The sequence below is a fragment of the Anopheles coluzzii genome, chromosome 3 (assembly GCF_943734685.1).
Source record: "Anopheles coluzzii chromosome 3, AcolN3, whole genome shotgun sequence".
In the NCBI taxonomy this organism is placed as follows: domain Eukaryota; kingdom Metazoa; phylum Arthropoda; class Insecta; order Diptera; family Culicidae; genus Anopheles; species Anopheles coluzzii.
The window spans coordinates 18829948-18969582 of NC_064671.1; the positions used below are offsets into that span (position 1 = coordinate 18829948).

General features: G+C 44.6%; 14 protein-coding genes across 21 annotated transcripts in view; 5 read left to right on the forward strand and 9 right to left on the reverse strand.

Moving 5' to 3' along the window:
• The first annotated feature begins 23328 nt into the window (after window positions 1–23328).
• LOC120958088 (hypertrehalosaemic prohormone) lies at window positions 23329–24947 on the forward strand. Its single transcript, XM_040380656.2, has 3 exons — window positions 23329–24187; window positions 24286–24417; window positions 24534–24947. Exons 1-3 carry the CDS (start codon window positions 24119–24121, stop codon window positions 24570–24572), a joined length of 240 nt encoding a protein of 79 aa, XP_040236590.1. The 5' UTR covers window positions 23329–24118; the 3' UTR covers window positions 24573–24947.
• Window positions 24948–25673: 726 nt separating this feature from the next.
• LOC120958086 (crossover junction endonuclease MUS81) lies at window positions 25674–31616 on the reverse strand. The gene is made up of 3 exons (XM_040380653.2): window positions 30500–31616; window positions 30017–30429; window positions 25674–27039 (listed from the first exon to the last, which is right to left on the reverse strand). The coding sequence occupies exons 1-2, from the start codon at window positions 31511–31513 to the stop codon at window positions 30052–30054; spliced, it is 1392 nt and encodes a 463-aa protein (XP_040236587.2). The 5' UTR covers window positions 31514–31616; the 3' UTR covers window positions 25674–27039; window positions 30017–30051.
• On the forward strand, window positions 27730–30018 carry LOC120958087 (venom protease-like). The gene is made up of 4 exons (XM_040380655.2): window positions 27730–27903; window positions 27962–28189; window positions 28280–28547; window positions 29399–30018. Exons 1-4 carry the CDS (start codon window positions 27801–27803, stop codon window positions 29985–29987), a joined length of 1188 nt encoding a protein of 395 aa, XP_040236589.2. The 5' UTR covers window positions 27730–27800; the 3' UTR covers window positions 29988–30018.
• A 1949-nt stretch (window positions 31617–33565) lies between the features above and the next one.
• Window positions 33566–34516, forward strand: LOC120955448 (proteasome subunit beta type-2). Its single transcript, XM_040376329.2, has 2 exons — window positions 33566–33766; window positions 33891–34516. Exons 1-2 carry the CDS (start codon window positions 33676–33678, stop codon window positions 34415–34417), a joined length of 618 nt encoding a protein of 205 aa, XP_040232263.2. The 5' UTR covers window positions 33566–33675; the 3' UTR covers window positions 34418–34516.
• Window positions 34517–34697: 181 nt separating this feature from the next.
• LOC120955447 (minor histocompatibility antigen H13) lies at window positions 34698–37443 on the reverse strand. The gene is made up of 2 exons (XM_040376328.2): window positions 35926–37443; window positions 34698–35854 (listed from the first exon to the last, which is right to left on the reverse strand). Exons 1-2 carry the CDS (start codon window positions 37023–37025, stop codon window positions 35701–35703), a joined length of 1254 nt encoding a protein of 417 aa, XP_040232262.2. The 5' UTR covers window positions 37026–37443; the 3' UTR covers window positions 34698–35700.
• Window positions 37444–37829: 386 nt separating this feature from the next.
• Window positions 37830–41316, reverse strand: LOC120955446 (SET and MYND domain-containing protein 4). Its single transcript, XM_040376326.2, has 4 exons — window positions 40851–41316; window positions 39582–39777; window positions 38933–39514; window positions 37830–38842 (listed from the first exon to the last, which is right to left on the reverse strand). The coding sequence occupies exons 1-4, from the start codon at window positions 41149–41151 to the stop codon at window positions 37969–37971; spliced, it is 1953 nt and encodes a 650-aa protein (XP_040232260.2). The 5' UTR covers window positions 41152–41316; the 3' UTR covers window positions 37830–37968.
• A 401-nt stretch (window positions 41317–41717) lies between these two features.
• Window positions 41718–44322, reverse strand: LOC120955445 (SET and MYND domain-containing protein 4-like). Its single transcript, XM_040376325.2, has 6 exons — window positions 43921–44322; window positions 42878–43640; window positions 42669–42821; window positions 42440–42613; window positions 42015–42354; window positions 41718–41935 (listed from the first exon to the last, which is right to left on the reverse strand). Exons 1-6 carry the CDS (start codon window positions 44228–44230, stop codon window positions 41720–41722), a joined length of 1956 nt encoding a protein of 651 aa, XP_040232259.2. The 5' UTR covers window positions 44231–44322; the 3' UTR covers window positions 41718–41719.
• Window positions 44323–50656: 6334 nt separating this feature from the next.
• On the reverse strand, window positions 50657–91403 carry LOC120954741 (aquaporin AQPAn.G). Of its 6 annotated transcripts, none has more exons than XM_040374915.2 (8): window positions 91169–91403; window positions 88003–88275; window positions 70844–71037; window positions 58083–58226; window positions 53204–53413; window positions 52985–53065; window positions 52804–52869; window positions 50657–52294 (listed from the first exon to the last, which is right to left on the reverse strand). In XM_040374915.2, exons 2-8 carry the CDS (start codon window positions 88016–88018, stop codon window positions 52244–52246), a joined length of 762 nt encoding a protein of 253 aa, XP_040230849.1. In that variant the 5' UTR covers window positions 88019–88275; window positions 91169–91403; the 3' UTR covers window positions 50657–52243. The 6 variants fall into 6 exon arrangements, with proteins under 6 accessions (XP_040230849.1, XP_040230851.1, XP_040230850.1 ...); XM_040374917.2 differs by lacking the exon at window positions 91169–91403 and adding an exon at window positions 90486–90648; XM_040374916.2 differs by lacking the exon at window positions 91169–91403 and adding an exon at window positions 90358–90479.
• Window positions 91404–101406: 10003 nt separating this feature from the next.
• Window positions 101407–118876, forward strand: LOC120955759 (aquaporin FA-CHIP). Of its 3 annotated transcripts, XM_040376888.2 has the most exons (6): window positions 101775–101962; window positions 116575–116673; window positions 116758–116864; window positions 117397–117831; window positions 117922–118044; window positions 118479–118876. In XM_040376888.2, exons 2-6 carry the CDS (start codon window positions 116595–116597, stop codon window positions 118512–118514), a joined length of 780 nt encoding a protein of 259 aa, XP_040232822.1. In that variant the 5' UTR covers window positions 101775–101962; window positions 116575–116594; the 3' UTR covers window positions 118515–118876. The 3 variants fall into 3 exon arrangements, with proteins under 3 accessions (XP_049466449.1, XP_040232817.1, XP_040232822.1); XM_049610492.1 differs by lacking the exons at window positions 101775–101962; window positions 118479–118876 and adding an exon at window positions 101407–101644 and having other exon boundaries at window positions 117922–118308; XM_040376883.2 differs by lacking the exon at window positions 118479–118876 and having other exon boundaries at window positions 101773–101962; window positions 117922–118308.
• Window positions 118877–121714: 2838 nt separating this feature from the next.
• Window positions 121715–123782, reverse strand: LOC120955758 (galectin-6-like). The gene is made up of 2 exons (XM_040376882.2): window positions 123552–123782; window positions 121715–123472 (listed from the first exon to the last, which is right to left on the reverse strand). Exon 2 carries the CDS (start codon window positions 123413–123415, stop codon window positions 122135–122137), a length of 1281 nt encoding a protein of 426 aa, XP_040232816.2. The 5' UTR covers window positions 123416–123472; window positions 123552–123782; the 3' UTR covers window positions 121715–122134.
• A 1295-nt stretch (window positions 123783–125077) lies between these two features.
• LOC120958045 (zinc finger and BTB domain-containing protein 17-like) lies at window positions 125078–129464 on the reverse strand. Its single transcript, XM_040380587.2, has 4 exons — window positions 129151–129464; window positions 128662–128838; window positions 126906–128400; window positions 125078–126842 (listed from the first exon to the last, which is right to left on the reverse strand). The coding sequence occupies exons 1-4, from the start codon at window positions 129313–129315 to the stop codon at window positions 125638–125640; spliced, it is 3042 nt and encodes a 1013-aa protein (XP_040236521.2). The 5' UTR covers window positions 129316–129464; the 3' UTR covers window positions 125078–125637.
• Window positions 129465–131193: 1729 nt separating this feature from the next.
• Window positions 131194–132568, forward strand: LOC120957759 (protein arginine N-methyltransferase 6). The gene is made up of 3 exons (XM_040380111.2): window positions 131194–131377; window positions 131441–132312; window positions 132379–132568. The coding sequence occupies exons 1-3, from the start codon at window positions 131318–131320 to the stop codon at window positions 132509–132511; spliced, it is 1065 nt and encodes a 354-aa protein (XP_040236045.2). The 5' UTR covers window positions 131194–131317; the 3' UTR covers window positions 132512–132568.
• Window positions 132429–134950, reverse strand: LOC120957757 (gamma-tubulin complex component 4 homolog). The gene is made up of 4 exons (XM_040380110.2): window positions 134798–134950; window positions 134263–134714; window positions 132766–134193; window positions 132429–132697 (listed from the first exon to the last, which is right to left on the reverse strand). Exons 1-4 carry the CDS (start codon window positions 134861–134863, stop codon window positions 132559–132561), a joined length of 2085 nt encoding a protein of 694 aa, XP_040236044.2. The 5' UTR covers window positions 134864–134950; the 3' UTR covers window positions 132429–132558.
• A 1075-nt stretch (window positions 134951–136025) lies between these two features.
• Window positions 136026–139635, reverse strand: part of LOC120959163 (guanylate cyclase 32E) — a 7902-nt gene continuing 4292 nt past the window's right edge. Inside the window, exons 10-17 of the mRNA XM_040382352.2 lie at window positions 139474–139588; window positions 138585–138651; window positions 138110–138518; window positions 137874–138043; window positions 137630–137807; window positions 137423–137563; window positions 136706–137358; window positions 136026–136640 (exon numbers count right to left, since the gene is read on the reverse strand). Coding sequence (XP_040238286.2) covers window positions 136243–136640; window positions 136706–137358; window positions 137423–137563; window positions 137630–137807; window positions 137874–138043; window positions 138110–138518; window positions 138585–138651; window positions 139474–139588 — 2131 coding nt within the window. The 3' untranslated portion in view covers window positions 136026–136242. The remainder of the gene's footprint in view (window positions 136641–136705; window positions 137359–137422; window positions 137564–137629; window positions 137808–137873; window positions 138044–138109; window positions 138519–138584; window positions 138652–139473; window positions 139589–139635) is intronic.

Genomic DNA, 139635 nt, shown 5'->3' on the forward strand with positions numbered 1-139635 from the left:
GCTTACTAAACACCTAAATTTTGAGATTTTATTTTAAAAAAATCCACAAAAATTTAAATAGTGATCTTTTCGACAGATAACACAGCAAAACGAGAATTAATGAATAAAAACTAAATATTTTAAAATATTTTTAAAATACTTGCAACCCTCGCAATGTTTGACGGGGAGGAAGAATTTCGAATAAAGTATGGCTAAAATTGCTCGATTGATGTTCGACTGAATTGTACTCTAACGGAAAAAAATAGAATGAGTTTTTTTTTATCTTGTTAAAAAAGTCATTACTCCACATTGCAAAAACCTCACCATAACTTATTTCATCTTCATGTTTAATTTAGGGACCAAAGATATGTCCTCAGTCATGGTGTGTTGGTTTAGTTTAGTAGGTCTGTTATTAGCACGTTTTCCAGTCACAACCCCGTATGACACCAATTTAAATCGTCTCATATGGTATTTCAACACAACACTCAGTGCACTTGCGACAAAGCTCAATCCCGGCATTTCATGTTATCCCTCCTCCTGCTTAGGAGCTCAGAACGAAATGGAAATAAAGAGAGATGCCGAAACAGAAATTGAATTATAGCTACTAGTAGCGGGCAAAAAATTTATTATCTTTAATTGAAACGACACTGGTTGGCAGCCAGTGGCAACGACATTGTTGGTGTGATTTTGAAACCAAATCTTAAAAATAAATCATAAAACGGAAAAAAAACCCGCAAAAACAATGCAATCATTCGCAGAGACTGCTTTGCATGGCGGGGAAAACGTGTATGCGCGACGGAGGTGAATTTGTTTTTCGGAAGGATGCAAAAAATGGTAAAGGTTGCACATTCGCCGGCAGTCGAGCAAATATTCTTCCAAATATTTGTAATACAACGTTGTTCCGGGGTTATGGGGTTTACCTTTGGGTTTGAAGTTTTCTGAAGAATTTCTGAGTCTTCTTGAACAATACTTAAATAATATTTTTCCTAGCTGTGAGTTGTATTTTCTTCCCTTATGATATTCATTGTTATTCAATATTCATGTAGCTTTTATTCATTTAGAACCTTGGGGAAATATGCATATCACAAATAAACCTGTTTTCAAAATAATTTTCCATGTTTTCCTATTCGGAGCATTGTTGAGGCCATGTAGGTATAAAAATTCTTTCTTGCGATTTCGTAAGTGTTTGAAGCCAAAACGGCAGTTGTATGATTGCAGTATTGCAAGAAGAAACCTCTTTTCTTTATAACACTATTTCTGACAAAGCTTCAAAATTAGCAAAATCCTTCAATTTCAAACCAATCTAAATTACACTACTTTTTGATAAATTTATAATTTATATGAGCTGAACAGCTTAAACGATTACTAAATACCACATACTCCACAAGGACAAGGATCCTTGTTGAAAAAAATGTGCACTCGACTCTAAACGATCCAAACGAACCCAATGCACACCAAACGTGAGAATGAATGGAACAGCTCCAGCACACTATTTAACTATATCCCGATGGGATTTAGAAAAAGGGAAAAGCTAAAACAAGCGAGCTAACCCATCCAGTGTAGAGCAATTAATTATTAAAACATTACTGTACAGTCGATCGAAAAGTGTTCGGCATCGTTCACATGCGTGTTTGCTCGTAGAATATGTAACATAAATCTCACCCATTTCGACCAAACACAGCAATTGTACGATGCGCCACGAGGATATTGCACGCGAAACGGCTAGAACCGTCAAGAGAAATCTCCCCCAAACCGTTCACACAAGCGTTGGTACGCTAGCAGCAGAGCAAAGCAAAAAAACAGGGAAGAAATGATTCCATTTCGCACCATTCGTAGCGACACACGCCTTCATATAAACAAACACGCGTAAGGGTAGTTTGCATCAGTTTTTCGGAACACAAAACTACACAATGCCAGCCGCGCGAAATGAAGCGCACTTGATTTGACGTTTTGCGGGGAACAGAACTTTGGCAACATCACTGCGCTAAAACGAGTCGCTGGCCATACTTTGGTACTCGGTACTCAGCAGCGTAACTTTGCACTTTCCTATACATATAGGGTGGTGGTGCGGGGGGCGTGATGTGACGATACAAAGTTACATCGTACGATCGTGGCGCGAAACTGTGCCTCATCCGGCCAAATGCAGTTTGTGTGCATTTTGGCTTTTTTTTGTTGTTGCTCCAAACTCTTGCTTTCCATCCTTGATTGTGTCGTCATCCGTGCATGACGCTAATGGAGACACACGCCTGCCACCGGCAGTCGTCGGTGAAGCGCTTTAATACTGCGGCAAAACGTTCCCCATAAACAAAATCTCCGGAAAGCGCGGTTTTATTGTTGTATTGCTAACAGCGTTTTAGTCTCCTACTTTTTAAAGTCAACATAGCCTAAAATTTTCACTAGTGCACTTATAATTTCTTTTTTTTTTATATTATCTTAGCGTAATTACATATTCGACTTTAATTTGTTTATGTATTTCTCTCATCACGTAATAATAAATCATAAAAAAATCAATTAAGCGCTGGCGCCCTCCTGACCAACTGTCACATGGGGTCGAAGGGTTGACACATTTTCTGATAGTAAACACACACCATGTTTGTATGTTTTAATAGTTTGTTTTTATTTTTGTAGGTACACGAAACCATTAACTGTTCTTTGCAGAGGAAGCAGGAAAACGTATCAAGCGCTAAACGAAAGCGTTCGGGCACGGCGAATAGTTCCGAGGGTTCTTGGGAAAACTCGCTCCGTCGACACCATCATCAATTGAAATTGATCTCAGCTAACACAGCGCTAAGGAATTGAAGTGAGGATATTCAGTAAGTACTTGACAATCATTGTACGTTCGCTATACGCATACGCGTTGCACGGACAACACAATAATAAACACCCCCTTTTGCATTGTCTCTTTTAAGGTCTCTACAGCTTCTATCCGAACACCAAATGGTAGGCGCAATGATACGTATTGTGTTGATCATTTTTCTGATGTACGGTTTCCTTGCGTCATGCTCTAACGCTGAGCTGCTGTTGCTCAATCGATCTGGACCAGTATCCAGTAAAAGCAATGAGCACCAGCAATTTACGGCTTCAAAAGACAGCCACAATGCACCTAAACCACAGCCGGCTGCAAATATGACCAGCAATTTGGATGCATTATTCACAACTGTTATTATCAATCTATCTATCTATCCAATAGGCATTATTATGCTCATTTGTATTGCAGTATTTATCGCATTTCCCGGTCCCGACAAACCTCATTGCACCCTCTACCGTTGCTGGTCTGTGGTGGCAGCGGTGGTTTTTTACATAGTGATCATCGTAGTTATCAAAAAGTTCGCATAAAACAACGCGGACGACGATGCAAAGCTTTTACAGCTCTAGAACTTAGAAAAAAGAAAACAATCAGGGCGACCCAGGGACAGGTAGTTGATAGAAGAACATCGTTTGGAATTATTGATCAAGCGAATAACGATCATTCCTGAGAAGTAATTCCAAGACGCTTTTAGCGTAATGCCATAAAAACGTACAACTGCTGTGTATAACGAAAGCAGAGAGAGCGAGAGAGGGTGAGAGAGAGAATGAGAGAGAGATAGAGAGAGAGAGAGAGGGAGAGAGAGAGAAAGAGAGAGAGAGAGAGAGAGAGAGAGAGAGAGAAAAATAATAATGAGTTAGTGAGGAAAAGAGAATGACAAATATCAAGACATAATTCTAATTCTCAGCAGGGACTAGTAGGATTAATGGAAGGAGAGGTTGTATAAATATAATAGAGGTCATATCATATGATATAATAGAGGACCCGAGATACGCTACAAGATAAAAGACCAATGTCATTAGATAAACTACAGGTGGGCTTATGACTCGAATTTCTAAGGAGGTTGACAGGAAGGGAATAACGGGTACTAAGGACTTGTATGACACCTTGCATTCCTCTGTAAAAGGAAGATCTGAACTGGACAGAACGACATGTTGTAATTTATTGTCTTTAGCCAGTATCAAAAGTAAGAGTTCACTAATGTAATTCCATCAAAAAAATATTGACAATCAAAATGACACCAATATCATACCTTTCTTTACAAAATGTGCTGCCCTGTAAGGGACCCAACCAGGAAGGAGTTCCCTTTTCTTACCATCAGTATGTACTTCTCAATGTTGACTTTTTTTTCTCAGGGTACGATTGAGACGATTTCTAAGTGATTAACAAGCTATAGGTTTTTGGACCGTTACTCCTGAATAAAAAAAAAAAAAAAAACAAGCTATAGGCGAAAATACTGTGCGCTTACCAATTGCTGTTCCTTTCCATCATATTTCAGTAATTCGCAAGACACTAATTTTACACAGTTGTAACACACTCTCAGGGCAGTTTTGAATGAAATAAAGTTACCCCGGATAAGAATCTGTATATCGCTTTTTGGTTACCTTAGCTGCTACTTTTCAGATTGCTGAACTTCTACAAAAGCTACTTGTCGTACTGTGACAACACGGTAAGTTGTAACTTGTATCCGCTTTTCTATTGAATCCGCTATTCTGTTGTATTCTATCTATTGAACAAAAAAAAAGAATAGTTAAACCAATGCGCAATTAACTGTCCGATCATAATTGTTGGATTTTCGGAACATGGAACGATATTTGTTCGTCAAATGCAACTTTACCATAAAAACAGGAAGACAGAGGAATGCTCTACTGAGCTGCTTTGCATGGGCATTGTTACACTCTGTTTACTAAGCTACTCTTAACACGTTAAACCATCTTAAACTTTTCACAATTTAAATCATTCTTATTACTAACCAATGACTGTAATTCGTTCTATTCACTTTCTAGTTCAACCTGCACTTTCTGGCCCAGTCTCCTCACGAGCATATTGTTAAATTTTTTGAAATACTACATTCGAGGATATTTGGCGTAATAAGGGCTTCATTCCATCACGAATTTATTTGTTTACATAATACACAAAACTGTTCGGAGCAGTAAGCGCCCATTTCCAAGCGTACCCACATTATATGCACTGCGGAGAAGGAGGATCTACCTCTACCTGGCCGGTTATGCAAGGGCATTATTTCACTCGGTATGCAACATCGGCTGTCAGCACCGCTATGTTTACACAATTATTAATCTACAAACAATTCAGTGCATGCTGCAGCCGACGACCAAACGCAGTTGGAGTTACCACCGACTGGTCGGGAAAAAGGGGCACACACGGGGTTGACGAAGCGCGGGCAGGATCGAAACTTGTTCAATTAAATTCATTCCGAAATGATATAAATAAATTATTTTCACCCACTCCACTGATCACACATCGATTCTGTCCGTTGCCATGTGGAGAGTGTGGTGCTGTTCGTGCACCTAACACCGGTCTCGTTGGAGGGCTAAAGAGGGCTCGAACTTGAATACGAACACACTCGGGCTGGTAAAGTCGGGCACTCGGGCAAACAAAGTGAACGTTACAACGCTGTGGGTTACAACCAATCAAACGTCGATTGTCGGGAGCGAGCTATTTGCCCATCATTTGGGACTGTTATGCAGCATTGCAGGCAGTGTGGTACAGGGACAAGAGTAAAGGCGCTTGGATTAAATTTGAACGATAAGCGAGTGTCTAACCTACTATTTCCACGCAAGTTGTTGCTTTTACCAACAGAGGTTCAATATTTTTGATCGTTTTTGGTGTAGGTCAATTGAAATGCAACAAGAGCTAGATACATGCGTTATCTCTGTTCACTCGTGTGCACAGCTACAGACGCTTCCTGTCATTATGCACACGCACCGAGCACGCTGTTACCGTCCAGTTCCATTCCATTAAACCGCAGCTCCAATCCTTTTACTTACCTCCACACACAAACACAGACAAATAAGCTTTTCCCACTTCATGCAGCTCGATGATCAGTCCTGTGGCCTTGAACAATGGACCAACCTTTTGGTATACGGAACCCTGCTAGCTGCTGCCGAGGGCCGATTTGGTCAGTACAGTGCGGGGTGTTTCAGTTTCTCGCATCATCACACCACGCGCGGTGCGCAAGGATTTATCTCTATTTGCATCCGGTGGGAGAATGGACCCGCACCACACGAAAGTGGCTAAAGCAAGTCGCGGTAAACGACGCCAACACGAGCAGCAACGAGTTTGTTGTTGCGTTTGTTGCGAACAGTTTTGTAAGCCCCGTTTTCCCCAAAACGCACGGGGACTTAGAGCACTGTCCCGGGTTCCAACTGTTGACGTGTACGGGTGTACGGTAGTGGGGTGAATGTTTGTAGTGAATAAACAGCAAGCACTACAGACATTGCACACACGCGACAGTGTGCGTTAGTGGGGCGAAGCTTGTGCAGTATGCAATAGATGAAAGTACTCGAAGCGATAGAAAACTTACGCAGCTTGGGGGATGCTGTAGCTAATCACAACATCGGTAACTGGTTGTGTAACTGGTTGTGCTGAAAAAGCAATAAAAGCTTGTTATTTAACTTATCTACTATTACATTGCGATCGCTTTTTTTAAAAAGTTTTACACTGATAGCGATAATTTTATTCCAAAATTCCTACAAAAAATGCAATTCAGTGTTCAATGTGTGATAGTTATTTTATTTTGTGCTTCTATCCTGATGTAATACTAATTAAATTAAGCAATAAAAGATCAAAACATGCTTAACTATACAAATAAATGAAAATGAATGTCACAATCAAAGCACAAAAAATAAATTAAACGTTAAATACAACAAGGTAGTGAAAAAATGGTAGTACAAATGAATAATAGTTAATCAATTATTTCGATACTAAATAAAATAAATAAAGAGATAAAAAACTAAACAAGTAAGGTAAAACCAATGAAAAGGAAAGCACATCGCAATTGATAAGTATAATTATGGTACCAGTATGACAGTACAATCAAGTTTCATCAACGTTGATTGAAGCCTTTGCAAATTACTCGAATAATTTAACACAAACACTACCAAAGCCTTGTGCAGTTTATTATAATTTGCAATTCTTTATCATGAAACAAAATTTTACCAAATGTTTTTTTCCAACTACAAAATTTATTTTTAAAGCAAATGATTGATTATAATCAGCAATTAATCTTGGACTGGGTACAAAATTTTAATTTACAGGAACATAATGGAGGCGCCTGGTGTTTTTTGCAAAGTTGCTAGAATCAAGCGAAAATTAATTTAACGCATTAAACCAAGCACAAATAAACAGGCAACCACTTCGGAATTGTAGATTCATTTCTGTCAAAACTATATTTTAGATAATATTAAACATTGTTTCGTTTAAAGTATTATTGTTTACATAACAGTTTCCTCAACTTTAAACAAACGCACAGCGCATTTCACGCTACACCAAACAACAGTTGGCCAAAACTATAAAATAGCCACTAGCCAATGATTTGTGGCCCTGAATTTGATTCCAGCTCAACGAACTGCTAAACGTAAACCGTCCACACTCCGCCCGGTGACTTACTGTGCGGACAGCTTCCGGTTGTCTCAAGGGGGTAGGTAAGGGGGGGTTACATGGGTTACGCTTCCGCTTCCTTGCTGGCTGTTTGTTGTTGAAACACCGATCGCTCTCGGTAACTCGTTGTCCTGGTTCACCGATGCCTTTGTGCTACCCGTTCTACCCGTTTACAGCACACAGCACTGACAGAGCGAGTTCACTGTAAAACAATTCGCCTGTCGGGAGTTTGCATTTGTTTTTTGTTGGTTGTATGTGTGTGTTTTATGCTACAGTGAAGGAACTTTCTCCAGCGTACAGCGAGCATTTTTTATACACCATTAAACCAGTACTCAGCTTACATCGGTGGACACGTGGTGTCATCGTTTGGGTGGTTTATTTATTCCCATTCACTTTTTCACATGAAAACGGTGAGGAAAAACGTAATAGAAAGAGGAACAAAAATCTCACCTTTAGCTACCCGGCACGAGCGGACGTCGATTTATTTATTGTTAAATCCCCGGAATGGACGAAACGAGTGCCAGTGCAGTGTGTCTACCTTTTCTTTTACATTCCCGTTTTGCACGAGGAGGGGAGAGGAAGAGATATGCACCGCGGGATGCACCGCGCAAAGGATGAAAAAGAAATGAGCCAGTACAGCAAAAGGTTCCGTGTTCCATTTCCACACACCATTGTGCAGCACGGAAGAGTGCATCGGGAGTGCTCTTGCCTGCAGCAAGTCGTGCAGCGCCATAGAAAGCAAGATTCATCCCACTCCCAGAGCAAGAGGCGACTGCGACAACGACTTTGCATATCAAAGGGAGGAAAACAACAGAACAGCTGAAAAAGAGAGAGAGAGAGAGAGGGACAGCGAGAAGAAAAAACAGCCACTAAACTGGATAAAAGACAACCGACCGTCACTTCGAAGTTGGTAGCTCATTTCCATTCTTAATGCAACTACTTAGTGGAAAAGTTAGCTGTCCACCACCCCGCCCCATACCGATCTACGCAGCGCATAGAATGACCGAGCGATGGAGAAAATGCGAGAAATGGGTCACCAACCCTGCAAGAAGAAACAAAGTCCCTTTTTTTCTATCTCTTTGTGCGTTTGTTTCCTATCCCATCTCACCCGCCGGCCTTTTCTATTACTGAAGCAAATGTACGATTCCTTTCCCTCCTTTTGTTCGGTACGATTTTATCGGAGTAAGTTAATTTACCTGAACGAAAACAGCAAGCACGAGATGACTCCGGCGAACGGGCAGAGGGTCGTTTGCTTTAGCTCGCAAGATTGTTCAGCGCTTTCCGCGAAGAATAATGTCATCACGGTAGATCTGAATCTCGCGCTCTAGCGTTTGCTTAAATGATTAAAATCCATCAAATCAGATGAAGGGGAAATTTAACTTTGCACTTTGGCCCAGGTAGTGAAGGTGGCCCAGGCATTGCATCAGCTTCATTTCAGGCGGCGTTCAAGCGTCTGTCTTCCAGCTGGTCCAGGTAAAGGTCCTGGTCATGGTAGGGACTGTGGCATGCATTTTTCATGCCGAATTGTGTATAACTGGGGCAGTGGGTGCAGGTGGGTCGTTAGTTTGAAGTGTGCACATGCAATGCAAAAGATCAAAGCACGAGCCCATTGTGGTGCACTATTCGACACTAGGATTTTAATTTAATTCTACGCCATATAAGTTTCTCCGAATTTGGACAAAGCAGAAGCAACAACGGGCCCAGCAGTAATTAACAGCAGCCGATTGCTGTTCAGCAGCTCTTTCGATGCGGCCGAGCTCTTTTGGATGTTGGAGTTAGCATTCTCGGAAGGTTCCCGGGTTCCGTAAACCTGTTGCATCAATACGAAAGCGTGCTTATCATTCACCAGTTCTGAGAAGTTCCTCCCCGTTCACCTTCCCCAAAGGCTCGTCCGGTTGGGTAAGTTGGAGAGATCGGATTTTGTGTAATCTTCACAACAAACCGTTTGATGCAAATCCCAAAACAATGCTTCAAGCCAGTCCGTTTTCGTTCCCCGGTAGGAGCATGGTACACATCTAGACGGGCTTTATTAAAGAGCAGGATCCTTACAAAAGGTTGAGAGGGTTTTTGTGTGCCTGGGTGGACGAAACTAATTGGAAGTAAATAAACGATTCGGAGAATTGTTCGTCCACTAACTGGAATCTCTACACGATTTGCTGAACGGGTAGGGGGCTGTACAGACGGGATATATGTACCATACACACATCGATCATTATAAATGTAAAAAGTATTACTTTTGTTTTAGAAATGTAAAAAATTGTTTAGAAAACAATGAAAAGCGGAATAAAATTACAAGACCGCTCCAGGGATTGTGGCATGTGCAAAGATGATTTTAAAGATGAAAATTTCATTTCATCCTTTCTCGAACAATCACCCAAATTAGACCCAAACTACAAGCGGAAAACGAGACACTTGATATTAAGGATGTTTTGCTAACCCTTTTATGATGGATGGGTGGATGCTTTCCTGGAATCATCGGGAATCAATAAACATCGTGCACACGCGTCGATGGAGGCGCCTTTGTAGTCTGCTCGCTTCCAAGAAACGAAGCTGATATGGTTGTGGTTGTTTGGCAAACTCTTTTGAATCGGGCAATTCGTAGAACCAGGAAATGTGATACAATTTCGGTTGCGTGGCAGCTGTTTTTGCGCTGATTTTATACAGTTGACTTACGCAAGGGTAATAATAAATTATGATTTAATTGAAATTTGGTTATGATTATTTACCAATGGATTATTAGTATTTCAGCTCAATTAACTCATTTGTTTCCGAAGTGGTGTTTAAAGTAAATCCTCAGTAAAGTTCTATAAAAATAGAATGGCTAAGCGAAACGTCGTTTGTTTGAGTGTGCTTCGCAAGTACGTTTTTCTTCCACCGGCCTGCGTCTGTCTCAATCAGATCATTCCATGTGGAACAGATCATCACCACATACGAACTGACCAAATAGTCCCAAAAAACCTTTACAAACGAAATGATTAACTTTATGATGAAATTACTCAACTTGACGGTTAATTAAATTCAAACCACAATTTATTGAAGAGATTTGTCCTTTAAAAGATAGTGCAGCTTGAACTTTCATCTTCAGGTACCACACATTTTCGAGTAGAGTGTAGATGAATTGAATGGAAGGCGTTATTTTCCCTTTTACCTCCACGTTGTGTACAAAAATGCACAAAAACAATCATAGCTGATTAACTTTTGAGCTCGTTGAGGTGTGGAAAAAACCTGAAAATACTCAGCATTCAACTCTATGCACGTAAATTACAAAATAAAAAATAAATAAATAAATAAAAACTTTCAAAAATTCTTCAAGATCGCCTAGTTATTCCTCAAAATCACACAAAAGTGTACAAGTACTTTTAATAATTTTTTGTATTATGTATTATGATCATGCCGATTTATAAAGGTTTCCAAGTCATTTAAAAATACTTCTTATAAGTCAGTAACGTTCTTACGAGCTTGTCAGACACTAGCGTTCAAAAATTATTATTTTTTAGTCGATGTGAATGTGGGCCGGTCTCGTAGTACAGTCGTCAACTCGTACGACTTAACAACATGCCCGTCATGGGTTCGATCCCCAAATAGACCGTGTCGCCATACGTAGGATTGACTATCCTGCTATGGGGGGAAATCAATTAGTCACTGAAAGCCAAAGCTCACTAGTGGTACAGGCAGGCCTTGACCGACAACGGTTGTTGAGCCAAAGAAGAAGAAGAAGAAGAAGTCGATGTGAAATCCGTCAAATCAAATCAAACAGAGTACATGCGTGTTCATACTAGTGATGGGAAAAATGAAGATTTCGTCAGAATCAATTCCGGCTAGCTCCGAAGTTTTCTGGAGTTGATTCCGGATAGTAGGTTCGGAATCAGTTACCGAGATAGATATCGGAATTGGCTCCGGATTCAGCTCCGGAATCGAAATTGGCTCCGGAATCGGAATCGGCACCGAAATCGGAATCGGCTCCGAAATCGGAATCAGCTCCGGAATCGGAATCAGTTTGGCTCCGGAATCAAAATCGGCCCCGACATTGGAATTGACTCCGACTTCAGGATTGGCTTCGAAACGGAGTCGGTTTCGGCATATTCAAAAAACTAGCCGTTTGGGTCCAATGATACTAAATATTGATAGCCACAAAGAATCAATATTTACTTGTAAATGATCTATTCGCAAGGAGGTTCTCGGACTTATTTCACTTCCGACACTGCTTATTTCAATTCAAAAACTAATTCTAATTCCGGAGCTAATTCCATTTCTGGAGTCAATCCTGATTCCGTTACCAGAGCAAATTGTGATTCCTAGGTTGATACCGGAGTCGACTCTGGAATTGGCTCCGAAACCAACTCCAAAATTGGCTCCGGAATCGACTCCGGAAACAATTCTGGAATCAGCTCCGGAATTGGAAAAGATTCCAGCATCGGAATCGACTCTGGAATTGATTCCGAACACGGAATCGGAATCGCGTAGGTCCGATTCCGAGCTCCAACCACTAGTTCATACACAACATATCACATTTAATTCCCTACATTCTACAACCTGAGTTGCCTCTTTGCTCGTGTCTACGTGTAGATTAAACAATCTTATTTACTAAAATAAATTCAACTACTATTCAAATTTCTTAAAATTAGTTAGTCGTTCGTTGCTAGATAAATGCATCTATTCAAATTGCTTCTACCATGTTGTTTGGGAGGAACCATGCAAGGAGAATGTAACTTAATCCTTATCGATTGCGCACCGGTCTCAAAAAGCTCATCCTAAATGCTCGTTTTGATTGCTAGTACAAGTATTTAATTAATTAAGACCCCTAAAAAGGACAACACATTACAAAGCCTTACAAAGACTGCAAATGGTTGTTTGGAAAACCATCAAATCCTCCAACCATGCTCACGTAACAATGCATCATAACACATCCCGTAGCAAGAAGCACTTAAAAACTAAATGAAGTATCCTTTGTTCTACACACTTCACACTTAAACGAACTCAGAAGAGCACAGTTCAGCATGCACACACCTTGCCAAACCACTCGCTGCCATCTAAATGAGGTGGCATTTTTAACACATTTCAATCAGCCTACGTTTGCGAAACGCTTTGTACTAAATTGTTTACGTGTGCTTGTGTATATGTGTGTGTTTGTGTGATTTTCCTCCCACCCCTCCCGACGCTCAGTCATAATCACCAACCTTTCATCACTTTAAAGCAACACGACGGCAGCTGTTGAGGCGAAATGAAAATCAAACAACACGACAGCCCCATTCGGTGCGCAGGAGGCGGGCAAGGTGATTTGTTTCTGTCTCGCTTACTATTGACACAAGAGGGAACACACTCCCACTCAAACACATGGCGCATACAAAACCAGACAGCAGCTCTGGTTCATTTGTTTGTGCCTGGCGTGTTTAGTGTGTGTGATTGCTTTTCTGGCCCCTTTAAGGCAGTAAGCTTTTAAGATGTGTGGCCCCAGCTTCGGGGGCGGCCGCGTCCCAAAACGTCAGCCCAAATTGAATAACAGCAGGGCAGTTAAATTATTTACCCATTCACCCAATGGGGATGAAGGATGGGTGTTGTCAGTATTTTGTCCTTAATTTCATCGCCCACCGGCATCACCTATGGGCGGTGAAGGTGATGCTTGTATTGCTTGGGCCAAAAACCCGATGCCGCTTCCCTTTTAGGGGTTGATTAAAGCTTTAGATGGGTTTGCTGCTCGGTAGCATCCCTTAAGGGCGGAGGTCATCGATTTTATTTCAACCCATCCATCTGCTCCTTTGAAAGTTGAGCACGGGGAGCTGTTTCGGGTCCCTTCTTTCTGGACCGCATTCCCACGACCTTTGCCCAGGTGTTTTCGTGAATTTTCTTAGCCATTTTCCTGCCCCCATGTAAAGCTCAAACTCGCAAAGAAAGCTTGTTAGTGCGGGACAGTGCACTCAGGTAAAGTTTTCGCCATTTTATGCCATAACATTTCGGGTTCGCGGCTTACAGAAGGTCCGACAATGTTCGATGGTAATGCAGCTGATGATGTTAAAGGTACAGAGCGACATTTGCGGTCGTTTATCTTTTAGCACACTGTAAAGGTTGTTGGCGTGCGTCGGTGTGTGGGGTTAGTGAGGTTGAATTTACCAATCAAACTATCAAAGCAATAATGATTCCAGTCCATAACAAAACAGAGAAACAGCTAAAGCAAACTGACCGATTGACTTGCGATTATGTTACAGGCAGCTGTTAAAATACACATTTACACTTCTATTATCTGTTCATTGATGGGCGCGCGCTTATCACGTCCCCATTGGTGCAGTATTGTTGGCCTCAAACCACCCCCATTCTCCCTCCAAACACTGCCATCCCATTTCCGGATGTTAATTTGGCTTTATGAGGTCGTGAACCGGACTGCAACCATCGGGCGAATTAGCACTTAATGATCCGCATTACCGCTAGGCTCCGATTGCTCATTAAATTTCCGTTTCCGTTCACGTTCGCCACACGAACCCACCTCTGGGGCAGGATTTTACAGACCGAAGCGGATTAAAAGCAAGCTGTAGCGTTTGTGCGTGGAAATTAATTATTTCAAACGGCAGTTTAGGTGTTGGTTTGATTCAACAATCATGTTTTGATGGGTTTAGCAGAATAATGGTAATAAACTAGGTAGAAATTATTCTTTGATCAAGGGTAATGACTATTTCAACCGAGTTCTACGAACGATAGAATCATCCTAACGAGTCAAACGCATCCTCCACTGCTGCAGGAAATGCAGTCGTTGTTTGAAATGTGATACACCTTCACCATCCCACCGACGGTATGCTATTCCTCGCATTCTATTAAACCATGTAACCGAGAGCCACTTGCCCTCGTTGGAAGCTGCACTTTGTATTAAGGAGCCAACAGTTTGTCTTGTTCGGATTACCTTTACAGAACCGTCGTCCACCCTTATGCTGCTTCATCGTTTCATCAGTAACAGGTAGCGAGTCGTAGCAAACGGAAACAGAGCACCTCGAGCAGTTTAAAATGATGCTCGTTACTTCTCGGGTCAAAGCGCCCCGGAGGGTGGAAGATAGTTTGTGTACGAAACACAATGGAGAGTTCAATAAATGCAATGTTTTGCAGTCGTACACAGGATGCTTAAAAGGATCATTTTAATCAAGTAACGTCAATTACTAAGAGCAAGAAAAAAATAACGAGCTTAAATATAATCTATTTGTTTCTGCATGATTCTAACAACATGAACAGACATCATTTACTCAATGCTTGAAGATTACCTTATTAATTAAGCTCATAGTAGTGTTACTCCTTTAGTAAAATTTATATATTTCCTAGTCACAATCCAAAGAGCCAGCTCGTACTTTATAGCTGATTTGGGGCTGTTTAACGAAAAATCGTTCCGATGTCGTACTTTGTGGCTGATTAAGAGATAGACGGTACTTTGCGGAACTATGGAGCTTTTTAACAGGCACATGGTACTCTCAGGAACCTTGTAGCTGATTAGCCTGATGTGTATGGTTCACGATGGAACTCGAAGGCTTGTTAAGAAAGCGTACCGAACTTGGTGGATCTTTATAGCTTTTTAATGCATGACATCGGTACGAGGTGGCCCTTGTCAAAGTGTCAAAGACTGGTGCCGTCAATCATCTCGTTGCTGCTGCCCAAGCTAGTTAAGTTAATTGTAGGAGGAATATTGTGTGAAGTGATTGTATAGTAAATTGTGTGACATTTTGTATAATTCATGAATATTAAGGATTTAAACACATGTACACAAACAAAACAAATCCTGTTGTTTATTTCATCGATGACGCTTGCTTGAAAATAAAACACAAGGAAAAATAATCCCCGGTACCCTGGCATAAGGAAGCTGCTTAAGCGCTGTTTGAAAGACCCACCTGGAACTTTGATGCTGTTTATCGACTGCTAAAGGCGAATTCAAGCAGCCATCTTTAGCATGCCAAAATTGACTGCTTAAGCAATTTTGGCTATTTGGGAAGTATCCCCGTCTCGTAGTTTCACGCTCATAGTTTACTTATTAGTTTCGGAGATTATTTTTTAAATTCTTTTTATAACCTACCCTATCATCATTTCAATCTGCTCCATGTCCAGGTGCTTTGTCTTATAATATTTGGGTCTCGAATAGATATCGTTAAGCTTCTTGCAAGTATGCCAACTTCTTCACATAGCCCCAAATCTTGATAGAATTATTGATAGGGGAAGAATATTGGAAGAGTTGAATTTAAATTGTTGTATATTTTATTTCAATTCCTATTACCTCTATTGTTAATCATATTCAATTTTAGAAAGTCTAAAAGGTAAATATCAAATAATGAGTAGAACTCATCTAAAAAACTGTTGTAAACCACACAAAATTTATGAAAAGAAAAGAAAAAAAAACACTCAAAAACGCTTTATGAATCAATTAGAGCCTCGAGAAGCAATTACTTAACCAGCTATTTTATCTGACGTTCATTTCCCTGTTCAGCACACTTTTGCAATCTTTTTTTTTTTTTTTGTTGGGTTAAGTAACCTAACCGCCAACACACAAACGACATAAAAAAGTCGTCCCTTTCCATGGCGGCCGTTTGGTCACATTTCAACCCATCGCAGCGTAACGTGATACAGCTCGCTCTCGCCCGCGCTACATGGGTGTCAATAATGACAGAAAAGCGGGATCATACCACCATCACCATCATCGTCATGCATCGCGTAACATCAAAGGTGATCCGGCCCTTCCACGAGGTCGTCATTCCTCTTTGCCTGGCGCGATTCCAACAAAACCCAAAGCGTTGGGCTAGCTATTTGTTGTGCAAATCGGTCACGGACCCACGCACACGTGGCTAGCTTCGGCAAAACGGCTCGCGGAACGATCGCTAACAAAAACACACCGGCATGAGTGTACCTGTAAAGCGCATCCTGTGCCATTTTCCACCCGGCTCAATCTAAGCACCAACCTAGCCGTAATCGTAAATACTTTGCTTGTCGCGTGCCTCACCCCGATGAAGGCAAATGGTAAAATGAATGTATGCACCATCGATCGATCGATCTTTTTTTGGTTAGAGTTTGTTCGAGAAAATCACAAACACACACATGCACACACACACACACGATAAACTAACAATCAAAGCCGGCTCGAGCAAAACTCCCCCCGGAGTGATGGTGAAAATTTTGCAAATCGAAGCAAAACTCCACATTTCAAACTCCCAAAACGGATTTCCAGTGCTGCAGTTGTGTGGGAGGGCAATACGGTGGAAGGTCTCCGTGTATCGAGAAACATAAATATCAATTTTCTCTTCCCCTACCTCTAGGGACACGTGATGGCAGTGGAGCCCGATGCAGTGCAATTTTCGAAGCGTGTGCCATGCGAGATCGTCATCATCGTCATCCACCTCATCGGCAGCAGGGCCCCATCGGGACGGGCGATGTATTCTGTCCCGACTTTCGCTAGATCCACCGAAATCCATCGTCATGCTCGCTGGAGCACGGCGCTTTGAATTAAATCGATTATTTCAATCATCATCCGGAAACATATCGGCGGCCTTTGGGGAACAAGCCCGCCCGATGATGAAGCGTGGCTCGGTTTCACTGGTTGATGGTTGATGACAATAGAAGAAAAACAAATACATTTTTTGTTTTTTTTCTGTGTGTTTCTTTTTCTTTCTTCTGTCACAGGCACGGGTGTGTTTTACCGGGGCAATAAGTATTGTATGAAAAAGGCTTTACCGGTATGGTTGCGCCAAGCTGAAGCGTTCTCCCTGCTGCAAGGACGAATTCACAAGGCGCGCAGGAAATTTCATTTATTAAGTCATCATTTGATTGAAATTTGTGTTTTTTTTATCTAACCTAAGTATAATGATGTCTTCAATTCATTAATTTTTTATGTTTGATGTTGTTTAAGAGTATTTCTTAAGATTTTTGAATGTTTTAAAATTTGTGTTTAATTCATCCAATATTTAAATATCATCCCTTAAATGTATTTATTTACTTTTTCAGTCGATATTTAAATTAATGAAATTATGATTTGGTTTGAACGTTTTATGTATTTTAATTACTTTTTTTATTGTTTTATTAATATCCTCGTGCTTATCTTATTTTTTGTTTGATTAATGAAATATTTATTGCTCTTTTGTATGTATGTTGTTGTATGTTTATTTCATGTTTCTATTTATTAATATATTTTTTAATTTTATACTTTTTATTTTGTTTGTATAAATAATTTTAAGACAGTAATGAACCCATTATTTTAACGCTGTGTATAATATTTGACAGAGGAAAATCTTAAAATTTCTTATCAATTTAAGTCCTACAGCTTGGTCGTTTTGGTAAAAGAATGAAACAAAACGTATAAGATTGATCGATGTTTCGTTCTGCTGCCGAAACACACCTTTACACTCTTTAAAACATTACCCCATCTGTGGCGCGCCGGATCCTTCCAAGAAGTAGTTCTCTTCCAGACTCCATTATTGATTAGTCGCCAACTGTGACTCCTACAAACATTCCCCAATGTTCGAACCCGGCGTCAAAAGGACAAACAAAAACCACAGACACTAAACTGCATAACAAATAACCGAAAAACATTCACGATCAGTTTTTTTTGTTGCCTTCTTTACTTTCCCTGTATTGTCTTCTACCCCCTTCTGTTTTTTTGGTTTTCCCCTTCCTTCCTTCCTTCCCAAACACCTCCCCATTGAGCTGCAATGAGAGGCAAAGGAAAGGACTCCAGGGGGTTTGCTTTGTTTTCCCTCCCCCTGCAAAAGCGTTCACCATTTGGCCATTCGTGGGACGCCGGCCCCTGAAGCGGGGGTTAATAAAAAGAAAAGATTAAGCTAGAACATCATCCAATTCCGCCGAAGGGCCGCACCGGGATCGAATATTGATTTCCGAACGACGATGCGATCCGTGTACAGCGACTTAGCATTTTATTAATGGGTTTTTATTAGCGTTCTTCGGTTGCGGACGGTTCATGCTCGCTTCGAGGGGCCACCTTTGGGTTCACTGATGCTTGTCCTTCCATATATTTTTTTTTACCACTGCTGCTGTTGTGTATCATATCCCTCCCGATGGTTCGCACTACCCTTCGCCCTTCGATGTAGTAATTTTCCATACAATTTGCTTCAGATTGCACTATATTACTGTCCGGCCGGGCCGCTTCAGGGATATGCTGCGAATGATTTTCACCAGAATGATTTCATATTCAGCGAAGGTTGTGTAAGTCGAGGGTGGCTATCGAAAATGGTTGCACACAAAATGAAAATGATGCCTGATGTTTCGAAAAATATTAACAACCTCCGAAGGGCGAAACGGGAACCCTAAAAAAATCAAAAGCCGGGCCATAATGAAAAGCCCATCAAAAGCAACGATGGAAGAATAGGGAAACTAAATAAAACAAAAAAAAGGAAGATGCCATGCGCTTTAAAATTTCAATGGAAAAACAAGCACTTTGCCACTACCAAGAACCTCTTCAGACGGCGGCTAAAGCTTGCGGTGGCATGGAAATGTTCACCGCAACGTTTTAAGTGGCCGGTTCGGCGCAGCGAGATCCACGAAAATTTCAGCCAAATTTCACCCCTTTCTATCGAGGCGCGACGGTTAATCGAGACAAATTTGTTGTGTGTCGACTGTTAATTGCGCACCAGGCGTCTCCACGAGCCACCAGGCGTCTCCATCGCAAGCGTGGTGCGCTCCCATGCGCTTTCTACGCAAAGAGCAGAACAAACAAAAAAATCCAAGAAACTGCTGAAATGTTGATAAATATTCAATTAGTTCTCAAGTGCTGTCGCTTACCATCGGCCTTCGACCAATCATAATTAAATGTAGCACATTCCATTTGCAGCCCACGCGCTTGGAGCGCATTCCATTCCAGGCATGCGTTTTTCACGCATCATATAGCATTTTCCAGGGTAATAAATTAGCAACGGCACGGGCTGGACGCACTTTTGCCACCGTCTGCCTGTACCTAACTTTGTTACTTATTAGTTTAAACCTCTTGGCGGGGTTTGCAAAACAAGTGGCACGTGATAAATAGGGATAGATGCTGCACACAATGCTGCACGCTCGATTAATTAGCCAGCGCTTGTGTAGGGCCATTGTTAACCCCATTGCTAAGCCATCGATTAACATGCTCCACTCGATAAGTTGTAATACAATTCTCAAGCTTTTCATTAAACTCAGCCTCTGTCTGGTCTGTCGGCATTTTGTCGTATTAATGTGTGTGCTGTGACACTAAAGAGGGACTTGGAAGCGTGTTGATTGGCTAAAATATTAGACAATCAGGCTCCTTCGCCATCCGGTACATTTTCTTCTTGGGCCAAATCATTCCCACCAACGCTGAGGCTGATGAAGTAGCAACAGGGACACCGCGGGAAACGGCCGGACCGCCGAATATTTATGAGGCAATTCCAAGTACATCATCATCCCATTAGCATCAATTTTACGACCGAAAACGATCGGACGCGAATTGACTTAGAAGCCGCACGAGACACGGTGCTGCTGCTAATGTTACTGCTGGCCAGGACAGAACTGTGGAAGATGCTTGCAGCTTCCATTTCCCTTTCCCAATCAAACGCTCCTTACCGTTCTTAAATTGGATGAATTTTAACAGCAGAACGACACATTAAAGAGTCGCTTTAAGACTGCCGGGCCATGTTTTCAACGATTTAAAGCGAGGCAAATTCAGCTGGAATATAGAATCATTGTTAAACACCACACAAAAACCACAAAGCATATGCCTTTTATAATGTGTAATGTGTTCCATCAATTATAGTTTTAATCTCCTTGTAGTTTCAAATCGTAAATTAATCCGTTTCTGCAGAAAAACTGCTCAAACGCTGTTCTAATGATGCAAGGCAAAGAGGAGCTTTGCCATGTTTGTTCATCCTGTGCGTGGGCAGAATTTACTAAAGCAAAAAATACCACCCTTACAATACAATACAATACCCTCCGTCAAACATCGACGCAGCCCCAACGTCGCACCGTAAAGCCGCTTGTTTTTCAAAGAAAAGCGCAAAGCAGATTACCTTTACGCAAGCCTTTGCCCCTTTTGGATTCATAAAAAAAGAGACTTGAAGCCCAACAACACGTCCTGCCGACGTCGTCGCTTCGTTCAGTGCTTCACCACGGCCACGGATGAAGTTTCCTCACGCGCCTGGGAACTTAACCGTGCTGCCGCCGCCTGGCATGACGTTAATATGCGACTTTATAACGAAATCAGACAGCTGCCGATTGGGGATGTTTGGCATGAAAAATTCATAGACCCGAACCAACCATCCAAACCATTGCCGACTCAACAGGCACGCGCTCCCTCCCTCCCTCCCTCGCAACCCCGTTCTAGTTTTTGATGCAGCAAACTGGCAGCACCGGCAGCGCCAGAAGCATAAAGTTTGATTGCAGCATCCCCATCCTCCGCAACTTGTTTGCACACTGTCGGCAGTTTCGAATTGGCACTTTTCCGTACCACATTACCATATACACACACAGCCACACATATGGTGCCGGTAAACTATACACACAAACATCGGGGCCGATATTCGCCAGCATTCTTCTTGAGCGGTCCTTGGGGCGCTTGGGGGGAGGGGCAAAGAGCTATGGGAAGAAACCATGCAAGGCAATTGTTGCTTTTACATACCGATCCACCGGCACAACCACCGCCCGTCGATGGTGGTGCCGGTGGTGGAGGTTTCACTTTTCAACACTAAACGGGCGGTGGTTGGCGAAAACATCGCTTATCCGTTGGCCGGGCAGCTCGTAAGGACAGTCCCAGTGGTGGTGGGTGTGTTGTGGGGTGTTTTCTGTTGTTTTCTAGCCGTTTCACTATCAGCTGACCGGGCTACGGTCACGAATGAACCTGCGGGGGGAGCTGGGGCGGCTGTCCTGAACACACGAACGATGCACGAACGCGTTTGAAGCGGTTCGTCCTTGGCGCGTTGAAGTTCACTCGGTTCGGATGAATTTAGCAGTTGATTGTAGTGGTAGAGGACCGTTCGATGTATTGGTACGTCCCCGCCAGAGTGAACTCACTGTTTGAAGGAGAGTTTCAAACTCCCCTTAACAGTTTCATTGCGCATGTCTTCGGTTCGTGCCAGGATATTTGAAATTCTCATGTTCGAAAATTGTTTTTTTTAATTTAAAAAAACATCGCATAGCAGAATTCCTGTTGCATTTGAAAAATATATGTTGGGTTTTGAAGTAAGTAAAAATTACTGGAAATTATATTGGTTAAATTATAAATATACAACTGAATCTATTGAATTATATCTAACTATTGAGATCAAATTAAAAAAAATAGATAATTAAAACTGTCCCCACAAAACAATAGTAAGAAGAGCAGTTAATATCTCAGGTGCACTATCGCACCCAAAACAAGCAATGAGAAAAAGGGTATTATTTCTACAGCGCCTACCATAACTATATAGACAGTCGTTTTTCGTGATTTGCGGAAAATCCGTAAGAGATAGATAAAAACAGTGAATGCATGAGTTAGGCAGAACAATTCGTACAACTTCGTGTAACAATTTTTAAAAAAGATAAATACACGACTTATTACAAAAAAACAAAATTAGGGTCCATAGCCATAAAGACTCTTTGAAAAGCAGGGTTTTTTTTTGTGATAACTTATGCGTTTACAAAACGTTCAAAAATATAAATAATATATTTTAGAAAGGTATTGCAGAAATACAATTTTGAAAGATTATTAAAAAGTGTTTTCATAGCTTTTTTAAAGGTTTTAAGAAAAGAAGAAAGTTTTATTAGAATAATTATCAAAATATATTGTTTTTAAATGTCAAAAGACTTAAAACAAAAATGATTGTTTTGAAAATACCCATCAAAATAAGTAAAATATTTTTTATATTACCAAAATGGCCATGAGAACCATATCAATTTAGTAAAGATCGGCTCAAAACTGATTCGATCAAACAAAAGCGGCAGAAAAAACTTCAACGACTATTTTTTTCGCAGAATCGAAATATTTGCTGCTGTTATGTACATAGTTAAAGAATGTAATCTTAACTTGATAGTTTTTTCCTTCCACCCCCCTCTTCACCATCGATGTTCTCTTAGACCACTACAAAGGCGCCCGTAGCCTTCTGCTTGTAAAGTTTGGTCGTGTATTCGCAAGGTAGCTCCTGGATGTTATTATGTATTAGTAAAGAATTCATTTTGCCGGCAAATCGTGAAAAACGACTGTCCATATAGTTATGGCAGGCGCTGTATTACAGATATTAAGTACCAACACACGGCATTATTAAACGCCTAAAACTATGCAATGAAAATGATGTAATTTGTATGCTGCATATTTTTGTTGCTATAGCTTTTTGGATTTTTTTACAGATTCACTAAAACTATCATACCGTACTTGCGCAATCACAAATCTCTTTTTAACAAACTTTTTATTTCTAGATAGAAAGAGGGTGATGTATGTCCCATTCGTGTTTTTCGTTTTTGTTTTTTCGTCGGAAATCGGTATCGTTGGACCAAACATTTTAAACGCACTGTTATACCAGCTGTTATACACGAATAGATAAGGTGCTTTCTAATTTAAAAATGCTGTGAGTACACAAATACAGTAACACATAAAAATGCAGTTGAAACACAAAAACGCAACAGAAAGTTGATAAGTAACGGCTATTGTTACAGCTATTATACAGGAAAGAGGAGAATTCATTCTCATTAACTCAACACAGGTTACTCTAAAATAGATTTTAAATCGAATATATTGATCTTACGAATAAGCTATCAATTCAAGTCAGAAATTTCAACAAAATGAGAATAATACTAACACAACGAAACCCAACGAAAAACACTACAACGGTTATACAATCGCAAAGAACTATGGCGGTTGGACATATTTCGAATGTAATGAATAGTAAAATAGAACATTTTCCCATTTTTTTCATTTTCTTTTTATAGTCAAATCACCTAATAACATTTACGTTAAATATGTAGTAAATATATTTTTAAATGAATTATTTTATATCGCATAATACATGCAACATACCAAAATAGCGCATGCGATTGCACACCTTTACCGTTATAACTTCAAAAGATATCACAATATTCCATTTTATTTATTCAGTACAAACAAAACAGCAATCATAACTCCATATGAACATAGCTAACCTATCCATATCGATGTGAATTATGAAAGCATATTCATTAACAAGATGTAGGTATCTGTCGATTGTGTATGTATTTAACTGCATGATTATTGGCGCACATCAGGCAATACGAAACGCCGTGAGCTATAACGAATTTCCTACCCATCTTTACCACTGTTCCCGCTAACGGAGCATAGCACGGTCAGCATCATCGTACGTCATGCCATCCTGCAAGTGCAAACTAAAACGGATCTTTAATTACTTCCGTACAACGTCTGGAAGCATTTTTTCTCTCTCTCTTTAGAATCTTCCCTTTTTGGCTCATTGCCATCATCTCGGACCGTGCAGCGAAGTAGTGCATTGCAGCGGCTTCAAGGAAACCGTACAACCGACCACGCTCACAAAAGGACTCGCCCGCTAGGACGCTAAGACCATGCTGAGGTATAAAAAACCACACACCAGGAGCAGGCAGAATTCAGACACGCTGCACCATTCAATCGGAAACGCTACATCGTCGCGCAGCGCGCCCATTCAACCGCCGACAGCTAGCGCTAACGACCGCCGGAACCAGCGAACGTCCCGGGCAAACATTAAAAAGCAAATAACAAAATTCTAATTAATCTACCGCCGAGATCTTTGCCGGTGCCGCGCCGATATGGATACCGTGAAGCTGTTCACCGTGCTGCTGATTTGTGCCTCTTTGATGTTGATCACCGAAGCTCAGGTAAGCGCAGATGGTTGGTTGATGTTTACCGCGGGCCGGCAGGTTCGCGGGCCCTAGCACCACCCCAGCTGCAGCTACTAATAGAAATGCCGTTTCAGCTGACCTTCACACCGGCCTGGGGCAAGCGGTCGCAAGGTGCGATGGGAATTAATCCGCTCGGCAGTACCTTCGGGCAGGACGCGTGCAAAACACCGGTTGATTCGCTGCTCGTCATCTACCGGATGATTCAGGTAGGGTTGGGGAATGGGTGGGCGAGCCTGGTTAGCGAACCGAAGCGAACGATTGCATGATACAAACCGTGTACAAAATGCATATAACTTTCTCTCTCCCTATTTGGAATGCACAGGCCGAAGCGCAGAAGATTGTTGATTGCAGCCAGAAGTAGACACCAACGCCCACCAGCCCATGGAGTGCAGGCGCAAAGCATCGCGCCCGGGGCCACCGTTTGCCCCGCCGTTTCTTGCCCGATGCCGCGCTCCACGCTCTTCATACAATCGGTTGCTCGATTTTCCCGCAGGCAGGATGTACACAGATTTTCCTCACCGTTTGTTCGTTTCGTTCGGCTCACTGGGCAACAAAGATAGCTCTTGTTCCGAGGACCACTTCACACCCATCATGTTTCGGCCTTTGTTGCGGGGTTACGCTGTATTGTAAATAACTCGTGCTGCTCTATCATCGACGGAAGGATTCAATGTGACAAAGTCAAACAAAACAAATAAGAAAAAAATAAACAAAATGGCATAAGTTAAAGGCATTGGTGTACAATACAATAATGAAAGTTAATGGAAAGAAATGATGCTCTTCAACTTTGGTCAGCGAACCGTGAATCAACGCAATAGGAAAATGATAACAAGCCGAGAAGACAAACCTTTATGTAGCGACTGTTTGTACAACAGAATCGCCAAACATCAAGTGCCTACAGTCGTTGTATCATTTTCTCGCATGACTCCAACGATCCAATCATTCATCACTCCAAGCTGTTAGTGGTCTCAGATTGAAAACTATGTGAATCATGCTGAGAAATCGTTATGATTTACAGGCGATGAAACTCGTTATCGAAGCTTCAAACGCCACTCAGTCAAGCGCTTGCTTTTTCTTCATCGACCAGTTTATTTGCTACATCATATTGAATGGTATGGTAAGACAACTTTATTACGAGCTACTTACAATTGACTGTCGTCAGCGTCGATCGTTTTTTCCTAGTTGCCTTCGATAGGGACGTGACAGTTTGTGGGGATTATGATGAACAATCTGCCTCACATGCGCGTAGGATACATAACCAATCATCTATAGCCCTTCAAACTAATAATTTCATACGAAGCTCACAATCCATGTCGATGTTTAGCGTGTCAAGCAGTTGGGCTTCATCCTACTGTTTTGAAGTTTCGGTTCCGCTAAGAGTGCATATGTTCCATGAGCTCATTTTAAGAGTTGTCCTGGGACTTAGTTTGGAGAGTAATATGTCATGAGACATGGCATCTACATGGAAATGCGCATCAGTAGGTTGATGACTGTAGGTTTGTATTTGCACAAGATTTGTCGTTGTTAACCTTCTGGGAACGAATTCGTGCTGATTAGGGCTAATGTTACAGGCAGAAGCCAACAAGAGTTCATAAACGAATAGTTCGAGCACTTTCGCGACAACAATAATTCTGCAGGATGCTCGATTCCTAGCTGCAACCTAACGTCCATGTCGATCGCCGTGGATAGCGTATATCGTTGATTCCATTTCGCAGAACACCTGACGTTCAGCCACCCCAGTTAATTGGGGTAACCACATGTCTCCAGATTGGCAATGGGCCGGTATCCTTCTAACAGGATGTAGCAAGTTCGTGTACTCAAGCTTGGATATGTGATGATACATGTTACCAGTCGGCCAGTTCGACATGTCGTTGAAGAGAGTCTGTAACATCCCATACAGATGAGCTTCAGAATCCGTCCCATTGCAGAGCTAAGGCTATTTTATACACAGGGAACAGCATGATGTAGTTTGTAACATCCTTTGAAGAAGTCCTCCAGGAGCGACAGGGCATGGCAGGAGGTGGCAAACGGTGTAGATGCGGCAGGCATTAGGTCAGGATTAACAGATTGACGGAACTACGAGGTTCATACTCCATGTCCGGGCATTATCCAGTTTTTTCAAGGCTCCGCTTCGCTAAGAGTGCGAACTGTGGGTTTCCTGCAGGTCTGCGATGGGTGACGAATGTGAAGATTGCCGACGGAAAACAAATCACTTGTGAACTTGGATTTTCAAGGTAAAGCAGACATCAAGGTAAAGCAGATTTTTTTCTGACGCGGTTTACAAATGACCGGACAGGCTGAAAACTTCTAAAAAGTTATCCAATAGTCGGTATAAGCTTTGGAAGTCATTGGGATTTACTTTTCATAAGCCCATCATTCATGGAGTACAGCGTATGGTCGATATCATGAAGTCCATTTCCAATTTTTCTAATGCCAACTGATAGTCCTTTGATACATGGGGCTGAACAATTGGCCCCGCGCCATGGCCCCATTGCTTCTGGAAGGCCTCGTGACAGCTTTTTTAGCGTCTTGTTGCCCTCTCCCTCTCCCTCCTGATACGCCATGTACACTCGTCCGCCCGAGAAGTTGGAACAACTCCGTGTACCCAAGTTTTAATATGTGATGATACATGTTATTACTGTGTACGAACTGGAACGAGGGATAGAGGTTAACAAGAGTATCTATCCAGCAGAGAGGATTTAGATCCTATCCCATTGACTGGCTGCCAACCGTTCATGCTATAGCTTCAGGAACGGCAGAACGGAGTAGAAAACGTTTGAGATGCAGTTGTCACTAATTGTCTCATCAGCAAAACGCAGCAAAATTATCATCTGAAACAGACAATTTATAATTAATTAGTAACTTGTATTCCTATTTGTGATCACATTTAATATCTTCTATGATTGTACTCATTGTTAAGAAATATAATGAAATCTTTCTAAGATGTAGTCCCTTCAAGATTAATTATTTCTTTAGGATGAACATTTTGACGATCCTTTAATTATCTTTTTAAACAAGATTATCCCATTGTTTTATATATTTTAACATTTTTCGGCAGAACATATAAATTTTATCTTTTGCTATACACCATGAAGCGATTTGTTGTGCAAATTGCTCTGTGTAGCTCGTGCTCCACCAAAACCAGCATGTCATAAATCACTCCAAACTAGTTTTTTGAGGGAAGCACCGAAACCACAAGCAAAAGAAGAACCACTTAAAAGAACAAAGACCCTCGCCCGTTCCTCATCCGGATAAGCAGCATATGCATATGGCAAGTTTGAAACCAGTTCTTTGCGGCGCCGTTCGATCGGAGCGCGTCGAGAGCGCGTGGCGGCGCAGTGGCAATAAACAAACACCGCTGATTGGAAGCGTCGACTGAGCGATGAATCCACCCAGCCCCAAGCGCTTGCTCGCAACTGATCGCGAGAGTTGGGGAATGAGATCGTACTGTGGGTATCGTCGTTTCGACTGTGTTCGGGTGCGTGAGAACAGTAACGACACCACAACACAATGTGCAAACAAACGCTGTAGCCACAATCGAAGAACGCGATCGCGATCGCCACATTCGCACCGGAGAACTAGAGCGGTGAAGATGGGCTCACGCATCGACATGCGGCAGCCGTTCCGGTATGCGTCATCGGTAGCGCTTTGTGTGATTTTGTTTGTGATTGCAACTGTACGCTGTGATTTAGAAGGTAAATAAAATTACTTTCCAAAACGAAGCCGAACAATTCATCAACCATTTCTTCACAGTGGGTGACCCGTGCATAGTGCAGCGTACGAACGAGCCAGGCATCTGCCGCATCGTGTCCGAGTGTGCACCCGTAATCGATGACATCCGCAATCGACGGGGAAACCCGACCAAGTGCGGCTTTATCGATCGGGTGCAGATTGTTTGCTGTCCGCAGGTGGGCACTACGCCTGCAGCAGCAACCACACCCTCCACCACACCACGCAACGAGCACCAGCGGGTTGCGGAAAGTACGTGTAAAAGTTCATACAAAATTAGGTGTTTTTCCCCTATGGAGAGGCCTTTTTCATACATTCTTTGTTCTATGTTCCTCTCGACAGAGTGTGCCGAGTATGGGCAGGCTGTGTTTTCGAAGGAGTACGTGAACTCGCTGACTGCTTCGGAGGCAAAGCTGCAAACGATCGACAAGTGTGGCCATACCGCTGTCGAACTGATTGTGGACGGTGAGCTGGCCAAAGCGCGCGAGTTCCCCCACATGGCACTGATCGGGTTCGGTGAGGCGCCGGAGATTCGATATCTGTGCGGTGGTTCACTTGTGTCCGATCGTTTCATTCTAACTGCTGGCCACTGCCTAACATCCACAAATTTGTAAGTATTGCCAACGAATGAAGATTTGGGGAGCTCAAATACGAAAACAAAAAATGCATGGATTTCGAAGCTTCTATCGTGGGTACATGTGTTTGCAGTCTCATCGGTGCCAATTAAATTGGTTGATTGATATGCAGCATTAGATGCGGTTTTGTAGAACAAACAGCGCCTCGGAGTTGATGGGACAAGAAATGTTTATCGGTTGGGGAAGCAAATTGATTTGACCTTGAGTAGTGTTTAGTGCCGCATTCAATCAGCAGACAACGGCTTAAAATATTTTTCATATGAATATTAATGTTCCTAAATTCATTATTGGGACTAAAACTTGTGTTTAGCCAAAAATTGAAGCTTCATTGTAAACAACTCGGCTATTCATTCAATGGTCAAACTGTTATCCATCGATAATCATTACGTTCACCCATCCTTTTGGTTATGCACGGCTTTTGGGCCGCTATGCATGGAGGCATGGATCAAATTGTTTGCCTCAATCGTCATTGGTGAAGTGCTGGTCAGCCAGATCATGATCCAACGACTAGAACAGAGAGTAACCCGAAGGATCAATGTCTTGGATATGCAGTCGGTAGGTTAGAACTTCAAATTTCAGAGTTTATTTGTACGTTTTTAACGTGCCGTAGAAGTAGTATTTCTCTTGTGAACTAAGGGCGTTCGTCGTTCCAAGGCTTCAGTTGACAAGGGACTCAATGTCCCATTATTCAAATCATGGGGGATTGAACCTATGACGGGCATGTTGTTAAGTCGTACGAGTTGACGACTGTAATTTATAGTCTTAATAAACCAAAAAATAAGATTTTCGTTTTCAAATCAACCATTTCTATCCTTTTCCCTACCAGCGGACCTGCCACTATCGTCCGGCTGGGAGAGCTTTCGCTCGCCTCCTCCACCGACGAAGCCTTCCCGGAGGATTACGACATCGCGGAACGCATCCCACACCCCGAGTACAAGCAAACGTCCCACTACAACGATATCGCACTGATTAAGCTAAACCGCAAGGTGATCTTCTCACCCTACGCACGCCCCATCTGCCTGCCGCTGCAGGCAGCAATCCCCCAAAAGCGTGCCATCGCAACCGGCTGGGGTGCGATCGGGTTCGGGCTGGAGCAAAGCAGCGCCCTCCTCAAGGTAACGCTCGACATGTTCCGCTTCGAGGAGTGTAAGGATCAGTTCGAGCCGACGCGCAAACTACGCACCGGCCTGAACGCTACCACGCAACTGTGTGCCGGTTCGCGCAACTCCACCAAGGACACGTGCCAGGGCGATTCCGGCGGACCGCTGCAGGTGTACAACGATGCGAACGTGTACTGCACCTACACCATCATCGGCGTTACCTCGTTCGGGCAGAACTGTGGGTTGGCCGGGGTGCCGGCCGTCTACACTACCGTCTATTCGTATCTTTCGTGGATAGAAAATTTAATATTTTAACTTAAAAGAAACAACGCAACACACCTTACCTCTACGCTGGGTGTCCCAAGCGACCTCCGGTGGCTCACGAAGTGTAGCGTTCACTCATCATCAGCTGGTAGATGATTTTGCTAAGCTTGTCGCCAATCGTACGCTTCGTCGGTCCGTACGGTAGGTTCAGTAGGCGCTGACGCTCCGTCTCGCTCGGGCACCGTTCGTACGCGCGGAACAGACTCTGGGGCGTTGGGTATTTCTCCACGATGGCATTTATCTTCTCGATCGTCAGCAGCTTAATTTGCAGCAGCTGCTTCATGAACGTGTCCCGCACGGTGGTGTCGCGCGTTTTGGACGATTGTTTGTAGAAATATTCAAACGAAAGCAGTGGAACGGTTTGACTGGAGAAGCGATATTCGGGAGCGTGCTCCGTCGCGGGCCGATTAGTAACGTCGAGGTAAAGTTTATTCTAAAAAAAGGAAGATAAAATAAGTGTTCTGTGTATTCCACAATAGTTATAAAGGATCTATACTACATACCTGAAGCGAATTGTTCAAAAAGTTTGTCATCACCGAAAGGTACAGGACAGTGTGGTGATGGTTTTCCGTGTACTTTACGGTGAACCCCTGCACGTACGTGTTGATTGCCGCTTGGGTAAGCGTTCCCTCCGGTACACCGACCTGCCGGTTGTTCCCGAGATGCTCAATCAGGTAAATCACGTTTGGCAGACCACACTGCATCAGACGAAACTTTTGCTCGTGAAACCGGCCATCCTTGATGCTGCTGGCCAGATCATCCATGCGCTTGCGTTCCACTACGTAGGGCAGCAGAAACTCCCTGCCCGAATCGTCCCGCACGATCCACGCGAAATCGCCCACACTCAAGCGCCGTACCTCGTGCTCCACGGCATACTGCGTCAGCTCCTGTAGCGTTCGATCTAGACCACTTTTCGATTTGCCGATCGTTTCACACGTGTCTACCAGCAGGATCGCTTTCGGGTGCGTTATGCGAACGAACTCATCACCTCCTGCCGCTGTACCGGGTACGTGATCGAAAATGGAATCATTTGGCATGGCTTCCTCGATGGGTTCTGTTTCCTCGGCAACCACCATAACCTCTTCCTCACGTTCTCGCCGCACTGTGCGCGTAAGTTCCCGGTAATGTTCTCCTTGCTCATCATTCAAGAGAGCCTCAATTGCTGGCGTATGATCGGACACTACCCGCCCACCGCTAGCAAGGTACGCCTTCAGCCTTCGATCGAGATTTTCGCAGATCGTTTTGCCGAAATCCATCAACGCTATACAGTCCCGGCCCGTTGCCAGCGGAAGCGGATAGCGCCGCAAGGAGGTGAGGGCTTTCTGGAGCGCCATCTTACCCATCGTGTTCTTTTCTTCCGCTTTGGCTATCATTTCTTCTAACCACATTTCGAACAGTGGGTTCGGTCGCTTGAGCCGGACGCTTATCCTGCGCCGATTGGGTTGCTGCTGCGAGGCGGATGCATCGCTCCCGGCGTGTTCCTTTTCTAGTTTAACGCTGCACTTTACTTGTGGCATAATTGTGGGATGTTTAACACCATTTTGAGTTGAATTGCTGCACCCCAACAAGATGAGATGCGTTGAATACCCGGTTTTTGTTTTCAACGTTTTTGGCGGTTTGGTCGTGACAGAAATCATCATTAGCCAAGATGAATAGTGTCATTGCAAGGTGTGCACGGTTGTGCGTATACCCAATGAGCAAAATTTGCAAACATAGCTAAAAGTAGCTCAATTTTGTTATCTAGTTTCTTTACGAGCCAGATTAATACCCAACAGAAAAAAAACACATATCACTCACAAAAAACGCCTCAAATAATTTAAATGACTACGCTTCATAAAGTCGTTACCTAAAACTCCAAATTTCACGATGAAATTATGCATCACTAGAACCTGACCGAAAGTAAATGATTGGTAGAAGTTTGGCAACACATCAATGCAAGAAAAGGACAGCAATATAGTGTTGAACATCAGGCCACTTGATCCCAAGCGCCACAGATTAAGCTTAAACGACTGGAAAATTGAATATCTATAGAAAAAAATGAAAGCTCCACACAGCTTCATTGGTTTGATCAATAGATGGCGTATTACAACTCATCATTATATTGCTATCCTTTTCTTGCAATGTGTTTCGACAAGTTTCATCTTATCATGACCTATTATATAGCCTTCTAACTTTCTGAGCAAAAATCTATATGAATGGTCGTGTGGTCAGATACGTGGGTATCAACACCAACGACCATTACTCAAATCTCACTTGCTTCAGTGCTGGTGGTTTCCGTTGGAGTTTAGTATTTAAACAATCGTATCGCCGTTCTAGTTCTAGCGATGCATAACTTCAATGCGAAACCATACAACAGTACAGAGGAAATGAGTAAGCTCTTCTCCAAGCGATGAAGCTCAACTGGTTGGGGTATCCCACAACAGAGAGCGCCACCAGCTTTTTCGCTATTTTTAGAATGCATGAGTCGTTTGCCGTCTGCTAAACGAAGTCTTTCTATATTCCGTTTAGGTAGAGAACTTGAGTCGTTTAGAAGCCGTTTAGTGGTCGTTTAGTGGATTTGTGGTACTTGGGATGTGAGTGAACCATTTTTTATTTGTGGTACCAAGATAACAATTTTACAATCACCTCTTATTATATTATACTATGGAAAACATTATCCCCCAGCACAGCAACGACGGTTAATTCCATCACAGGAACGAATGTTTTTGCTTCTTTATGTATCCGCCGATCCGATCGCATTTGCACCTGGAACGTGCGTCGATGCTTGGAAGCGCGTTGTAGACCGGGGCCTCGTTCACACACGCGGTATTATGAAGTAGCAGACTTGCCTTTAGCTGCTTTCTACAAAATGGTGTCGATCGGCTTGAATAACATTACCGAAGATAATGGTGTGCGGAATGGATCGATGGCGTAGATCTCTGGTCGTATAGACGGATCGATGGCATAGGTTACTGGTTACACGGTTTGGATCGACGGCGAGGTTCACTAGCTTCCGGATCTTCGGTGTAAATGGCTGGATACATGTGTCCGATTGATGACGTATTCTGCTTGTGGCACAGATAGAAACGTCGGCGTATGCTGCTAGATACCATCCACAAGAACAAAAGTGGTGCGGTGACGATCAATACGCTCGTCCAGCTAGGATGAGGTGAGAAGAGCAAGCTCTCGCGTGCTGTGGTCACTGTTTATGCTACGGAAAACGGAAGTGTTGGTGTGCATGTTGCTACATTAAACTGACATTTACGTTTCGTCCTCGTCCAAGGTGTCAATAGTTGAGTTCAGCCTTGAACAGTGGTAAGGTTCAGCTCTGAACAGTGGTCGCCACAAGTATAAATAATATTTATTGCGTAATCAACACTTCATCGCATGTCTGATCGCATCAGACTGATGTGATTTTAGATGTGAACGACGTATTTCAACGATTTGGTATCAGCGTCGCATTGCCTTTAACCGCAACATGTCTATAATTATTTTTGCACGTCGGGTACGGATCGTCACACACCACCTTCAACAGTGATTCTCTAGCTACCTTGCGCATCAATGAACCTTCATCAATATGTCAATTTAATGACAATTCATTTCTTGTTTGTCATTCTGTCGGTTTCTTCGGCATCCTCGGAACGCGAATTTGTTGTAAACTTACTTTCCGCTACAATAATCGTACACATTTCGTCTCACCATGGAAACTTTGATGGGAATTCGTGGCCCGGACTTTGTGATGCTGGCCGCGGACTGCACTCACGCCCATTCCATCATGGTGCTAAAGGATGGTAAGTAGGGGAATAACAAACCAACAACAACAACCACACACGATCCGACACAACACAGATCCGCTCGTCATCATGCCTTTAACCTATGCGAACAAAAAAAATGTAATTCCTTCCCTTGTTGCAGATGAGGACAAGATCCTGAAGGTGTCGGACAATCTGATGCTCGCTACCATGGGCGAAGCCGGCGACCGTGTGCAGTTCACCGAGTACATTAGCAAAAACATTCTCCTCTACCGAATGCGCAACGGGTACGAGCTGGGCCCGAAAGCGGCGGCACACTTCACCCGCCGCAATCTGGCCGACTATCTGCGCTCCCGCACGCCGTACCATGTGAATCTGCTGGTCGGCGGGTATGATGAGGTGGATGGTCCGCAGCTGCACTACATCGACTATCTGGCCAACTCGCTGCCGGTGAAGCATGGCGCCCACGGGTACGGCGGCATGTTCGTGAACAGCATCTTCGACCGGTACCATCACGACAAGATCACACAGAAGGAGGCGTACGAAATTTTCCGCAAGGGCGTGACGGAGATCCACAAGCGGTTGATCCTGAATCTGCCCAACTTCAAGGTGGCCGTGATAGATAAGGACGGGGTGAAGTATCTGGACGACATTACGCCGGATTCGCTGAAGCAGGCGTCCGCCGCCTAGGCGTAATGTAACGTAGAATCTAGCGTCTAGCGTTCATTTATTGGGGAAAGGATTTTTTTGTCATGCGTTCGGAATAAACCCGATCAATGTAAAACTTTACCAACATGATCTTCTTTTCTCATTTCTCAAGGTAAGCAAAATATTCAGTAAATGTTCCTTTGGACGAGGACGTTAAAGGCTCTAAAATAGGGCCAAATAGGCTTGAAAATATGCCAAGTCACTCCTTATCCCTAAATTCTTTCAATAAAACACCATTAAAATCAGTTAAATTTCCATAACGTTTCCTGGAGAGATTAAAATACTTTATTGGAATCGCACAAAAAGGAACAGCATCTCTCGGTTGTGCTCAATCCGTAAAACTGGTTTTCCCAGTTCAAAAGAACATAATTGTCCATTTTACTTGCGTATTTTACATCCCCAAAGCTGCACCAGTGGATGCTTGCCCTCTAAACCTTGCACCCACAGATTTAAGCTCTTCTTCTCCTGCTAAGCCGCCGGTATCAAAATTTGCCTATAGCTTTTTTCCCCCCCGTTTCTATTCCTAACACGAAACTCTCACTTGTTTGGAAGTCAAACCATTACTATCTCGCCCTCTCTGTTACTGTTGTTGCAGCGGATTCTATTCGAATTCGACGGTTTCTGTTCACTACTACAGTCAAATTATATTTAGTTTTACTTTTTATCAGTCAATCTGCGCGCGATTCCCACCCTCCCCTTGCCGCCGGCTACCTTTGTGTCCTTAAAGTGTTGGTAGATTTTGTCCTCCATTTTTTCCTGTAGAATTGAGATACACAAACAATGTGGCAAACGAACGCGATTTTACGATAAGTAACTTAGTAAGTTTGTGCTGTTGGCGATTTATTGTTATTGCACTTGGAAGGTAGCGCTGTAGCTCTCGATAATCGACTTGCATCGAGAAGCCGGGCAGTAAATCGATACGATGTAGCGACACAAAAACACAAAAAAAAACTAAATACCGATATAATAATTTACACCATTTTCACGATAGGCTTATGAAGCAGACCAACGATCATTACCGAAAGCGTTTAAATTAACGTTTTTTATCGGAAACAGGGGTCTGATGGTGGTGGTGGTGGTGGTAGTGTTACAATCCTAAACTTTCGTACTTGCACTATAACAGGGGACACTTTGAGCATCTAAAGAAGGTCACACAGTTCATCGGACGAGGAAGAAGAGATAGACAGAGAGAGAGAGAGAGAGAGAGAGAGAGAGAAAAAGGGAGGAAGGTGCTGCGCCCAATGCTGCCAGGATTGAGATCGGATTTACTTGGCCTTTTTCGCTTCCTTCTTTTTCGTTTCCTTTTTCGCGGGCGGGGTAGCCTTTTCCTCGCTGTTGTCGCTAGTGTTTTTCGATTTCGTCTTTTCGTTGGTGTTTTTCGCAGCCTTTGCCGGTTTCTCCTCGGGATGATCTTCGTAGCTGTAATAAATAGAAATGAAAAATAGTCGTTTTAATGACCGTTAACAATACCCATTTGCTCAAGAACTTACGCAAGCAGCTTCTTCAGATCGCCCTTGAGCACCGCGAGCAGCAGCGGCGTGCCAAGACAGGCCGGCACCAGGTACAGCAGCGCCGGCTGCGCGTGCTTGAACACGTGCATCACGAAGATCGTCGCCAGCAGACCGATGAAGTACGCGATGAAGGTGGCGTAGAAGTAGGTCTTGCTCTTGCGCTTCAAGCTGTTGTCGAAGCGGAGCAGCAACGCGATAAAGATGCCGGGGATGACGATATCGCCCAGCCCGAGCACGGCAAAGTTCGACGCGGCCAGCCCGTTCGTCATCAGGTCCTGGGGGAACACGATCTTGATCGGTGCCTCGAACGATTTCGCCACCGTCACCATCACGTTCGTGCCGAACACCCAGAAGATGTCGTACACGAACAGCCCGCACAGCAGGATGCAGCCGGTCGCGATGTTGTTCAGGTGCAGCAGCTCCACCCCATTGACGGCAAAGGACAGACCGAGCAGGTTGTTGGCGATCCAGTGCTTCTGCAGCAGGTACCACACGCTAATGACCAGCGCCACGATGAAGCACACCACGTCGTGCGTCGTGAAGCGGTAGTCGATGAGATACTTCTTCTCCTTGCTCTTCTTGTCGCCGCTCTCCGGCGGTCCCTGCACGAACGACAGGTGGTACGGGATCTTCGGGATCGAAGCCGGAATCAGCGAGCTGATGACGGGGCTCAGCAGATGGGACAGGGCCATCACGCCGAGGAAGAAAAAGTACCCGGTCAGCAGGTAGTTGATGTTGTCCTTGGAGAAGATCTTGAAGAACATGTACAGCCCAAACAGCGCGCAGGAGGCCATGATCGGGAACATCATCGCATCCTTGGACGACATCGTGTCCGGCTTTTCGCCCGTCTTCGCGAACGCCGTCGACTGTTCCTTGTGGTGCTTGACCGAGCGCATCGAGCCGAAGAAGATGGGCAGCAGCGCCATCACGACCAGCGTGCCATATGCCAGGGCCATCCCTTCCGGCGTGGAGGGTGTTTTTCCGGTTGCGTTCGTGGCGCCCCCTTCCTCGCCCTCCGTCACGGTGGCGGTCAGGTTTTCCTGGATCTGTGCGATCACTTCCTCCACTACCTCAGCCATGGTGGGGATTTTTTTTTTGTGTGCTGCTGCTGCTGCTGCTAAGCTAAAGCTTGGGGACACTTTGTGCGACAACTACGCTACTAATCACGGCTCACACGCGAGTGACACGTATTGCGGTTTGGCTACACTATTTGCACCCGAACCCGATGGAAGAACATTCAAAAAACAAACACACCCGCACACGTAGCAGATAAACAAACAGATGCTCCCGGGCACGATGGTCCCAGTTCCCCGGGTGGATGGAGATGGGCCAACAAATGATACAATTAGTGCGCGCCGCTACACCAGACAAGAAAAATAACCTGTGCGTCCCGTGTGCCGCGCTTTCGTTTTCTGGAGCAGGCGAAGAAAGGCCACCTCACTTCTCTGCTTTTTCTACGCGTACGCAAAAGTTGTTTTCTCCCGCTGGCATAAACTGAATGCGTGTCAACGAGCTGTCACTGGGCCAAGGTATTGAGAGGTAAGATGGGATTGTGCGTAAATAAATTATCTTATTTATTTTTATTTGAAAAACGGGATCAATATCATTTGATATACAGTTGAGTGTATTTTATAATGAAAAATATTATTTCTGAAAAGTTAAATTATTTTTTAATTGCTCATTTTAACAAAAAATTCGGCAAAAACGAATAGTATAACAGTTTTCCACACAGATCGACCGTTGTGCACGAGTCACGTCTTGATTTCTATTCTATCAATCTTGGCATTAAGGCAAAACTGTACTACAGTGATTGTTGTGTCTTGAAGTGGACGTTTTCGTTCAAAATTATGCGCTTTTTCAACTGAAAACAATCTCAACCACAATTGTGAACGTATCGTTTTTATTAAAACCGAAAAAAGAGAACATTATGCGAACAAAAACATCGTTGAATAAGAAAAAGAAACCGCCTCGTCTAACACCCGCAGCAAAGTGTCTTCCGCAGCGCCGTGCGCCACGATCTTTTCACTTTTTTGCCACCGCTCTAGTGAACCGATTGCCAAACTCGAGCATGCACGCCCGCAGCCCCTGCTGGCACAGATGGTAGTCCCGGTACGGCGGCACCAGCACCTCGCTCATCGTTTCCATCATCTCGACGTACTTGCGCAGTGCCGCCTCGTACTCCCCGGCCGAGTGCAACCGGGTGGCGGTCTTGAACAGCATATCCGTGTCCTGGAGCGACTTCAGCCCCTTCATAATGTTCGTATGCTCGCCACACTCCGTACACTTGACCATGAAATCGTTCACCGCCGCCGGTATGAGCAGCACATTGGAGCAGATCTTGCCACTGTCGCACCGGAACCGTATCACGCCCGGATCCATCTCGGTAAACAGGGGCCAGTTTTCCACGCACGGCACACACTGGCACGTGAAGCGGTACTGGTGCAGGAGTGTGTCGCGCCGCTCGTCCCGCCGGACCTGCGTAAACAGTGGGCCATAGTTTTCCGCCACCATCGAGTCGGCCGGGATGTTTTTGACCGTGCGCACGCACACCTGATTGCCCCGGTAGTACCGGGTGACGCCCGGATCGCAGGAGTGATTGAAGAGGGCTAGCGTCGGATAGAGGCCACCGCCGATGAACGTTGACTTTCCGATGTCTTCCGCCGTTTCGCGTATCATTTCCGACACCTCGTGAGCGTTAAACTGGAGCAGCTGGAGATTGTGCACCAGCAGGCCACCGATGAAGTTTTGCTCCTGCGGACAGGCCCCGTACCCGGCCAAGGTAAGACACGCGTTTAGTAGCGTTGCCATTAGCGTGCGCTGGAAGAAATCCTCGGGCGAACGGGTTGACTCGTGGGTGACCAGTTTGTACACCTTCCGGTAATCGTCGACTGGCAATCTAGGAGGGAAGAGATCGGGAGAGTGGGATTTATTACTAAATGGTCTCGAACGGGACAATGAATCGATCATAAATTTCCCCGTTACTCACTTATCGATCTGCTCGTTAGTCAGCCCGGGCAGTTCCGGCTTGAGCTTCAGGAAATATTCCTCCGACTTTTGCGTGATCATTCGCAGCGCCATGTGACACGTGATGGATGATCCGGAGCCCCACAGAATCGGCAGGAAGCCACACTCGTACCGGTGGTAGGTGGCATTTGCCTTCGTCTCACACTCGTCCGAACAGAACACGACGTCGGCACACAGAGGACAGGCGATCGGTACCGAGACACGCTTGAAGCAGTGCGTACAGTGATCCAAGCTGTAGTCTTCCAGCAGTGCCGACACATGCGGACGTTCCAGCAACAGAATCGTGTTCGGCTTCAGATCTGTGTTGGTCCGTGCGAAACGACCCTCGTCCGGGGACTCATCGAACCAGAGCGCTTTCTCGATGAAATTATCCGGAACTTTTGTGGTCGGCGCGGATTGGTCTGCTTTGGAACTCTTCTTTTTGGTTTTCTTTTCCAGCTCAATGTTTTTGGGCAGCAGATTGATCATGATCTGGGCATCACGTTCCAGCTTTTGTCGGCGCTCGAGCGGGAGATTTGAATCGTCCAGCGCCGTTACCGTTGCTCTACAAAGAGGGATAATATGGACAAATTAAGAATAAGAGACAATGGAAAATGGATTCTACCACATACTTGAAACATTCTAGTGCCGCTTCATATTCCTTCTTTGCCAAGAAGCAACGGGCCTTCCGTTCCACCAGCTTGTACATCATCTGGTTGGGATACTGGTGATCCAAGGCACGCTGAATGTCCCTCAGGGCGAGATCATACTTTTCCAGATGATACAAAGCGGCACTCCGGTTAGCCAGTATGATGGATTTCTCTTGCACTGGAAGTAAGGGAGAAGATAGATAATGGAGAAAATGATAGAAGTACCATATAGGACCAATCGGTTTTGGAGGCTGGAGACTCTAACTGTGATAGGACCTCGGCATGGGAAACAAAACATTATCGAAAGGGGTTTTTTTGCATTCTTGGAATGGTCGTGGGATGATCTCAGAGCAACAACGTCAATCAAAGTCAAACTTAGAGAGGCCTTATACAGGAGAATCGGGACTACTATAGATATCCTAAACTCCTGAAGACTTCGAAAATACATCAAATGATTCACCATGATTCCAGTACATCGGATGATCGGATCTCAGAATATAAATCAGTTTGAGCATTAGTCGATCAATTGTTTGACCATTAGTTGAAGATGTCAAAACATAGATCAGTTTGAGCATCAGTCGAAGATCACAGTATATGGAAAAGTTTGAACATCAGTCGATGATATAAGAAGATATAACAATTCGAGCGGTGCTCAAAGGTCCGAGAGATGGGAATAGCAGCAGTAGTCGAAGAATTTAAAATATTGGTCTTTTTGGGTTGTAGCCGTAGATTTCAGAAGATGGAGCATCAGTTTCAGCATTAGTCGAAGATCACATGCAGATCATAATAGAAGGCGCAGCATCATTGGACCAAGTCATCTGAGGAGCTATCTCTCCACTTCTTGGTTCGAAGTGTACGACTTGGTTCGAATCTAAAACGATAAAATTTCCTGATCAACTACACACAGTTCTTCTGATCTGCTCTGATCCCTATTCCGACACGTAAAAGCCGGCACGTTTTACCATTAGACAAACAAGCCGTCCCATTCTGTACATATTACTAAATGATTTTGATGCACTCGTTCACTTTCCAAAACATCCATTAAAAAAACCGGCTTGCCCAGTGTGTCATTGGCCCTCAGCTTCTAATGCCTCTCTAGCTTCCCCATCTAGGTCACTTTTAGGGAGAGGGAGCGACAGCAAAGCACACATTTGCTCCCAAATATAGCCTCACTGCCGGTCGCTCCCAATGAGGTTAGGTGCACTGGTCCCGAATTTTCTTTCCCGTCGGGTCCGCTTGCCGCCTGCTTACCATTTTCCTTTGGCGTAGACACGTAGCACTTGTTGTAGAACACGAGCGCATCGTTCCACCGCTCCGCCTGGAACGCCTTGTTGCCCAGCGTTTTCAGTGCGGTCGCCTGCTCCATGCCCTTCCCATTGTACTCCCGCTTTAGCTGCAGCTCGTCCACGATCTTGCGCAACCCGTTCACAAACCGGAACCGCTCCTCGTCGCTGGTCAGCTGGGCGAACTCGTTGAAGCGATTGTCGTCGAGCGATTTCCGGACCGCCTCGCAGTACCGCGGAAACGTGCCATCCTTGTGATAGATCTCCATTGCCGGCCGATGATGGAAATGGTCGAAACAACTCTTGCGCTTGAAAAAGCAAAGATGGCCACGACGGAGACGGTGTGTGACTGTTTCCCTTAATCTCAAATCTCACTGAACGTCATCAGCGAAAGACCGTGCCCTCCTCATCGCTCTCACTTTTCTCAACTCGTGTTTTCGATTTTTCGTATATTTTTAGAACTCGTGCGCACAGCATCTCCGCAAGTTGGATCGGCTGGTACGAATACGCCAGTTAGTGGCCGCGTGTAATGCCGGCAGCATCCAACGTGTACCGGTTCGCCTTTACCGTGATGGTGGATTGTTGTTTGTTTACAAAAAGCAAAAACCCCCGAAAACGCGCATGCGTTCTTAGCAATCGAGCTGACCGGTTTTTTTTTATTTACGCAACGACGAAAAAACGGACGGAAGACGGAAGTGATCGGAGGTTTCAATCACGAAGCAGGTATTACGGTAACCCATGACAACGCGCCTTTGGATTCAATGTAAACAACCACATTAAAGTGCGTATTGTTGTTTGATATGCTTTTTTCGGGTTCTTTTTTAGCCGCTACTCGTTTTACTTTTCGCTGGCCGGGTAAGACACGTAACAGCTGCCCATATCCAGACAGCAGCGGCGCATGCCCTGCTGGCACATGTGATAGTCGCGGTACGGTGGTACCAGCACCTCATCCATGATCAGCATAATCGCCGCATACTTCGCCAGTGCCTGCTCGTACATGCCGACCTGATAGAGATGGTTCGCCTCGTTGAAGCGGCCGATCATGTTTGCTTCCTGTTGGCGATGAAACATACAGCAAAAAAGACGTTACATTTTAAACCCTTTGCTGACAAGCCCGCTGGATGTCACTCACCCGCAGCATTCGGATGCGCTCGCCAACGTCCACAATGTGTCCGCAGGCACCGCACCGCACACCCTGACTGCTGGAGTGCAGATCGTACAGTACCGGGCGCTGGCAAGCGTCCGGCCCCGTACACCGAAACCGTATCACCGCGTGGTTCATGTTCGCACAGGTCGGCCAATCGGCGGCGCAAGCCTCGCAGCCACACTCGAACTTGTAATTGGTGGCCAACGATTGGCGACGCTCCGAGCGGGCCATTCGCGTGTAAAGTGGTCCATAGTTTTCCGCGATGAGCGCACCGGCAGCGATGTTCTTAATCGTCCGTACGTGCACCGTCGTGCCGGTGAAGTACCTGCGAAAGGGAGACGCGTAAACGGATTTCAATTTTCGCACCGACAACAGTGAAAGGGAAAGGAGCTTCGGGGCTGCACTATTACCGTACAATGCCGGGATCGCAGGAGTGATTGAAGAGGGCCAGCAGCGGATAGAGAGCTGCCCCGACGGCGACCGATAGGGCCGGCTCGTTCGCATGCTTGCGCTGCACCTCGGAAACGTCGTGCGCATTGTAGTTGACCACCTGCAGGTTGTGCAGCAGCAGATAACCTAGAAAGCTGAAGGAGAGGATGGTGAGTGTGGAGGTGACTTAAAGCTAGAGTTTTGTAATACTTATTTTCCTCCCCCGCTGCACTGTAGTTTGCCATCCGGAGGACCGTGTTGAGCATGGTTGCCATCAGTGTCCACACGAGATTGTCCTCGGGTGTACGCTTGTCTGAGTGTGTGACCAGGTTGAAGATCTTCCTGTAGTCATCATCTGGAAGTCTGCAACAGAGTGCTTCATTAGTACAATGGGTAAGTGTTTCCATTATCCCCCTTACTTATCAGTCATGCTTGCGCTCAATTCTGGCAACTCGTGACGCATCTCCTCAAAGTAAGCACACGGCTTCTGGGTGATGATGCGCAGTGCCAGCAGACTCACAATCGTTGCACCGGAGGCCCACAGCGTACCCAAAAAGCCACACTCGTACCGATGGTAGCTCTCGCAGCCATTCCTCTCACAACGCTCCGAGCAGAACACGACGTCGACACAGTGCGGACAGCAGTACAGCACCTCGATCCGTTCGAAACAATCGCTACAGTGCGTCCCGCTGTACTCCTGCAACAGTGCAGCGGCGTGTGGTTTTTCGCGCAGTATCAGTTGATTCGGACGCAGCGCTGCTTTGGCTTTGGCGAAACGACCTTCCGTCTCGCTGCTATCGTACAGTACCGCTCCATCGAGGTGCGGTTGAAATGGTCTCGTTCCCTTGGGCGGTTCCAGGTACTTCTGGACGTTCTTGTACTGGTAGTACACAGTGTCGGTGAGCTTTTTCAGGTCGTCCAGCTTTTGGGCCAGCTGCTCGGGCGGTAGGCCGGTGGGGTATTGCTGCAGATAGTGGATCGTTTTGTCGTAACATTCGACGGCGGATTTGAAGTCTTTTTTCGTTTGAAAGATACGAGCTTTGCGCTCCCAGAGCGTAGCCAGCTGGTCTGGCGGGTAGCCGTAGCCGATGGCACGATCGATATCCGCCAGCGATTGGTCGAGTTTGGTGAGTTGCAGTAGCACCTGGGACCGATTGTCCAGCAGGAGCGCTTTCTCGAGTGCTGGAATGTGGATGTAGATGGTTGGATGTATTGATAGTTGGAGAACAAATAGACATTAATTTGACCGCTGGAGGCGTTCTTAGATCAATCGATTTATGAGTTTATACGAGTTTCACAAAGTCGTAAAATAATTCAAAGGTGTCACCATCAACTAACCACTTTGACGGCCATTTACTAGTTTTTATACCACCAAGCACACACTGCTTTACGATGCCATAAACACATAAATTCAAATATCCACCATGTGCTACCAGTAAGCCCCGAACCGTCTTTTACTCACCATTTTCTTCCGGCAAAAGCAAATAAGCTCGATTGTAGCACTTTAGCGCGACCGTCCACTCCCCATCACCCAGCGCCCGATCACCTTCGCACTTATGTTTGAGCGCTTTTTCCAAACATTTCCCCTTCGCCGGCGATGACTGCTCGAGGGGTAATTCATTCACGACGCGCCACTTCAGCTCGTTCACGTACGCAAACCGCTCCCGATCCGTCGTCAGTGCCGCAAACTGGTCCACCTCCTGGGCCGTCAGCGTGCGGCGAAACTTCTTAGCGTACTGCTGAAAGTATCCTGTCTCGCTGCTAACCTCCATGTCGTCGCCGTGTGGGGATGGGCACAGGACTCGCTTTATAATAACCACCTGCCGGGAATGACGATCAACGGATGAATGAATGAAATTGTTGTGCATTTGGTCGAGCGATGGTAAAATTTCTTTGTTTTAATAATAGTAACAAGCGTAACACACCCGTGCGCGCTCCGTGTAACGTCTTTATCCCTTGCGCAACGGATGACAAAACGCATCCGAGTGCGCAGCAGCGTTAGCGCGGCAGTGCGCATGATCGTACGCAATGTTTGTGTTCACTATTAGGGGATTGGTGCGGGTGCGGGACATGATGCACGATCGTGAAGGATCGCCTACGGTTGCGCGTGCATTCATTGATGCGATAAGCACAATCTGTGCTGAGTTTTTTTGTAACCAAATGAACTGTTCTAGCGGGGGACGGGACTCGCTTATCGGTTGGAAGGGAAATAAATGGGCATTTCTCTTTCGTATTTTTATACGTTATGTAATAACGGATTTATTAATCAAGCTGCCTGACGTTCTTTTTACATCTGTTCATATCGATCTATGTCAGCGATTCGTAGTTCCACGTCAATCCCCGAAAGAGAACAATCCTGATCGCCTTGTCAGCCCGATTAAGTTTTAATGCATTTTTATTTCCAATCGTATTGCCACTCAGTTCTCACCCAATTAAGCACCGACACATAACTGGAAGTGATCGGCAAACGAACAAAAAAAACCCACCCCGCCTTATCCCAGAATGGGGAGGATGTTTACACCAATAATACACCCATTTCCACCGGTCGCGATTAATGCCCCTCACTCCGCTCCGTTCACTTTCCGGTGGGAGGAGTAGCATGATGATATGGCTTTAAGGTCGTCAACAGTTGCCGTCATGTTTCGATCGGGTCTCTCTCTCGAACGTTCTCGCGGCGAAACTTTCTACATGTTCGCCTCCCGTTACGCCGTGTAAAGTTGTTCATTTTACGCGCCGTTAATGGTTGCGGGCGTGTGTGTGTGTGTACTGTGTGGATTGCAAATTTTTGGCACACATTTCATTTCGATATTTAAATTCATTTTCGCCCAGATGCTGCTGCAAGTGGAAGAGGCTTTTGGGGGTTTTTGGGGGTTGTGCGTGGGAAGCAGTGATATTCCTTAGCCTAGAAACAGTTTGCACCGAACCATATTTTGACGGACCACCGATTCCGTATCTGGATCGTGCTCTTGCGTCATTTTGTAAACTGTTGTGTCTTTCGTGTAAATCGGCATGCGAGTTTTTAGGTTCTCACGATCGTGTGCTCGTTTTGGGAATGAGGGAATTCCCCGTGATGAATGTTGGCGGTATTTCGGAGCGATTGTTGCCAATTTTTGCGAGATTTGGTAGGATTTACTAGAATCCTTGTGTTTTGAATTGCGCATCTGATAATTTGTCTGACACATTATTGTACATAACGTAGTGCTTTTATGAAAGGCATGACTATTTATTGATTTAAACTGTCCGGCATATATAGCCATTGGGTTTGTAAGTAAGTAGTGGTGTACTGGTAGACGTGCCGGCTCCTTCAACGTATTACGTTATTCGACTGCCATTTAGAGCGTCGTCCTTTAGCACGGAATTTTGAATATCAATTCTGGCAATGAAAACCATTCTGGAAGGTCTGTTTAAAGTAAGTGAAAATGTGTTTAGTATTGCTGTGATATCCTTGGGGAACTTGTATGATTAGAGGAATACGGTCGTACAGCAACAGCTGACCCAAATAACTTTTCTTACTGCTTGAATTTTGAGGAATTTGTAAATTATAATTCCAATCTGTAAGCATAATTAGAATCAGTTAGTATAATTCCAATAAGTAAGCATTTTTTTTAATTGATCTGTTTTGGTTAATTCTACTTCACATCATCTATCTATATAGATCACACCAGCTATTTAAGCTTTTGTAGATTTTTTATTTAGATTGTTGGATGATTCTAACAAAAACACCTCACAACAAACCCTTGTTATAATCTATAATATTCTGCTAAGGTCATAAAGAATTAAATATTTGATTGAGAAGTCAATGTCACGATGGTGTCCCTGGGCAAGAGCAATTGCATATGCTCTCTCTTTATCGGTTATTATATTTTATTTGTGACTATTAATACTTCATGCTGCTGATTGCGACACAGAAGGTGGTTCTAAAAATAATCAAAATCCGTTCTATCCTGTGATAGGTTTCTATACACAGCACCATGAAATGGCAGAAAAAAGTTTTGAATGTTTTGCAAATGCTTCGAAGGACCAATTTGTTTTAAAATTGGTGTAAATTTCTCACAAAAAAAGAAAACAAATGCAATTTTATTGCAATGTTGGTAATCCACATTTTTATAACTATTTAGCTAATTAACCTTCGGCCGGTCTCGTGGCACAGTTATCTACTCGCATGCCTTAACAGCATACCCGCCATGGGTTCAAGCCTCGAAAGAACATTCTGCAGTTAAATTTGAAACTTTCAGGACTAATGTAACACAAAACAATAGTGTAAAATACATTTCCTAATCCTTTACTCAGTCGATTTGCATTACTCATTCTTGTCTGAATACAGCAACTAAATCGTTAGACAAAAGCGTTTTTACTCGGCCAAAAATATGCAATCTCCCAGATAAAAGATATGACCTTAACGGGTGGATGTAGTTTAAGCCATCGACAGTAATGTTTAATCCAAAACCGTCTGAAAATCTGAAACCAGCAATGCTCTTCGGTTTCTTGAAGATTGGAAAGGAATATTGGAAGGAATTTATTTCACACACATATAATTGAAATTTAAACGCCTGGATAAACCATGAATTGTGTATCATCATCGCGGATTACATCCGTCTGTCAGACCTTAAGCCGAAATAATCAGAAATGCTACTGCATACTGTAAGTCTAAATAATTGAACCCTTACAAATGTCCATATAAATGTACAAATCTTCATAAATTTGGTATGTTACATACTGATGCTTTGCCATGTTAGCAATATCTCAGAATTGTAGGAATTACTTCAAGGATTTATACATACATTTTATTGATTTTTTGTCATCAAAATCATCATCAAACTTTATCTCAAAGTGCTTATTGTGTTTTACCATTCAAATGGGAACCTCACAATCGAATCGAAAGCAAAACAATGGCCAGTGCTGAGTCACACCGAGTTGCAACCGACATTCACCCACTGGTGAAGAGATGCTCTAACCTTGCCGGAGGATGCGCCGTCCGTGCGCGTCATGTGCACCTACGATCGATTTTATGCCGCGCGCGACATTAACTGGACGTTGTCAACGGACAGACGAAAAAACAAAAACAAATAATGGTAGAAGATCGAAGACTGGATATAAAACAATCACAAAACGCATTCACGCATGGTCACGGTCGATCGGTTCGCTATCCTCGAGCTTCCCAAAAAATAAACGAACCGGAGCTGGAGCTCGATCCATCAATTTTATCTGATTCCGTTAATCGCGTTTATCATACACACAGACCCACCACCTACTTTCGCACCACCCACACACACCGGGGGGTCAGTTTCCGTTCGTCCCAAGGGTGGACAGATCACACACATGATTAAGCCATGATGAGGGAAAGGAAGATGTCCGATCGTGGGCGAATGTTGATGTTCTTCGGGTTGATGAAGGTAGGGTTTCTGTCGATCGATTGCTGCAATGATCACGCAAATCAACCGACCCCAATATGGGGACGGGGTAATATTGATGGGAACATTGATCGGTTTCGCCAGGGGCTGCCATGGAGTCGGCAGCTGCAGCAGCACTTGGCAGATAATTACACTTGAAATTTGCCAAGAAGATCCTTTTAGTGCCAGGTGCCAGGTGTGCATGTGCCATTGAGCGGCTTCAAGGCGGCATTGAGACGACACTTTGGCCAAGTGCCATTATTCTCATCGGTGGTTGTTTTCGTACCCCCTTCTCCTTTTCTTTCTATTTTGATTTGTTTGTTTTTCATTGGTCAACGGTCAGGTGCGGTTTGGTGTAGGTGGTGTTGGTTTCTTTTCATGACACGCTGTCAATAATTGTGAATATTTTGCGCTTGTGTGTGCTATTATCTCGATCGTGAGCGATCGAGCTCAGTTTTGCAAAGCAAGGAAAGGGGGAAAAAACGTTTACAACAAAAGCATAGATATTCATCCCATCTCGAACCGTGAAGTGTTGTGGCATGGAAGCTGCGTTCGCCGAGAAGAATGGCAAGCGTCTACTGGAATTAATGAGAAATGCTAGTTTTGCGTAATCGTTGCGCTTGTCCATTCATGTTTCATGTTGGGGTTGTCTTTCAAAGCAAACGTTCCTGACCCGGCCTTTATATGCATCATTATATAGGTGGTGAGCGGGATGCGTTGTTGGGTCTTTGGGTTGGGAAGTTATGTACAAGCCCTCCATAATAATGTACGCGGAGGGCTAGAGCAACATTCAATAATATTTGCTATTTCCATCGACATGTTTATAATGTCAGGTTGTAATGAATCTTGAGCCGCAAAAGGTAGAAAGTATGTCGTCGCGTACGTTCAGCATAGATTGGCATGTCATGTTTGTGAATTATTGTTTGTCTAGTTTGATGCTGGTTTATGTGGGAAGATCCAACAATGTGGATATGCTAAGAGAGAAAGGAGGAATGTTGTATACCTCAGGGCTGTTGTACATTTGACGAAACAATGGTACTTCACTAACGTTGTGAATATTTCATAATATGCATTCATTCGTTTTTCGTTGTTATGGATGGATTTTTACGAATTCAGGGCGCATTTTATTATTATTAGAGTACAGTTTTTGAACGCATTTTATTTATTTTTGAAAGAAAAATATTTATAGCTTCACACATTTTCAGAGTTCTGACAACTCAACTTTCTGGATTGTTGTATCTTAAATACTTTGTCTGACGTTAAGTGTGTTTCAAATGCTGAAGTATATCAAGACTGGTTCTAAATGTGCTGTAAACGTTAAAGTGTATTGCATTATCTTCAACAGTTTGTTGTAGATAATAGTAGAGTAATCTATGTTTTCCATGTAGATAAGATGACATGTCTTAATGCAAAAACGAACATTTGTTGTGATCTCCATTCTTTAGTTATTTATAAAGGCTCATCCATAAATTACGAAACTCTAACGCGAGGCGAGAAGATACATTTCAACGTTAATATTCGTTGCACCCGGATAAAGAAGGTTATTATTTTTTGTAACAAGATGCCTTCAAAACAAGATATTAGTATTAGTGGTGATAGATTCGAGATTCAGAAGATACCAAGGTTTTATCCCTTGAAAGATTTGAATCGAAACGGATCCCTTTAGTTAATTCGATAGAGATGCGAATTGTTTGAGATTAGGATTAGGATTGAGATTGGAATCGATTGCAATTGTATTGGGATTCATTTGGGATTGAGATTTGATTGCGACTCAATTTCGAGCCAATTGGAATTGGATCCCATTAGGATTGATTTGATTATTTTTGTTTTGAGAATCCCAACGAGAAACGATACATGCGCAAATTGATCCAAAACACCAAACATATTTAATAATATTTATATTGGAGTAAAACGTAAATAATTAAAGAAAGGATGTTTTATGAGAAAGCTAAAGCAATCCTACAATACGGCAAGGCCGTAGTAATTAATAAATAAAGCAATTTTGGTGATAAACAATCGATGTAAATCACAGGGAAACTTTAATGAATAACTTACGTCAAATGAACTTCACCCTCTGGCCGTAAATTTTCATGCATTTATCGCCACTAATTGGTATTATTAACAATTGAATTTCGCCGGATAAGTTACAATTGAATTTCATTTAAAAAATTACAATTGTTTTTTTTATTGTGTAACGTAATATATGAACGACATCTTGACACGAATTTTAACAATTTTCGTTTATTATAATTAAATAATTGTAAATTTTCAAAGGTTTTTTCGATTTTATTTTTTGTCTGTAAACACGAGTTAATTACTCAGAATGATAAAGAGAAGAATAAAAGAATAAATGTATACAGCTGACTTACTATAACCATACAAAATTCAAATAAATCCGTTACCGTTCAATAAATACCGCTCAACTTACCATTCCTTTCCTTTTAATGTTCAAGTATTGTTATTGTAGCATTTTTCTTTCGTATGTCTTAAAGAGCAATATTTCTTTCATCACTATTTATAAAATTTCGTTGCTTTAAGTGCAAGTCCAACGTATATAATGAGCCGGTCTCGTAGTACAGTCGTCAACTCGTACGACTTAACAACATGCCCGCCATGGGTTCAATCCCCAAATAGACCGTGCCGCCATACGTAGGACTGACTATCCTGCTATGGGGGGAAATCAATTAGCCACTGAAAGCCAAGCCCATAAGTGGTACAGGCAGGCCTTGACGGACAACGGTTGTTGAGCCAAAGAAGAAGAAGAAGAAGTGCAAGTCCAAACACAAAAAAAAGAAACACCAAGGCTCGTAACTGTATAACATTACACTTTATTTGTTTAAAGATCTCTTATTCGTCTTCGCGCTGGCGCAACAATAATGTTTTGGTAAATTCCGATGTATATGATACATAAATAGAACTTACGGAGTAGTAAATCGGATCGGTCCCTAATCGATAGATGGATGTCCGCGGACATGATATGGTGCATTCGCATTAGTTTCATCGCTTTTACGCGAATCGTGTGCTGTGTGCGTTTTTTTCGAATTTCTGTGTGTATGTGAGTGTGTGTGTGTCATATTTTCTGTTACTGTGCCACCGCACAAGCAGCAGCTGTCCCTTGTTTGGTGTTTGAATTTACTGCCAACTGCGGATGCATTTGCGTGCATCGCAATCGGAAAACAAAACGAAAAGTAAACCATCATGCTATCATGTCCTATTGGTGGCGGGGGGAGGACCTAGACGATGCAAAGCAGCAGCAGTCCTCCCGCCCGTTTGCGCACTCCATCGCGTCTGCCCTAACCAGTTTTTTTCTTCTAATTATAGTTGTGTGAAGTTTCGTTTAAATAATACATAATATGCGATAAGAATCTTACAGAGAAAACGCATTCGTGTGCCTGGTGTAGGTGTGTGTGTGCGTATTTTACCGTCTACTGCAAGGTTCAAATCAACAGGCATTGAAAGGAAAACAACAACAATAAAGTAGAAACAACAAAGAGGCGGGAGAAAAGTGGAGAGAAGGAATCATAACCCTGACCAAACAGGTGGCTCTAAACGCCGAACCGCTAAATCTTCACCGCCTACACGTACTCTGTGTGAGTGTGTGTGTGTGTGTCTTTCTGTGCAACTGTGACAAAATATGAAGCAACTGGTGAATAATCTGGTGTTTCATGTGTGGGTTGGCTCGCACGAAAGTGAAAAACAAAACTGTTGAACTAATATTTATGTCTTCAAGTACATAAGTAACCCTTTCCTTGGAGTTTTTCTGATGATATTTCCGTAGCCGCAACACAAACCTATTAGTGATGTGTGAATGTGTTAGTATTAGAATACTAGCAAACACTACAATCTACTCTTAACCCTTTCTTTTTATCTGTTAGTACTAATATCAGTGAAATTAGTTGAATGTTCTCTCTGTCAATGGTGGTATTAATTGCAGTTACTAAGATACTAAGGCATCCATGCAGGTTAGCACAATGATGAAGAATCTAAACACGAGTTAGGATGAATTTAGATCGTCTCGAAACGTTTTGTTTCCCACGGAGCGTTTTTCCTTCACGAGAAGCCACTAGCCCTTGACAGGTTAGCACACGCGCTGGCATGATGTGGAGTAGTGTGTGTGTGTGGAGTGTTTTAGTAGCAGCAGCCCCCTGTATGTCCTCTTTAGATGCGCACGGGCGTGTGCGGTTGAACGGTTGAAGTTTTCCCAGGCCTGTTTGTTTTTTCTGTGAGTGTTGCTTTTAATGTGATGATGAAGATGATGATGTATGCCCCATCTCAAGATCCTTCCCGTATGTACGTGTGTGTACTTGTGTCGGTGAACACGCACACAGGACGCAGGGCGTCGGGGTTAGTCGTAGTAGGAGCTATCGAGGTTGGGCTAGCGGATTACGCTCCGGGCTAAATGTACTGAACGTCGTTAGTCACTTGGCCTACTTTGTTAGTGTTCATCTGGACGATCGGGGACGAAGAAGAGGAAAAAAAATGGAAAAGAAGAGTAGAAAACACATTTAAATTTTCCGTTGGAATTTAAACATTCTTCTCCTGCTAATTGATAATGGAGGATTAAGGTGAGCATGGGTATGGATTGGGTTAGGTTAGTACGAGCTACAACGAACTGGATTAGATGGATTTTGTATGAGATTCACTTCATTTTTTTCCACCGATAGTAAACCAACTCCATTGGGTTCATGGGATTGAATGAATTTTAAAACGAAAAAAGATATTGCGAGTGCTTTGAGGATTCTCCAATTGCTTCCTGTTTTGTGTGTGCGACACGACGACTACTTGCTTCTTCGAATTTTTTTTATAAATATGTCTGCTGCTGGCCAGTGAAATGAGTTTACATAATTTTGGCGGATATTGTGTTTTGGCGGGTATGTTTCACGTGTATGTGTGTGTGTGGAAAGAGTTGTTTCTTAAAAATCGTATGAATTTGATTCTTCGTCACCTTTTCTTACTTTGAAGAACAGACGATAGACGGCACCGGCAACAATGCCACCGACAATCGGACCAACCCAATATACCTGGTGGGGAAGAAATAGCGCACAATATAGATTAGAATAATGTGATTAACGCACAAAAAAGCATAACATCAACGAATTAAGAGTGATGTACCCCGCGCAGGAGCCATTTACTTACCCACAGATCGGTGTAATTACCCATCACAACGGCCGGTCCGAACGAGCGGGCCGGGTTCATGCTGGCGCCGGTGTACTTGATCTATTATGATAAAGAAAATAAGCATAAAAATGGTCCATCGAGCAAATCTCTCTCTCTCTCTCTCTCTCTCTCTCTCTCTCTCTCTCTCTCTCTCTTGTCTCCCAACTGTGCACCACCCCGTTTCACCCCGTTACTTACCGCTGCCAAATGGCCGGCCGTGATCGAGAGTCCGATAGCGAGCGGAGCCGAACCCTTGACGTCCGTGCGCCGATTATCGCACACGCCATGGACGACGAACACCAGCATGAAGGTGATGAGCGCTTCGATCAGGACACCCTGCCCGGTGGACAGTCCCGGGGCGATGCCGGTCACGCCGAGCCCGCCGACCACTTCCGACGGTGTGGCGGCCTGTGTTTTGAAAAACAAAAAAACGGGAAAAAGAGGGTAAAAATGGATCACCTAATTTAAACTGACCTTCGACACGGAGAAAACACGTTTACATAATTCATCATATGGTAGAATTTCATTCTGTGCTGTTTGCTGGTTGCTGGACCGCGTGTCGTGTGTGTTGTAGGTATTATTATCTCACAATTAATTTAAACCTGATTTGGTACACCGCCCGGGCGTGATAAATTGCGTCCTTGCACGATGGCGAGTGGTACCGGGAAGGTGTAAACTTGACGGATGCATTTCGATTGAGTTGTTATGATTTATTCGATTGTGTTTATGCTACGTCTGGGTGCTCATATTTAAGGTTTTGCTCAGACAGGCAAGCAAAGGAGAAGATAAAAGAGAACACAACTGAACAGATCCAGTTTTTTAACTAAATTATTTATTTTCCTTTATTTCCTGTATGTAACTTCCCTGTTTATAACTATTTCCTGTATGTAGTGTATCATGTCGATAATTATCTATAATTTATAAAAAAAAACTGATCCGTTCTCAAAAACTTAACAGGAAATGCTCTATTTACTTATTCTGTTTCTGTATTACATTATTGTAATATCAACTATTTAATGTGGATTATGTTGTAATGTTGTAATAAAACAAATAACTGTACAAAATGCTCGGTTCAAGAACGTTCTAATAAGACTTAATCCAATCTAATAAGATACTAAGTAAAAGGTACTCTGAAAAGCGCTTTATTCAATTGCTACTACCAAATACTATCAATGCTTTAAAAAAACATTCAATTAACTCTCGTTCGTATGCCGAAAATGTTTATCAAATTTTCTGCCCCTCACAACTATATGCGTCGTACTTTATCCGCTCTTCAAAGCTCCATCCAACCCGGTTGATACGTATTTTAATTGCTACCATACTCGGGGGGAGGCTGCTGCTCCTTAAAGATCGTTCACGATCTGCCGCACAGCCGAGGTGCGACGCCGATGAGTTTGGCTCGTTTCGAATTAAGGCTAAGCAAATTAGCTCAACCGAAACCAACATACCGATCGTGCATGAGTGTGTGCGTATGTGTGTGATGCGGGCAGCTGGTTAGAACATAAATTGCAGGCAGCGAACGCCCGAACGCCACAACACCATTTAAAGCGGCAACGTTTTAATCGCGCCACTTGCCATTACGGGCAGCTGGTGGCGGCAGCCTGGGCTACTATTTAGCACGTTCACACGTGTGGTCGATGGTAGAAGAAGTAGAGTAAAACCATTACCACCCCAGCCCGTACCACCGAAGGTTGCTGCCAATTAACGAGGGGTAATAATTCGAAGGCAGGAATCGTTCGATGACGATAGCGAAAATTCAATTACCAAAGAATCGGTACAGAACGAACGGAGAGATATGTTGATGGTGTTTGTGTTTAGAAGCTGGTGTCTTACGGGTCAGAGATATACGCAGCACAGAAGCCCTGCAACGTTCCACGTAGCGGGCACGTAATTAAAATAGATTAGAGAGCATCCTAATGTCACGCGGAGGCTGTCAAGTGGCGTCTTGAGCAGCCAGAACATGAACTTCAACGGTCCGTAAGCTACACAGTGCAACGGTGAACAACAACATAAAACCAAGATCTGGTATCTTTTGAAAGGGCCATTTGCTCGGCATGGCTTTGGTCGGATGAGAGGCTGCTGCGAGGTGTAGGACGTAGCTGTGGCTGTCCAAAAAGCAAGCCGTCTACAATGTTTCGCGCGAGTGCAAATTGTTCCAACACCAAAAAAACACATTCACACGTAAAACACACGTCATCATCAACACTCCAACTCCCACTGGTATGCTTGAGAAGAGGAGGAAGAGGACACAAAAGGTTAATGCATGGAGGGTGCTCTTTATAATCTATTAACTTAACTTCTTCACCTCTGAGCACTGGTTTGCAATGCTTTTCGTTGTTGCTAAGAGTGTTTATGCGTGTGCGTATATGTTGGGTAAATCAAAATTGGATTGATCTGTGCACAGAAGGGAGCTGCATGTACCCCGTATCTTAAGCGACTCGACCACCGAGCGACTCAGTTTTCGGTCGAACCGGTTCAGCAGGTCGGTCGCATTCGGTCAAGGTTTAGGGCAAGGGGAGAACCCACTAATGAATAGGTTCCGTTCCTTTCGGTCCGGTCGGTGCATATGTACCGACCAATAACCATTCCCCTTCATACCTCCATTGCTGCTCCTCCTTCAGAGCTCGAGCTAACGTGTCGTATTTTCCCACACACATGAACACACGCACCACAACACGGTTATGTCTTCCGAAAATTGGATTAGGGATCTGCACCGGACCAACAGCCGGACTATTATTAGGCGCCTGATGGATGGGTGAATTTATCGGTTCACGCGGCGTGTTAAAACCGCTTGCGCACAAACGCAGCAAACACGTTCGGCAGTGCAAGCACGCGCCACGAGACGACAGAATGTCTGCGTGCGCTTGCGTTACGAACATGAAACATGGGGAAGTTGGTTGCTAGACGTACAGCCACACGTGGTGGTTGTGGTTTTGCTGATTGATGGGCTCAAAGAGAAGATTGTCATTTGATGGCTGGCAGACGCTGGCTGCAAGGTTGGTGGGCTGTACTAAAAAGGGGCAAGGAAACGAACCTTCCAAAATGTAACCGAAAAAAAGAAGTTTTACGCACAAACGACCCGAGGGGAAGTAAGCCATTTGCGTCGATTAATGTTTGATGATCGTTGCGTATTAAGTTTAAATAGTAAAAAATCATAGCATAGCTTCCGATTAATACAGAGATAAATCAATGCCGGATAATTTCAAATGTGGTGCCTTTCAGCGGACTAACCTTGATCTTGATTTATCAGATGACATTTTGATGAATTATGAAATAACTATTAATTGCCACGAACACCATGATTGAAATACATCATTGACATGCGGTAATTGTGTAAAAAAAGGTTACAATAAAGAGCAATGTCGATTGACCTCAGCCCATACATACCCATAATGGGAGTCGGCTCGGGAAAGGAAAGGTTGAACGTGTCAAAAGTTTATTTGATCCATTTTTATGCAAAACCGCACCGCACAGCGCCGACCACTTTCCTTCGGAAAGGCGATCGTTAATGAGGTCGCGCCCGCCAGAGCAGGGCAGTTTCCTGCTCCCATTAAACCATCCGGGCTCTGTGATTTTCAGTGACACATGATTGATAAAAAAAAAAACTACATGCACAACATGCTTTATCACTTCTCTCTCGTTGCCATTTGCAGAAAAAAACGGGGAGAAAACAGCACAAAAGCACATGCAGCAGCAACACTGTCTCACCTTTGGCGGGACACCCCATCCCGGCAATCGATGTGCGCGCGTACCTTGGCATTTCGAGACAATTGTCTGCCTCAGTTCGGTCACCGGAATCGGGCTCACCCTGAAGAGTGGAGCGGGCCCCGTATACACACAAAGTGTATGGCGTGCCGTACACTCCAGTAAACATACGCGTCTGATGCACATTGACAGTGGCACCAGGCGCACCACACCAACCCCTTCTATCTGTCTAAAAGGGTTGCCCTGATCGATCGATCGTGCAATGGCTGCGTGTGCACTTACTCACTCACTGACACCGGTCCTGACAGCGAGCAAATCAGCGAGCAAAACAACACACCACACGCTGCGTAAACAAGTGAGTGCGCGCTGGAAACAAAAGACTCAAGCGACGAACCCCCCGCACGGGCACGATGATGATGCACCAGAACAACGACGCAGTGCACGGTGTTGATGCAAAATAGAGCTAACCCCGCGTATGTATAATACATACACAGCTGTGTTCTAAAATTGTGTAGCACATAATACTGTGCCCCCGTGCGAAGGTGTAGGCGCACATGCAAAAAGGGGAGTTAGACAGACAGAGATGCGTTGTCGCGTCTATTGTTATTCGGATGCAGCGATGCATCCGGTGGCGGTGCCAGCACACGGGAACCGGTTCGATGGGTAATTTAGGTTATGTTGTCACACACGCTTGGCACGCGCATTGTTGTGTGCACTTCTTTTTAACCGTTTATTTTTGAAATCCCATTCCCTTTCCAAACAGTGCTGAACCTGTTCGGGAGGGGTTTGTGTGACAGCTGAAAAGAAGGTTTCATCTTTGACATCTGCATTGTGTAGAACGTATCGGAACAGTGCAGTGTGATCGCGTTGAGTTTGGTGTACTATATTGGGGGAGGGGGGGTCTAGTGCTTTGTTGCTCATCTATTAGTGTCTAATGGAGCCGGTCGTTGGTTGGAATCAAACGTTCTATAGCACCTCGACGCGCAGACAAGGCGTTGTTTCCGTTCCATTCAACATGTAGAGGCACAGTTCCAGTGTGGGAGAGCACACATACGGTGCACAGGTACCTTTGGAAAGAGCGTCTGGTGTGCATGTGCTGCACGACAACGGGTGAGCTGTTGACACAGTTTTCCGCCATTTAAAATTCAAAGCATAGTAAAGGGCAGTTCCAACACCCCGATGGGAGGATTCACGTCGCGCTCTGCACGCGTACGATTTGTTTTGTCAGTAAACAGCCTGGGGAGGGTGCATTTGTTGGGTAGTACTTTTGTGGAAAAATCGATAGAGCTTTTGATTGTTTAAGCGAGATAAAATGGAGAAAAGATTGAAAATATCGCTTAGCGAAAATGTTATCCTACACGGACATACGTACCTTAATGACGGCTGCACCCGCAATTGCGCCGATGCACTGGGAAACGATGTAGAAAGCACCCTTCAGTATGCTGACGTCGGCCGTTACCATCAGCCCGATCGTGACGGCCGGATTGATGTGGCATCCGCTCACGTGCCCGAATGCCTGAAAAAAAATGGAGCAAAAAACACAGACGATGAAAAACACAATAGAAAACACTAAAAGGTGAGAAAATATTCGATCAGCGAGATCGATCCCCGATCGCTTCGCTAAAGGTATGAGAAATGGTGCACGAGTTCGCGCGCGCTCGATCCCGTCTAACGACCACGTGCTCCACATATGCGCGAGCGTGCGCGCGCGCTCGAATGGAGCAGCAGTTTTTTTTTGCTTTGCGATCAGATTCGCCAATTTGTTACGCTCATGCACCTTCCGAAACCGCTCCATCGTGTCGTCGGATCGTGTTGTGGATGGATTTATTGTGTGTTGCACGTATATTTGAGGAGGCGATGTGTGTGGGGCTGTGCTGCTTGGTGCGATTTTCTCACGCGCATTTGTTTTCTGCCCAGTTTTGTTGCGTCTGTCGTTTCGGTGTTTTTCCACCGCTTTTTAGAAACCGCTCAGACACGGGGCTCGTGCGGGCGCCGCCTCCGTAAACGTGCCCAGTTAGCACGGCCTCCTCCTCACACGTTCGCGTCACGTTTTGGTCACGATTTTTTGGCGTCGAAAGGCGTCAACGTGGCTGAACGGTCATTTTTCATCGCGCCCGGCGTGAAAATGAAGATAAGCGGATGGATGGACGTGTGTTTTGTGTGGAAGAATTTATAGGTTTGGCTAAGGTATGGGATGGTACTACGCAGGGTCTGTCTGTGAGCGTCAAGCTAATAAGATTATTTCAAATAGACAGTGTCTAATGTGAACGTAACATAATAATGCTCAGAACGAGCTGCTAATGAGCGCTTGAAGATTGATTTTAAGTATCACTTCACATGTCTTCCCACCATTAGGCCAAATGCGAAATTAGAATGCGTTGACATTAGGAGGACTTTAAAATCACGTCGCGTTATTTGCAAACAGAGCGCAATGTCAGCAGAGGAGGAGGCGGTAATTAAATAAGTACACTTTCGATATCCACATTGCCCGAACTCCCGGGCAAACCTGCTGTCAGCCGGCTTCCTCTCCTGGCGCGGGCGCTTGTGATGAGAAATTAATTACATGTTTGCTCATCATGTCAAAGTACCACCATTTGCGATGCACAAATATAAATCAAGTGCCTTGTTTGCCAGCCGCTCTGTGTGTCGCGCGTTGCTCGCCTTTGGGTCTTTGCCCTTTTTTTTGCCCCCCCCTCTGCCACGCATATGTGTACCGTGTTGATGTTGAGCAGTGCACGCGACTGCGAATGTCAACGATTTGCAATCGATATCACGATCGTGCGGTGCTTGACGCGAGTGATGCGCGGGGGAAAGGGCTCTAGTGTGTGTGTGCATGGTGGGCTAATTTATGCGTCAATTAGGAGCAGTGGAGTTAATATGAGTGGCACAGTGTGCGCGTTTGCAAGGAGTATTTGAAGAACGTGGAGCTAAACATATGCTTGAAGCCCTTTTATGTATCGACTCAAGAACATCGCAGCAATGCGATGGAGAAAAAGTATCATTTTCATAGTGTCTTTTGGCTGTTTTGCGATATTGATGGATTGTTAAACATACATTTTTAATAGTGATAAAATGTGGTAAAAAAAAACAACATGTTGTGATAAAATGTAAAATATTTGAATATTTTAAATTTTTATTTGTTTTTTTTTACTTTTTTGTAAATTTTTATTTATTTCAATATTTATTTTTATTTGATTTTGAGTATGGTGGCATGTAATATTAGAATGATCTAAATAACAAACTATAAACAACGTCCTTCATAATTGTACTTTAGTGCAGAAACACACAAGAACTAATGCTACCATAGTTTAAAAACTTACTCTTATCCAATTTAAAAATACTCAAAAATGCCAAGACTCTTGCAGAATGAAAACATTTTTTTTAATGTTTACACTACATTTGGGAGATAATCCTTAACGAATTTTACTAGTAAAATTTCAGAATTTTTATGTACAAAGTTTTACATTGCACAATAGTAACTCACTCTTACTGTTGTACTACCATGCGACTGGCAATAATGAAAAAATAATAAATTCAATTTAAATTCCATTATTCATTAATTTCTAGAGCTCTGTCGTAAAGAAAAAACTCACTAGAAAATCCTATTGTTGTACTCCAGTCACGGGATTACTAATACGATTTCCAATAATTTCGATCGAATCATTAACCTACATTTAAGGTGACTTGATTTCCGTTGCAGTTTTTTTTTTTGCAAAGCGGGGAAAAATCCTTAATTAATTTCTTGACAAATTACCTCACACAGTCGCAACATCACGACAGCGTGGTTAAAACCCCGCACAGAGGATTTGGGAACACCACCGACCACATGTTCGTGTTGGATTTTCCATTGTGCTGATTCGGCCAGCCTTTGTCATTCCTTTCTCTCCTTGTCAAAGTGTTTAATTTTCCCATCGATTCCGTCGTCGGTCCGCACAGCATCACGCATCAAGCGCGGTCGTCGTGGACGGTCGCGCAAAATTGCATAACCCGCGCAATGGCCACATTTCGCAACAGTGTGAGTTCGCTCTTTCCTGTCACCGCACCATGTGCGGTTCGCGTCACCTGCCCGTGGTCGACAGCGACTCGGAATCAGATCGTTGACCGCGCGCGCACGCACGAACGGACGGCCGGACGGACTCCGGCATACCGGGGGAGAGATGCTGATTAACGCGATCAGAATTACAAATGCGCATTAAATGCGCGGCAAAGGAGCGGCGCAAACGACCCGTGTGTGTTTGTGTGTGCGGCTCGATGCAACAATCAATCGATCCAGTTTAGTGGTGGACTGGTGGCATGGTGTGACTGTGGGTAAAAAGCTTAAGTATAACGACCGCGCCAACGACACTTCGCTGAATGAAAACGGTTTAATCATTCATCGCGAGAGCGCGCGCGTGTTTGTGTGTGTACTTTTTTCATTATTATTACTATTTTACTTCACTGCACTTTAGGGTCTTATGGGGCACCGCCGCGCAAACGGTCTAGCAGGTGGCTAGAAAATGGGAGCAGCCCGAAGAGTAGTGTGGGGCTGGCGGGAAACCGGTTTGCGTCTCGCGACGGTCAAACTGTACGCCAAGACGACCGAGAAAAACTGACTGGCCGCTGTCTAGCCATCGGTCGCGGCTCGCACTGCTACGAACGCATCCAAAGCGTTCTCTCTCCCCTGCCCTGGTGGGCGAGTTTGCGCGTGCCGCCGTGGCGCGGATGGCGCGGCCGAGAACTTCTGGCGCACACGGCCGCTGCTGCTGCACGTCAAGGTTCGGAGGTTCGGTCCCGTCAGTTGTCACCCTCCCTGTTCGCGGGAGAGCGCTCTTCGGCACCGGCTGGTGCCAGCGATGGCGTGGCGTATAATTAGTTCACATTATGCGCTAATCGTAAACCACCCGTAGGGTGGGGTGTCGCCGTTCGATCGAGTTTCGACGTACGAGGGGGGGGGGGGGAGGGATACCAATAAGCCTTTGTTGCCAACATGCCATCGATCATTTTCTGGCCGGAGACGTCGGAGAGACGTGCAGAACAAGCGTGGCATGATTGGCGAATGGGGCGCATTTATAAAGCGAGACGAATATTATGTTGCAGTGTGTTGATTAAGGCACTGCGAACAGTTTGTTGTGTGTATCAATGTATGGACGAATATAACGCTTCGTATGTTTGCCGTGGGATCGAATGTCATGCTCTGGAATTTATCTCCCAGCGAAAGGAACTCAAGGAAAGATGTCTAAAAGCACATAACCAAAGAATTGCGTCATTGGAGTTGGAGACAAGTCTTCCCGGACTCTCTTGTAAGTTCTGTTCCCACCAAATCTGAGAACCAATATCAATATCCCTTCTTCTTCGTTTTTAGGTCCACATCGCACACGGCCCAAATCCTCAACGGAATGTGTACGCCTTTCAAATACAAAACCCAACCCGGACCGGAAGTGATTGAAAACATTTCATTGTCGAATTTGGCCACAGCAAACCGTCGCGGCAAGGGCATCGCTACGCGGCAAGGTGAACTTTTGCAGACAATGATAAAATGTCAATGTCAACGGTTGATCGATACGACGGATTATTTATAAGGGGAAGAGAGATACATTATACCCTCCAATGCGTATGCTAAATAGTTTCCCGAAAAAAAAACCCCGACAAGAACAGATCCATTAAGCGATCCGTCACGATCGCGCGTTTTGCGGTAAAGTACGCTTACCGCCGCATTCTAATGTTCTCTCGCTGTCCAAAAGCGCGCCACGTTACTGCAAAGGAATGAACACACACACAAGCAGGGTGATTCTAGACAAAAACCGTAAGATGCGCCCCATCCTTGGCGTGCTTTGTGGTGTGGCACCTTATTTCAGTTTCGGTTTTGGGTCACATTGGTACATAGATTGATTTGCGGTTTTGAAGATCGATTCCTTTCCCGAAGAGATCAGTCCTTGCCTCAACAAAGAGCTGTTTGATTGGGCGAAGGATAGGCGAACAATTCCCATTTTTCGACGAGTGGGTCGAAACCACACACTGTGCCAAGCAAACAGGGTCGATTTTGGAAAACCTCCAAAAACTAGACCAAAAAACGATCCTCTCGCAGTGCGCGCATTTTTGATGCGCCCCGATGCTTCTTTTGTCTTTCATCTTTGACCCTCCGCGCATAATGAGCGGCGCACGAACCACCGGAATCGTCACAATTTTGCGACCTTTCGCTAACGAGCAAATCGGAGTGTCGTGCAAAAGGGGATGGTCGGATTGCAAAATGTGTGTAACCCATTAGCCGCCCACTCCCCCCCCCCCCCCCACGTTCGCGATTGCGATCGGTTTTGGTGTGATTTGGGTGGGTTTGATGGGTAGCGGGAAGGATGATGTTGCGATGATGCATTCAGTTTTAAGATAGGACGATAACGGTGACATTTTGGGGTAAGGTTTTTGAAAGCAGAACATGACGGTTTGAAGGATATCGTGTCGGTAGATGCTGATCGTGGACCTTGACGATTGTCTTCCTATTTAAATGTCTTAAAAAAATAATACTGTTTACTAGTTGTTTTTGTAGCAAGTAAAAAGAGATTAATTTATTGCAAGATGCAAATATGCGGTTTTTAGAGTTATTACAAAAAATATTGATGAAATATTTACAGATATTATGAATTTTATTTTTTTATTATTATAATTCTTGTCAATCCTAAACATGTTATAAACATAAGAATGCTCCTTGAAGATGTGTTTTAAGTTAAACCATATTTTATTTTTTTTAAAGAATTTAAAATAAGCGCTAATAATAATTTAAAAAATGCTAATAATTATTTTAATAATATTAAGCAATACGGCCTTTTTGGACCGTTACTCCTGATTAAAAAAAAATAGTTCTGAGTGTCCAAAAAAAAAAAAAAAACTCAAATATTAAAGATTAATAGTGATACGTCCAACCAGGCCATTCTTAAGAGAAATAATTTTAAAAAATAATCAAGAGTTTAAGTTTAGGTAAATTTGTTGCTATTTAAAAGTTTAAAATTTCCAAATCAAAACTGTTTTGATAATGCTAAATAAGCCAAAATGTTACATTTAAGTCATATAACCTAGCTGTTATTTATTATATTGCCATACATCTTACTAAAAATCTACATACTTCTTCAATAAGTGTTGAAACATGTATTCCAAACCTAACAAAAAACCCCATTATAAAAAAACTGGGTTTCCTTTCAAATAAGGAAACCCTTCACCCAAGGATGAGCCAATTTGTTTCAGCTTCCCCTCTCGTTGAGCACCGCTAAATTCAAGGGCTTTTAGCTTCGGTGCGTCGAAAATCGCGAGGAACTAAACTGGCTAACCACCACCACAACAAAAGAGATAGCAGCACGCACAGCCGTTACTGAATAAAATAAAAAGCCCACCAAGCAACAACCACAACAACAAAAAAACGCAAAAACCAACCCGCACGATTAAGTCGTGTCCGGCGGGAATCCTTCGCCAGCCTGATGACGGTTCGTCATGTTTTAGCTCGGTTGCGGGGAGCTGTTTTTTTGGTGTGCTGATGCCTTAATGCTACACCACCGCGGCCGATTAAAAGTAATGCCCCTCCGTGCGCTTCCACCGCGCGTCCCGGTGTGCTGCCGGGGCCTAGCATCATCGGCCGGTATCCGCGCCGGCCTGGTTCCAGTTTGTCTAGCCTCACTTTTAACTCACCCCAGTGATGATGGTGGTGGTGATGGTGGTGGCGTACTTTTTTTTTTTTGCTCTCGCTTTCTGCTGCCTCCTTAAACCTCCCATTCACTTTCCGCACGTTGGCGTGCTGCGGGTCGCGTGAGGAAGGGAACCTTCGCGCGCGGATACGCCATATCGACTTAGTGTCACATACACGCAATGTGTGGTACGCGGTAGGTAGCGCGAAAGCACAGCCAACCGCGAAAGAGCCTACGCGACGAAACACGCCAAACGGTTTTAAAAAAGGCGTAAAGGGATGAATAATTGTTCCAATAGACCCCCCCCCCCCCCCCCCCCACTGCAACACTGCCACAGAGTCCCCTCGGGGTCTGGAAATTCGAATTTGTGTGTGCTTGTGTGGTAGTACCATCATCATTACCGGTGAATCGGTAGCCGCCAGCAGCAGCATGTTCGATGGTGTGTAGTGCGTGCAAAAATCTTGTTACCGCGCGGCCGCTGTTTTGCGTGTAAGGTTCTGTTTTTTGTTTGTTTTTCCTTCTCATCAGGGGTGGGCTTTTAGGTAGGGCAGGAGAGGGTAAGCGAAAAAAAAGAAGGAAAAAGCTCTTTCTTCCATCTTGCCGTTGATCTTAATACTGGGTCGCCGCCCGATCGCCTTCGGAGCGCACCCATACCCCGAACCAGTCCTTCGAGTGAGTGAAACAAAACAAACACAAACACACAGCAACCACAGCTTGAAACAACCCCCCCACTTGGGCAGGGAAAGGACTGCCGGGGAGCCGAAGCGAACCAGTAAGAGATGTCAAGGTTAGAGAGTTATATTGAACGGTATTATGCAATGTATTCGCTAAACAAGTTGCCGAACGCAACCAGCCAGCCCAGCAGCCTCGGTGTGGTCCTGCTGCCCGGGTTGATGATGCCGGCGCACGGCGGGAGAAGAGACACAACCGGCAAGATCAGCGAAGGAAGAAGAAAAAGACAACAACGAAGAGGCAAACATAAATATAAGAAACCACAGTTCCATCGCAAGGGGAGCGAGGAGGTGTATTTGCGCGACTGCCAACTACTCATCCCACCGCAGCCGGCAAAAGAATAAGTCATTATTTGGTTGAGGCGTTTCGATACCGCGCTCCGATGGGTATCGGAAGATTTACTGCGTCGTCGAGCGACGAACGCGCGAGCGTTCGCTCGGAACGCGCGCGCGTTCCCAGTGGAAGTGGGGCGAGTTCTAAAACCTTGAGTTGTTTACTACTTGAACTATGAGTCGTTTATTGTTGTTGTTGTTGTGAGTGTTTTTTTTTTTTTCTTCTAACTATTCCCCACCACTCCCCAAAAAACACACACATTCAAAGGTTTACAGCGTGATCCCTCTAGATCATGCCAGAAGCCCTCTTAAGGTATCTCAAGCAAAATAAAGGGACGACTTCTCAACTGGTCCTGCCATGTTGCAAAGGGCGCAATGTGTTTCTTTGGCAATCTGACAGCTCTGGTCAGATATCTTCAAAGGGGAGAGCATTGTCTTGTTGACCACTCTGCCTTTGACAAACACAGTACTGTGAAGTTGGGTTATTATCGAGTATCCCTTTAGCTCGGCACACTGCAACCAGGTTGGGAATCATTGCAAAGTACCACTCCAAAAATCTAAAACAGAGTATTTAATGCTAGAGCAGGCTCTAACAGCTAGATCTAACGATACCTAAACGGTGTGAAGGTTCGAGATCGCACCACTCCTCATCAAATCTTCGTAAGTGTGCGTTGACAGGTTAACGTCGCTTGGAATCAATTGCTGTCTCGCGCGCTCCCCCTCAAAGGTGAGTCAGCTTCTCACCCTTCCCTAGCTCTGTGTATGTGTGTGTGAAGGTCCTTCCTTCACCGTATCCCACTCACGAAACAGCTCACACGGCACCGGTGGGCACAATTGGAAATGTTGGACGTTGATTCGCAAAAGCACAACTCCAAATTGCCATCTGTAAACGGTGGACTTTCGAGTGAACGAACTTCTCTGGCTGGTTCGGGAGCTACATGCACGCTGGGTTTCGTGCAGTTCTCCTCCGTGGTCATCACGTTGATCGAGATCGGTGTGCTGGCCGGTTGGCACACGCTAAGACATACACACGCACACACAGAGTTACACTTGGGCATGCTCTGGGCGGCTTTTACTGCGGTCTCTGGTTTTTTGCTTATCTTTACCCCGGTGACTAGTGACAGTCGCTGACCCTGAACGTTGGTACTGTACGTGCCGAGTGAGAATCGCTACCAGCGATCAGATTGAAGTTCGCGTTCGTTTCGAAGACGGAGGAGCGTTTGGGAGGTAGTGCGAATTTCTTTAATCGGTGCCACTGTTGCCACCGACGACGACGGGTACCGTTTGGCGTTTGCAATCGTAACGTGCGATCGAACACGGCCACACGGGGAGGGCTTGTCAGTAATTTGATGAAACAAAATGACCAGAATTGCTAAATGCGTACCACAATCGCGCCACGTACAGGGCCTGGATAACGATCGCACAGGCCAGACACCTGCCGGAATGATTTGATCGTGTGAGAACGGGGCGTTAGGCGACGAGCGTTCCTACACTAGTGACAGCTGTGGCGAACAAGAAACAAAGATTTGGTGGGGATTTGAATCATGATAAAAATAATGACTGAAAAGTTTGCCTCTGAAATCTAACATCTTAAATTAATAGCTGATAATGTTTAGTGTTGTCCCCTAAATCCCATAACAAGACGCGCTCTGCCACTGCAACTATTAACGCCACAGATAAAACATCCAGTACATGTGCTTAGTTACTAAGTAGCTTCCTTTCACTTTTCTGTTTCACATCTACCATTCAGTACCGCTCTCTTTCTCTACACAAACACAGGTGTATATTACGATCACGATCCCCTATCTAACGGTCTGATAGCACATCTGAAGATGGTCTTTGGTTATTTGCACAAGGATTTGTATCTAAACGTGTCGGGCAACACACCAAGAAATCAGGTCTTACAATCACCCTCTTACCATCAAAGTCCCCTGTTTACTCGAGCTCCGGCTATGGCCGTGCAGTCGATCCTATCTGGCCGTTCCGTTTTCTTTCAGCCCAACCACGGTAGGCCTTCCCAGCCGGGGCTGTATACCCGTGCGGCCAGTGTCAATATTTGAACGATCGCCCGCACTTTGGCGGTCACAGGCGAAGCAGCAACCGAGGATAAGCGTCCGTGCGGCAGCTTCAATATTTAACTGAGCAACGCGCGCCTTGTCCTCTTTGTTTTGTCATCCCATGATCTCTCCCGGTGGTCAGGTGTTGTTCAAGTACTGTTATCTTTTTAATTATCGTACGCATTTCTCAAACAACAACGGGGCAGCTCTAAAAGTCAAAGCCAAAACTAGCGCAAAGCCCAACCACCGTGTGCATTACCTCCGCACAGCTTATTGGGCGGTGGTGAGGTAACGAAGGTGGCCCTGGGCTGCTGTAAAAAGTCCACAAAGTATAGGAGCTGCCGGGGGAACATTTCCACTGGAGCAATTAAATCGTAAACTGTCATCACTGTCGCAGTGGCGGACTTCCCCACACAACTACCGGAGGAAGCTACAGCATCGGCCCCGTGTTAGCTTCCGACTATCAGCATCGCGATAAAGCAACTAAATTAGCCGCGATTAAACTCGCGTCGTGTTGTGAGGGGTTCAGTCTGAGAAGATACAGATGAGCTTACATTTTACGATGGCTTGTAATTTGGGCTCGTTTAGTTGGGCTGCTCCCACAAGCTTACCCTTTTGCTGAAGATTTATTGATCTGTTAAATGCGAAAAGCATTGGAGTTGATGCGCTATCGTTTTATCTAATTTGATGTTTAGCTGCGCTTTACGCCAATTAAGATGACATGTCTGTAGGTTAACGCGGAACAAATCAAGGTTTGACGTTAAAACTGGAGCTATCCTAAAACGAGAATTTATTATCTCGCGGCTTCCATCAGCGTTCACACGGAATTAAACTGTCACTGTCAAAGCGCTAACTGATGCTCTGTCCATACGGATTGACCTAGTCCGAAAATATCTAGTCGCATATAGCTAATTAAACCCGATAACGACCCAACCCAGCTCAAGGTAGTCTTCTATGGAAACAAAAAAACGAACGACCGAACGAACTCCTCAGTCAATCCTTCCCTAGTGCGCAAATACTTTGTTGCAAAGGGGCCCCTGCGGCGGTTTGCTATAATTCTACTCCACTTCATGCTCACATCTTCACCCTTGGGATGCCACCGTCCCACCTACCACTATCTCCCTCTGGCAGCGGAAGATCACAAGGAAAAGGTGATCTCGTAAAAGCATTGACGTCGTTTGGCGAAAATTCCTGCTCCGGCTGCCATCCAAAGGCGCAATGATTGCGGCGGCTACGACGCCGCTCTTCGCGCACTGGGAATATGCTGACTTTTCGCCATCCTGCTGACGGCACACGGTTGGTTAGCGGTCCGAGAGACCAACCCTTACCTTCACCTTCAACCAATAGCAAAAGCCGCGGTATGCGAAACATCGTGCAAACCGGCAGTAAACGGGGCAACTTCTCCATTTGCCGAATGACGACGATGATGATGATGATGATGGGTTGCAATGCTCCAGAGGTTGCACTGGGGTCAGAGCTCGGGGTGAGTGCATCGATCCTGATCTAATCTTGCCTAATAGCTAGTTATTGTTTGGTTACGATTATTATCATGACCGGGGTAATAATAATAATTATTGCAATATACAAACAACGAAACCCCGGCAGGGCAGCGCCCTACTACACCCGTTCGACAGCGTCGCTTTGTGGCAAGATTTCGATTCAGTTCGACCTGCAGCCTTGGAGGAGTTTCCAACATGTGTGTGCCTTAAGAATGCTGAGCTTGCAAACCCCTTGCGGCATGCAGCATTCCACCGAGCCCCCGTGGCAATTGCGTATGTACATCACGTATGTGTGTGTGTGTGTGTGTATGCCTTTGCTGACAAGCGTTAAGTCTACTTTTAAGTCCGACCTGGCCAGGACCATCAAACGGTAGGGCCATTTCAAGGCATCACAAATCCGTGCGTTCTACGGCCGGGCTTTGAAATTCGAATGTCAATACGATCACAATCGGCACAAGAATTCGTTCGGTTAGAAAGGAGGGCGGCGGAGGGGAACAGGGTAATTGGATCAGTCAGGACCAGGGCGACTGCGCCGTGCGAGCAGGTGCAGCGGCCAATTCGGAACTGGTATCGGAACTGGACAAGCCATATGGGTGGGACAGGTTAACCTCTCAGTGACCTTTTTCCTCCGCTGGCTGACGACAAGCTAAAGATATCATTTCCATTAGTGTGGCTGTTGCTGCACAGAACGTAACAATAAAATCGCTTAACTGCCGACTGCCGTAAATGATTCGAACGAGATTCGCTTTTGATACCAACAATACCTGGTTGGAGTCGATTCAGACGTTAAGCCCCAAAAAGTAATCCAAGTAGCGCCAAGTCAAACCCAATTCTGAATCAAAAACGTACTGCGTACTACTACCACGTGTCCCAGTAAAACGCGCAAATGCTACCCATGCGTCGTTTGATTCTTCATCTGTATATCCCCCCTCGAGGGGAAAGACATCAAAGCGACCAACCCGAACCCGCACGCCTTCCACGGGGTCAGTTTTGGCGACGCGATGAAGCGAATCTGATGAACGTGGATTTGATTGAGGTGTACCTGCGTGCGTCCGTGTGTGTACTACCCCTTCGCATTGGACGTCTATTCCCAACAGCTGCTGGAAAAGTGTTGCAGTAGCTTGCGTGTATGTGCACGCGTGCGAGCAGAAAGAAAACCGAAGCCCATGAAATGGAAAAAAAGCCAACGCACGGCGCACGCTCGCCGGACGCGAGAAAGAACCAGTAATGACCATGCCCTAGGGCACGGTGCCGTGGTGATTCAAGAGCGTTAGCGTTGGGGCCGAGTTGTCCTTCCAGCTCCAAGCAGCGACTGACGTTCACCGGCTCACAGGCTCATAGCAGACACTATGGCAAGGAGCCCTGCTGCTTTTGGCACATCTCGAACTGGAGACACCCCTCTGCGAGGCAGCAAAAAAAAAGCTCGTCAAACTAATATTGGCGTGCAAGTCACAGAAAAAAAAACCCGAATGGCCGAATAATCTAAAGCCATCTAAATCTCCTCAGGATACCACCACCCGGTTCAAGGGGGTGATGGATCGTTCGGCAGAGCTCGAGACGCAAAGTGGAGTGAGCACACTTCGATGAATCACCCACTGGACCAGGGCCTGCTTTCTGCCTGAGAGATTCATTCACAAAAAGCGTGCGACAGGATCGATCATCGGGCGGCCATTATCCGTTATCTGGCCGAAGGTCACACAGAGCAAAGGCACCCCCCCCCCTGGTAGGCTGGTTTTTCGGTGACTCCACAAAGTGGACAAACTGGTCCAGAGTTCGGAGCATGGAGCAGTGCGTCGAGTAGCCTGGGTGTGCGTTTATATGCGTTTTATGTGCAGCCCTCCCCCCTCCCAACTCGGTTTCTTCTTACCTGTGCAAGCGTGGCGACCACCAGGCCGAAGGTGAACGCAATCTGCGTGAGCGTGGGACTGTAGTCGGTCCAGCCGGTCGTGCTACCGATGCCGATCGCCACCAGAAAGAAGGTGCCGAGAAACTCGGCCACCAGCATGCGCCATATGTTGCGGTTCTCGGTGATATCGGAGACGCCGACGATCTGTTTCACTCCTGGTGTTGCGAAAGAGAAAGAACAGAACGGGGTGATTAGAATGAGTGCCTTTTTAATGGGGGACTTACTTTGCTATATGTTTACTACGCTACTAAGGATTTCACCACGCTGAATCGGGGGTTGCGAATTGAATATCAGAACAGTTGGAGAATGCTAAACAGTTGTAACGTGTAATATATGCTGCATGTATCAATCTCGCTCTTTGAGAGATGTTCGTACAAGCAAGCAAGACGTATTTCCACGCAATTCAAAATCAAACATCGAAACGTACACAACCATGCACTACTTTCGGAGGATTGAATTCTAGGTGCGGAATTGAAACCCCTGTCACGTGTTGGTTTCGACTTTGTGTGTGTTTTTGGCCCACATTTTAACGCCACTGGAACTGTGGAGAGTCACGCCAGGGCTGGTAAAAAAAACCATTTCCAATTGGGTTGTGCGAGTGCGGGATGAACTAAATACGGAACGGGTATTCTGAGCACTCTTTTGAGTTGCCTTCATGCCGGGCAATAAACCACACACACGATACCTGCTTGCTGCTCCTGTGCCTTCATAATACGCACATGAAAGCGCACCGCGAACATTTAGCGCACCACGGGAGACCACGATGGACGGAGCGAACCAGTACACCGTAACGCTACACTACCTTCTTTCAGATCAAACTTGCTGAGGATGGGTATCATCTCGCGCGCTCTGGACCGGGATATGGAATGGAGTTGTTGCTGGCACTACTACTGCAACTCGATTCGTTTCTGGAGTACTGCTCCTCCAAGTTGGTTTTCCACACACGCACTTCAAGGATACACTTAATGTTCCGGATGTAAAGTTAATTCCGCGCGAGTTCTAACTTCTGAGCACTGCTCCAGGGGCACCACGTCCGTTGGCGTAATGTCGCGGAATGAAACTGCGGAACGGGAGCATAAACAAACAATGCTCGGGTAGTGTAGTAGTAGCCTTCGCTACTATCAAAACCGATTTTATGATATTGATCAAACTTTCCAATCTGCGACCGGTAGGGAAGGCACGGAACGGCTTAGGGCTATGGGTAGGTTTCATCCACTGCCGATGCCCAAGATAGGACGTCACCGAGTAGTGAGGCAGAGGAGCGGGAATCGTTAAAGTGATAATAAATCAACGAGCAGCCCTTGTTTTAGCTTGTTAGCAGAAGCTGCCCTGCGAGCTCGAAAATCCCGTACAAAATCGCTCCCAAAAGCTCCTAAATGGCATTTAGTGACTGGCTGGTGGCTGATTGTAGTTAATTTAAATCGCGGAGTTACTGATGCCAGCACGCAACAGTTTGCGGTGAATTTCGGTACGGCAGTCGCTGCCACGATGCCTCCACAGTCACATCCGCACACGCAAAGTTGAAACAGAAACAAAAGTCACCCCCGAAAATAAACCGACGACAAGTTTGCACAAACTTTTTTCACTCCTTTCCGTTGCTTTAAAACCGTTTGGCTCTGTTTGCTGGCGCTCCAAAGGGCCCCGAATGGACCGGCTCGCAAGAAGGAAAGTTATCTACTGAGCGGCGCAAAGCGCAACTGCTGGCGGGAGCCCGGAGCGCACGGGCGGAGCGCAAAACAATCGGCAACGGCGACGACGACCGTTCGACAGCGGATCTTGATGGCGATGCGGGGCGAAGGGTGTATGGATGGGTGGAGGTGCAAATCACCGTTTGGCTCCCTTCTACCTTGCGCTGGGGTGTGTGTGTGTGTGTGTGTTTTTTTTTTTTGCACACCCGCCCGATCGCGTGGTACCCGTGGGGGCCTGTTCGCGCTTTCACGTACCAGTGCGAATGCAACGCGAATGTGCCCTTCTCCCAAGTGCGCGGCAAAAATTGCAACCCACCGACGGCCTGTGGAGGGGAAAAGGGTCAAAGGGAGCTCGAAGGGGTTGCCTCGATGTCAGAGGAGGTTGTGTGATGGAAAAGATTGAGATTGTTCCTTCCAGTAGTCGTTTGTCAATAAAAACATATCAATTTATAATTACAAAAATGCTCCAAAAACTCACCCTATGTCCCTATCAACTCCAATAAACGGTCTTATCGGACTAGTTCTACGATATTTGGGTCAGAATCGATATTGTTGATAGTGACGTGTTGTGTTGTGTGTTTCAGGGTTATCAGTAAAGAGGCCCATTTCCTCTCCTGCTCCGTTCAGATGCTTATCAGAACTAGTAGTAGTAAATTCAATTTAGATAGCCATTGATGAAATTATCGTGCGCCCATAAGCGTAAGTGGCAATCGTACGTCGCAATGGCTCCGTCCTCTCGCGCCCAAAGTGTACTTCAACCATTAACTAGCGACACAACGAGAGCCTCAGGTTGTCTGGGCAATCGTGCGTTGTTTGCATTAGAATTGTTTTCCTCACCCCAAAAAAAGAAATAAAAAACTGTGACAAAAAAAACTGATTCAACATGTTATTGTCGTCTGTTATGTCTTCTCTCCTCCCTGGAGTCTACACACACCTGATAAAACGTGTCCCAAGCGTAAAGGCAGTTGTTTGTTTGTGTGAAGTTTGTAAACGAATCACTTTACGTTTGATAAAATCGGTGCAGTTGCTGGCACGAGCGAACTTTAGAACACATTCCCTTATGCGCTCACATGATGAAAGAATGTTATCGTTTTTTCATGTAAGATAAACGACATGGCGTCAACATTAGAACATGGGCGTACGATTTACGTGCTCCAATGTCGACAACAGCGTCAATCGAGAATGATTGCTGCTGCTGCTACTCGAATCAAAGCCCACAATGATAGGACAAACAAAGTAAAGCGATGCAACAATCATGCGCTAAGCCCCCCTTCCCCTTGTTTGCTAGTCGTTTTCCCCCTTCTTTCGCTTGCAACGATGACTTCCTGATCGGGGTGCGCTCGGCAGCCGATAATTGGAGGCATCTGTCAATCGGCTCTAATTGAGTTAGCAAACATCTTCGAACGAACAATTCTGTTTGAAAAGCTCACCTTCAGGAGCGGGGGGTGCCTTAAACCAAGCCTGCAGGGCTCTAAAGGTGCAATTGGTTGCTGTGGTGGCCCCATGCACTGGAGTTTGCTTAGCTTTTGCACACCCAATGCTCGCTGAATCGATTCAGCCTTAGCCAGAAGGGGTTTGCAAAACATAAAAGGAGGCCGGCGCAATTGCTTTACGCCCTAGAACCGTGTTCGGTGGTGCACGCACGCACCCGTGAAAGTGTCCGTGAAAGGGTGCAATGACCTTTTTCAGTGCGCATAAAAATAAACATAACCTTGGTTGGAGGAGCGCCAACCAAAACAAAACATATTTGTTTGGAAAAACCATTGAAGGATGTACGAGCTGTAAAAGGATGTGTTGTACAGGATCGAACACGCTTCGCCTTGATCAGCATAGTAAACATTTCATCCTTTTTGATGCAATAAAAATGCATTAGTGTATAGACTGCAACCTTTGCTGTGGTTTGATTACAAACTTTCTAATCATGTTGTTGTTCATCACCGATTACCTAACTTCCACTAATCTAGTTTAATATTTAAAGCACATCACTAATCGTGCATAATAGCACACAAACAGCAAGAAAATTGCCAAAGTGCAATGATCCGTGTACCCCATTTAGCCGCGCTAGAAAATTGATGGCTCAAAGTCGTGTTTTGCCTAATCAGTGTCTTTGCCGGGACTATCTTCCATCCAGCTGTGAAGTTCCAGAGCTCCGGAGAAGCATAACGCAAAACTGCTGCATCTTTCTCGCTCGTTGCACACTGTGGCTGCCATCATTAAATGTGTTTGTTATAATTAAAAGAGAAATTTTTCCGAACTCCCACCCCTCCCTGCCAATTATGATTATTATTATTATGCAGCTGCTACTACTGCTACTGTGCCATGCACAAAAGGGCTCTGGGATGCAGACAAAGCTAAAAAAAGAGCCAACTGAGTGGAAATAGAGATGACGAACAAGGGGAAACACAGTTGTGCTGCTGCAGCTAGGCACATTTTCTTTCCATTTTCTCCATTCGACACTGACGGACCGCAATCCGTACGCTGTCTTTGTGGCACGCGGAAGGTTTAGTGTGTATGCACACTCATCTACAATCCAAACGAGGAATGCTCACGCGCATCATCATCAGCGCCTCAACATAATGCCGGCCTGTCTCTCGGTGTCTGTCGTTGCTTTGCACATGTTGTTTGCTTCGCAGCATTTGCCGCAAATCGCCGAGAGAGCCGTTGCCATTTGGCTGGTGTGCGCTGTTGTGACTGGTCGAAATGCATAATAAACAATAATTCCCATCTCATAAACCGCTCAACCGGGCGCCCCGCCAACTGCCAACATAAACCGTCATCACTCTTCCCGTCCCATCGCTACTGGGGTTCGTTGCAGCGTTGATCAATCGTCGCACAATGCACGGGATGATGCACTCGCTAGGAAGAGCGAGTGGTGCACCCGCTCTGGTACATCGTAGCATGCCGCAAATCAATCTGCCAACATGTTTCCATCTTCACCTTCCCCAGTCAGCTCTTCTAACACAATGGGGCTAGTGTGTGTGGAGCCAGGGAAGACAGCATAATATGCTGTGCTGGTGGTGTAAAGTGCGAAGGAAAAACAGTGTAACGCCATCGGGTATGGCGTGTGCGCGGGAGAAAAACAACTGTTTTCAACCGGCTGTTTAAATTAGCGTAATAGGTAGACGGTGGGCCGGTAATAGTATCGCTGTAGCGTGTGCTGATGGCAGGCGCTCTACTAGCGTAGGCTGAACAGTCTGGTGGTAGAAAAGGCGATCGGGGAAGATGATGGGAAAACATATAGTTGGTGTGGAGTTGGAATGAAAAGTTTGTTGAATATTGAAAGCATCTTGCTCAGTTTTTGGACTTGTCACTGATATCACAAGGTTGGTACGAACAGTTATAATGGGATATTAAGAATACATTCTAAAACATTTAAAAAACAGTGACATCACTGTGATTTGTAGACTAGTAACTATGAGTCATCATTGATGACATTCTGAAAAGGCATTGGCACAACAACTGTTGTTATTCTAGGTCTGCTAACCTCTTTCGGACGAGCTTTCTCATGTCTGACTTATGTCTTACTCACCGCAGTATAATTACTCCTGGTCATTCAGGTGGAAATCGAACCCCAGATTGTTTATTGTCTGATTGTCTACTCATCACGATGATTCAGATTATCCATTCCATTATTTTCAATTCTTGAACTCCTAAGAATTTAATATTTGTTCTGGCGAATTCGTAAACAGGAAAGACTAGACTACAATTTGAAGGCTCTAGAACCAACTGGGATTTCTGAATGAATACAGATTTAAGCAGAGTTTTCAAGATTGTGCTTGTGTTTATAATTTATTTATTGATTCATTAACTTATAATTTATTGTTTGTCTGCTACGCAATGCCAAAAACAACTCATACAAACTACATCATTCAGAAAAATGGGTTAGTATGGTGAGTTTAGGTCTTTTAATCATTGTCTTAGTGCTATTAAAGACACCTGTGAGTTGGTAGTATATTTGGAAGAGATCAGCATGTTCTCATTTGCCATTGGAATTTGTTGAAAAACGTAATCTGCTTTTACATCTTTCAATGCTTAATCCTACAGATCATATTCATAACGCTATCGTAGAACACGATTAAAGCCTTAATCCAGATACTAGATCTAATGTGGACGAGATGGTTGCTGACATATCTATTTATTATTTACTCAAAATTGTATTCCCGATACTTTTCAATTCATGCCATCAGTCAGAAATGCCCAACATCCTCCCACTGTCTGGTGTGCTCCATCTTACGACCACCGTCTTCACACCGTCAGCGGTAGGAATTCAATGTCAAGGAAGCGGTAACGGTCCGTAACGCAAACCGTGATGGGGCCCGTTCGGCCAGGGTTATGGCCGCAGTGCCCGTGCACTCCACGCCAAAGGTTAACCCAGTGGACATCTTCCGCCTGTGTTCGTGACAGTAGTGCGGCCAGTTAATTTTATTGCCCCGTCACCACCCTGCCTTACAGTGTTGGTGGTGTTTTGAACGGAGGGCTCCGGGTGCCGGCACTACGTGCACACAGGTGTTGTGATGGGAATGCGTAAGAATGCATTAACGGCACCTTTGCACACGATGGACCGAACGAACGAGCCACACGACGTGATCATCTGCCCAACAACGATCGATCAACAACGGGCTGTGCCTGGCGGTGGGTCGTATGTGCACCGTAAACAACAGCCGCTTCGTCAGCTCAGTCGATTCGCATAAACAGAGCTGCGCCCGTTGCTATTTATCGGGCTCATTATCGAAACGATTTATAGGGTGCCTTTGAAATTACGCTAATTGAAATGAATTTTGTACCGTACACCACACGATCTAACCATTTCGTTTTTATGCACGCCTCAATAATAACAGTGGATAGTATCTAATCGATTTTTTAAATAAACGGCATATTGGATTAATTTTCACTTTCCTTTGTAGTAAATTTATTACGTGTGAACACTTTCTCGAACACACTAATCTTTAATATGTTATCACCTACGTGTTCGGTTGCTTGGAATCTAATTTGGCCGGAAGAAATGAAAAGTAAAACGTTCTTCAATCATCGTTACTCTAATAGAAGACAGAGCGCGATAACATTCCCTACACCAGACCAAATAGAATGTACTGATAGCAGTTGTAATGACTTTTTAATCTTAACACGATGTATCCGTATCAAAACTGTGTTAACCTGTCGGTACGATTCCTCGCAGTTGTTTGTGTGCTGCTCCGCGCTCAGATTAACGTGAGCGGAAATTAATGAATGGCGTACCACGTGCGTAGCCGTGCGCTCGAATTAGTTGTAGGACCTTGAATTTGGGCAAAATAAATAAAACAATAAAAAAAAACCGACAGAACAAAAAAACAACAACGATTCAGCATGATTCATCCGAAGCTTCCAGGGCGCTAGGTAGAGCACCCAGCACAATGAGTTTCGTTACACGTGACATTCACGTTATGTGTGCTACATTAGCCGGTCGCAGTCGTAACACGACGTGCCGTGGCAAGAAAAAGGCCCTGGATTGCGGTGAATCGATGGTAAAAAGCAGCCAAACACACAAATTACACGGTGCCATCCTCTTCCTGGCTGGGCATTGGTATGCATCTAAATGTTAGCAAAGTAACGCCGACCAGCGGTTTGCTCAAGGATACGACACGACGACTACGACACGACGACTACGACGTTCCCGTGTCAGGTTCTGCTGGCAAGAGGTTCTTGTTTTTTTTTACGAGATACTTGTGCCTGTTGGGTAAGCTTGGTACTGGTGAGGGCTTTCGAGAGCTCTTAATTAATTTACTCGGCTAACTATGAGCCTGTCATAGATATCAATCGGTTTTGCAGACAAGCCTTTTCCTCGCAAGACCCCCAAGCCTAAGTTAACTCTGTATCGATAGGCCATCGCGATAAGTGCTTCAAGCTCAGCGATTCGCTCCGCACAAAACCGATTCGCCATGGAAAGCCTCCAAAATTGCAATCCCCCATCGCCCCAAATACGGTCGCGGCGAGCCATGGCGAACCCGGGAAGTACACGCAGGGAGCCCTATCGCGCGTGGCGCCTTCACTTTCATGGCGAACACATCGTCATCATCATCGCCGTCATGCTCATCCAAAGGCGCAAGGTCGCTAACAGTCGCGAATCGCAATTGCCAATCGAAGCCGTTCGACACCCTTGGTACACCGTGGACCACGCCGCACATCTCATTGTCCCAAGTGCGAGCGCACAAACTAATTAAGCTTTTGCCCATACCTACACACACACGACACACCCGTTCCAATGCCACACTCGTCCCAGGCAACACCCAGCAGTGCAAACGTATCGAACGGCGACTCCTTGGGATGCTGATTTTATCGCACGCGCGAATCGCTCAGTTTGGCGGTCGGATGTTTAGTGTGTGTGTGTGTGCGCAAAAAAGGCTGAGTTGTACACTCCCTTCTTTCTCTTCACCGCGAATGCGAAGGCCCCCGCGCTAAGGTTGCCTACCTTCGATGTGCCAGCACACCGACCGGGCAGTTTTTGGGGACACAATGACAATCGCGCCGATTTTAGCGATCCGCGCCGGTTATTACCAGAGCTCGACGATGAGATGGCATCAAGGTTGTGTTGTGGCAGCTGGGGCAGCTGAAGATGCGACGGCTCGAAGACGGCTCAACAAGGAAAGTGTAGGTAGGAAGTAGATGATCAACACTCGGTACTTCAAGAGACACCCGGGGACTTTGAAGATGCCACTCGAACGGACGTCTTGAGAGAGGGGCCCATTCATTCATAGATCTTATGTGAGGAGAGGCACCCCGATGCAGGCTGTGAAGAAGCTGTGTGCCGCTGTGCAAAAATGGTGCCATCAAATCCGTCATGCACAGATACGCAGATCCTCTCCTGACCAACTCCACAATGATACGAACGGATACGCATCGTTAAGCTCTCGATCGCGTGTACACAGATTGCTGGTGATGATTTCAGGCTGATTTATGCATCGATCATCCTTGTCGGCAGAGTTGCCAAAACCACTCTCTTCCGTTCCGTTTGGATTGATGATCCGATCGGGCTGCATCTGACAGGGCTGGGGTCGGGCAATCGTAGATTGCGATCGCTACAAGTCCGTGGGTAATTGATTGCTTCTGGTGAGAGTTGTGCGATGCCCACAACTGGAGCTAAGTCGACAACTGGTTCTCGTCGTTCGTTTACGTTATTGATGCATGATCCTCATCGCAGGTTTTTGTACTTCAACTATCTCCGTGATCTTCGCTAAGGACAGTAGATAGATCGCTCTAGATGGCATCAACCTAAACGGACGCTTCAAGGTGGCGATCGCATCATCCCAAAACCGATCTAGATCTAGACTGCCCCCGAAGGTAAGGTAGCCTCAAGATGCTCCGCTTCCAAAATTGTGCAAAACTAGATCCAGTAGCAATGACACTGAACACCTACCGTATTACCTCACCCTGCCGGTTCATCATGGCATGGAGATGATGCGTCTTCACTAATTAGACATCGCCACCACCAACAACGGTCCGACGACCTCTACCTCTACGGTGTATGTGTGTCTGTCGGATCGCGTAACTGGTTGGAAGTTTGGGTGAAATGTCTGGTGCCACCTACTCCAGCCCCTCGCAACAGTTGGCACGCATGAACTTGACGAACTACGCCACTTAAACCTCCACACCCCGTGTGCCGCTGGTAAGATAATTAGCTGGTTGTTAAGTACTGTGCGATCGCAATGCATGTTTAAATGTAATTTTATTGTTTCGCACTCGGTAATTTGTAGCAAAATACCGGTAAGCCGCCAGCGTAACAGATCATCATCTCCGGCGCATCATCGCGGGTGCAGGTTGCCGTGTGAGGCTGGCTGCTACTAATCGAAGGAAGTCGGGAGAGGATGCCGGAGCGTAATTTATTTCTCGCGAAAGCCCAAAGATCCTGAGGGTAAGCCTCGAGCCCGAGTACCAGTCGCGTTCTCGCTGTGTGATGACCGATAAATGCTACCCACAGCATCAGCGCGTGTTGTCTGACAGTCTTTGCCAATTAGTCGCATCATTCGCGCACTACCTGCTCTGCTCCCCGGTACGCCTCGCGGGCATTGATGGGGACGACTACTTCTGGAGTGTGTCTAGGTGCTGTGCTGGTTTACGGGCTTGTAGTACCAGTACACTTTATCATTCTGCCGCTCATAGGACCGGTTGAGAATTATAATTTCAAATCGCTTGGACACCGTGCCACGGCTGGGCTGGTACGGCGGATTGTTGGCGGGAGTTTGTTATAGGTCAGTTTAGTGCGCCGAGGTAGAATAAAGGTGTAGAAGACAAATGGTTGAATTACAATTCCTTTGCATGTGGAAAAGATGCCGTAAACGGTTCTGGAGCGCCGACAATTGCTAATAAATAATAGTGCCAACAGTGATTGCTAGTGAAGTATTGAATGGTTTGTCCGAGAATACTCTAGAAGTTTTGTAGAATCATGACGTGAATGGTTCAGCTCTTGCTATAAAGCATTCCGTTACACTTGGTTGTTCAATTATTACTCTCTTTGCCGCAAAAAATTCCAATCGTTGCTAAATGGTTATTGCAATATCTGTTTTTGCACAATCCCCATCACAATCCAATCCGAACTGTAGCAAGGTCAACTCCAACATCTCAAGCCGACGGCGCGTACAAACAAAAAAAACCCACACAACATCTCTCAACATTCACCATAATTGGCTCCCATCAGCGACGCATTAGGTGCGAAATAATCCTATTAAACATGAGCGGCAAACATCGATGTTCAATTCGCGCACGATGGCGGTGAAATTAAACAACAACAAAAAGCCGAAAACCAACATGCTACCATACTGGCGGCGGTCCGTGTGATGTAATCTCCAAGAAGAGTGCCTTTTCAAACCCGTCGTACAAGGTGGGGTGTGTGCGTTTTTTTCTTTCTCTCTCGGTGGTCAATTATTTGCCCAAAAGCAGCAATGCAAAAATGGTACCGAACCGAACTGAAAGCTACTGAGCACAATCATATCGAACAAAAAAAAATAAAAGAGAAGGATAAACAACAATCGCAACCGTCGTAAAATGAGCCTTCATCATCAGAAAAGAACTAGCCGCACACACCGCTTGCCGTCCGAGCGCTCGCGCCAATGTGTACACACTTGAAGAAAGTATGCTGCCCATGTTTGGGCTGCGAGACTTTTGCGGAGGTCCGTCCACCCGATGGATGATTAACTTATTTCACCCGGCGGCACGGATTAATGGGGGAGGGTGGTATGCACATAATAATCGATACTTGAGCGGTGCCGTACTCTGACGGCGTGGGCCAACATCGGAGCGGAACTAGCGGCGTGTTGTTAATGCACTGCTGCTGTCCGCAGAAGCGTGCGCCAGTGTGTCAAGTTCAAGCTGTGCGGTTACTGTTGAGGCGAATGCTTTTTACACAACGATACGCATTATTGATTTCGTCGTAGCGTAGCAATAATGTGCAGAATGTGTTGCACACACCAAAAACAGAACAACATTATTGTGCGATTGACAAGCGCGCAAGAAGTCCGTCATGGTTACCGTTTGATCGGTTGATGGAGGCTTTCTGCGGGCTGTGGTTGAGGCTCTAAAAATGCATTTTTATCATGAATGAATATTACTGTGCCTTTTATGATTGTCATTGGCGTTTATTGTTGCTATCTTTTAGTCCTAACCTTGTAGTAAATCAAAGTCTATAGTAGGAATATAAAGTAAATAAGAGAACACATTTGTGCAGTGAGAAACAAAGTTGAAGATGGTAAGTTGTAAGTTGAAGATAGTCAAATAGGCTGCTAAACAACAAAAGATTTAAAGTAATAACTAAAGATTCTTATGAAAATTATTTTTTAAACATATAACTTATTATTCAACTTATTAGTCAGCAAAAATGTTAGTAGAAGCTTTAACCATTTTTGGTAAAACATAAGTAGAAATTTGCCTTAGATAATTAGAGAATCAGCTGTTTAAAAATATAAAATGATAAGCAAACCATAGCGACAAATGAAATGAGCAAAAAAGTTTTTAAGACACACAAAAAGCAGGAAAAAACATATAAAAATGTCTCATTCAAAGCGTATATGAATAATACATAAGAAAATACGGCAAAACTACAAATCGTAACTTTTACTACATTTCGTAATAAAAACATAATCATGTTAAATTATGTAAACAACAATCAATCCGCTTCCTTTCGCCTTCGACCATCGCCTCCCAGAGCAAGCGCAAAACCCCCGTATCTAAAATGACCCGTTTCGCGCCTCCCGGGTGGATTAATGGTCCATCCGAGTTTTGTGCCATGCCTCTCACACACCGTTCGTTTCCTTTTTAAGCGATCCTTATTTGAATACCCGGTGCGTTACTCACCTTCCCTGCCACCAAAACCCCTTTGCCAAACCAAAAAAACCACAAAGGTAGTTTTATTTTTATGTTGCATTATGATTGCTCTCCATCCCTCCCTTTCCCTTCCGTTTTCTCCACAATCATCGTCATCGGCCACCAAAACGTGCGCCATGATCGATTCACTGTGTTCAATTCCCTTTTACAAAACTACAGCGTAAGCGCGATAAAAAAAGCAACCCCCAACGGTCACCGAAAAAAAGGAAAAAGACGGACCAAAAAAAACGTTCCAACCGCATGAGCCGATTAGCGGGCTTGAATGGCGGGCGAAGATAAAACCCTCCCTGAGCAAAGGGTGGAGGAGGGTGGCGTGCCTGCCTGCCGGTGCTGTATACACACGCTTGTTTTTATTTTCCTCCCCTTTGAACGATCTTCGCCTTTGCGGAATGGTGAGGGAGGGGAGGGAGAGCTTCTCTCGGTGACGTTGGCCCCGTGCGGCTGCTGCTGCGTGTAGGTCAAGGTCGTGAGCAGTAGGGGCCGCACAGTGTGGTTTTTTGAAGATGCGCTTCCCTTTTCCGATCACGCGCGCGCCGTCGTTCTTTTTTCTTGCGGAATTGGCCGAAGACCGCCTAATGTTTTGTGCTCATCAAGCGAGATACGCTTTATGTTCCGATTCGTGGCCTTTTTTTTTGTTGTTGCTGCCGGTCGTTCGCGCCGGAAGGGCGGTGCGTTAGTTTTCGCGCATTTGAAATTATAGCTTCCTTCTTTTGGAGTGTTAAATCTGTTTCATTTTTTTTATGAATATAAGAAGAAAGCACCCAAAGGAAGGAATTAACGTTGAGAGATTTATAATTTCCCTTAGCTCTATCGGGCACCCATTGTTCGGCCTTGATCAGCTCCACTTTCCGAACGGTTTGAAGCTAAATAGTGAACGGGCTAGGGGATTTATTCCACATTTTAGCACACGACGCACGCTATTGATGAACGATTTTTCTAGGGCAGGTATGTGCCAAAGGCAACATCTCGTAACAGCATTTGCGGTATCAAAATTGAGCCAGAAATGTTCCTGTTTGTTTATGCAGAAATGCACATAAAAGGCACGTTTCTTTGCGACAAAACGGAAGCAATGATTACAGTTGGAGAGTAGCAGAACTCATTAGGAAAGAGGTGGCAGAAGGTAGCAGCGAGAGGTTTGATGGAATTTTAACTGACCAAACGTAACGTTAATGTATGCGCAGCATGAATACTTAATGAAGTAGTAACGCATTGCTAGGCCCTTCTTCTCGTCCTTCTCGAAGGTTGGCGTATGTGTGCGTTTGTGATTATGATTTGTTTCTTTCATTAACGCACTTGTACCTTTACGCCCGGTCCGTGTAGAGGACAGAATTGCAGAAAATCACGCAAGAAGTGCTTTTCGGGATAAGATTAATTTATGCCGTGCGTAATGCAATATCCATGTTTTTTTGTTGCATACAACTCAGTTGATAAAGAAGAAGTTGGTTTTTGTTACAACTGCTCTCCAGTTTCAATAACAATATCAAACTGGGATCGAATATTTAAAGAATGACTTCGAATTGGTGATGAAAACGAAATGTTCAGAATATAATTGAGTTGAGAGGTGTTACTAATTTTGAATGTAATCCGTGTAGGTCATTAAAGCCTATTCTTGAAGTCCTGTTGCGCGCTCGTGTCAATAAATCATCCCAACCTATGTTTGTTTACAACTTCCTAACGATCCTCCGTGCAGGTGAAAGATCTTTCCCCGAATGACGTAAGCAATCGCAGTTACGGGCACAGGCAGCATTTAAAACTGCCAGCCAGAGGGCATGCAATGACTCATTCCCATCTGCTGACATTCTTCTCAAATCTTCCAGCATATCTCCCTGCCCAGAGGACAGAGGCACCGCGGCAAGAAGTTGAACGCAGGCAACATCGTGTGCGAATTCAATTTCGCCATATAAATTTAGCTAAATGACGTCAATCGCCATATCAAATTTCAAGCGAATAGAGTGGAGAGAGGAAAAAACGACTCCGATTAAGCTTTGAACCTCCGTAGAATCCTCGAGCAGGTAGGAGCAGAAGGAGCAGGTCCAGCACCAATGGACGTGTGGGCATTAAGCTTTTGTGTACCGGCCACTTCGGTCGGAACAATGGTTGGTGGTGCGCTCTCTTACATTTCTTACAAGCCTTTCCTAATTTGCCAAAAAGTTTGCCAGCTTTTTTTTGTGTTGCCTCTATATTTCTTCTCTTTAGACATTCAAAATCATCCACAGAAGAAAAAAACAACTTAGCCACAAACCACGTACACGCGCTCGCAATCGACTGAGCTTTGCCAATTACCATCCTGTTTTTACATTACTTTTTTTTGTGTGTATTATTATTTTCGGAGGTCCCCTTCCTTTTGTTAGACACCGCCAACCTTGTGCTACTTTCACTTTTGCTGCCGGTCCCACTCGCGGGCCCTCCGCTGTGTGCCGGCCGAAAGAATTGAACGGCTGAAGAATTAACGCTGTCAAAGTAGTGCAAGTGCCGTTTCGCGACCGTCCGAGAGATGCTGGGAGGGGAAGCAGTGACTGCCGGCCGAGGAGGACTGATACATCAAGCTCAGCTCGTCCTTTTCGGCCGGGCTCGGGCTTTATTTATGATGTAATTTAAATAAAGTCGTTTTGACTTTGGCAGCTCAAGATGCTCAAGATCACCGGATGCACGAATTGAACGCTGTCCAAACTCGCGCGATTCTCAATCACGGATCGATCTGATTGCGAGGCAAGCGGGGAACCCGAACTATTTTTTTATTTTGCTCGCTCAACCTTCAAGCACGCGGAACATCTCCGGAAGCGTCACTTCATTTGCATTTGTTGTTTGCTCTTGCGCTCCCAGTGCTTATGATTATAACGCTCTTTTACCGGTCACGGATGCCGCAGGATTTGGGGTGCCGGTAGGGACAGTGATGTAAAGTTCCTGGCATTACCTTCACCCCATGCAACCTTGCCGTCGTGTGCGGTTTGTCGATTAGCGGTGCCGGTGTCGAGGTAGGAACTTTTCGCAGTCATCCGTTTATTAAGGTTTTCGTTCGTTTTATTCCGGTCCGATTAGCATACTACAACAAAACGACGACCAATGTTAGCTTCGTACCACCAAGCCTCAGAGCTGAGCTGACCTCGAATTTAGTCCAAACGACAGAGCAAGAGCAACCTGGTTAAGCCCTCCGGTGATAAAGTCAAGAACTTTCCCACGGAATCGGAAATTCAAATCAAGGCGGTGCGCTGCTGCAACATGCCACCGCCCAATCGGACGGTCCCCCATCCCAAGCTCACACACAGAGGTTGAAGTGGGTCAGTATTTCGTTAATCCTGCTGCAGAGGAACGCCAGCGGATATTGACTTGGTGGCTTTTTTTGCCCAGTACTTCTTTTCCTCGGCTATCGGAGCTGCTTTTAATGCCCTCCGGGGGTGACCACCGGGGCGGCCCATTGCTTGCGAGCGAAACCCGGGTAAGGTCAGCGAGAGAAAAACAATTAATGACACTTGACATTGAGCGCTTTAATCGATTTCAATCGAAGCTTTAAGCAGAAAGCGAAAGGTGGGTGGGTTTTTGTGCGGCTTTTTTGGGAGGTGGGAAGTGGTGCTACAGCAAGACAGGTTGTGTGGGGTGCCTCCCGAAAGGTTTGAGCACCTCGGGCAAAGGTTTTTGGGCTTGTTGAGTGACTCAGAACGTCATCCCGGAAAGGTCAGGTCAAGCCGTATCGCTGACATATAGACGCCTTCTTTAATCTGCTACTACCACTGTTGCTACTATGATCCGTCAAACGTGGTACGTTGGTGCTGTCAGGCCAGCGTTTGACAGTTGAAAAGCATAACAATTGCAGCGTAAAAACATACACATTGTAGCGAAAGGAAGCGGCGAGATTGAAACCGACACACCTCGGAGAGACCCTGCGATCATCAAATGCTGTATGCTGCATGACTCGCTCGTAGAAGGCTTTTGAGAATTTAATCTTGTTTTGGTTCCCAAACCCCTCTGTCCTCTTTTGGCATCAATCTTACAGCTGTGGATAGTCGTCTCTCCAAGGGTTGTTGTTCATAACCTCGTAGTGTAGTAGATTGTGTGTTTTTTTTCGATTTTGATTTCAATTGCTAGAAAATCAATCTCAACCAACACAACGGAGGTAATGCTTTTGCGATTGTCTTAAGCACTACGCAAATTGGTTCTTCAAATGTCACACATTCACGCAGCTCCTCCGCAGCAATCGTCTCACGCGAACTGCGCTCCTCTCGCCGCACACGGTAGATTTCGTTCGAGACCTTCCGGTAAGCAATAATAGAGCCCCGTTTCGACAACTGTTTACCCCATTTATCCTCATCATCAAAAACAATATACGCAGTGAATATACCATACAGGACAGAGAGAGACGGTAAGATAATGTTTAGGCTCTTGTTGGTCTTAACCAAAAAACAAGTTCCACTGGAAACTGTGTCAATCGAAATTGGAGGGTTCTTCACGTGCGCGCCCTAACACGGTCGCAATGACACACACTACGATTTTTATGGGAGATTCTGTCCACATCTCGACACATGTTTTTGTGCCGTGTGTTGCTGCTGCTGCTGCTGCTGCTGCCAAAACGATTGCCCGTGAAGCGTTACTAGTTTTGGACCCCAAATGCTGTACGCCCCAGGAAGTGATATATGTGATATTCGTCGCACGCGAGGTGTGTAACGAAATACTTGGAGCTGCTTCCAACTGTGAAGGTTCTTGGCTGAGATGGAAATGCAAATTTTGCACATCCTGTACACTTGTACTGGGTACTTGTAACTCATGAATGAGTCGAATTTGAGGGTCAGAGAGCTCTTTAAACTCATTACTACAGGCAAGCAGTGCGCGGATCAACAATTATTTGCTATTTTTCAAAGTCGCCTCCAGGCACCCCGAGGCACTGGTTAATAGACAATCACACATTAGTGCACAAACAATTTAAGGTGAAAAACAATGAGCAAATTGCTCACTGAACTAAACTGAACTGCAAACAATTGGCAGGTTTATGACCCTGTGTAATGCATCACTAAACTGCGCACTAATTCCCGCCATTTTACTACTTACGCGCACCATTACAGAGCATTTAATTCTATATACTTCACTTACCTGCGCTTTCAGTCATCTTTTAGCTGCGATGGATGCTTCTCGTCGTTTAACGCTGCTTTCTCCCTTGTGGAAGCTTTGTTGTTGCTTCCGCTCAAAAGAGTCGAATAGTCGGAGCGCTAATCAACCGTGAACCTCCTCACCAAAAACGTACCCAGGGGGAGGACGTCTTCTTCACAGTCACTTAACTTTGGGACCGGCCGTTCCGAGCAGGCAGATACACTTTCGACAGCTCAATCAACCGGGAAGCCTGAACTGACGGCGTCACTGGGTGCTCTGTAGGGTGTAGAAAGATGTAAAAAAGAGTGTATGTGTGAGCAAGATAGGAAAACGATGTTAGAAAATTCCATAAGATACTGACAATAGGCGGGTTTGTGTACTGTTTATTTACATCAAAGCCCCCGAGAACAAGCAGCTGCAATGTCTGTTTGAAGAGGTTTTGCTTTGACAAAGTTAGGCCCTGTCTTCTCTTTTAAAGACGCTGGATTGTTATCGTGCTCTACCGATGGTTTTGTACCTAACGTGTTATTTTCGGTAATAGATCAAAAACACCAGGAAACGTGGAAGCCCATTTCCGTTAGGCATTTGTCTGATTTTGCGAAAAGAATAGGGCTTAAAATTGCGCACACAAACGTGCGCCCATACACCATGAAATTACCGCACGAGGAAAACGGAATGTTTTCTTGGCAATTTTCTATAGAAAACCAGCCTTCTACTGCGCATCTTTGTTTGGTGCAAAAATAGCAAACAATTTTGCTTCCAACGACTCCAAAGGCTCAGACCTTATCGCAATCTGATCAGCTGATCGCGGTTGCGTTGCGTTTCGCACTAGCTGGGAAGAAATGTTCCCTTCAGCCTCAGCTCTAACGTTCGCCACACGTGATCGGCAAGTCGTCGACGTCCAGTCTCACCTACTTTTTTGCGTCCCGCATGCACACCAGACACCTTTAATGGAGAATAGATTGCGTGAGCGCAGAAACCTGAATGAAAGCATGGGGTGCTCGTCTCAAGATCATGATCACCGAGTAAAACCTGAACCACCCGAACACCCGGTGATGCACGGTACGGGCCACATTGCTGCCAGCGAACGGTACTCCTTTACGGCATTTTATTCCGTCATGCCGTTGGCAAACGGTCAACAGCTCTGATTAGTTTCGTGTGAATGCAGCCCCAACCAACTTCCTGTAGGTGCACACAAATTGGCATGTGTTTCTAGTTTCTCTAATAACAGAGCGCATCCGAATGACGAAGAATTCACTCAACAACCACTTCAAAACCAGCTGTTAATAGACCCATATAGATCATCGTCTGTGTTGTTCTTCCATTTGTACCGCGGCCAAGGATGTATGAGTCCGTGGCGTTTTACTCGAATTTTATTTTTATCTTCATCGTTGTACCGTATCCATTTTCGCCAGCTACCGATCCGCGAGGAAGTGCACCCATCCGACCATGCTGGTGTCGACTTCACCTTTGTGGTACGCCAAGAATTTATCGCCCACCGCAGTGTGTCCCGTACGGGTAGCCTCTCACCGTTGTACGCTATTTCCGGCACGAAACCCCGAATGCAACCCGAATGCATCGGAAGCACCCAAGCCCCCGGTGCAGTTAATCGTATATTCAACATCTTCCCCATCATAACTCTTAGCCCACTGGCCTAGTCGACCTCAACTATGGGGAAGGTCCCCACGAGGAAGGATCCAACGGCAGGGGCTGTTCCGGCTGTTTTTCTTTTGGAGCAGCATGGTTCCAGCGCTCAAATAGAGCCACTAACCGTAAATAACTGCGGTAGTCGACAGGGAGCAAAAAAGAGAAACACCGGAAGACATTCCCATTTGTACCGCCCAACACTTGGGTACGTACTACTGGCCGTGGACGTGGAAAGGATTCTCATCGTCGTATTGCATCACGGCCGGAAGTCGTACGTTCTCGGGCTAGCATTTCATGCAAGTCCAGGCAAGTTTCTTCATGGAAGCATGGTCCACTCCATGGGTCGAGTTGGTTCGAAAGGGCAAAAAGCATCCGTGACAGGATATGCTAATTGGGGGAGAATAACCGACAGCTGTCATTCCGCCTTCTTTTTTCCCACGACCGTGGCGATTTGATTTAAAAACACATATCGTTCCTTCCTTTAATGGTGCGGTTTTTGGACACCACAGTTCATGTTGTACATCAAGCCTACATGCTCACTCATCTTCACAATGAATTGCCTATCTTAAGGATTTGAAAGTCACTTTTTGTAAACGCTTTATATCCAGGAGAAAAAACACGCTGTCTTTCTTGATTAATGTGATGTAATAGATATGTTCCGCAATTTTATACACCTTGATAACTGAACTGATCGAGATAAACGTTTAGTACCTGCTTATTATCGCACATCATATATCGCTCAGTTCTTTTTCACACTCACGCACACATCATAAACACGAAATCACTAGCAAAGCGATAAAAAAACTCACAACTGTCACATGCAACCGTCCAGTGCCTACTGTGATTGAAAACTGCACGTACGCAACACCCCTACAATGCTTCCCAAAATGCAGACTGATCAATTTCCCCCGTTCAATCTGGAGCGTAGTAGGCGATAAGAGAAAAGGAAGAATCTCCCTGCACTCCCTAGCGCCGTCGATAGCAATCTGGTTTGCTGGACGGGGGCCACTTCACAGACGGCTTACGGTGGCTCCTGCACGACCGCTTGATAAGACTTGAGCTTGTATATCGCACCTCGTAAATCTTTTACGCCCCAGAACAAGCAATAACGCACTATCTTATGTCACCACCGGTGGCACTGACAAGCGGGCGTCAAGAGGATGCTCGCACGGGCCTCGGTTTGGAATGGTCCGGTGAGCGGGGTGGATGGTGCCGTTTTCTGCAACATTGGCTCTTATCAGTGGAATGTGCATATCCCCACGCGTCAGCGAATCAATTACAAAAAAAGAAAAACGGCAAAGGCACACACAATCTCACTCACAAACTGAATCGGGAAGCAACAGATCCGAATCGGGTACGACGTGACACGATTTACTGTTTGCTGGTCAAATCATACGTAACCGATTCACTGGGATTTAGATTTTTCCCAACTGCTACCCTGAAGTGTTTTTGGCACGCGAAACAGTATTAAGCGAAACGCTGGTGAACAAATAACGACCTGGACGAACTAAGAACCACCTACCCTTCGATTTTGAAGTGTGCTGATGGATACAGAACACGGACACTCTCGAGACGTTTTAAAATAGCAAACAACTAAAAGCTTTATAAACCACTTGAAGAAGCTACACAATTTCGGTTAAAAACCACAAAATGCACACGAAAATTCGTAAACGAAGGGGATACACACACTTTTCAGGTTCAACCACGCGGTCTGCAGCCTGCAACGGACAGCGTTTAAATGACAACTGAAAAGTAACGTACGAAAGTAAATATACAGGCGGCAAAGCGCGCGGTTCTGGGTGCGAGATTATTTGCGCGCGCGAGAGAGCGGTGTAGTGTTCAGCACGGGGTTCGGTTTCGAGATTTTGCACCTGCAGCCAGTCAGTCGCAGCAGGCAGCGAGGCAGGCAGGCAAACCGTACGGCATCGGCAGTTCTCTCTCTCGCTCGGCACGCTCACGCAACGCAACGCCGTGTACCTGCGGACGCTCTCTGGACGGTGGATGGGTTTAAGGTTAATTGGGTTGCCGTAACGCTTGCAAACGGATTAGACGACGAGAGGATAACGTTACCGTGCGTTAACGGGAGAATTTTTATTTTAGTATCCTTCTTTTAGTATTAGTAAAGAGTTTTTAAAAATTTGTAATTTGTATTTTGTAAAGCAAATAAGAGTTATAACATATATACATAAATAGAAAATAGAAAAAATCTTTACATGCTAGAGACATTAGCATAAAATACTATATAAGACCTTGCAAAGAGATGCTAATTTTATTGATTGATGCTCAATCCAGAATCGTAAAATAAAATTTGATTTAAAAAAAATATCATTGAAATAATATTGTTACCTTATCTTTTGTAAAATTAAAAGGCATGTTAATAATGCCTAAGGATCACCACTGCACCAATCATTAATCGTGTCCAGCTTGACAGAGTCATCAATGTCACACATTTATCTGACGCTATCGTTTGATTATTTTGATGACGTGCATTGCACCTTAATGTGTTCGCTGTGCATCCGATAGGGAAAATTATCTATGTTTTTTTTTAATTGATTGGCAGACAAAAGTAACGTCCATTAAGTAGCACTACTTTTTAAGCTTCTAATGGCTAACGTGTGTGTTGTACTTAGTATAATTATCATAATATGTTTTAAGTAAAAAAACTTTTTTGTAGATAATCTTTTTGTGTGCGTGACTTGGATGGTAATGTGGAACATCGCATCATCGTGTGTGATTTTGTTGTAGAATTATTTCTTTTCTGTTGCATTATTTCATTATTTCTATTGCTCTTAAGTCCTTGCTATAAGCATATGTTCTGATTTTTCAAATTTACAAAGAATATATTTTTTTTCTAAATGTAAACAATCACACATTTAGCAACTGGAGGAAGTATTGCTTTCTTTACAAAAATGGTTAAAAATGCATTTTAGCTACGTTTTATTTGGGCAAAAAGCAAAAGAACCTTTGGGAGTAATGATTGATTACTATTTTGATATAATTTGGAACCAATTTATAGCGTCTGATTAAATTGTGCTATTCTACACGCTGACACCATATCAACAAATTCACCAATAACTTCTTCTACAACGTTCAATTGATTAACGTTAATTGCCGAAACTAAAGAAAACTATTGATTCCTTAGAACGTGTTGCGTCCACTGATTGCCCTTTGACAGAAAACATGGGCAAAAGCAGGAATCCCACACAGCTTAAGTAAACTAACAGAACAGAACTGGTTCTGTTCCTGCCGAAACGGAGAGCGCTATAGAGCCCTCCCCAATCGATCACACCCGACCAATCAATCAAACCATCATCGTTCCATTGGCGGAAGTATTGAACAATATGTCTCCCACCCAGATTGTCACGCCGTTTGAACATCGTTCGGAAACATGGCACGCATTTTGACACCCGTCGTGGTACATGCTTCCTCTCCTCGGTGTTGATAACAAACCCCGTACATTATGAAGTATCGTCGCGGTCGTTCAAGGAAGTGTTTATCAAAGAAGCGCATAGATATATAGGGTACGATAGCATTGGGAAGCCCAAATGGTGGTCCGCTGCTGCTCTCTGGTCGATCAATTTCGTGTTCAGCGTACTGTTGCGATTTGGCAATTGATCATAACTGACCTACCCTCGCCCGCAGTCATTTGCATCGGTTGCCCCACCGACCGGGAGACATTAATAATTCATCCAACGAGCATACTGGCGCTAGTAAGGTCTCTAAAACGCTTTACAGAATATTAATGTCGACTGCAGCAAAGGCGATTTTTTTGGGATTCTAGTTCCCTTTAAGCAAGGAGCTTCCTTATTGGGCGACGATGTTCTAATCCACCTGGGAGAAACTCCTACCTGGACGGTGATACTCAAGGACAGTTTGAGGACGCCATTCAATAGTGGGTAGCGGTTCTAACGGTGACATTTGAGTCGCCACCGGCCGTAATCGTTCGTACACGAACCGTTTTCTAGGCGCGCCACAGATTCATTTAGCAAATAGCGTACCGCCTCGTTCGAGGTACGGCTGTTAGGGAGAGTCCATCCGAAAAATTGGAATATCGGCTCATAAACAGTCTGATAGCCCGCTGATATGGGGCGTTTTTACGACGTGCCGGCAGGTAGGACACGTCTGAATGGTTTTAATTTTCCAGAGTGTGATCTAACGGCTGAAGGAGATATTTACGACCTATAAAAGGATAAAGGATACATGTATTCTGTGTTACGCTTCGTTTGTACCTAAACATACATATACCTCCCATGCTGAATTGTTTTTGTGCGGGATTATATGTTAAATATTGACAAAAAGATGCTCATCCAACCACGTCCATGTTAAGCAAATTGATACAAGCAGCACAAATCAATTAAACACCATTCAACGCCCCATCGCTAAACCGTGCTACCGGAATACCTAATGTCGATAATTTCTCATGCGGCGCGGTGCAAAATATATGGTAGCTTTTTTTCTCTATGCACACAATATGCATAATGGCTTCGACCTTGAGTGCACTCACAGCACAGCCCCCATAGGCACATCTTCCTCACAGGCCCAAGTACACACTCTCGCGGCTTATCGTTGCAAGCTTCGCGAGATTCAAGGCATCGCTCTTTCTCTACCGTCCACGCTACAGTGGGATGACGACGTCTGACTGCATCTTCTCGCGTATTTGCCACAGTGCACATCGAATGCATGGACACGTCCACGGCAGGATGTTGGACGCTGTAATTAATAATTCAGTCACATCGCCGCACACAACCTGCACAGGGCGGCACCTCCCGTTTCCGAAGGTGTCGCTACACCTGCGTTCCTCCCCCAAACCCAACGGCACCATTGGCTTAACCTCGATCATGAACCTGCCGCGGCGATGCCATCGAACTACCGTCCGACTGCCGGTCCGCTGAATGCATTCGGTTGGAGGATATCGCTGTCTCAGCGCATCATTGGCTAATTAATTACGAATAAAAATGGCACCTTCCTCCTTCAGCGTGGCGTGTGTGGCAGTGTGACACGATTTGGTGTGCGTAGTTGTCACACGCCGTACGCCGTTTTTGTCTTCCGACTCTGCTCGCCTGTCGGAACTTCCGATATATTGATGTTTTCGGCCGTCGGTAGCGTTTTGTTCGATCGATTCCAAGGATCGATATTTGCAAGCGTGTTGTTAGACAATTTGTTTAATTAGAAACTAAGGAGCTGGTAAATAAATGGTAGAGATTAAAGAGGAATAAATCATTCATTGGGTTTAAATAATGCACGTTGTTAGCTTCATTTTTCTGAAGGTGATATAGGATACATCAATCTTACAATTCTTGGGGATATTCTTAAAAGAAATATCAAACCTTTAATTGATTTCATCGCATAAACTTCAATGATGTTTAAATCAGTAATAGAAGATAGTATTAACAAGAAGATCATAAACACTAATATAACTTATTAAATAATTTCCCATCAGTTCTGAAAAAGGTCAAATAAGTCATTTTAATTACATATTTTACTCAACTGGAGTCTGTGACTGTTCTTTTAATGCTCCTTTTCTAGGAATAGGAATAAGCTAATTGTAGGAAATTAGGGCATTGATTATTGATGCAATTATGCTCAAAATCATTCACTACCACAACAATAGCTATTTCCAAAAACAGACAAGCTCTTCTGATCCGACTGTTTATCTGTGACTTCTCTAACCTAAATCTAATCGGTGAAGAATGCAAATGGGCTTCAAATTACATGAAATCTTGAAAGAATTGAAGCGGCTATCAATAGCCATCAAAATCTCAATTAAAAAAAAGAGAAACCCGAATTTTCTGAAGATAATCATTGCCTGACTCGAATGATTAATTTGCGCCTAAAGCTATGCAATTGAGCATTGCCGAATTTGACGTATTCTGAATGTTGTACGTACGGTGTAGAAACAGTACAAAACAATCAATTAAATTATACATTGAGATTTGTTTTTTTTTTGTAATATTCTAATTTTTATTTCTTAACGATTTTCCACTCACGGTACAGAAACTACATTGGAGATATAGCTTGACCATCCTCACGAATGATAAACCGCAATAACTTCTATTCGAACGAATTCGTATCACACTCTTGACATCTGTTTCCTATGTCAAGCGTTGAGAGAGCGAGAGAGAGAGAGAGAGAATGGCATGAAAACTTGCATCATTTTCAACAACAGTTGACAGTAAAAATTGTTCGCTGATTAACGAGAACAAAAACAACCGCCAACTCACATCCCGCCAGATCATCGCGATCATTTTTGTGCTTTTCTATGTTGTACGTTTCCACTCGGGCCGTAAGCATCATTCAGCACAAGATGACAAAAATATTACATAACAGCTGAAGATGGGGCATTCCCCCAAACTTCCCCAAACGTTGATTATATTAAGAGTGACGAACAAAATCGTACCACGTACAGTATACGGAATGGGGAAGATAGACAAAGGGTGTATGTTTAGCTGCAGAAATGTATCGTATTTCGTTGGTGTTTTTGTTTTATTGCCAGACGGTTTGTTGTCCGTCATTAAGAAGCTAAAAGACAATACAGAAAAGAAGGAAACGAATGAGCGAATTGCGTAGTGGTTTAGTTCATTGTATTGAAAGGACTTGTTTGAAATTTTACTGTTACATCTGGTTTATTATCATCATTTTAGTCAAAAAAAAACCAACAGCGAAAACGTCATCATTTCATTTAGTCGGTATTGTTCATCCGTTCATGCATTTGAAGCGTCATTAATGATAAATCACTCAGCTTCGCAGTGGCTACTACGTGAAGTGCATTTTTTTACTCTCAGGCAGTCGTTCGAAACACGTGAGACGATCGCTGCCGTAGACGCCGTTTGAAAAGAAATATCTAACGTAAACAGAACAAACCCGACCATACATCAATTGGTATCTTATTAACCCATGTTATCCTGAATATAAATTATTTCGCACATCTTTTTCCCCCCTTCTTCAAAATATGTCACCAGCAGTATGCTATACCTATAATCTCGTTAAACAGTACATATAAACAATGCGTACAATTGTAATACTTTTACACACCGTTTCTAGTCTCTTTGACCACCATTGTCGGACATGTTCGCGACACAAACACGCTAAAACAATTTGCAATACATTCCTGCGGGACCTGTGATGATAAACGGGCCACCCACGGCCCCACCTGCCCAGCATCCGCCCCACAGCTATGCACTCGAATAAATGATGACGATCATATATTTATTTTACAACAATCGCCAGCCAGCTTTTGGCAGACGGCCGGTGTGTGCCGTTTGTGTGTCGTTTAATTACTGCCGACAATTTATAGTTCCACCCTTGGCTCTTGGACTCGGCGTTTGCTCCATTTTAGAACGCCCGTAAAACGTTTGAGAATGCTGCGGCGTCCGAAACGGCAAACAGATGGTGTGTGAGTTTTGAGTTGTTGTAGTGCCAAGCGAAGGAACATCAAATCTCGGCTTTTGTTTTGTTTTGTTGTTTTTTTTTTTTGTGAGAGCTGGGTGACAATTTCATTCTGCAAAAACGAGCTGAACCTTACGCCCTCGATCGCGCGATCGTGTTAACCTTCAGCGAACAAAATAGTTTGGGGAGGGTCGGTAATAAGCGTCGCATGTCAAATGTTGTGTCACGCTCGCCAACAATGAGGGAAAGGTATTGGCGGTTTAATAGTGAGCAGAGTTTGGTTCAGAGAAAATTGACTTATTTTGTTTTGCACACGAAAATAGTGTTTTTTCTGCTGTTTTGTTTCGAGATAGATTCTCTCGCTATGCATAAAAATAATTGATTTATCTCGCTACTTTGCAAAACCCTTGTCTTATTCGATGTTTCTTTTCTATTTCATATCGCTCCGATTGCATTATTGCAAATTAATTACATCGACTGCTGCTGTACCCCGTGTTGGTCTGGTGCCATTCGGGCGCCATCTAACGAGAAGCATTCAGTATTGTTATTTGGCCTTATCTCAATCCGGGTGCCGGCATTCCAGTGCCCCAAATGGGGCACATTGTGTGTGCCCCGGTCTGTGTACCTCCCAAATACCACCAATCCACCGAAGCAAACAAACAAATAAAATACCATTTATCTCATAGATTAGTCCCACGCCGCGGGTCCAGTCCCGGTGCATTCGCTACCACGATGCAAATTATTGTAACAAGCTGACGTAAGGCACGTGTTCGTACGAGCTTTTAATTACTTTTATCGCATTTAACTCCACTCGGTAGGTGTGTACGCGTGTGTATGGAATAATGATGAAATAATTATGTGCTTTTTATTTCATTTTTTTCGGTATTTAAGGAATTCATATTCCGCGTGGGAATTAATTCGCCAAGGAATTAATAATTAATTGCGAAGAAAATGGCACTTTGTTGCCTTCTAAATGATCCCTTACCGTTATGATCTCATGTGCATGAGGTCAAAATAATGCCATAAAAATGGTGCTAAATATAATTTCCGAATAACGATTGAAAGCTCGGAATAACAAACCACTCCTCTTCGATTGAGCTTTCACCCGGGAACGCAACTGGGAATTCCCAATCGTAAAATGGCACGAATTTATTGTGCATAGAATCTAAACATTTCATTCTACTGTCCATCTTCATCAACAACGGGCACAAAGGGCACCACCGAAAGAGGATGAAGCGAATAATCGTGCTTCTAGAATAACAAAACCAACCCGGCAAAGACGTCACTGCGCCCGTGCGAAAAAGCATCATGCGCCTCTCGTATGACGTCGAAGGATGTCGGAATCACAAAAGAACAAGCAACCGCTGAACCGCCGCCGCGTCCGTGTTTTATCTGCGAGACAACAATTATGTACGATCTCCGGCGGCCAATAATTGGTCTCCGGGTACCGCTGGTGGGCTCACAGGGTTCGGCCGGTTTGGGGAGGTTGGTTCCGTTTTGTCCCGGAGGAAAACGAAGCGTTATCAAATAGCGCCCGATTACCGCCTCTTTGGCGCATGTTGCTTATTTTATCATGAACTCATACAGAAGCGAGCGCGCGCGCCCGGCCGAGGACATATTTGCATGCTTACGTAGAGCGGCATATTAATTATGGAGCTTAGGTAAATGTTTGATGGTTAATTTATTCCAGCTGGATGTGCTGCTGGTCCAGCTCTCCGTGCAAACGGTAAGATGATACCGTAGTCGTCGTTATCGAGTGTGTGTGTGTGTGTGTGTATGTGTACGTGTGGATGAACGAAGATCGCAACTATAGCATCTGATATTCTTTAATCAGAGTCAGAATGGGAAACAGGCTATGACGCTTTTCTCGCGGATCTCGAGGGAAATTAATTATAGCTGTGTGCTTGCTCTCCACGTGGCTGTTAATCAATCAATTATGGGAAAATTGTTTCCACTATGATTAATATGCGTTACACACATTCGATGACGTTGTTGATAATGTAATGTTTTTTATGTGCTTACTAGTGTAATTTTGTATGTCCTTTGTGAATCGTTTAGTATCATCGGTGAACACTTAAATGTTTCAGTGTTATGGAAATCAAAAATTGGAACAACTTGAAAAAATTGTTATTTCCTTCTCACCTCTATGCCCATGATCAATAAAACTGGGAACAATAGGATAATAATTTAAAAAAGCTACCATATATGAATTGGTAGCTTAATAATATTCATAGTAGATGAATAAAATCTTTCGTGAATTTTTCACCGATGGTTGAATGCTTTGATACCAAAGCTAGTATAACATTAATTTTCTTTCAATTGAGGACTATTATTTGAGTAGTGCATGTCAAAATATGCGTAATAAATCATTTGAGGATTTGTTTCTGAAAGATTTCTGAAAAAAAGTTATTTAAAAATATATTATTTTATTTAACGCTACATCATCAAACTCCTTTCATGGTATATTCGAAAATAATGCTTCATTTCAATATGAAGCCATTCGATTGCATTCCTTTAACATGTTGTCAGCATCGATCATTAAACAGTTCATATTGAGCATAATAAAAAAGCTCCCTGGGCACTCTGCTTGCATCCCATGATAATTAGGAAATTCAATTCCCATAATGTGTCGAGTCATTGCATTGCTCTCATCACACCTACCTGGGAAGATCGCTTATTTTTTAAACACCCCTTAAGCTTAACATTTAACCAACAACAGGGTCCTGCAGGTGTATGGCTTGCTTCCCCCCGTGGCGTTCCAATCACGCTCCGTCAATTGCATCGCCCCGTTTAATTAAGCGAGAACGGTACATTTGCTGGAAAGGACACATCCGTGATCATCGTGGCCTAATAATCCATGAAAATCCCCGGATTTAACACGGCAAAGTGTGTCAAAGATTGATGCAATAAAATAGATGCTTATGTATCAATCCCGCCCACAGTTCTGCAAGTAGAGCGAGGAAGATGGGTATGAAAATTTGAACCGATAAACAGGGCTTCCTTTTAAGTCGACCGACCAAAAGAACTGCGTCACTCTGCGACTCGGCTGATGGTCAGTTGTAGGTGGGCAGTCTTGTAGTAGTAGGTAACCCCATTAAACCAGCGACACTCAGGGGGGGAATCACTTCGAATTGAAATGCTAAAAATACATTAAAGTTCAACGGAGACCATTGGGGAGCGGCCGTCTTGGTCAGATTCTGCTGTGTTCTTGTTGTTCTGCTTGTTTGGTGTCTGAAAGTGATACGCGTGGTATCATTGCCACAAGTTTTATGATGACACAGATTCCGTCTCCGTGGAGCAATCGCAGTGCAATGGCAGTGTTGTTGATAAGATAAACCGTTACAAGCGCCAGCAATTAAGCACGTGCCGATGATGGAACAACAAGGGCTTACGAAAATAAAGAAGGGGGCTGAGGTAATTTGACGCAATAGCAATACAATTAAAATTAAAAGGAGCTACCTGGTGATAATCGGGGAATCGGTGTGGTCGTAAAAAGATATGTTTCGAATCAAATCAAATCTTCGACAAATTGAATCCGATTTCGCAGGGTGTGCAAAACATCACATGTGTATGGAAATAGCATACATTTAGGCGCCGAACTAACCGAGAGACCCATACGAGAGTTCGATAGGTTAAAAATTAAAATCAATATTAAAATACGCTGTACATTAGTTTTCATGAAACTTCTGGATAATCGAGCTAAGTCACTAAAGTAGATTATTTATTAGATTATCACTAAATCGATAATAGAGTACGTCCTTCTGTTAAGCTGTTTAAGATGATTGTCTACCTTTTAAGTGGATCGTTGTTACAGCTTGGATCGTGAGCTGTGTGAAGTGCTATGTAACTATTGGTAACACATTGGCACGCTTTCCTATACTTATCTCTATACTTATCGGAGCTATTATCGAAGGAAATGTTATTTATAAGATAACGAACATCCTGGCTGATTGCAACTAATGCTATATCAAGTATGCTGTTGAGTTTTTTTTTATGACAGAGATTACATTTTTGACGCAGAAAGGGACGATGTGCTTTTACACAATTCTTACCTTATAATTCAACTTTGAACGTATAAAGTAACATGATCCTGTGGTGCGTTGTTGTAAAACTCAAAATTTTCGCCTGTGTGATGTGAACAAACAACTAATGCTCGTTCGCGCGTTTGTAAGTTTTATGATCGGTGGTAATTATGCTACTATTTATAGCCGATAGCCAACTTTATCGACATTCTTCCTGTCGGATTGCCCAATGTCCTGCCTAAGTCGTCTATCTTCAGCCTGCCGAACGAAGGTACGAAGAATCATCAACAACGCCCAAACAGAGAGACCGCTAGGCGTTCTTCTCTCGCTCTCTTTCCATCCCACCATTTAACCCCTTTGCCGAACGATCTCGCGCGCGATCGTGTGGCAAGTAAAGTGCGCCAACGATACTATGTTCTGCTTCTACCATTTTGACCGGTCATTCGAAGTTGATCTGCCGTGCGGATAGTATCGTGCCGTGTGTTTCGCTCCCGGTTAGCAGCCATTTTACGAGTACAAACCGTAGCAGCAGCAGCAGCAGTAATTGTCGCTGTCGAATAAAAACGAAGAGTAGATAGTAAAGCAAAAAGGTATGCACATCCTCGACTTCTTCTCTCGAACCAAACGTTATCTATCGGTGTACATTCGGTGCCCTTATCTGAGAAACACCGTTTTTTCCCCTTGTGACACAATTGGCATCACACAGGCAAGGCAGGTGGCAATTGTACCTTGCCAGTCGTAGATTGCAAACAGTGTGTGAGGGTGTACCATCATCATCGGGTGATAGTTCCAACGAACGATCGTTTTGTAGCAATTGCAACCGTTTGTTTTATATCGAACAAAATAGTGTCACTTACCTTGCGGCGGGAGGGTACCAATTAGCACTACAGCAGTGCCCTGTTTTAAAGGTAAAGCCGAAACCATTATAAAATAAGTGTGGACAGTTTGTGTGTGTGAATGTGTGTGTGTGTGTGTGTGTGTGGAAGAAGAATAGCGTGAAAGCAACGCATACTGAAGGTGATCATTAGACGTCAACTACCAATTAAAGGTCGTTGACACGTAAGATCGATCTGCTGGTGGTGGGTAGATAGGTGGAGCAAAAGGTGCTAGTGAATGTACAAAGTATTATAAAAGTATCATGCTCATGTGATAGTTGCAATAAAACTTTGATCATAAACTTTTTTTTGTTAAAGTCCATCCAGATTAGTTAAAAGCAAAAGCTAACACATACACGTGCAAGCGTGTGAGAAATGGCTACGGAAGAAAGTGTAAGGAATTGCATCAAATTAGGCGCTAAACACTCACACGCGAAAAGGATGCTCATCGTTTTAAAGGCGCCATTATTTTATTTTTCACCACGAACTTACGTACCTTTTTACACGAACGGTGTAGCATGTAGTAGTGTAGTGATACACACTCTTGTGCAGAGCAGATTTTTGAAGCTGCCAAAGTGAAAGAATGACTAAACGTTTTCTTTCCTTTTATTGATTGGTCTACCGATTTCGGTAACCGACGACCAACATTAATCATTGCGCCTTTCCTTCCTTCGCATACCGCGTGAGGTTTAAATAGAAATTCTTTCTTAATATTAATCAATAGCCGACATAACTCATTTTCAAGAATAACGGCGCACATATCTTTGCCACCCGGGGGGGATCTGTCCTACCAACAACAGAGCAAAGCAACAAAAAAAAATCCAAACAAAACGTGTTTGAAAATTAAGAAACCAAAATAAATGAGCAAGCAGAGAGATGAGAGTGAACACCCTACTTGATGCTGACAATCACCTTCCCCCCCCCCTTCCCCTTTGTGGGCAATCATTGTACACATCCCACTTGTGGACCGTCCACGCAAGCGCGCGCGCCATCGGCACTGTGCTGCGGACCACAGCGGTTCTCTGCGTTCAAGTGTCATTGGAAGTGATTTGCGGCGACGCCCGCACAGGATTCCCATTACACACTCAGACACACACACACACTAGTTTGTGTAACGAAGCTGACCGATTTATGAAATTATCGCTTCATTTGTTTCGGTGCGACCGACACCCGGCCGAGACTTAACACTTGACATCCTGTTGTACGCCGGCATGTTGTCCGGGGGTGGCAAGGAGAAGGTCGGCACGGCGCAGAGGGGTTAAGCGCTAAGTGTGTTTATTAAAAGCGATTCAACAAATTAGTTAATAGGTCATTTGAGGCCCGCACGAAAGGGTTTCAATGTGGAATGTTTGGATTTATCTTAAACGCCTTGCCTTGCTGTTGGCTGCAATGTGTAACGGTCGAATATTTAAAAATTAAACCCTTTAATACTTGTAACTTAATTGTCTTATTTTCGACTTCAAACACAACACTGCGAAACACTGTATCAATGGACCGAAATTTTCCTTTCCGTCACAACGTCACGGAGGCGTGAGTTGTTATGAAAGCTATCATTCGAGAAAATAACAATTTGATAAACAACCAAGCGGACCTGTAGGGCCGTAAACAACAATCCGTTGAATTCTCTCAGCGTGTATCCATGGCAACATCTATTAACAAACCCCGATGCACAGCATCCACCACACACTAAGTTTGCCTATTATCGCCCTAAAATTAGCCGCACATTGAAAATGCACCAAGTTGATGCACACAATACGTGCTGATTCGTGCTGAATGCCGGCGGCGTTGAGAGAAGCAATTTCCACTCCCAAAACAACGCTCCGAAGTTAAACAGCGTGCCGAGTTAGGATAATAACGCGTACAATCACAGCCGGTAAACGACGGTCGTGTGCTCTAGAATGGTGTGTGGAGCTGATCGGGGGAAGCAAACAATTTCGCACAATTGCAGTTGCTGCAAAAAGCACAGGTACCGCTCGGCCCCAAATAGATCATTGGCTTGGGCCTATTTGTCACGCACGACGATCCGATTCCGACGATCGTGTAGATTATTAGGCATTTTTGGAAGTGGGCGACATGTTCGATGAGTCTTATGATAGCGACGATGCTTCGAACGTGTCCATGCACTCCAAACACTCCCGCGAGGTCTTTGTACAAATCGAAAAGACAGGCAGAGTACGGCCAATTACGAGAGCATTTAGCTGTTGTGGATTACATGCGACACACTTCGTCCTCCTGCAACGTGGGGGGAGGTGGACATGTCTCTGATCCGGACGTTCGCGCGCGCATTTTTACAGCCTTGTGTGCATGCGGTAAAAATTAGCGACTTCTCCTCGCGCATACAAAACAATCATAATCGTGTGGACGCGGAGACGGAGCGGTGGAGTGGTACCGACCTTGTTGGCGGGTGGGTGGTGGGTGGTGTTTAAATTATTGTTCGCCGGTGTGCCGAGGTAGGGTTGACAGCTTGGGGAGTGCTCGATCAACAACAACAACACCCCGAGTAGGACGGGACGAAGAAGCATTTTGATGATCGGTAGCGTCTAAGGTTCTTCCTCTGGGGGCCGCGTTGAATGATCTAACCCTATAAAACATGAGTGCTGGCGTGCTCTGGTACGGAAGATGCACGGGTTTCCCAATTTAAAACGTATTCCGCCCGCCGAATGGACGCTTCCGTTCTCGCTTCCAACGGATGCCATCTGTGCTGATGGCTGATTAAGCTCGCGGTTGTGTTGAAGATGCGTGAGCTGCTCCACCTCCCATTAGCCGAAGGGGGGAGGTTCATTGCGCTCGGGAAGCTCGCACTAATCCAGCGTGTAGGAAGCTGGATCTATCTCCCGATCTGTTCTCACTTTTAAGCGCAATAATCGTAGGCTGGTCGTTAGATCATGGTCTATTACTCTATGTGTGTGTGTGTGTGTGCTTTGGGTTGCGTGGCGTGATTCGTTAAGATGTTTTGACTTATTTTGAAGCCCGGCCAACGGCTTCAAACACGCAAAAGGGTCAAATAGAGGTAGCGTTCTTTCTTGCTCGAATGAAGATACAGCAAAAGCAAAACAACGCGATCGCGATTTGTGATTCATCACGCAGGTGTGTGTGTGTGATTTAGACGGATGCGAATGGTGGTGTGGTTTTTTTTCTGCTATCACTCGCTCTCCAGTTTTCGTTCACACTTTGAGGTTTCGTGGTTTGTGGGTTAATAGTCGCCCAATGATTACTCATTGGAAAATTTTCGTTGCAATCGTTCGCTGGAACGGCGGTGACTTTTGGTGGAGTAAATGATCAACGTTTAATTGTTTTACTGCTGCTGGGTGAAGTGAAGGAAAATACCAACCCCCTGTGGAGGCTGAAGGTGAATAATTCAAGTTGATAATTTGTAAATGTTAATCGTTTGTTTTGCTTTGTCAGGAAATATGACAAATATCGCTGAGTTTGGCTTCCAGAAGGTGTCGTTGGTTGTGGATGGCATGTGTTGAATCTAATTACCAAATTATTATTATTTTTTTAGTATAAAAGACTTTGTTTCATCGATTTTTGTCGAATAAAATTGTTGATTTACACATAAGTTCATACAAAAAACACGCACAAGAGCAGTGTGATTTTTTTTAAATAAATATCCTTTGTAAAAATGATAAATTCCTTGTTTTATGCATTAAAATAGCTGGGCATTAATTTGCTGACTGTTTATCGGTTGTGAACAAAGCAGTATGTGCAATATTGGGCATCATCATACCTTTTAGTAATCACAACTGTTTGTCCACCCCAACGAGAATCAACAGAGACTCAAGCATCTCAACGCGATGCTAGACAAGCTTTATTGCACCTAATAACGTCCAATTGCGCACATGTGGAATCAACGCAATTCTCCTTAGAAGTAAAGAAAAAACCCACTCCCACCGCATCCCCCCCCCACCATCATCACTCTAGGAATGTTGTTTAACATCCTATTGAATCATATCACGATCGCAAGAAACGACAATGATAATCACGATCTACCAACGGTCAAATTGATTGTTGCAATCGCAAAATGGTTCCTTTATCCCCGATCGACACGTATCACTGGCTAATGGCTGGAAGCTGCTAGCAACCAACCGCCAAACTACAATTTAATTGCAGAGTGGGCAAATAAATCCAAACAAAGTACCGCAGATTGTTGATAATTGTCACTGAGCATTTGTTTGCACGTGTGGCACACTGGAGACACTGGTCTTTAGGCAAGCGGATTTACGTTTTATTGGGCATGTCTTAACGAGCGACTGTTGTCTTTGCTGTTTGGTTAGCCGGTATTAAGGACGCGGCACTCCTAGGTCGAGTGAAGTCACCGATTCAGGGTCTAATTACGTCTAGTTTTATGCGTAATCTTTCTGGTTTTTAGTCGTTCATCTTCCTGAAAGGACTGAAAGCTTGTGTCATTGTCGTTTCATTCCAGGAAAATAAAGCCCAACCAGCTATAATTGTAGTGCGTCATGTAATGTTTCTTGTTCGGCGATAACACGCTTCTAATGCAAATTATCTCCACCGGTAACTGATACAGCATCATTCCCACATTCCACAAAACAACCACAAGAAATTTGACTCCTCAGTGGTTTTCCAGCGCATCGTGAACCCTTCCAGTTACACAATTTGTGCGCAACTAGAACACAACAAACCAACCACAATTACTTTTTCATGTATTCCAGCTCGCGGTAGGCACGCGACTGTAGACAAACTGTGAAGGCCAGTCGGCTAAAGCCGCGTTCGTCACTTGACGCGCGATGAATCTTTCGTTTGCTTCGCGAGTAAAACGCCCCGCTCTGGAGCGAAATGGAGGAAATAGAATTGTGCTACACATTTGGCTTTGTTTTCCGTTACTGTACCGATCCGGTCGATGGTGGGGGCCACCACGTGGTGCACCACCTCTTCCCTCCTCCTCCCCCTGTTGACTTATCGTTTGTTTGTTCCGTGGGCAAATACACACCTGTAGCGGCTTTTGTAAAGTTGTTGTATGTAGTGCTGCTGCTGCTGCTGGTTGTTTACTGATTTTAATTAATTACGTACCCTAGCCCCACCCGGCACGAATGCAATAAACTACAAAATAGGATGCAATGAGGATCATTTAGCAAAACGGGGGCGAGGGCGAGCTCTGTACGGGAATTGACTGCTCTCTTTGGAGAAGGCTTTTAACAAGCAACGCTTAAATAACAATTGACACGACGATGCACTGATTCAGCAAATCCCACCGCGTGGGGGCAATTTAAATGGCAAAGATAACGGCGACTTGCATGAGGCGCAAAACGCAACGGTGCGGTGCTTGCGTGTGAGATAGCGATCTGGGGATGTGGAATTTGCGCATACTTGTGCAAATATTTGTGTGCTGGTTTAATTGTATTTTAATTTTTAATCATCTCACCAAGGACACGTCTCTAAAATGTTCCATGCATTTTTTTCGTTATGATTCAATCGAAACAATCTTAATTGGTAGGACAAAAAGTTATGAGTTTTTCTTCTTTTAAACATACCCACTTCTTAGTGATTCGGATTGCATGCAACACCCTGTGGCGTTTGTTACCGAGAATGTTTGCCTCGATCGTCGTATTTATGAGTACACTGTAGCTTTTTTCAATTGACTCTCTTCTCATCTAAAACCGCTGCGCTTCTCAGGGCTCCACACCCGCAAAAGGTCAATCACCGTGATCAAGTATGTAATTCATCTCCGTGCTGCATCTTGGTTGCATGGCACGATGCAATTTGCACCGGGAATGACATTCAAATTCACAGTCATTCAGTCGGGCGTGAGTGTACAAGTGGCTGTTCTTGCTACTGCTGCTGCAATTAGCCTACCATTTATCAAATCACGCTCAGCTGATGGTAAGTGTGGCTGGGCCTATGGCCACAAACGCCGCGCGCAAATGCTTCCGGATTGGATCGGCTTACAGATACGCTCAGGCACACTATCGACGTGCAATTAAATAATCGCCACCGTAGCTGTGCATCGGTGACAATGCAACGTTTGCCACCTTTATTTTCCGTTCGCCCCTTTTCATTTCGGTACAAAATTGTGTTAGAAGCACTCGGCCAACGATTGGCGACAATTGACGCACTTTATTGAAACATTAATCATTGCACGATAAACATCAGTGCAAGACCTTCGGTACGGCTCTCGGCTGATAGGGTCCGGTTTGCCTGTCCATCAATCATGGTTAAAGTGGTGGTCTCGTATATGCTTTTTGGTGTTGTTAGGCCCTTTTTCTGCTGTCCCACCAATAGATTTGTTATCTTAAATTGTACATGTGTTGTTACTCGCTGGGAAAGATGGACAGTGAATTAGGCTTCCTATTTGAGGCATCAATTCTAATGGCAAAAACTAGGATAAATAGATAACTAGAAAAATTGATCGCTAACCGTCACCTTCAGTACATATATGTATCGAGGTGTCACCTTCATTATTTGCTTTAGTAAAAGTAACTACTAAGGTAAGTGTATCTGCATCTCCGTTTGTGAGATGCAATTGCGGCACTTTCCAACTTGGTAATCGTGCGGTTGCTCCTCCCGATACGTGTGCATCGTCAATTATCATTCCAAATGCATCTCACTGACCTAGTCAAGCTGGCAGTGGGTGGCAATGACCACCATCATCGGCCCCCTTGCTTCAAGGATACGGCATTGGTTTGCTTTCATGGTATCTTCGCTATTGCCTTTCCTGCAACAAGTGCATCCACACTGTACCTTGAGCGTCTTGCATGCTGTTTAAGTGACAGTGTAAAATGCTAATGAACGTAAGGAGGTTAACATCCGTTGGTGGAGTTTACATTGCATGTAAACCACGCGTTTAGACTGAAGGTAAAAATGTTCATTTACAATTTATTGAAGGATGTGGCAATCATATTGAACCAATTGTCTGATTTAGATTTGTATCTTGTTACTTACACGATTAAAACCATGTTTCTAGTTAGATTTATCATATTTATCGTTGTGTAATGTGTAATGATAATAATTTGAATAAATCCTACAATACGTAGCCGTTTACTGATTTAAACAAATGTATTACGTTTTCAAAAGTTTTTTTTTAATTATACTATCGTTATGATATATTTTTGTAATAAACAGCCTAGACTATTTTCCAAAATATGCTTTACAAAATGGGGTTGAATCGTAAAAAAGTAGCCATTCATAACATTTATTATCAATCAACCAATCAATCATTCGTGGAATCATAGCCTAACTTGTAGCAAATTGTTCTCTTTGAAACACGTTACCTTTCACTTTATAGCATGTTGTGTTACGCGTTATTGACGTTACACTTGCTAGCGATTTTGTACGCATTACCCGTGTGTACAATATTGCTTGCCACTTGCAACTGACTCATGTAATCTCCACATGTTAAGGTCCATTTAGAGATCGCATCAAGAAGAATATTATTTTTCGATGTTTTAAAATATTTGTTCAGCTAACGGTACGATAGCTGCTATAAGTATTGTGCGTAATTTTCGTGTGAATAGTTGAGGATTACAATTTTCTTTATTTTGCTAAATAGTACGCCAGATTACTACACCAATGAAATATAGTAACAAAATCAAATTTTCACATATAGTCTAACTCGATCTCTAAATGTATCTTTATACTCTCTATACTAATTCCCAATCACCAGGTTAGCGGTCGGCTCTCACCCCATACAAAGGTTTTGTTACATTTTTGGAACCAAAGTTTTTAATAGTTTTTAAATAGTTTTGTAGAAATTACATCCCACTGTTAAGACAATTCGATTTCACTTTCATTTTTAGCCGTAGGATATTTGGAATTCATCGAAACTTAACAATTTACGGATATTGTACGTTGTAGTTACGGAACCCACAGTTGTAATTTTTGTTTTGGTTGTAACAGTTGTTGTAATGCAATGAGTATTCATCCCAGGAATTCTACGGTCGTGCCGTGGAAAAACACACATTGAAACGGCAGGGAACGATGAACTCGCGATGATGTCACGCGCAATGCATGATTGGGTCTTTATTTTGCCGGCACGGTTGCGGTTGCGACATTCACTTTCTTCCTTTTCTCATTTTATTTACTTCTGCGTTAGTGGTAGGATTAATCTGTAACGACGTTGCTGCTGCGGTGTAATATGCAAATTCAGTGTACGATCGACGTTTACCTCGTGCTCTGGTACAATTAAATGTGTCCTCCGTCGTGGACCCGTGTCGGATGCGTTTTGCACAGCCGGTTGTTCATTTCAGTATGTGCATGTATTATGTATATGAATGTGTGCACGATATAAAGCACAATGTTGATCTCATCGGTTATCGCCTTTGCCAGTAATCCAAATATGCATGTTATGAACAAACAAATAATGAATAAAATGAACTTTTGTAATGCAATTCTGTTTTTTTTTCTTTTTTTGTAAGCTTTGTCTAATATAACGTGTAAAAATTTACTGTTTTTAAAAATTCTTTCAATATCATGTTATTTTTCATTCATTTTTTATTTATTTTTCGTTGAAATGAAAATAAACACTTCTGAATAAATCATTTTCCTTTCATTTTTTGCTACGGATATGAACCAGAAAGTATTTAAAAAAACACTTTCAACTAAAAGATACTCTATAACCAATACAACAGAACACCCTGTAAATTTTCTTGACGATGCAACTGTATGCAGTTATTTGCATTCACATCACGATGACACACGCCATCTGAAATTACGAAAAAAACCGCCAAAACATTCTAACGCATCTTGTCAAAACAAATGTGATGCATCTTTTGTTTGTATGCGTCGCTGTTTGTGTCCCTAGCGGTGTACTGCTTTCGTTGTAAAGCTGAACCTCATGTGTATCAATCAACCATAGCCGGCAATTGTTGTGTTTTAAATAACATGCTCACTTCTCTTTGTCTGGTGCGAAAGGTTTTGTTAGTGTGTTTGTGTGATGATGTGATGCAATTGATGTTTTGGCAACTAAATGAAAATAAAATAAAAGCAAAGAAACAATTGTTTAGCTAAGCGTTTGTATGTCATGGTCGATGACGAAGTATAGTTATGTACGATACGGTAACATATATTGATGAGGCGTGTGAGTAGTACAACAATTTCGGCTTGTCTTACGCATGTGCTGTCGAAATGGTTCTTATGCGACGGTGTCGTCGGATTTATGAACATACATTCACACACAATAACGCAGTCGTATGTGTAGGAGACATCATATTTTATTAGTGTGCGTGGCTTCTTGAGATGGAACGCCAATATTTCTCTTCGTTATGATGATTAGATCTCGCTGTATGCGTGTATTTGATTAGACAAGTGATTTTTCTCCTCTGCTGGAACCTCTCTCTCCCTGGAAAAAGAATCTGTCAGAGAGAAAAGAGAGATAATTTTTCGGAAAACGGAAGGAAACATCCTAAACCATTCTAGTGGCGGCAATCACGTTCTGGATTAGACTATTTCCATCCGTGCTTTCTGATGGCGTTAGCCTTGAATAAGATCAGCGTTCAGAAGGATGATGCCAAAGTTGTGCAGCAGAAATGCTACATCTATTGATATAAATTCTTGTGAGTTGGTTTAACAACTCCAAATATTGCATTGGGTCATTTTAATAATTTGTAGGATATTGAATAAAATGAGATTGGAAAAACAAATTGATGGAATTGGTGACCAACTGAATCTTTCGATTTGCACTCCGATTCGATTTGCAAGAGTGATTCTTGTAGCAAACCGTCAACTTGCTGGTTGAGTTGATCTCCAACTCCAACGATGGTTCGTTGAAAATTAAACAGTTTGTTCAATGCAAGGAATCGTGGCTGTGGAGATTTTTTCCATGATTTTTTAGACCGTGTTTATGTGCGATCAGAGTGCCTTACTCCAGGAGTGTGCTCTCGGTGTCTTTCCTGTGCAGCGGAAATGTTTTGGCACTCATACATACCCACATATTAGCCATTGCCGTATGTAGTCGGCGACGTAACTGCACCCATCGCACGGTTCTACAGAGTACAGCCGGATATGTAGGAACTGTAGGGAAACATGTTTTACCATCATAAGTGTGCACGAACACTTCATCGGAGGCTGTTCCACCATTCGCTTTATTTAGTTGTTGTGTTTTCGCTGTCTGCGTGTAGTCGGTGCATGGAAGAGCGGAGGGTTTTTTCTCTTCAGGAGACTGTCACTCTCTCTCTCTCTTCAATTCAACCAGAGAGAAAAGAGAGATAATAAATCAGAAAAATTTGATGAAAGAACTCAAGCCTTTCATGTTCCTTCTTCCATAACGTTATGCATTCGACTATCTCCTGCCATGCGTTCTGATCGCGTTAGAAATGACTAGGATCAGCATCCACATGGGTGATGCCGTAGTTACGTAGCAGGAATATAGTTTTCATTATTATAAATGCTTGTGCGTCGGTTTAACAACTCGAAGCGCTATGCTAAACCACCAAACTGTGTTCGTGATCGATGCATTTTGCTTTATTATGATCGTGTTCATACAGAAAGCATACTGTTTTTTTTAATTACTGGGCCCTTTATCTGTGGCTATCCGTAGAGTCATTCTATTTTTGGATCGTGCAGTGTACAAACAAATACGCCGCAATATGTTATTTGAAACTAACCTAATTGAAACTTTTTTAATTACTTCTTACTAATTACATCCAATTTGGGCGCCATATTTCCACTGTGACTGTGTTCTGCAATCTTTATGTGTTTGAATTGAAAAAGGATTGAAAAATAAACGTCAGAAAAAACGAATTGATGGGATTGAGCATCACTTTAACCTCTGAAATTGCCACCCGGTCCCTCTTTGTAGCAGTTCGTATGCATACTGGTTAAAGTGATGCCCAGTTCCAACAACGACCCGTTGACAATGGTGTAGCTTGCTGAATACAAGGGTTCGATGAATAAGGAATTTGCATTTGAATTCTCACAGTCTTAATATTATAATTAGAATACCGATCGTACCGATATTCAGAAAAAAGATCACGATCAGTGAGGCAGGAAGTATAAGAACCGATCTGAACCGTGCAAGAAACTAAGTTATTGAGTTGTTTAAGGTCTGTATTTCGATACATTAAAGAAAGTTGACTTGACGTGAAAAATAAATAGATGGAATTAGAAACTGATGATACCGATTAGATTTGCCACCAAATCGATCTTGTGACAGATCGCTTGCAAATTGGTTACACCAATTTCCAACTCCAACTATGGTAGGATGACAATTGTATAGTTTGTGTACTGGCTTGTGTTTTACGATCGCGTACTAATACTATTGCAAATATGATATAAATATGAAAGGTTATAATCCAGACAGGTTCATCTTTAAAAAGTTCTCGATTGGTGTGAGTTCAATTGGGTTTGCCTAGGCATCGGATCCGAGCCTGTTCTAAATTTAGAAACTCTGCTCTTCTCTAAACTTCTCTCTCTTGGAAAAGATTTTTTGAAGGAGAGGAAAACAAATCGATAGAATTGGGGGATGGCTTTACCCGGGACTCACCACCACACAGCTCTTTTGGCAGATCGCAAACTTGCTGGTTAAGCCACTCTCCAACTCCAAAGCAGGCGCGTTAACTGTTAATACAGTGAATACTATATGCAGCTATGCACCCGAAATGCATCTGCCGAGATATGGTTTGATTTACATATGGTATGGTATTGGCGTGTGTTACGCAGGTTAACTGGAAAACATTTTTCGTACCTATTGCTCAAGATTGGAGAAAACATTACGATTGGTGAGGTGTGCCATAGTAAGATTCTATCCACCAACCTGCAGGGCAGCAGATGCCTCTTCTATCCAACTACGACACTCCTCACACGAACAACACTCCTGCGAACATCCATCTTAAGCCGAGTGTCGCTTTGTTTTGTTTAACTTTTCCATGTTAAACCAATTCTGGCCAATTCCAATTCCAATTCCAATTCTGGCATTGAAGTTACAAGTTAAGGTAAACGTAAAACAAGAATTCGTCCCTAGATTACACTTTATTTCAATAAATCCAGCATTATCTTATTCTTGTAACAAGATCGTGTCGATAGTTTGGATCATGCTGGAGACAGCACAGCAGGCCGTATGTGTTACGTTGTTTCGCAACTGTTCGTACGGGGTGGAGGTCGTGTAGAAAGGAGTCGAATAGAGTGTCACTATTTCGAACAACTATGGTGCTGGGTGTGTTTGGTTATTGCCTTTTAATAAATTACTAAAATGGATCTAACCGACTGTGGATGGCTTTTCTTCTTAGTGTGTTTAGCTTGTAGGAAAAGCGTTACTCGTGTATGAAATGCTGCATGCAACCTCGAACGGCGTTACGCAATTTACACAAAACTGTGTTTTTTTCGTTCTCTGTACACAGTACTTTCTTCTCACGTCCGTCCTTCTTATGCGGTTCATTATTTTGAACATATAGCAGATTCAAAATAGATGGAGTTGGCGGTGTCCTTCTTAAGTGGTTCATTATTTTTAACATATAGCAGATACAAAATAGATGGAATTGGCTTGCTGAAAGTATTCAGGTTCTGAACGACAAATAACGCATCTTTCGATAAGTTTGATATTATTTTATAGCAAGCTTATTCTAATTTTCTGCTTACTTGTACTTCTTTCATACACGTTTCGCAAGCGTATTCTATCTGCTTGCTTCTTATTCATTACAACCCAACCAGGACATCATTGCAACCCTAAAGGACCAGCGAACGGCTCTTTCTTTGATTGTGGCGTATAATTTCTGCCTCTAAAATTAGAAAAAGAAGGAAATAAGATTGACAAAATCAATGAAAACATCCTACAACGGGCGATACAAAAAGAACACCATACTCAGCGGGTGTTATTTCTCTCGAACTGTTTTCGTCGATATTGTCCTTTCCATGGTTGAATGACACCTCCTGGGTGAAAAATCCAGTTTACCGAGCAACAGGTTTCGGGCACCGATGTGCATGCCATAAAAGTAAAAACTCGGTCATATGGTCTGAACTGAAACCGGTCGCAAATAAATGAAACAAATATCAAAAGTTATGAATAAACACCGTCAACATACCAGGAATGCAACGAGCAGCAAAACCGTTTCGCAATTCCACCACAAACGCGCCCTGGTTTCTGCAACGGTGCGTTGCCCGATGTTGTTCCAGTTCGCGTAGGCCCACGGATGTGGGTTAGTGGGTAGAATGCACAAGTTCAAGGTTGATGCCATTCGGTGGTTCGGTTCGGTGGTGTCACGTTCTGATTTCTCATCATCTCTTGGGAACACATCGAAGCGCAAGGGAGGAGATGGACGCGTGGAGATTTCCACGTCCATTTTGTGCGCCTTTCGCTTCTGCGTTAGTGATGCGGCTAATCTGTAACGGCGTGAATGCAGCGATGGGATATGCAAATTACGGCGACACTTACTTCGTGCGCTGCTGCAATCAATTGTACACCCTCGTGGAGCCGGGCCGGGTGCGTCTACTTCCGCCGGCTTCTTAATAGACACTGTGCATTTTGCGTGTGCAAAGGTGTGCCGTAGGCCTCCACACTGTGTAGCAAACAAAACAAAGCGACACACTGGTTCTAAGAACTGAACTAAAATGAGTATGTGCTTTTCCTGTTCGGTTCTAATTATTGTTCTGCTTAGCATCGTGTATTGGAATGGCAAGGCAATTTCGTTAAAATACTGTCAATATTGTTGTGTTCTTATTATTAAAGATTCTTATTAATTGCATATTCGATAAATTACACCATGTACGCACTTTTTTTTGCATTCTAATTTGTGCGCGTGCGTTGATGGTTGCATACAGCTTCTTCTTCTACTTTTGGCTCAACAACCGTTGTCGGTCAAGACCTGCCTTGTAACACTACTACTTGTGGGCTTGGCTTTCAGTGACTTATTAATACCCCCCATAGCATGATAGTCAGTCCTACAGCACGGTCCATTTGGGGCTTGAACCCATGACGGACATGTTGTTAAATCGTTCGAGTTGACGACTGTACCACGAGACTGGCAAATTTTACGCTACACACACATCAAACAGTGGCGATGAAAGCTGTGTGAGTGTATCATTGCACGTTAGTGCGGTGTTTAGCCAGGCATTAGCGATACGAGCCTGTTCTAATTTTAGAAACTCAAATTTCGGAGAACGCAGCTTTCCATTTGCCATCGATCTACACACGATCATTTCGAAGCCTGATGATGATGATAATGATAGTGCAGTCTTACCCCTATTTGCCCTGATGATGTCCTTTGTGTGTTGGTAGTTGAATATTTTCGAAAAGATTTTTTTGGAGAAGAGGAAAACAAATCGATGGAATTGGTGGACGGCATTACTCGGAACTTACCACCAGACAGCTGTTGTGGCAGATCGTAATCATGCTAGTTAAGCCGTTCTCCAACTCCAAAGCAGGAGCGTTATCTGTTGTACAGGTAGTTTTTGATATAGCGCATCTATGTGCACCCGAAATGCACATCTCGAGAGACATGTTTGGATTTACATACGGTTTGATGTTGGCGTGTGTTACGCAGGTTAACTGGAAAACCAAATTTCGTAACTATTGCTCAAGATTGGATAAAATATTACGAACGATGAGGTGTGCCTTAATGAGATTCTATCCACCAACCTGCAGGGCGGCAGATGCATCATCTATCCGATTAAGGCATTCCTCACACGAACGACGGACCTGTGAACTTGCGTCTTTAACCGCTGTGTCGCTTTGTTTTGTTTAATTTTTCTATCAGAATCAACGCAGTTCGACACGATGGGATACAGCCTAGGAACGGAGGAGCTTTCCAGCAAGTCGAGCGGACTGTGGCGTGCGCTGCTGGCCGAGTTTGTAGGTACGTGTGTGACCTGTCCCCGGAAATAGCTTCTGCAAAATCGCTTACCCGACAGCGCAATGATCGTGTGCCCTTTCTTTACAGGTATTTTCATTCTGAATTTCTTCGCTTGCGCCGCCTGTACGCATGCGAATGGAGATAAAACGCTGATCTCGCTGGCATTCGGGCTGAGCGTGTTCATGGTGGTGATGGTAAGTAGCGCCAATATTGCTGTTTTTTGTTTATTTGCTCGGTCTGGAATGGTCCGGTTGGATGGATTGTGTGGATTGTTGTGAAAGACGTACAACACTCACCGCATAAAGACCGACTTGATCGATCGCATCGGAACAGTTCCCTGCTGAATGGTAGAATTAAGATACCCGCCTTCCTTCCCAACCAAAGAACGGGCAAACTCACGTGACGCACTTTAAGAATGTTGCTGCTTTTGCGTCATTCCGATCCATTCTTGGTAGAATGAAGTATGATCAAAATTAGCATAAACCCCAAGCTTTTGGGAGAATACGATGATCAAGGTTTTACGTCAATTGAGCCAATGCGGAATGTTGTCAATCAAAATTCGATACCAACCCATAAACTTGATAACGCCGTAACGCTGAATTTCGAACCAAATGTATTAGCCTGAACAGCTCACAGTTGCCTTCTTACTCCACACATTCCTGCAACGAGAAGAATAATTTACATTTTCCCACCCCTTCCTCCAACCCAACCCCACCCAACGTGCAGTCGATCGGACACATCAGCGGTGGTCACATCAATCCCGCCGTGACGGCTGGAATGTTGGCCGCGGGCAAGGTTAGCCTGATCCGTGCGCTAATGTACGTTGCGGCCCAGTGTGCCGGTGCCGTTGCGGCCACCACCGCCCTCGATGTGCTGATTCCGAAAAGCTTCCAGAACGGGCTCGGCAACACCGGGCTGAAGGAGGGCGTCACCGATATGCAGGGACTCGGATTCGAGTTCTTCCTCGGTTTCGTGCTGGTGCTGTGCGTGTTTGGCGTCTGTGACGAGAACAAACCGGACTCGCGCTTTGTGGCACCGCTAGCCATCGGGCTAACGGTTACGCTCGGCCATCTGGGCGTGGTGGAGTACACTGGGTCAAGCATGAACCCGGCCCGTTCCTTCGGCACCGCATTCGTTACGGACAGCTGGGCCCATCACTGGGTAAGTCTGGCTGGGAATCGGTTGGGAGATGATAAATGACTTTAAATATTGTGACCGTTCTTGATGTCAAACTTGATGTCAAACACACAGATCTACTGGGCTGGACCGATCCTGGGCGGTGTGACGGCGGCTCTGCTCTACTGTCAACTGTTCAAGGCACCGACCGCCAGCGATGCTTCCGAGCGCTACCGTACCAGCGCGGACGATAAGGAGGTAATGTTGAACCTAATGAAACATGCCGCACTGGAGGAATCGGTTATTACGACGTGAAATCCAGTACGGAAGACCCCCAAACCGATCATCATCTCACAATCACGATCTCATCTCATCCGCACCGCAACTTCACATCCGCATTTTAATGTGTTTTATCCCCTTTACAGGAGATTTATTTGTTATGTTTTATTGTGTTATCATTGTTATCGTTTTTTTATGAATTAAAGCAACCGTTTACACGGTTGGTTTCGTCTGTCATTTATAGCTGGCTTGACTGTGTTTTCATCACCACTCACATCCACTTCACACCATCGTTCGCCACGCTCAGTCGAGCATGGCGTTGATCACGATCATCATCATCACTCCCCCGTCTAGTTAGCCAACGGTTGTCTTAATGTTTCACTCTCGTTTTTCCCTGCTCCGTTTTGTTCTAGATGCGTCGACTGGACGGCAAGCATGATATGGCGTAAATGATCGTCCCCCTCGCACCCCGAGGAGGGCTGAATTGAACCCCCTTTACTCTGTGTGTCCCGTCGAATGTTGTGGTACCGTTGTGGTGTGTTATGTTTTCTGTGTTGCCGTTTTACTAATTGTGACCTCATCCTTGTCCACGTGGAGTTTAGTTTTCCTCTTTTTCTCAGTCCGAGCAACGGATGGACGAAAAGACGTGTCCGGTTTAAGTTTAAGCTGTGTTACAGGTGTCGCTTGAAAACACAAATCATCTTCATCTGTAGCTGGGTCGCTTGGTATATCGTGAGATATGCGAAGAAGGTGTATCCAGATGCATTAACTATAATAAACTTATAGAATTATTAATAGTTACTAAAATGAAGCTGTTGCAGCGTTGTGGCTTTATTGCTATACATCCGAAAGTATTTCCTAGGATGTCCACCCACTCCACGTTTCCGGCGAAAGAAGCGTAAGGTCCTAGACGTTTCCCTTTTTGCATCATCCACTGTTTTTCCCCTCATGTAGGATGCATATAGGAATTCCACTAAATTCCACCTTTCCTGATGATCGTTCTTGTTGGACATCTAGTATTGCAGAATTTGGTGCAGCGTTCCTGGGATGCTGTTGTCCGTTTTCGTCTAGCAGGTTGATCCGCCTGTCCAGACTATATCTTCCCACGAAAAAGGCTGAGAAGAGAAAACGGGCTTCGTTGTCTTCGAATAGGTTATTGGTGCGATTTGGATGCAGTGATGGAATGCTCAATATTTCGGGTGATCGCATAGAAGAGAGGACTCGCTTGATGGTTTTCCTGGCGGCGACTTCCAGGCCAGCTTCCACGCGCTAGGAAACACCCACAAATAAGTAGTCTCTTTTTGGAGATACCGCTTCCATTGAGTTCACTTAATCCTGTGTTACGTTTTGTCCACTGCTCCTTCACCGAATGAGAATGCTCTGTACTGAATGTTCAATGAAACAACTGGTAAATGTAATAGAAATCATAATATTTACAATTTCATTGAAGTAAACATTTCAACCAACCTTAGGCAATGGTCCAACCTTGGCATCGAAACAGAGCCTTCAATTCATTTAACTTAAATTGTAATATTAACACTTGAATTAGATATTTTCCACCTTAAACCTTTATTAAATTATTTAATCCATCACCAGAGTGTACTATCTTCACTGAAAATAAGTCGTTGCTGTTGAAATTCTGTGATTTTTCGATGGTTTTATTTAACCGTGTATCGTGCAAGCAGTGTCAATCGTACCCCGTTTCACACTACACAGCTGCTTGACATTTCCAATGTAAACAAAACATTGAAATCGTAAACCAGTGGAATGCGGTTGATGCTGATAATTTTGTTTATTTAACGCTTGTATGGTGCTTCTGCTGAGCATGTTGTGTGTTTTGTTGCATTTTCAAATAAATATTACATTGCTTGCTCTTGGCGGCACGCGTTACGATCAGCACTGGAAGCAGAAAGTGTCCTAGGAAGCTTGTAAAGTAGCCAGCAACGGAGGATCGTGGAGTAAATACTGAAGCCATGCGAGATATCCTGCAGCGTATGTATCTTTTAACATTTATTTCTAAAACGTTAAAGCAGTTACTACACTTTTACGAGAAGCCCATTTTTAGAAGCCTGATCGTACGCAGCGGTGGATCAGGTCTCTGGTGATAGCGCAGGAATGGAGCAAGGAACATGGTGGATATCAAAACGCTCAGATTACACATCATGAAGTGTGACATGCGATGGGTCCCCAACTGAGACGAAAGACTTCAATGACTTCGGAATGGTTGGTCTATATACATTCTACGCATGCTTGCCGCGCATGAACACAATAAGATGTCGGTAAACTTCTATGCAAAGTTAGACGGCGAACTTATAGGTCTAAGCCGGGAATCCATCGACAGTAAAGCGGATGCTCTTCATATTAAGTGCCACTTTTAGCACTCCTACTATGGTTCTGGTTCGGAGTGCTTCTAGGGTAAAGCAGCAGGATGCCGTGTATTACGATTTTTAGGCTCTGTAGAGCTGCAAATTTCATTGAACACAAAACACTAAATACGATTTATTTTATTAACGGAACCATAGATTGAAAAATTGTTAAGCGTAAAAAAATGAAACCCAATTTTCCTTTAAAAATGGCACAAAGCTGCTTCGAATAGGATATACGGTGTGCCTGACGCCCCTTATACTACCTGGCTAATTCTACCGAATCTTTGTAGTGAAATTGTCACCCTGTTAAAAATATTGAATATAATCCAACTAGAATCATTCAATATTCATCAAACTCAATCTAACAAGATACTAGATGAGAAAACCAATGAAGAGAATCAACCTTCGATCATATTGGTATCCTATAAGAATATTGATATTCTAAAGGCTTTACAGGGTTTTCATGATGGTTTAGGAAGAATATTTGGATTCATCCACATGTTTTTGAATTTTTATTCGTTTCAGGATTTATTTTCACTATTCAGATATTTTTAAAACGTCCCCACATTGGCATCGCTTCAACATTTTTCAAACAACTGATTGCAAAATATGTGTGAAGCAGTAAATGAATCGTGTGACGAATTTAACCAAAAAACAAAACAACTTTTGGGAGTCCCAGATCAAAAATAACACCTCTGGTTGTCAATACAGGTTATCTTCTTCAATAAGTCTCATCGTTTATGTTACTAATTGCATAATTAAATAATCACGAATCAGCTTTGGACCTGCAAGTGCAAGTGCTGTTGGGTGACTAAACGGGGCTTTCGCTGATAACGGGGGCTTGCCTTCGCACTTGAAACAGAAACGAACGAACTCACAGCAACATGGCAATCAACTTGCTAATTAAATGCCGTCTCGTTCTGCGCCGTCTCGTGCTTGAGTGTTTTAGTTACAAATATAGCAAATGTTTATATTTACACCTTATGTCGTTTTCTATTATTAATGAAGGCATTCTGCTGTGAAATGATTATGCTGTGATATATAAGAATGAATCAACTTTTCTTTGATTTCTCTTACAAACAAAATAAGGAAGGAATTTATGAACAAACCCCCTCACAGCTCTCTGATAAGGCTGGCAGAAAGTACACCGAATGTAAAACTTTGATAAGAGGTCGCATTTTTTGTATTATTTTTCCCCCTGTTTGTGCAACCGAACGAACAGCACTGATAGTGCGTAATCGCTCTGTACACATCGTGCAGAAAAAAGCCACAAAACTCCATGCTTCCCATGTTTGTAATACATTTTATTTTTCATTTTAAAGCAGCAGTTTAGTTTATAAACAAAACGGTAAATATAGGAAGTATATGAGCAACACTTTTTAAACATATAGTAACAAGCCATTGAAGTTTTTGTGTGAAGGGGGGGAATTAGACCTCTTTGGAGCGCGAAAACGTTCGCTAAAATTGCTAGAGAGTGTAATACTACCATAACCTACAACAAGTCACACTAACACATTATTGTACCGAGCAGCATGAGCAAAGAGCACTATCTGGTTGGATGAATAGACCTTCTTTTTTTTGCGATCCGAGCAAGCGGCGCCCATTGCACACACGAGTCCCCCGCTCCTGTCTGTCAGTCTATAGGAGTTTTCTTTGGGAGGGGATTTTGATGGCAGTAGGCCCTACGCCACAGTTCTTGCCAGCTAGTACGCCGTCTCGACCACCACATCGAACACCTTTATATCGCCCTGTATGTAGATTGCCTCCACCAGGCGCGGATTGTCCCGGAAGATAAACTCCGCAATCAGCTTGCCGTTGAGCGAAACCTGATAGCTAACGTCCGTGCAGGCGATCTGCAGATGGAACGGTTTCCCGGGCGCAAAGTCCGTCACATTTTCCGACCGCTCCTCGCGCTCCCACTTCCCGTTCGTCCACGAATTCCGGCAGATGACGTGTCGGCCGCCAACGCTGCCGAAGCGCGGATTCAGATGGAACAGTATGCTCGGATGGGGCCACACGTACGCACTGCTCTGCAGGTTCACGTAGAACGAGTGGGGCAGCAGCTTCACCCGCCCGTACAGATGCAGCTTGCGGCCGTTGGTGAACGGTTCCTGCAGTACGCCCGTGTACGGCATCGGCTTCCCGTCCGCTTCCGGCAGGTGCAGCGGCCTCGCCACACCTAGCTGGGCAGTTGCCAACGCTTCCGGTGACAGTTGGCGGATAATTTCGAGCTCGAGCTGCGGATAGCACTCCATGTAGCACTGGTCAACGGCCACATCGCGCACATCGCCCTTCACCTCCAGTGTGCAAATCTTCCGATAAGGCAGCCGGTGCTGGAACGCGTTGAAGTGCCGCCCATTGACGCAGATCAGAAACTCCTTGTCCGTGACGAGCACCTGGACGGCAAAGCGTTGGCCGCGGTGCAAATTGAACGACAGCGGGGACGCCACCTCCTCCCGGCCCCAGCAGCCCTTCACGCGGCAGTTGCGCACGATGTAGTTCTGGGGCAGCCGTGGGTTGAAGTGCAGCGCGACGTCACCATTTTTCAGCAGCAAATTGATGGAGAACCGCTCACAGGTCAGCTGGATCGTGCCGCTAATGACGAAGCACAGCCCGGGCGACACTTCCGTAATGTTTTCGACCGTGTGGACCACCTCGGTGGAGGAGCTTTTGTCCAGGCTGATCGAACCGGGCGATGACGCTTCCTGGTAGGCAAAGTCGCAACTGTCGATCGATTCCGTCGACATTTCGGACGGCGGTGATGGTGTTAGAGAACGGTGGACGTTTGTTTTTGGCGATGCAGCACTGTTGTCGTGCGGCGGATAGTAGCGCTTCAGAAGGGCCTCAAACTGGCGCTGGTTGCGTGTCGAGGCCAGCAGCGATTTGCATTCCGTCCACGAACTGGCGCGACAATCGAGCAGAGCGCCACCGTAAGCTAGCAAGTCGTCGCCAATACTAAGCGCCAGAAAGGCAAGTACGGCCATTCGAGAGCTATATCAGCTTGTCCATCACGAATCCAACCTCTGTGTGTGTGTGTGGTGCTGCAGGAGAAAGGGAAGAGATGAAACGGATAGTGTGTAGTAGTCGTTGTTCCAATTACGGCGCAGTAAAAATACACACCAACGTTACGCTCTACACTTTACAAGAACAACCACGAACGGCTATATGTGTGTGTATGTTACACGGGGGTGAGTAATCGGAATCTCGTTACCACACAACTATCTCCTTATATTGCTGCTCCGGACGGCACTGTACGGCTGTGTTGTGAATGAAAACTGGCAATTGGGCGAGGAGAGAGCAAAGAAAAGAACCCCTTGTGATGGTGTTGTTGTTTACATCAGTCTCGGGCTGACAGCTGACAGTTTTATGGGCAGTCGGGGCCGAAGTGTTAGCCTATCTGCGCTCAAAGCCCGCTTTCGTTCGTAGTTTGCCATAATTTTACCATTTTTATAGCAATTTAAAAGATCATTGGATTTCAACTGGTAATATTCTAATTCAACGAAATTTTAATAATTTCTCGAATCGTTAAATGATATGATTAAGGCCGGGCTACATTGATCGTACTCTCTGGTGTAATTTTGATTTTTACTAGCGCATCTGGCGGCGGCTGACCGAAGCATTTTGCCAAACAATTTGGAGCCGCTTCAGAAAATACGTTATTTTTCCATTTTTTTACTAAAAACGGAGGAGAAAAGTTTTGTAAAACGTAGATACACATGTTTTGCACGCATTGCATCCATTTTTGCAATGGAAAACGATGGAAAAACTACTTAATTTTGAGATCCGGCATGACCATTCCCTCGATGACCAAAAATAGCTTCCACCAGTCGCCGCCAGATGCGCTAGTGAAAATCAAAATTACGCTTGCGAGTACGATCAATGTAGCCCGGCCTTTACATTTTCCTAAGGCCTGGGACTATGAACATCTTACCATTGAATACATGTTGCCGCAATTATGGATTTTTCTATTTATTTCAAAAACGCATTCGCTCACGAAAGCATTTTCAAATTAAATTCAAATTATTCTATTATCCATTTTAGTATGCAGACATGTATGAAAATGTTCCTGCAAAAAATAAATATTAAACAACTTTGTTTGTTGCTACAAAAATGTTCTCACAGCATAAGTTTAACAGTTCGTTCATACGATTTGGCAACAAATGTTCCCGAAATATTTTCATAGACACGGGTCTAAGTCGCTTAAGCGAGCGAAATAAATAAAAAAAATAAATTAGCTCTTTGATGTGTTTTATTGAGCACAGATTAGACATGTTGACAGCTTTTATTAATTATTTCTTTTTCTAAAACTTGAGGATGTGTGTACTATACATGAAACAGATTATATCGGGCAAGATGCTTTGTTAGTAAATGAGTTAGTAATTAATATATTTCTTCCATTACGATATAACGTCAATCAAGTAAACGAAAACTTCACGCATTTCTGTACAAATAGTCAGACCTAACTTCTGACCTAACTTCTCTCCATGCAGATATAAAAAAAGTGTAAAAAACCCAAAATCTATTCAAGTGTAGAAAAAACAAGAAATACTAAAAACAGGGACTTTGTTGAAAACGAGCATTCAATTGCGGATACATTGCTTTTTTTTGTTGGCTAATTTGAAACAAGCGTCCGTAACTAACACAAATTCTGTACTCATAATTCGCGTGAATGGATGCGTGTAAAATTTATTCATCTATAAAAGCACACATATTATTCCCCACATATAAACCCTGGGAATAGTTGAAGAAGAGTTGGGAGTGGAAAAAAGAATCAGAATACAAGAAACAGCATTACCGTATAATTGTCATGATTTCAAACAAAATATGACGACAACAAGAGAGAAAAAACAATGGTAGACGTTAGAGATGAAATGATAAATAGTATAGGTAAACAATTCTGACGGTTCGGTCAACTCACTTGTGCCTAATAATTTCCCCTGTCCCTTAAACAGATTAATCAGTAATTTGAACTCACTCTGCTAAGTCTAATCTCTTATCCTACATAAAAGAATGATACAAGGCAAATACACAAATCAGCACCCCTTTCTCTCCATCTCTCTTTGTACCTCTTTCATACTGTACGGTTCTAAAAACAAATATTAATACCCAGAGTTCGAAAACACCGGTTTGTAAAATGAATAAAATTCGAAAAGCTTGAGCAGTTCAAATAGCAAAAGCGACAAACTCAAACTCATGTGGGCCTCGATTACTGCTTAGCCTTCAGCTGGTTTGCCCGCGCAATCGCTTCCTCCCTGGTGATCTTGTGCAGCTTGATCGTCCTGCCACCGATGTTCATCTCCACCGGTACCTTTTTCATGGCTTCCGTTGGTTTTGGAAGGTTCTTCACATTCACAATATTGTTGGTAGTGGTGGTTGCGGAGACGGTTGTCGCCGTTGGCAACGAGTTCAGTACGGTGCTAGCACGAACGGGCTGCTTACCGGTACCGCTCGCTGGCTCCTTCTTGCTCATCTGTCGAATCATCGATGGGTTCAACGTTTTACGGCCCAGTGCTGGCCGTTTGCTGGGTGCTGACTCTTCTGCCTCTTCGTTATCGTTTTCCTCCGCTGGACGCTTTTTACCCACAGCAGCAGCCTCGCTTGGTGCTGACGACTTCGCAGCATACGTGCGTTTAATCATCCACGATTGCGATTCGGACGATTTCGATGGCGCCGGCGGTGGTGGCTTGGTTGCAATTTTGGAATTTTCCTGCCCAACCACTACCGGTTTCGTCCGCTCTCTGGAGATTCCTATGGCAGTGGCACTGCGCTTCAGCTCGCGCTTACCATCTGCAGCGGGTTTTTGCTCCGCCTTTGCCGGTAGAACCGTACGTTTGGTGGAGGGAGCAGCCATTTTGGAAGCTTCCTGTTCCTTTGCCTCAACCGGTCGCACCTTCGGCGGTCTTCCGGGGCCTCGCTTTTGTGGTACTGCGGGTGCTTCCGCCGCTGGCTGGTCCGTAGCCGTATTTTTAACGCTCTCAGGTTGAGCAGGTTGTTTATCCACCGTTTCCATCTTGACCGTTACCCCTTTGGGTAGGCTTTTCAGCACATCCGAAAGCTTCTGGTTGGCCATCCGCTTTTCCACCGCCTCCTGGTTACGCTTGAAGAACTCCTCCATGCGCTGCTGGCGTGAGGCTTTTCCGTCCTCCTGGGGCTGCTGTACGGCAGTCGTGGGTGCTTTTTTCTCTTCTGTCGATGAGTTTTTCGAATCGGTGGTGGTGTTGGTGGAGGTAGGCTTTACTTTGGTTACGCCTTTCGTCACGGCTGTTTTGGTGCCCGTTGCGGAAGTGGCTTTTGGTGGTCTGCCAACCGATTTTGCCGATTTTTCGGGCGGGCTTTGTGGTCGCACCTCAATTTCCGTGACATCAAACTCATCGAAACCACTAAGGGGATCCGGAACCAGGGTCGATTCATCTAGTAAAAATAAAAAATCAAATTGATGGCAATACTCCAGCAGGAGAGCGCACATCTGCTTACCTTCATCCAGAAACAGGCCTTCGTGGAAAATTTCCTCCTCCTCCACATTCCGGTAATCCATCACGAAATTGTTCGGCTCGGCCCCATTCGCGTCCTGCCGCTGCTCACTGTCCTTCGCTGGCCCGCTCTTTTCATCCGGCAGCTCGTACGCCAGCTCGTTCGCATGGTGCTGCAGGCAGTGGTTGGCCAGCTTCTGCTCGCTCGTGTACATCAGATCGCAATAGTCGCACGCGTACTGCTGCTGGTCCGCGTGTGACCGAATGTGCTCGGTAACCGCTTCCACGCTGTCAAACGGTTCCAGACACAGCGGACACGTCAGGCTCTCCATCGCGTGCTTCGCCGAATGGTACACCAGATCGCCGAGACTGTTGAACAGCTCGCCACAGTCCGAACACTTGTACTCGCTCTGGCCGGTCGCATTGTGGCGGCGCAGGTGCCGCGACAGATGATGGCTCAGCAGGAACGATTTGTTGCACAGCCGGCACGGGTACGGCCGATCGCCCGCGTGCGTTGCCAGATGGCGCGAAAGTTTGCCCGCGGTAAGGAAGCTCTGCTCGCAGTACTCGCACTGGAACGGCAGCTTCCCCAGGTGCACTATCTCGTGCCGCTCGAGGCCCTGCTTGTAGGCGAAGCTTTTCGGGCAGTGGGCGCAATGGTACGGGCGACTCTTTTCGTGGTTTTCGATGTGCTTTTGCAGATCTTCCACGGTTAGGAAGGAGCGCTCGCACAGCTTGCACAAGTGCTTCGGTTCGTCCTGGTGCTTGGCCTGATGGCGCACTAGCAGCGAGGAGCGCGAGAAGGACGCCCGACAGATGACGCACACGTACGGCCGCTCGCCAGTGTGTGTGGCGATGTGTTTGGCCAGATCGTACTTGGAGAAGAACCGCTTGTCGCAATGATCGCACTGATGCTTGCGCTCCCGCTTGTGCGACAGCTGGTGGATGTCGAGCAGCTGCTTGAGCGGATACGTTCGCGGACACTCGCTGCAGGGGAACACGGTACCGCCACCGTCCGCTTTGGTTGACGGTTCCGGCGCGTAGGTCACCACCATCTCTACCGTTCCGTCGCCGGTAGAAACGAACTCTTCAGCAACCTTCGGCACCGTCGACTGGACCAGATTGTTCAGTATAACCGGCTCGTTCGATGCACCGCCCTGTTCCGGCTGTGTTACCTCTTTCTTCACATTGATTAGCTGCTGTCCCAGTTGGAGCGGTTTGTTGGACTCGGCAGTGGCAGTAGTAGTAGTGGTTTTGGTGGTGGTGGCGGTGGTGCTGCTGCTGCGTACCAAATCCGATCCCTGCCGCTTCACGATCGGCGTTGAGGTCATGAGAGGTGCGGCGGAGGACGTGTTCGCTTCCTCGCCACCTGCCGTACGGTTGGCATTGTTTAACTTTTGCCCCTGCTTAAAGTTTTTCAAATCCGCCGGGCTTAGCTTGATAATGTTGGTGGCTTTTGGTTTATCGTCGGTTTTCGTTGGCGGTTGCTTTAAATTTGACTGCAAAGAAACGTGAAATTTAAAAATTTAAATTACTATAGCATAACCGTTTATGGCAGTTTATGGCACGGGGTACAGTTGCATGCCATAAAGCATAACGTCAAACCGGGGCCCCCACCGACAGCTTGGGCCTTTTGATGAGGGTTATGTGAGAAACAATTGTTTTGTTTTGTTTTGCGCTTTTTCTTCTTTTACAAAACTTATTTGCTCTTTTCCTACAAAGGGCACATTTGAAACGAGCGTTCCCTGTTGCACACTTACCAGTAAATTCGCTAGCCCCTTCGGCAGCGATAGCTGGTTCGGCCAAACTCCAGTCGAAAGATACGCTTTGAGCTGCGAGTTTGCGTCGTTGCACATCTGCTTAAACTGGTAGCTGTAGTTCATGAGCAGGCGGCAATCAGCACATATTAATCCGGGCATTCCATCCTCTCGGTATACCTGCAAATCGAAGAAAAAGAACCATGACAAACGCATTCGTCCTTACAGGCGGATCGAATCCCCGCTGAAAACAGGCGCAAACGATACGCACACCAGCTGTCGCTACCGAACGCTTTCCACAGAAACGAACCATAAAGGGTGCAGCGAATGCAAAACACGCCATCTTGCTTTTTAGCTTGCTACATTTTCCCGGTCAAGCCGAACAGAAATTTCACTTTGGTTTTGTGCGTTTTCCCCGAAACCTTCTGGTTTTCGGTCTCGTACTACACACTGCACCATCCCCAGCCGGGGTTTAACCCAACACATACGTACCTCTATACCCACGCAGGACATTATCTGCAGCGGCAGCGGGGTTGATATATTTTGATCCTGTGCCGCGTATATGGAAGTGAGCGGCACATTCTGAGCCAGGCAAAACCGACACGTCTGGCTTTTCTTCAGTTTGTCGGTGCGCACTTTTTCCCGCACAATATCCATCCTGAAATCGCGTTATTGAGGGCCGACTAGTTCTTTTTTTTTGTTCGGTTTAATTTTCACCACACCAAATAGCAGCCAGGAGCAGCAGCGTCTTCGCGTATCGACAGCACAACAGTGATTATGGGAAGGTGCGTCGCACACTCGATGTACCCGTGATGCAGATTTGGATCGGCAGTGTTGTACTAAAACACATTCGAACATGGATTGGGTGCAAAATTTAGAACAACTGCTTTTTGGTTTTGTTCAATAGATTTTCTATGTTCTACATTTGTTTTGAGAATATAATTTATTCAAAAAAAATGTGATTGACTTGTTATGATCAAGTCAACGGATTTGTATGCTCAGATTTAATAAATTAATTACAGCATTAGAGGGGTTGGCAATTTCTCCCGTGACTGTGGGAGACTTCTAATTTATTCGCAGTCCCATGACGGTGGTGGCGTGATTTGCGTTCATTTTGCTCTGCTTTTTTATAATTTTTATTAACTTTAAAAGGTTACAATTGGGATCACTGCGTTGCTGATCTTTCTCCTACGTAATTATTAACAAGACTGACGATCGTCTCTCTTTCTGTCAGATTATCGCTTGCCGCGCTTTTCGTTTTCGGTCTCTTTCTTTTTGAAGTCTCTTTTTTATGAATTTCACTATTTCCAGTGAATTTATCACAAATTGTCGTGTAATTTTGCATGTAGCTGGTGGTTTTTGCTAGATATGAATCTGACTGTAGATTAAAAATCATTCAAAACGGGTTAAAATTGTAAAGTTCGATTAAAAAGGATTTTTTTGCATTTGATAATTGATGTTGATGTCAGTTTGCTAAAAGAACTGTCAAATTTTGAAAACATCGTATCTCCGAATCCGGCAGTATCGTTCTTGCGAGTGTGCGTTTTCTAAAAATGTATGGATTTTTGACGCCCGCTGATGTAAGCTTGAAAACACATGCGTCAAAACTGAAACAATTTTTATTTTTTCGCACGCACACCCGAATGTCAGCAGGAGCGATTACCACTACCTAAAAGGTACCGCGTGTCACGGGGACTATCTAAAGTTGTATAATTTTCTGCAACATTAGTCTAAATAAAATTGAAATTAATTAACCAAGACATCTTTTTTTTAAATGTCATCTGCACAAAGCTATATTATTACTTCACTTGCAGCCTGAATGCAGTAGTAAATATCAATTTCCGAAGCTTTTTCTTTTTCCTTGTTTATATTTAATGAAACATAAAAAAAATTTAATTGCTGTGGGATTTTTTTATGTTTCTGCAAACCGGTTGTATCATATGCTTGTTGATATAAAATGTTTACGAAAATCATACACCCAACTAAAAAGTATGCCGAAAGAAATTCTTAGGCCGCAAATACACGACGCGCGTTTCCGCGCCCGCGGAAACGCGTATAACAATCCAGCCATAGAAATGAAATGTCATTCGAACGCGCTACCGCGGAAACGCAGAGATGCTCAGCTGGATATCTCTGCGGAACTGTTATACGCGTTTGAACGCGCCCGCGGAAACGCGCGTCGTGTATTTGCGGCCTTAGACTATCAAAATCGATGATCGATTAAAATGATCGATGGACATCTAGCGCCATCTGTTGAGCAATCGGTAACCAGAGGCTGGGCGAGAGCAAAACTGCACTTTAGTTCGAATTTAAACCTGTGTGCTAAAATGTAGGTCCAAAATGTTGTTTGGACCAATCATCAATTTCAAAACATCTTTCTCAGGGGTGGCGCACCAGATACGTAAACTAAACCGTACAATATTTCAACAACCTTTGGATATTCTTTAGAAACTCTATAATGGTTAATTACAAAGATATTTATGCTGTAATGATAAATTATATTCACCCGCATTGATAATGTTTGAACTAATTACTGAAACACAAAACATTAGCAGAAATGTTTGCCATGCCTGACATAAACAAATGCAAGAAAAACGTGCTCGCAGCGCGGTTCGAGTCTTGAGTTGATTTATTTTGGTGCCTTTGCTAGTGCTTCAGCATGGAATTCACGGACCAGGTCGATCCGGCCAGCTATTTCGACAGCTACGAGGATCTTAAGGTATTGTTGGGCGATTTGTAGTTACAATTTAATGTTGAACCAGTACGCGGTCCGTCCTTCCAGGTCCACGAGCTTATGCTTACGGATCAACCGCGGCAGGAAGCTTACCAGAAAGCGATCCTCGGCAACCGGGCCCTGTTCGAGGGCAAAACCGTGCTCGATGTTGGCGCCGGGACAGGAATCCTGTCCATCTTCTGCGCACAGGCGGGTGCGAGCAAGGTGTACGCGGTCGAAGCCTCCAACCTGGCCCGGCTCGCCCGGGCTGTGGTGGAAGAGAACCAACTGCAGGCTGTGATAGAAGTGAGCGAGTGCAAGGTGGAAGATTTCCAGCTGCCCGAGGGCGAACGGGTCGACATCATCGTGTCCGAGTGGATGGGTTTCTTCCTGCTGCACGAGGGCATGCTCGATTCGGTGATGTACGCGCGTGACAAGTTCCTCAAACCGAACGGGCTCATGTTTCCCGACACGGCCACCCTGTACGTGGCACCGTGCAGTGTACCGTCGCGGTTCGATCGGTGGGAAAGTCTGTCCGGCGTGAGCATGCGGTGCTTTGGCCGTGCGCTGCGCGAACAGAACTCGGGCAATCCGGAAGTGTTAACCGTCGCGCCGGAGCATCTGCTTTACGACGGGCACATTATAGCGTGGTTCGACCTGATGGAGGTAACGACGGAAGAGCTGAACAGTATCGAGGTGAAGGATGTGATTGTGGCGTCACGGTCCGGGAAGCTGCAGGGATTCTGCATCTGGTTCGAGTGTACCTTTCCGGGCGATGGTGCGGAGGAGCAGTTGCAGCTTTCCACCAGTCCATCCGCGTCGGAAACACACTGGAAGCAGACCGTGATCCCGCTGCCGGAAGATGCCTGCGAGGAGCTGGAAGAGCGAGATCCGGTCGCCTTCAGTCTGACGATGACACGCAACAAGGAGACGAATCGAAGGTAATGGTCACCGTCGTTTGCACCGAAAGGGGAGAAACGTTGCAATAATCTGATTCTTTCTCACAGGTACGATCTGCAGCTAACGCTGCTGGACGCAGAGAAAGAGGAACATCATCTGCCGTGCGAGTGTCACATGACGAAGTGTATTTTAATGAAGACCCACCTCGAGAAGATGCAGGTGGAAGAGGAGCAGCATTGATCCGGCACCGCGGAGGCAATAAATATGGGGTTGCCCCGCACCCGCTATTAATCCGTACTTTGTGTGTTTGAACTAAACCAATGATTGAAGTCCAACCGAAGCAAAAGCTGCGAAAGTGGTGCACTGCTCGGTCCCGCCTTTAGTCCAATAAGGAGCTTCAGCAACGAATCGACGTGGTTCATGAATCTTTAAGAGAAAATGGGGTGAATATTAAAAAAGCGCCTTTTTTACTCTCTTTCCCTTTGTCCACTTACCCCTGCTCGTACGTAAGAAACTCGTTCCGTTCCACCTTCGTCATCGGGTCCTTGCAGAGCAGACAGAACGTGCAGAACCGATCGACGATCGACAGAATGCTGTCCAGTATCGTTAGGACCGGATTTTCCTGCACCTGTATCACGCCCGCCATCGTCGTGGTGCCGGCGGTGGTGGTCGCATTGAGCGACGACCCCGACAATGGTTCGCCACTGTTCGCTCCAGTCAGCAGAAAGCACAGACTGAGCACGTTCGCCTGAAAGATCGTGTGCGCACGCTGGATGCGCTCGAAATCGTGCGCCTGGCGAGCTGTGTTCGCGATCGCTGACATCAAAATAGCAAACTGACTCTCCAGCACGTCCACCTGCAGGTAGTACTGCAGATTGTTGATCAGAAACATGAGCTTGTTGCGCAGCTGCACCACCTCCGAGTTGTGCTTCATGCGCCGCTCCCGCTGGTACGACCAGATCTGCAGCAGATCGTGCTGGATCTTCTTAATGCGCAGCAGAAAGCGAAACATTTCATTGTACCGCTCGAGAATGCGGGGCGAGAAGAGCAGATGCAGCGGCCACTTCACCTTGTACTTGAGCATGATGTGCCCGACGGCGCTTTTCGTTTCGTAGCAGAACGAACTCTCCTCACCACTGCCGGGACTGCCACACGGCAGCTCGAACGAGAACTGCTCGATGTCCTCGCCCAGATTGATGCTGTTGGCGGCAAGCTTCAGCGCACGGTTCAGATCGCGCGTCGTGCCATCATTGATTTCCTTCCCGATCAGCAACTTCAGGGATTGCGTTTGCGTTAAAAACTCAGAAAACAGCTCACCCCGCCCGAGCAGGAAGAAGTCTTTCATCAGCCGTAACTGCCGCTCCAGGTCCGCCTTTTCGATCACGATCGTGGACATGTGCTTCGTGACCTGCTCCTTTATTTCGTCCACCAGATGCTCGAACTTGGTCACGTTGAGATTCTCCTCGCTTTGCAGCTGGTGAAACTTGCGGAACAGTTGCTGCTCGTGGTCACCCCACAGGTTGTCTTTGCCGGCCGCCGCTGCCAGGGCCGCTCCTTTTCTGCTCCCTTTGGACGCCGCCCGGTCAGCGATCTGCTGCCGTGGATCGAAGTGACACATCAGCACGGTCTGGCCGACGAACAGCACCTTTTCCGCCCAGCTGGCAGGGAAGTAGTAGGGCAACATTTCGCGCCGTATCTCGTACCGCCACAGCTCCGTGTTGATGCTCGCACTGTCCGACGTGTTGACGGAGGTGTGGCCGGCCGGCGGGTTAACGATCGCAGCACCGCCCGCTGCGATGCAAGCTTTCGCGCTGCTTTCCACCTGCTGTATGAAAAACTCCCCATAGTGATCGACAAACTTGCCGTGCATCAGCCAACCGTACAGTTGTTTGAGAAAGATGACGTAAACTGATTTTTGGATGCTAAAAATGTAAAAAGAAACACGCACCTTTAAAGCCGTACGGAGGTAGAAGCATTGAGAATAAACTCACGTTTTCACTGCCTGATAGTTGGCATCATTCCCGTGCAGACAGTGCTGCTGCAGGTAGGGAAGCAATGCACAGCCGTGAATCCTTTGCGTCACCACCCCACTGATCAGCTGTAGCAGAAACCCAAACAACGATCGATACTGGCTCACTTGGTGGAAGATAAACATGAGCGACAGGTTCGGGCGCTTCAGATACTTTGCCTCCAGCTCTACCACCAGATCCCGGTACGGTTTCACCACCAGCTCCAGCCCATCGACGAACGCCTGCAGATAGAGTCCCTGGGGCAGCGGCTCTTCCGTCGGTTTCTGTTGCTTCGGTTTCAGCAACCCGGCATTCAGCGTGCCGTACTGTTGAACAAACTTTTTGATCTCCTTGTACTGGTTGGCAATCCGGATCAGCTCCTCGAGGATGTGGATTTCCCCGGGGTGCAGAAAGGTGGACGCCACCTCCGGAATCTAGGAGATCGCGCCCCCGGGCGTGGAAGAAGGAACGTTTCCAGTGAGAAAACTACACCCGGGTGCAAACGTTTACTACTTACGGTAAAGTTTTCGATCGGTAGTTCCGCATTCGAGGAGAAAAGTGTGAACAAAATGTCGTGAATCATTTTCAGGTGTTCGCTGTTGCTTTTCCGCTAAACCGGAACGGCCGGGCGCGCTTGGCATCGAAAGCAAAACATAAACAATTGCGTTTTTTTTTGGTGCCGCATCGAGCTGTCACTGGTGACGTTTTGCGGGTTTGACGTTTCCAACCAGACCGGCGAACGAATTTCGGTGTGAATTTTGGGGCGTTTGTGGAAAATTAGAGAAAAAATGTTTCTCGTAGTGTTTTATGCGTAAAAAACGTGTTTAAAATTTATTTGTGTCATGTGTGAATAAAGGAAAGCAAGAAACTACGTGTAGTGGTTGAAATGAAATGAAGTGAAGCTTGCGATTTGTTGGATGCTGTGGCGTCTACTAAAAGGTAAACAACTTTCTTTACTATTTTTTACGTGTTTTTCGTTCTGCCAGCTAATTAACCAGTTTTATGCCCTTTTTGTAGGGCTGCTACTGCTTGGACAGATTTAAGGTGAGTGCAGTACAGATTATAGCATATTTAATTGGTGGCATTATTTAGAACATCCTTCTTCCAAATCATTGCCAACGTCGTCCGGTCCAGTTGATCGTTGAACTTTATGGCCACTTAGATGTGGGTAGTCGATTATCCTCATTGAATGTTATCACTATATCATAATGAAAACTTTTTACTTAATTCCTGTATGATTTAGGTTGATTATATGCTTCACAACAAAGAAGAGGCTCTCCACAGCTTTGATCATCAATGACTCCTCTGTTTAAATGATCAAAGGGTCATAATGAACCTTACTGGATGTAGCCAACATTCTAGCACAAAGATATTTCTGAGCATCTTCATCTTGAACAACAGCATAGACAGTTTTTTTTCGGATTTTAAAAGGATCCGTGTCTCAGATGCGTAAAGAAATTCAAGTGTTATATGCAAGATAGCGTAGGATTCGCTTCTTTCGAGCGACGATGTAACCAAACACGAGACTACTTGAAAAGTTGCCCAGGAGCTTCCAGTTTAATTATTCTATAAAAAGAAAGAATATGTACATTTCAGGATTGCAATTGGATAGAGGATTCGAAAATCTTTTTCAAAAAGCTTACCATATCCGATGGCAAATTGCAATAACTTATATACTTAAAAACTACTTCCGTATTTATTCTTGTGATATTCAGCAATACGAACGCAACAGATAATACGATAAACTTGTCAATTAATACTTTCTTGCATTTGCAAAACACATCAAAAACACTAATTGGCGGACGTGTGCACGACACTGTTTCGACATGTAAATAGCTATCAAATGGTTTGCGTATTTCTTATTGTTGTTAACCACTAGTGTTCTCCACGTACTCTCAATCTTTCAATGAAACCGTATTTTTCCGTTCCATCTGCATGGAAATTCCTTATCCAATCCAAGCCTCACTGCATGAACGTGATCTGCGGTGCCGATCTTGGCTCACGAATCGTCCGCACCGTCATCAGGTTGTCGTTGTAGTACTCTAGCAGACAATTTTTCTGCCGGCAGGTGCATATCGCCTCGTCCACACCGTAGCTCCCATGGATGATCGAGAGTCGCTGCGTACTGTCGGCCATGGGTGTGTTGCCCATGTGCAGCTTCCGCTTGTGGCAGATGTAGCAGCCCAGATTCGGCCCATTGTGCGCCAAGAAGCTGACGGATGGAATCTGCTGATCGCTGGTACTGTGCTGATGGGATGTTTGTAGCATCGGCACGGTAGCATCGGACAGCATACGCCTCAGCGACGGTCGGCTTAGGTTGGTTTGGGATTGATCCGGCGTGCACAGGAGATCCGGTATGGCTGGAAAAGAGGATAATTTTGTAAAAATTTGAAGAGATGAACACGTTTTTAAATCATTTTCTTACTCAAACTCGTAATTGCGTCGTTCGAACCGAACCGATCCATCCGCTTTTGGTCGTCCTCGCCGAGTAACCAGTAGGTTCGCATTTCACCCTTCCCTTTCACCTTAATGATGCCCCGCTCCTCACACTTATAACCCCCGAGCTTCTTTAACAACCCGTACGTAATTGAAGAGATGTGGATTTTCAGCGCCTCCCCATTACTTTCCATCCGGGAGGCTGTATTAACCGTATCCCCGAACAGACAGTACCGGGGCATCTTCAGCCCCACAACACCGGCCACACACTGGCCCGAATGTATGCCAATGCGCATCTGAATAAACTCCCCCGGCCGGTGCCGTATCTCCAGGTTCGAGATGGAATTCAACAGATGTAAGGCCAGCGAAGCGATCTCTCCCGCATGTCGATCACCGTTCCGGAGCGGCAGTCCCGACACGACCATGTACGCGTCACCGATCGTTTCCACCTTGTACACGTCGTAGCTGGAGATGATAAAGTCGCAGCAGGTGTAGAGATCGTTCAGCATTTCCACCACTTCGAAGGGTGTGCTTTGGGCGCACAGTTCCGTGAAGCCAACCAGATCGCTGAAGAAAATCGTCACACAGTCGAAACATTCCGCCTCGACTCGTTCACCGCGTTTGAGCGACTCAGCCACACTCCTAGAAAGGGGAAAGTAAGCGAGAACGTAAGCTTTAGAAGGAGATGAAATCATCAACAACTCACTTCGGCAGCATCCTTAGCAGCAGTGATTCCGTCTTCTTTTTCTCCTCCGACAGCTGATTGGTGCGCTCCTGTACGATCCCCTCCAGGTTGTAGGCATACTTTTCCATGATCGCGAGCATGTTATCAAATATGTTTGGTTTGCTGCAGCGAAACGAAGCGTAAAGGGTGTTGGTGAATGGTCATTTTCTGCCCCCGCTGATCACTTACAGTCCGGCTTGCATCGGTTTCAACTTCACCCGTACCAATCGTATGTCTGGTCGATCTTCTGGATCCTCCTCCCAGCACGAGTGGAGCAGCTGTATGACGTACTCTGGGGCGTCAATGCCTCGCAGCGATGGGCGGAAAATCCCATACTCTTCCGGTGACATAACGCGAGCTACAATATCTGGGAAAAAGGGAAATCATGTGATCAGAAGTTGGGAGAAACCGATGTTAGACGTGTTGGATGTACCTTGCCAGCTCATATTAAGATCACCCCATGGGCCTTTCCGTCCAATGATCTCGTACAGCACAATACCGAACGAGTACACGTCGCCCTTCTGCGTACCCTTCGGTGGACAGTTAGGATCGCGCAGTAATTCCGGCGCTTTCCACAGACTGCGGCGCAGCTCTTTTTCAAACCTGAAAAAGGGTTTAATCACATTAGATGCTCCAGTGGGACAACAGATTTTGCCAAAAGTGCCTTACTTGCTTGGTTCCTCCTGGCAGGATTTAAACTCATGCAGCCCAAAGTCCGCTATCTGAGCGACCCAGCGGGAATCTATCAAAATTTTACTCGATCGCAAATTCCCGTGCGATCCTACATCGCTATCGTGCAGGTAGATCAGTCCCTTGACGATATCGCTCACCAGCGAGGAGACGAACATGTGATCTAGCTTGAGATCTTCGTTCGAAAGCACATCGACGAGGCTGCCGCGGGCACAGTATGACGTCAGGATGCTTACCGTACCGTGGTCGATCGATGCACCGACGAACGTGATCAAATTCTCGTGGCGTATTTCTCGCATCTGCTTTAGTTCTTTGCGAATGTTACGCGTAACATCGACGGTTCGCTTGTGGAGATACTTGATAGCGACGATATTGCCACGATAGAGACCTGGGAATTAGTTTTGTTGGTAACAAATTGTTCATAAAGGATAGAGGGTAGTCAAGAAATTCATACCAATCGTCGTGTAGGCCCGTTTATTAACGTCTCCCGCACTGTTGACCATAATGCTTTGTTGACATACCTGAGGAAAGGTTATTCATTTAGGTTTATTAATATCACAAAAGACTAGGAATAGCTAAAACTGATTCAGACTCACGAAGTTAAATAAATCTTCAAAATTAATCTTTGAATCTGAATCTCATGTTTCGAGACATATGAATTTTCAAGGCTTCAAATCTCAACCAAAGCCTGTTTTTTGCCCCCAGACTCTTAGTTTTCTTATCATTTAATTGTAATTCGTGATTTAAATGTAAATTAAGCCTCTTTTTGTGTCCTGGAACGATTCCTGACTGCTAAGTCATGGGTAACCAATGATTTTCGTGTGATCAGTCGACCCAAGATCACATCTTCTTCTATTTGGCATAACGTCCTACGCGGACATGCCGGCTTATAAGGCTTTCCAGACTTAATTCATTACCACGCAGCCGGATATTCAATCCTTGCGGTCCATTCTAAGCTTGAACCCATGACGGGCATGTTATGGAGTCGTTCGAGTTGACGACTGTACCACGGGACCGCCCCAAGATCACATCACCACGTGTGATAGACAATGCAAACTTTCATACTTTGGATATTCATGAATCTTTTGAGACTGTTGATAAATCCTTAGCGATTCAAAAATGTTAAGATTCATAACTTTTTAGAGATTCATGAATCTTTAGAAGTTTTCGATTCTAAATTCAAATCACTTATCATCAAAGATTCATATGTATGATCTTTCCAAAAGATCCATAAAGCACTACACTACACAAGACGGATCTTGATTTGAGCCCTTTTTACCTTTTTTTCTCGATCAATCCTCGAAAGGATTGATTTTTAATTCCATGTACTTAATTCTACTCACAAGATTCTTTCGTAGCTCGTTGTTGTAAAGTGCGTCGGGTGATGTTATCAGTATCACATCCTTCATGTCCACCTTCCAGAGCAGACAGGCCAACGTCTGCTCGTAGCGATAATGTCTACACAAAGAGGACAAAAAAGCAGCACCAAATAACGATCATTAGCC

Bases quoted from the DNA above. Each gene is read 5' to 3' on its own strand.
- LOC120958088 (XM_040380656.2), top strand. From the start codon at position 24,119: ATGGATACCGTGAAGCTGTTCACCGTGCTGCTGATTTGTGCCTCTTTG. The intron at 24,188-24,285 runs GTAAGCGCAGAT...ATGCCGTTTCAG, and splicing joins TGTTGATCACCGAAGCTCAG to CTGACCTTCACACCGGCCTG. The intron at 24,418-24,533 runs GTAGGGTTGGGG...TGGAATGCACAG, and splicing joins TCATCTACCGGATGATTCAG to GCCGAAGCGCAGAAGATTGT.
- LOC120958087 (XM_040380655.2), top strand. From the start codon at position 27,801: ATGGGCTCACGCATCGACATGCGGCAGCCGTTCCGGTATGCGTCATCG. The intron at 27,904-27,961 runs GTAAATAAAATT...ATTTCTTCACAG, and splicing joins TGTACGCTGTGATTTAGAAG to TGGGTGACCCGTGCATAGTG. The intron at 28,190-28,279 runs GTACGTGTAAAA...TCCTCTCGACAG, and splicing joins GCACCAGCGGGTTGCGGAAA to AGTGTGCCGAGTATGGGCAG.
- LOC120958086 (XM_040380653.2), bottom strand. From the start codon at position 31,513: ATGCCACAAGTAAAGTGCAGCGTTAAACTAGAAAAGGAACACGCCGGG. The intron at 30,430-30,499 runs GTATGTAGTATA...TCCTTTTTTTAG, and splicing joins TTTTGAACAATTCGCTTCAG to AATAAACTTTACCTCGACGT.
- LOC120955448 (XM_040376329.2), top strand. From the start codon at position 33,676: ATGGAAACTTTGATGGGAATTCGTGGCCCGGACTTTGTGATGCTGGCC. The intron at 33,767-33,890 runs GTAAGTAGGGGA...CCCTTGTTGCAG, and splicing joins CATCATGGTGCTAAAGGATG to ATGAGGACAAGATCCTGAAG.
- LOC120955447 (XM_040376328.2), bottom strand. From the start codon at position 37,025: ATGGCTGAGGTAGTGGAGGAAGTGATCGCACAGATCCAGGAAAACCTG. The intron at 35,855-35,925 runs GTAAGTTCTTGA...TATTTATTACAG, and splicing joins GATCTGAAGAAGCTGCTTGC to CTACGAAGATCATCCCGAGG.
- LOC120955446 (XM_040376326.2), bottom strand. From the start codon at position 41,151: ATGGAGATCTATCACAAGGATGGCACGTTTCCGCGGTACTGCGAGGCG. The intron at 39,515-39,581 runs GTATGTGGTAGA...CCCTCTTTGTAG, and splicing joins GCGGCACTAGAATGTTTCAA to AGCAACGGTAACGGCGCTGG. The intron at 38,843-38,932 runs GTGAGTAACGGG...CTTCCCTCCTAG, and splicing joins ACTAACGAGCAGATCGATAA to ATTGCCAGTCGACGATTACC.
- LOC120955445 (XM_040376325.2), bottom strand. From the start codon at position 44,230: ATGGAGGTTAGCAGCGAGACAGGATACTTTCAGCAGTACGCTAAGAAG. The intron at 43,641-43,920 runs GTGAGTAAAAGA...TCCACATTCCAG, and splicing joins GCTTTTGCCGGAAGAAAATG to CACTCGAGAAAGCGCTCCTG. The intron at 42,822-42,877 runs GTAAGGGGGATA...ACTCTGTTGCAG, and splicing joins AGCGCAAGCATGACTGATAA to ACTTCCAGATGATGACTACA.
- LOC120954741 (XM_040374914.2), bottom strand. From the start codon at position 71,721: ATGATACCCATCCTCAGCAAGTTTGATCTGAAAGAAG. The intron at 53,066-53,203 runs GTAAGTAACGGG...TTATCATAATAG, and splicing joins CGGCCGGCCATTTGGCAGCG to ATCAAGTACACCGGCGCCAG. The intron at 52,295-52,803 runs GTAAGAAAAGGT...CCGATCGTCCAG, and splicing joins TCTATCGTCTGTTCTTCAAA to ATGAACACTAACAAAGTAGG.
- LOC120955759 (XM_049610492.1), top strand. From the start codon at position 116,595: ATGGGATACAGCCTAGGAACGGAGGAGCTTTCCAGCAAGTCGAGCGGA. The intron at 116,865-117,396 runs GTAAGTAGCGCC...CCCAACGTGCAG, and splicing joins GCGTGTTCATGGTGGTGATG to TCGATCGGACACATCAGCGG. The intron at 117,832-117,921 runs GTAAGTCTGGCT...TCAAACACACAG, and splicing joins ACAGCTGGGCCCATCACTGG to ATCTACTGGGCTGGACCGAT.
- LOC120955758 (XM_040376882.2), bottom strand. From the start codon at position 123,415: ATGGCCGTACTTGCCTTTCTGGCGCTTAGTATTGGCGACGACTTGCTA.
- LOC120958045 (XM_040380587.2), bottom strand. From the start codon at position 129,315: ATGGATATTGTGCGGGAAAAAGTGCGCACCGACAAACTGAAGAAAAGC. The intron at 128,401-128,661 runs GTAAGTGTGCAA...GTTTCTTTGCAG, and splicing joins AGGGGCTAGCGAATTTACTG to TCAAATTTAAAGCAACCGCC. The intron at 126,843-126,905 runs GTAAGCAGATGT...TATTTTTACTAG, and splicing joins AGGCCTGTTTCTGGATGAAG to ATGAATCGACCCTGGTTCCG.
- LOC120957759 (XM_040380111.2), top strand. From the start codon at position 131,318: ATGGAATTCACGGACCAGGTCGATCCGGCCAGCTATTTCGACAGCTAC. The intron at 131,378-131,440 runs GTATTGTTGGGC...CCGTCCTTCCAG, and splicing joins ACAGCTACGAGGATCTTAAG to GTCCACGAGCTTATGCTTAC. The intron at 132,313-132,378 runs GTAATGGTCACC...TCTTTCTCACAG, and splicing joins AACAAGGAGACGAATCGAAG to GTACGATCTGCAGCTAACGC.
- LOC120957757 (XM_040380110.2), bottom strand. From the start codon at position 134,863: ATGATTCACGACATTTTGTTCACACTTTTCTCCTCGAATGCGGAACTA. The intron at 134,715-134,797 runs GTAAGTAGTAAA...GCGATCTCCTAG, and splicing joins TACCGATCGAAAACTTTACC to ATTCCGGAGGTGGCGTCCAC. The intron at 132,698-132,765 runs GTAAGTGGACAA...TTTCTCTTAAAG, and splicing joins TTTCTTACGTACGAGCAGGG to ATTCATGAACCACGTCGATT.